The sequence below is a fragment of the Capricornis sumatraensis genome, chromosome 20, assembly GCF_032405125.1.
Source record: "Capricornis sumatraensis isolate serow.1 chromosome 20, serow.2, whole genome shotgun sequence".
Classification (NCBI taxonomy): domain Eukaryota; kingdom Metazoa; phylum Chordata; class Mammalia; order Artiodactyla; family Bovidae; genus Capricornis; species Capricornis sumatraensis.
In genome coordinates this window covers 18978429-19119442 of record NC_091088.1, presented here as the reverse complement: position 1 = coordinate 19119442, position 141014 = coordinate 18978429, and the positions used below count along the sequence as shown (strand labels likewise).

Genomic DNA, 141014 nt, shown 5'->3' with positions numbered 1-141014 from the left:
GGCTGGTGGCTGATGCAAGATGCTCTCGGATTGCACCGGCTCCCAGAACAGCCTTTCAAGTGGGAAGTGCGAATGAACAGGCGGCTGCAGCGGCTGTGGAAAGAGCGGGCCAGAGGTGGCGCCGCCCAGTGCTCTGCTCAATGGGGAGCTGGCAGGCGGGCTGGAATTCTGCGGGAGGGGGAGGGGGGACCCTCAGAAGGAGACTGAACCCTCCTGGAGCCCCGAGGAACTGTGCAGGTGCAGAGGGCAAGGGGAGACCCCAGTGACCACGGGAGAATCTCCCCAGATGCCCTCTGTCAGGGAGGGGGCAGGTCCCCAGGAGGGACAGAAGCCCTGCTTCAGCAGCGCCGAGGACTCTGGGAGGGACTCCAAGGCCCTGGGCTCAGTGAGGCTTCCGAGATGTGGGAGCAGGGTGGCTGCAGAGCCAGGGCGCCTTTGCCTAGCTGTGCCCAGGGTGGGGGCACTGACCACACGAATGTCCTGGTGCCATGGTTGCCTGTATGAAGAGCACGGGGCAATGGCAGGGGTTCCTGACCCCCACATGATCTTGGGGGTCTAAGGCGGGCATCCTGTGCACTGTAGGCTGTCGAGTAGCATGCAGTCTCCACCTCCCAGGTGCCACACCACTGCCCCCAACAGGTGTTGATAGTCAAAACTGCCACCTGCCGTCACCCTGCATCCTGAGGGTGCCTGCCAGGACACCCCTAGCTCTCCTCCCCTGCTCTGCCCAGCTGCCCTCCTGTCCAGTCCTGCCTGGTCTGGTCCTGCAGCTCTGGCGTCCAGTGCCACACCCACATCACCCCAGCCCTCGGGCTTCTCTGCTGTGGCCTCTTTGGAGGCTGGCTGCCCTCGGCCTGGGCTCTGCCACCCTCCTCGAGGTCGGGCTGCAGGGAAGGGGCTCCCCAGGAGTGGAAACTACTCCCCACCACCACCCGACGTGAATACATATTCCTGGGCCAGGTGGGCTCATATGGGTCCTCTTGGAGGTCTCCCGAGGGGCTCCCAGGAGCTGCTCTGGTGTCCCGAGCACAGAAGTCTCCCTCTCAGTAGTCAGAGTTTCCCAGGAAGGTGGGGAGAGAGGCTGCTGCCTCCAGCTCGAGGCGCCAGGGACCCTGACTCCCTTCCTTCCCTCCAAAGTGAACCACAGGCGGTCGTCAAGGAAAGCATGACTCATCACACGTGCTAAGGTTGTGGGGGGTGCCCCTCCAGACAGTGGGTGTAGGGAGGGATTTGCAGGAGGGAGAGAGAATGGGCTAAGCCTGGAAAACAGTGTCAGGAAGGGAGGGTCACAACTGAGGGCCAGGTGGGGTCACTGGGTGGAAAAGTCATGGGAGGGGACAAGGGGGAGGGGAGGAGACTGGCCAACGGGAAGAGGCAGCCCAGGGGGTCAGAGACCTCCTCCGGGAAGGGGAGGGAGGAGGACTTGGTTGGGTTGTATACTGAGGGGGTCACATACCAAGGTGGGGGAAGCTGGCTGAGCTGACTAAGCAGACTTCTTGCTGTAATCAGCCCCTGAGCGCATGCCCAAGGATGAGGCCTTGTTGAAAATGTGCTCAGAGGAACCTGCCTAGGGTCTGGTCAGGGGACAGCCTCTGTCTCCGAGCGGTGGGCATTCGTTACACTCTGCTGTCGTCACTACACGGGAGGATGTGAGACTCTGGGGAGGCCGGGTCACCTGCCCCAGGTCCCCATCGCCGGAGCAGGCAGCCGGATGAGGCCAGCAAGGCCACGCGGGGCCCCGATGTGAACCATGAGGTGTTGACATCCGGTGAGGAGGGACGAGGGGGCAGGTTTCTCTTTCTGCCCTGCAACCCCCATCAGGCCCAAGGATGTGGAATACAGAGGACAACTCCTGGTGGAGGCCCCTTACTCCACATCTCTTGGGGCTTTTCTGGAGTCAGAGTGGGGACGAGGCTTTTCTCACCTGTGCTTGAAGCCGCTGTTCTCCTTTCAGTTCCCCACCGGCAGGGGCTTGCTAGAGCAGGCAGAACCCATGGAGGGCGGCCTAGGGGTCACCCTCCAAGATGAGGGCCAGCAAGGGCAGGAGCCAGGACCGCCCAAGGCAAGGGCACCCTGGGATGTCTGCAGAGGGTGGGGGAGCGGGAGCGGGGTCTGGAGGGGCAGAGAGAGGCGCCAGCACCCATATTCTCAGGCCCAGACAGCAGACTGGATTGCGACACCAGGGGCCAGGGAGGCCAGGAGGAGGGCCGCAGGAGGCACACTCCCCCGCAGGAGAGGGTGCAGGGTGGGGGAGTCCTGCTGGGTTCTGGATCGGGCTCCTGTTAATAGTCCCCAGCAACAGACTTCAAAAGGACTCACCTTGGGCTAGACAAGGCCGGGACAAGCAGAGACTACAGACCTGTGCCCGAGAGGAGGGGTCAAGTCCTGGCCCACAGGCCCCAGGGCCTTGCTGGCACCTTCCCTACACCTCCTCTGCCCTCTCCTGGCACCCAGGCCTGCCTCTGCTGGCACCTTCCCCTGGCTCCATGTTTGGCTAAGCTCCCTGGCAGCCAAAACAGGCCAGGATGAGGGAGGGGCCCTGTGATGAGTGAGTGATGGACACAGTGGAGGAGTGGTGGGGACACTGGTGGAGACATTTCCCACTTCCTTCTGTGGGTGGTGAGGCCTCCACTCGGGGCTGCCAAGTACAGTGCCACAGTTCGTGCACTGCACAAAGGCACCCTGGCCTGCACTTCCTCCAGCAGAGGACGGGGTATCCATCAGAGAGGCCATCCATGAGCCAGGTGTCCCTGTGGTGTTGTCCCTGCCCTAAGCATCTCCCCGGTGGGGAAGACTTCATGTTCTCACCAAGCCACTTATTTGTTCTAGCTATCGGCGTGGAGCAAATTGTTCACACAAATTCCTGTGCCCGACGTATGCTGAGGTCAAACCTACTGAAACGTTGGAGTTTAAAGCAGAGAAAGGTTTATGGCGGAGCCAAGCAAAGAGACAAGTGGCTTGGGCCTTAAAAAGCCCCAGATTCTCTGAAGGGCTTTTGGCAAAGCATTTTTCAAAGCCAGGAGGCAGGTTGCAGGGTCTGTGGTCAGCTTGTGCACAATTCTCTGATTGGCTGGTGGTGAGGTAATTAGGGTAGTATCACAGAAGTTAACATTATCAGTCCTTAGGCTCCAGGAAGCCTAGGGCTGCGTGCTCATGGTCATCAGGTAGTTACATCTTTGTAACCGTTTGGTGGGGGGTTTTCATGTCTGCAAAACAACTCTGGAAATGTGCATCAGATATTGTTATCTATTCAACAGGTGCTTCAGAGAGGAGCTAAAGCAGAGGATAAAGGGGAAGGCCTCTCCCCGGAGGGCCCCTGCTCGGTTACGAAATCAGCCCCAAGGTTAACAGCTTAAAACAATTTGTTATGAGGGCTCCTGGCTCCCGGCAGTTGGGCTCAGCAGGCGCTTCTTGCCTAGGCTCTCACATAGCTGCAATTGCGGGCAGGTAGACCTGGAGTCTAGAATCATCTCCTGCTTCTTGGTCCTGGGCTGGTGTGGCTGGAGTTTTGGGGGCTGGGCGGACATCTTTCTCTCCATGCAGCCTTTCCATGGGGCTTCCCAGACCCTGAGGGTCTCCCTGTGGTCAGAAGCCTTACAGGGAAATTCTGGGGTCCAGGAGTGACTGTCCCAGGACAGGAAATGGAAGCTACCAACCTCCTATGGTCTGGTCACCACAGGCACCAAATCACTTCCTCCAGGTTCCCTGGAAAACTTGTTGTCCCAGTTCCAAGGCCACTGAGCAGGAAGAACTCTCTCTTACTCAGAAGAGGTTGGCCTTTTTGTTCTATTCAGGCCTTTGACAGATTAGATGAGGCCTACCCACACTACAGAAGGCAATCTGCATACTCAGTCCACAAATTTACATGTTACTATCATCCAAAGACATCCTTAGAGAAATACTTAGAATTGTGTTGGAACACAAAGCTGTGGCCCAGTCAAGCTGACATAAATAAGATTAATCCTCGAACTTTTGCTGCTTCTTCCAGCTTCACCCTGGTGGGCTCAGATGGTAAAGAATCTGTCTGCAATGCAGGACACCCAGGTTCGATCCCTGGGTTGGGAAGATCCCCTTGAGAAGGGCATGGCAACCCACTCCAGTATTCTTGCCTGGAGAATCCCAGGGACAGAGGAGCTTGGCAGGCTACAGTCCACGGGGCTACGAAGAGTCAGACACAGTTGAGCGACTAACACTTGCAGTTTCTTCAAGCTCCTGGGGCTCCTGGTGTTTCCTGGCTTATGCTGTATCACTCCAACACCTGCTTCTGTGCTCACATGGTCCCTGGAAGAGTCAGCATCTGTGCGTCTCAAATCTGCCTCTTTTGCCTCTTTAAGGATACAAATTAATTAGATCTGCAAAGACCCTGTTTTCCAATAAGGTCACATTCCCAGGTCTCCGGGGTCAGGACTTGGACATTTTTTTTTGGGGGGGGGGGCACTATTCTGCCTCATGCTGGGTGAGGGTGGGCCCTAAAGCCAGTGACTGGCAACTTTGTGTGAAGACATGGAGACACAGAGAGGAGAAAGCCATGTGAGGCTGGACAGAGGTTGGAAAGGTGCAGTTAGAAGCCCAGACGCCAAGGCCTGCTGGCCACCAGAAGCTGGAGGGTTAAGAAAGGCCCCTCTCCTCGAGGGGAGGCCCCATGTCTGACCTCTGCTTCTGTTGTCGCCACTCCTCCTCTGGCCCTGACCTCCCATCTCCCTGATAAAGATCCACGTGATGAGATCGGGACCCTCAGATGATCCGGGGCCATGTCTCACCTCAAGGGCCTCACTTTATCCCACCTGCAGAGCTTCTTTTGCCATGTGAGGCAGCATATCCACAGGTCCCCCTGGGGCAGGTCGTGGTCACCCTACCCACCTCCCCAGATTCCTGCTGCTCCGCAGTGGCCAGAGTGCCCTTTCTCTAGGTGCCAGGCCCCTTTGTGTCACAGCCCGGCATACTGCCCTGGTGCTTAGAACAGAGTCCAAACCCCTCCTCATGTCCACTTCCCTGTGGGAAGCTGCCCGGCCTCTCCCCCAGCCCCCTCTCAGGGCACAGTGTGTCTGACACCAGGTCACCCCAGCAGGGCCCCTCCGGCCTCTGCCCCGCAGGAGACCCCATCCTGCCTACCGGGCTGGCCTGTTTACTTCATTCACACACTTCTCATTGCCCCAGGTTACCTGTGGGTCCGTGCACCTGTTCCTGTCCGTCCCCCTCTGAGGACCAGCTGTGAGTTCTGTGAACACCTCGGCCTCTGAGTGCCCGGAGCCCGCGGACCACGCTCGCCAAATGTTGTAAAGTGTCGAGGGATTCCAGCAGAGGCCGCCCAGCTCAAGCCGGCCCGTCGCCGGTCTTGGCACAATGTGCCGTCCGGTCCTTGGCCAGTTATTCAGACATACAAAGGGCTCTTGGCCTCGGCTGGGGACAACAGAAGGGGCAGTGTTGGCGCCGGGGCCCCAGGTCTCAGCCCCTGGAGTTTCATTCTGCCACTTCAGCAGAAGCCATTCCCGCCAACTCTCACCAACGACCCAGGGAGGGAGGCGCCTGCTTCTCCCTTGTCCCCCGAACCCTGTGCCATCTGGGAATCTTGCTCCTCTGACCTCCACTCCCAGATCCCAACTTGGCCTTGGCTACCGGCAGCGGACGATAATATTTATTGGTGGGGTGCCACGGCCTGGCTCAGCTCTGTGACTGTGAGGCAAATAACACCCACGTCTTGGCAGCAGAGTGTGGCCCGTTCCTCCTGGGTGGGAGAGCCTTGGGGAGCCAGAGGGTGTGATGCTCGGAGACCAGTGGCAGCCAAGCCCAGGAAGCAGCCACGGCCAGGTCCCAGCACATTCGCTGTGCCTACCCCGAGGCCCAGGGCCCTTCACACAGTCTGGCGTGCTTGTTAATTATAGCGAGTTAAAAGATTATCTCTGGAGAAAGCACTGTTGCAGGATTTTTGCTTACGGCTGAAGAGATGTGCTCACCAGCCAACAGATGGAAGGCCAGTGAGGCGAGTCTTCTCTAGGTTCTGCAGAGAAATGGAAAACAACGTGGAGATCTGGAGACCCCAAGGTGCCCAGCAAAGGGGCCAAGAGCAAGCCTCCACGGGAGAGGGTCCAAGGTGCCTGTAATGATCACATGTAGCCTCTGAGCGGCTGGGGGCTGCTATGGGGGTCTGCCATCAGAAGCCCCTCACCCACACTCCCCACTCACAGTGAGCACGTGACATGTTTCACACAGTGTATTTCTGCCTCCTCATTAAGCCTCCTTTATGGCGCAAGGTGGACATTTGAAACTGACCCGTAACTGCCTCGTGGATGCAGGGACCTCGTGTTCCACCAGGGACCACGGCCTCGGATGCTCGGGGCATGACCCGCTCCCCTCTCCTGGCCTCGTTTGTTGAAACTTGCAGGATCCTATGTGCTAATTACCAAAGAATGAAACAGCCAGAGGGACCCAAGAATGCTGGGCTCTCATTCCAGTGGATTAACAGCCCATTCAACCCGATCGGACAAGTCTGAGAGGCTGCTTCTTTCCAGCTTCACGCCCCTGCTGGTCTTGGTTCCTCTTGCCTCCCAGGCCTGAGTCCCAGGTTGGAATCAAGGAAAGCGCCGAATGCAAACGTGTGGGCCGTGCAGGACAGGAGGAGAGAGTGCGAGCAGCGCCTGACACCGCACTCTGGTCCACAGATCCATTCGGCTTTTAGAAATGAAGCTGAGGAACCATAGCTCCTCAGGGCTGATGGAGACAAATGAAGGGGAGGGGAGGGTGTGGATGAGAGGGGGTTGTTCCACTTACCGTGTGTGTGTGTGTGTGTGTGTGTGTGTGTGTGTGTTTCGTGTTACAAGCACATGAGGCCAACAGCAGGAGGGCAACTGTGAAACAGAAAAAGCCTTTGTACCAGCCCTCCTGCTAAAAGCTCATGAACATGAAATTCACATAAGAAGCAACAGAGAAGTGTCAAGGTCAAATTCCATACACAAGTTACTACAAGAGAAACAAGAACAGGCAGCAGAGTGACACTCCTTACAGAGGAGGAACGAGAAGACTTAGCAGGAGGCATCTGTAAGGAGATAAACCCGAAACTCGCCGTCTCAAAATGAGCTAAAAAGTTTCACACGATGATACAAGGCCTGAGAAAAACACCATTGTCAGTCACTTTTTACAACTCACAAATGAGAGACTCAAGAAAAGAATTTAAAACAGGAAAGAAACTTCCTTGACGGGCAGTACAGTGGACAGGACTCCTTGCTTCCGAGGCAGGGGCCAAGGTTCTACCCCTGGTTGGAAAATGAAGATGCTGCATGGCCTAAAGAAAAAAGAAAATAAAAAATCATTTCCTATGTGAGGACTAAATTACGAGGAATCCAAGAGTAAATAAAAACAATAAATAATGCTCTAAGAGAAGTAGAAGGCAAAGAGAAGTTTTTTAAAACTGAAAAGGAAACAAAGATTGTGGGACAAATTAATTAAGGGACATTCTAAATTTGTCATCCCAGGGGTCCTTGAGACCCCTAGTGAGCTCCCGGAGGAAATGAGGTCGCTCAAGCCGCAGAGGCTGGCTTTTTAGCATATACGTATATTTTCCAGATTCTTTTCCCTTGTAGGTTATCACAGAATACTGAGTACAAAACTCCCCGTGCTATGGGGCAGGTCCCTGTTAGTTGCCTATTCTAGCGATGGTACTGTGTTCACTTTTGCTCTGCGTTCCCAGTGCAGGGGGCCTGGAGTTGATCCCTGAGCAGAGAACCAAGATCCCACGTGCTGCAAATGCAGCCAAAGAAAAGAAGACTAGCCTCCATTTTTTAAGCAGTTAGAGGTTCCCGGAGGCCCCATTCAGCCTGCCCCTGGGGAACTCTGGGCCCCACAGCCCTGCACCTATCACCATCAGGAGCCCACACGGGCGTGTCACTGCCACCCAGGCCGTTTACCACCAGGTTTGGGGGTAATTTCTGCTTCACTGCCACGTGGTAGGAGAGGGTTTGTTGGGTCTCATTGTCCCGAGTAGATGAAGTGAGAGTGGGGTAACCACAGGAAACCGGGAGAAGGGACGGTCCCTGAGCCAGGGGACAGCTGAGCAGGAGCTGGCAGCTGCCACAGGTGTCACTGTGCCCCCGACCTCTGCCGGGTTCGAAATCTTCCCCGGGTGAAGACCCTGCAGCCTGGGGCTTGGGACCCCAGGTCCTGGCTGCAGACTCAGCAGCTGTTTGTGCTGTGTCCGGAGGTTCCCAGATTTACCAAGTAAAGCCAGGGGTATTCTGCGGGGCCAGCACGGGGGAAGGGAAATGGAAAGATGACTGCGAGGGCAGCTGTGCGGAATGAACTGTCTGGGGCCTGGGGAGGAGCAGGGAAGAGAGGGACAGCCGTGGGCACGGAGCTCACGGGTGGAGCCTCTGCCCCCAGGTGGGCACAGGACACAGCCCCTCAGCCTCATCACCTCTCCAAGCCCCACCCTCCCAGGTGTGCAGGGGTCTCTCTCAGCTTTCCCACCCCAATACTGTTCAGAGGGCACCGCAGAAAGACTAGGAAGGAGACAGTCCAGTCTGTCCAAGTTTGAGCCACCCAAGAGGCTCCGAGCCAGGGACTCAGCCCCGCGGCCCCGCGAGTCATTGTGGCTTCCACCGCGGTCACTGATTCAGAAAAGCAGTGCTCCTGTCATCCCTGGCTTTGGCCTCGTTTCACAATCACAATGAAGTCGGGATTGAATGGATACTGTCACTAACATTCTGGCGCCCTGCGGCTGGTGGCCCCCGAGTGAGCGGGGGAGACAAGTCACTTTGGTGCCTGGTGGGGATGTTTTGATTTCTGCATCCCTTACCCCGGGGGTTGTTCTGATACCCTGGCCAAGGCATCGAGGTTACCCACAGACTCAGCCTGAGCAAAATTTACAGATTCCCTCCCTTTTTCTAGAGTACAGACCTGTCTTGCTGCATGCAAGTGAGTCTCAAATGACGCCCTGTGTCAGCGCTCCAGCTGTGGGATTCAGGGGAGACTCTGCAGGGGTGGGCAGGGTAGAAAGGGTCAGAGTCACAGGAGTGACCTCCAAGCATCAGGATTCTCAGAAAAGCTTTAATCCCTAATGCCACCCAAGACTCGAGACTACTCCCGTTCTGGAAAACTCTGCATCTTTGCATCTCTGGGAGCTGAGAGGAGGCCAAGGGGACCCCAGAGGGATGGATGGAGGAAGGCCAGTGTGGGGACTGCTGGGAGCAGGCAAAGCAAGGTCCAGCTCTCTATCTGGAGCCCTGAGGCATTTCAGAGACAACCTGGACTTTCACTCAAGGGCGTGTTTTCTCCCCAGAGCAGCAGTGGTGGGATCTGGTGGTGGTGGGGGGCAGGGGGCAGGGGTGTGTGCGGTGCACACCTGATGGGCACGGGGTGCTTTACAGACCACATCCTGAGATGCGAGTGGCCTCTAAATGCAGCATCATGACCTGCGTGAGATCCTGAGCGGGACCAGGCATTCACGGGGAAGCCAGCTGGATCCAAACAGCGTCTGTAGTTGAGTTGATGGTCACGTACCTGTGTCCCCGTGTTGGTGTCTCCATTTCTACCGATTTACCGATGTCCTGGAAGATGAACATACAAAAACTCAGAACTATCTTTGCAACAATTTTGTAAATCTAAAAGTATTTCAAAAGAAAAAAAAAGTGTATCTGATTAAAAAAAGAAAGGAGGCCAAAGGTGAAAGCAATAGATGTGGGAGGGGAGAGCACAGGTGCAGGGCGGAGGGCGGGAGGGCAGGAGGCGGGGCCGGGAGCCCATTTTAGACCTCGTGGGTAGAGCTGCAGGGGTTTGAGCCCCAGACGCAGAGAGGCGTGTCAGCTCTTGTTCTCCACACTTTAATGGCGGAGATGAAGGTTAACATTTTAAGAAGGAGCAGTTGGCCTCCATCCAGCCCCGGCTGGGCTCTCCTCACCTGGCGGGCGGCAGGGAGGACTGTCCCGGTGCCTATCTGTTTTCAGAACAGTTTAGCAAACAATCATTTACAGGTTTCCATGGACGCCTGAGGACACTGGGCAGCTGACGCTAGGGATCACAAACAATTCTTTCCACCATCTTTCCACTCCCCTGGGGCCCCAGGGCTCGGGCCGGGCCTTCCCCTGTGTCCTATATGTATGAAGGCCGGCAGGCCCTTCTGACCTCAGTTCACCCTGTAAAATGACCCCAAAGCCGGCATGGAAGTCCCTCTTAAAAACACACCTTCTGGGAATTCCAGGCAGTCCAATGGTTAGGACCCTGAGCTGCCAAAGCTGATGCTGGGGCCTAGGTTTGACCCCTGGTCCAGGAACTAAGATCCCACAAGTCACACAGTGCAGTCAAAAAAACCTACGTTTCTCCTAACACATCGGGGAGGTGAAAGTGAGTTCTGAAAAGACACTTTTCCCAGCCACCTCCAGTCCAGCCCCTCCTGTCTGGTCCCTCTTGGCAGTCTGCCTGGGGACCGGCCACATTCAGTGTGACAGCCACGGGGGACACAGTTCCAGCCACGGAAGGCTGCGGGTGCTTCTGTTTCTGATGCCAGGAGATTTCCAGCAGGCTCTTCCCTGATGCCATGCGGGGATCATGCAAGGCCATTGTCACGTGGCCGGAGGCCGTCAGTGGGGAAGGGCTGACCTCTGGTGGCAGATTCCAGTATTGCATTACTTCATGGCGAATAGAAGGGGAAACAACAGAAACAGTGACAGGCTTTATTTTTCTTGGGCTCCAAAATCACTGCAGTTGGTGACTGCAGCCATGAAATTAAAAGACGCTTGCTCCTTGGAAAAAAAGTTATGGCCAACCTAGACAGCATATTAAAAAGCAGAGACATTACTTTGCCAACAAAGGTTCATCTAGTCAAAGCTATGGTTTTTCCAGTATTCATGTATGGATGTGAGAGTTGGACTATAAAGAAAGCTGAGCACCAAAGAATTGTTGCTCTAACATTGAGTTGGTGTTGGAGAAGACTCTTGAGAGTCCCTTGGACTTCAAGGAGATCCAACCAGTCCATCCTAAAGGAGATCAGTCCTGAATATTCAATGGAAGGACTGATGCTGAAGCTCCAATACTTTGGCTGTCTGATGCGAAGAACTGACTCATTGGAAAAGACCCTGATGCTGGGAAAGATCGAACGTGGGAGGAGAAGGGGGCAACAGAGGATGAGATGGTTGGATGGCATCACTGACTTGATGGACATGAGTTTGAGTGAACTCCGGGAGTTGGTGATGGACAGGGAAGTCTGGCATGCTGCTGTCCACAGGGTCGCAGAGTTGGACACGACTGAGCGACTGAACTGAACTGAATGCTCCTCCCAGCTTTTATGCTGTCTGTGTGCCCCACGGGAGCCGCAGGCCCTTCCTATCCCCGGGCGCCTTTGCAGGCTGAGGGTGTATGCTGAGGGGTGAGCTCACCCCTCAGGCCCCTTTCACCTGTGGGGACTGTGTCCACAGCACATGTCCAGGGCCTGGCTCCCAGCCCTGGGAGCTGGTGACCCACGGGGACCACGGGGCTGCTCCTCAACCCTAAGGGGGCCCCGTCTGCTCTCACTGGGCCCAGCTCTCTCAGTCTTTGCCCACCTCCTGTCCTTTATCCCCCGGCCCAGGAGGAGGTCTGGTTGTCTCTGGCTCTGTGATGGCAAGGAGGTGCCCAGCCTTGGACCAAAGTGGTCTGGTGCTCAGACAAAACGAGACACCCCTTCTGCTTTCAAGAATATCGTCACCAAGTCGTTATTATTGTCCCCAAGAAATGCTGACAGCAGACACTTCGATGCCTCCTCTTGTCAAGGGTCAGAAGTAAGGAGGAGTTGGCCATGGAGAGGATGCCTGCTTCACATCGTACCTGGTAATTTTTTTTTTTTTCCCCACACTATGAGGCATGCGAGATCTTAGTTCCCTGACCAGGGATTGAACCTATGTCCCGTGCAGTGGACCGCCAGTGCCTGGTAATTTTTAACGTGGCAAGCCTGGTGACCAGGTTTTCTCTCTTTTTCGCTTGTTCTCTTATTACTATTACTGAACATATACCAATGTGAACACTTCCCTGAGTGCTGTGGGTGGAGCTGACTTCCTTGTGGAAGTGCCTGTAGTCCCTGCTCACCGGTGCAGGCTGGGAGAGAAGTTTCCATGTCTTTATCAGGGAACCTCAGAGATACCCCAGGAAGACGAGGTCTCCTGCCAGCCAGGAAGCAGCTGTTATCGAATCGAATGCACAGCAGTTGGTTGGCAAGTGGGTTATAGTGGCACCATGAGCCTTAGTGCCACAGGCTCAAGAGTGCAGGTTCAAGTCTGTGTCCCAGAGACAGTACCCTAAGCCTACCTTCTGGGAGGAGGGCACTGGCTCGCGAGAGCCCACCCACTGTACCCTGGCTTCTTCACAGCATCGCTCCTACAGGTTTGCTTCTCTTTGTGGATGAATGGATTGTACCATTAAATACACTGGGCCCCTTGGTCACTCAGATGGTAAAGAATCCGCCTGTAAAGCAGGATATGCAGGTTTGATCCCTGGGTTGAGAGGATCCCCTGGAGAAGGAAATGGCAACCCACTCCAGTATTCCTGCCTGGAGAATTCTATGGACCGAGGAGCCTGGCGGGATACAGTCCACAGGGTCTCAAGGAGTCAGGCACAACTGAGTGACTTTCGCTTTCTTTTTATGTATTTTCTTTTAAATACATTACTGTAGGGGAACAAAATTTGTCACCCAAAATGTCTCTGGCCTGCAAATCATTTCAAATTGAAGACAATCAAGGCCCTAAAAGCCTCAGGAAGAAACTTTGACCTTTCTCCAACTGCTCAAAGGATTTAGATAGAGGGCTTGTTCCCAGAATAGGACTGTCAGTACAGATGTCTACGAGAGTATGGTTGGGTGGGGCGGGGGACTCGCCGGGGCCTGCCATCAGAGCCCACTCCATGTCCCATTGTCTCTGCTGGCCCAGCAAACAGTCCAGGTGAATGATCTTCTGCCCCTTCGATGTCCCAAACCACTCCACTCATCATCCTATTCCGTCTGTAGCTGAAGGTGGTATTTAAGATGAGGGTTTTAGCCATTTTGGTGAGTTGTGCAGTTTTTCTGGATCTCTCCTATGTACACATGTTATTAAACTTTGATTTTTCTCCTGTTAATCTGATTCATAGACCAGCCAGAAGGAACTGGAAGTTGTGGAGGAAAATGTCTTCCCCAACATTACTTATGTAAAAATATGCAACACCTCCTCACCAGCCTTGGGTGTTAGTGTCCTGGGTCTGGGGCATTCTGATCGGTGTGTGGGGTGTCTCCCAGCTGCTGTAACCTGTGTTTCCCTGATGACATGTGATGCAAAGAATCTGCATTATTTATCAAACCATTAGTTGATGGTGTCATCCTGGGGAGAGGCTATTTGAGAGGCTGGGATGGCAGACATTTCAGTGGGATTCAAGGGCTTAGAGTGGAGTCCCGCTTCGGAGGGAGGGTCCAAGTGGCAGGAACACAAGGGCCTTGCACAGCTTCACAGCAATGCCACTGGCATTCGCTTTGATCAGCCTCCACCTGAAACCGTGTTCCTCAAGTTGGGACTTGAACCCATGGGGCTGGGACTTGAACCCATGGGGCTGGGACTTGAACTGTTGCAGGAAGGGGGACCCCTTCTGGAGCTGAAGAGCAGGCCCTTGTCTAACACTGGGAAATGAATTGTCCGAGGAGACCCATGAGCTGACAAAGCAAGAGATTGTTGGGAAGAAGAACGCCCCGGCAGGAAGTAGCAGGGTAAGGGAACCCAGGAGAACTGCTCTGCCACGTGGCTCACAGTCTCAGGTTTTACGGTGATAGGAGTAGTTTCTGGGTTTTCTTTGGCCAATCACTCTGACTCAGGGTCCTTCCTGGTGGTGCATGCATTACTCAGCCAAGATGGACGCCAGCAAGAAGGATTCTGGGAGATGGCTGGACACATGGCATCTCCTTTTGACTTTTCCTGAACTCTTTTGGTTGGTGGTGGCTAATAGTCCCTTGGACTGCAAGAAGATCCAACCAGTCCATTCTAAGGGAGATCAGTCCTGGGTGTTCTTTGGAAGGAATGATGCTAAAGCTGAAACTCCAATGCTTTGGCCACCTCATGCGAAGAGCGGACTCATTGGAAAAGACTCTGATGCTGGGAGGGATTAGGGGCAGGAGGAGAAGGGGACGACAGAGGATGAGATGGCTGGATGGCATCATCGACTCGATGGACGTGAGTTTGAGTGAACTCCGGGAGTTGGTGATGGACAGGGAGGCCTGGCGTGCTGCAGTTCATGGGGTCACAAAGAGTCAGACACAACTGAGCGACTGAACTGAACTGAACTGAACTGAATTAGTTCTGTGTTCCTTATCAGGACCTCTTGTCATAAAATAACTCATGCAAATGATTATTATGGTGCCTGTCAGCGTGGGAAGTTTCAGTCAGTGTCTCCCCTTAACCGAACCTGGCCAAATCCCACTGTCTTCCGAGATCATTCACCTGGTTTTAAGACTTAATGGCGCTCAGGTTTTTGATGTCTCCTCGGAGAAAGAATTCAGTGAGAGACGAAGTCTTAGGTAAGGAGTGGATTTATTTAGAGAGAAACACATTTCAAGACAAGAGTGTGAGCCATTGTAGACCGGCCTCCAAATATGGTGGTGTTAACTTTTATAAATAATTTCATAGGCCAGTAAGTGGGAGGATTATTCCAACTATTTTGGAGAAGAGGCAGAGATTCCCACGAATTGGGCCACCACCCACTTTTTGGTCTTTGACAGTCAGCTTTGGAACTGTCACAGGGCCTGTGGGTGTGTCATTTACTGGTGTGTTACAATGAGCATATAATGAGGCTCAAGATCCAGTGGAAGTCAGCTTGTCCACCATCTCGGACAGATTTGGTTCTAATCAGTTTATGTTGTGTCCTCAGACTCAACATTCTTTCGTTCTTTCAGAGCTTGCACCTTGCCCCTGCCTTCCTGCTTTACACTCATTTCCCCGAATAATCTACTTGTTTTGTTTTCACTCAGCCACAGGGGCTTCTCAGGTGGCTCAGTGGTAAAGAATCCACATGCCAGTGCAGGAGATGCAGCTTCAATCCGTGGGTCAGGGAGATTCCCTGGAGGAGGTCATGGCAACCCACTCCAGTATTCCTGCTTGGAGAATCCTATGGACAGAGAAGCCTGACGGGCTACGGCCCCACAGGGTCTCAAAGAGTCGGACGTGACTGAAGCAACTTGGCACACACACGTATTTTCACTCTCAGCATCAGCAGTGCTTGCAGGGCCCATTGAGGTGGAATTTCCCTCTGCCCACCCCAGGCCTTCCTTCTCAGGCCAGAGCAAAAAATGCTAAGGAAGGAAGGGGGCTGGAGAAAGAAAGGGAAAGAGAGAAAAAAGGGAGGAAAGGAGAGGAAAGGAAAAACAGTCTCCTGCCACTCCAGTTCCATGGGGATCAAGCTTTTGGCAGTCGTCCACCAGCAGAGCTGGGTGGGGGGCGGCGGGAGTCAGGTGGAGAAAAACAGGAAGTGCTCTGTGATGTGGATGCAGGCCTCCCAGACAGCTCAGTTAAATATCTAAGGAAAACCTTCAATGACCCTAGATGCTCACATCTTGTCCTACATAGAAAAGCACAGTAAAACCATTAACTTGAGGCGGCTGTCCTCTGTGATTAGCCGCAGTCTTTGTGTGCTTGATTACACATTTTTCCAGTAAAACAGTTCTTATATATCTTGGCCCTTCCCTCACCTCTTTGGAGCAGTTCCTCAGAGCCCTGTGAGAGAGAGGGGGGTGGAGTCCTCAGGAAGGTCTCCAAGAAAAGCTTTCTTTTTATTTTTTAAATTATGAAAGTATGATAACACATTTACAGGAGACTTGGGAACTACAGAACAAAGTCATGTGTAGTTCCACTATATATTACAGTTATTTTTTTAAGTAGGTGAATCAAGATTTTTAGTTGGAGTTTGAATATCAAACTCTCAAAATTGATAGAATGAACACACAGAAAAGTAGGATATAGGAGACCTTAAAAGCACTACGAACCAATTCAACAAAATTAAGATTGATGCAATTTTCACAGAACAGCAAGATACAAATTCTATTCAAGCTCCTATAAACTATAGACCAGGAGACACTGGAACATGTCCAGGGACATAAAGCAAGGTGCAAAAATTTCATGGTCTAAAGGTGTTGAAATCATACAGAGCCTTTCTATTATCACTGTGGAATTATGTTAGAAATCAATATCAAAAAATAAGTGAAAATGTTAGGGGAAGCACACTGATTAAACCGCCCACCCTGGCCGGGCACCATAGTAACCATTTGCATGAGTTGTCTTATGAGAGGAGATCCTGATGAGGCATACGGAACTAATAAGCCACCACTAACCGGAAGAGTTCAGTAAGGTGAAGTCACTCAGTCGTGTCTGACTCTTTGCGACCCCGTGAACTGTAACCTACTAGGCTTCTTCGTCCATGGGATTCTCCAGGCAAGAATACTGGAGTGGGTTGCCATTTCCTTCTCCAGGGGATCTTCCCGACCCAGGGATCGAACCTGGGTCTCCCGCATTGGAGGCAGATGCTTTAACCTATGAACCATCAGGAAGTCCCATGGAAGAGTTCAGGGAAGGTCTAAAGGGGACACTGCATGTCTGTCCACTTCCCAGAATCCCTCTCGCTAGCATCCATCTTGGCTGAGTGATGCGTGCGCCACCAGGAAAGACTCTGAATTAGAATGATTGGCCAAAGACCACCCGGAAACTAATCCCATCACCATAAAACCCGAGACTGCAAGCACACGGCAGAGCAGTTCTCCTGGGTTCCCTTACCCTACTGCTCTCCACCCGGGTGCCCTTTTCCAATAAAATCTCTTGCTTTGTCAGCACATGTGTCTCCTCGGACAATTCATTTCTGAGTGTTGGACAAGAGACCAGTTTCTGGACCTGGAAGGGGTCCCCCTTCCTGCAACAAAAATAACCCACATATTTTCAAATGCAGTGTGACATTTACCAAGAAATTTTGGATTTAGCTGTTGAAAACCTCAATAAAGTTAAAAGACTAAAAACACAGAGGGTGATTGCAAAGAAGAAAGCATTTATATGAGAAATGATGTCAAGGGTACTTTAAAAACTTCGTTTTTGGCAATAAAATTTAACTGACAACTTTTATGTTGTGTCTTTTACTTTCAGTCAACAGAAATGAGGAAGAAAAATACACCAAGCATGAAGATGACACCACCTTATGGCAGAGAGTGAAGAAGAACTACAGCCTCTTGATGAAAGTGAAAGAGGAGAGCGAAAAAGTTGAACTAAAACTCAACATTCAGAAAACTAAGATCATGGTATCAGGTCCCATTACTTCATGGCAAATAGATGGGGAAACATGGAAACAGTGACTTTATTTCTTGGGCTCCAAAATCACTACAGATGGCAACTGCAGCCATGAAATTAAAAGACGCTTGCTCTTGGAAGAAAAGCTAGGACCAACCTGGACAGCGTATTAAAAAAGCAGAGACATTACTTTGCCAACAAAGGTCCATCTAGTCAAAGCTATGGTTTTTCCAGTAGTCATGTATGGATGTGAGAGTTGGACTGTAAAGAAAGCTGAGCGCTGAAGAACTGTTGCTTTAACATTGAGTTAGTGTTGGAGAAGACTCTTGAGAGTCCCTTGGACTGCAAGGAGATCCAACCAGTCCATCCTAAAGGAAATCAGTCTTGAATAGTCATTGGAAGGACAGATGCTGAAGCTGAAACTCCAATACTTTGGCCATCTGATGCAAAGAGCCAACCCATTAGAAAAGACCCTGATTCTGGGAAAGAAGGACATGAGTTCGATTAAGCTGTGAGTTGGTGATGGACAGGGAAGCTTGGTGTGCTGCAGTGCATGGGGTTGGAAAGAGTTGGACATGACTGAGCGACTGAACTGAACTGAACCGATGAGATATGAATTGGGGTGACAGCTGACCCTGGATCCCTTAGAGGGGATGTTAAGGAGCAGAGTTAAAAGTTTGCAATGCGAGGATCAAGCTTGCCATCAAAGCTGCTTCACAAGGTAGGTAGGACGGGCATCTTATTCAAAGGGCCCTACGTCCCATTTACTCACTGGCCCCACATTCCTCTCTAATAGATCTTTCTTGATCTTCATTTTTTTTCTCTCCCTTGAGTTTTCATTTCAAATGTGTGTGGTTCTTCATCTTTGGGAACGAATGGTCTATATACAGGTCATTACTCTGAAATATTTAACCAACTGAAACATACCCTCACTCTGACCGTGCTGGACAAACGTTCTCTGCATTAAGTTGTACTGTCATTTGGGGAGTTTTCCTCATTCACTGTTTATTCATAATTTACTAACGTTTAACACAGAGAGCAACATTTTTGTCCTGGGGATACAAAGAGGAGTAAGACACAGCCTGAGGAGACTGACATCTAGTGGACGAAAGAGACAGTACACAGATGACTGATGCAATAAGCTCTTAAGTATGCTCATACAGTTCGAGGAAATGCGTTAATGGAAAATCTTTTCTCGGAAATCAGATAACATGAATATTACTCCTGGCACGCCTTTGAAATACCAGGCAATCCATAATCAATTCTCCTATCCAGTTTCTAAACGCCTCTAACAACATTCCAGCCCTCAGGTAGGTGTTGATGTAGAAGTTGTCTTTGTTGCATTTTACGTATTTTCTGTTAATTGCATCATTCACGAATGTGGCCCCAGATGGGAGGATGCGCCTGCAACTTGGGTTTTTGAGCTTTGTTTCCGCGAAGGGTTTTGGAAAGTGGCCTCCTCCCAGATGGAGAAGGTACTCAGAACAGTTCTTCTGGAGAATTAGGAGGGTTAGTGAATGCCATCTGTTTTCAAAACCTGGCAGCTGAAACTTAAGGGGCTATAGCTATGAACCCTGAGCATAAGTTGTTTACTGTGAGATGGTCAAGCTTGAAAGCTGAGCTGGTTCCTGGGTCAGGGAGGATTAAAGGGCCAGAGACTCAGAATTGTTGTGAGGGTGATATTGTTGTTGCTGACACTAAGTGGTGTCCAACTTTTTGCGACCCCATGGACTGTAGTTCGCCAGGCTCCTTCTGTCCATGGGATTTCCCAGGCAAGAATACTGGAGTGGGTTGGCATTTCCTTCCCCAGGGACTCAGGGATTGAACCCACATCTCCTCCATTGGCAGTGGGATTCTTTACCACTGAACCACCTGGGAAGACCATGTGATGTTATAGGGATTTAAAAACTCAAAAACCACCCATATTGCTATTTGGTCAAGGAGTTTTACCTTTTTAAAAACAAATTTAACCTTAGGAACAGATGTGCAGTTTCACAGACCGCATGTCCTCTAGGCTGGTGCCTCTGAACCCCATGTGGGGGGGAGCTGGCTTCGGGCTGCATCTGGGTAGTTTAGGGGATACAGTGGCTGGTAAACAGATGCACGGCTGCAGGCTTACAGGGCAGCGTGCAAAATCCTCAGCTTCCTCACACCCTGCTTGCTCCCAGACTCGCTGTGATGCTGCAGTTAGCACAGCCACAGGGCTTTGTCTCCTGTTCCACTTCCTGCACTATTGCCTGGCAAAAGCAAGGATGAAGCAGGCCCTGCACCTGAGAGCCAAGCAGCTGAGTGAAACTACAACACGGAGCTTTGCTTTTCTAAATTAATTCATTATTTATGTTTGGCTGTGCTGGATGCTGGGTTTTCATTGCTGCATGTGGGCTCTCTCTAGTTGCAGTGATCAGGGGCTGCCCTCTAGTTGCATCTGTGCAGGCTTCTCATTGTGCTGGTTTCTCTTGCTGCAGAGCATGGGCTCTAGAGTGAGGGCTCAGTAGCCGTGACACACGGGCTTATTGTCCCACAGCATGTAATCTTCCCAGACCAGGGATTGAACCTGTGTCCCCTGCATTGGCAGATGGATTCTTAACTGCTGGACCACCAGGGGAATCCCAGATCTTTGCTTAGTATCAGTCGCAGGGAATTTCCTCCATGCTAAGCATGCTTGTGAGTGGAAGGAAGACTGTGGGTGACTTTGGGGTTTCCGTCATCATACATGCCTGCATTTTCCAAATTTTAAACTTTAGTGTATATTAATGACACACTGAAAAATACCATTTAAAGACTGAGCAGTGCTACAGTATGGTAGACTAGGTTATTTGGACCAATCCTCCTATTCAAACTAGAAAATGAGGGATTAACGATGGAAGACTCATCTTCTTAATGGCACTGGAAAGCTAACGAGGAGTCAAGTATCACCAGATGGTAACCTAACCAGGAGTACAGATGAAAACACTGGGGTAGAGGCTGGGCTCAGGGATGGGTCTCTCCTGGGCACGAGCAGGCAGTGCCACACTTTACTTCAGCTCAACAAGCGTGAAGTGCAAGGAGTGCTGTTAGTCGCTCAGTGGTTCCGACGCTGCAATCCCAGGGACTGTAGCCCGCCAGGCTCCTCTGTCCATGGAGATTCTCCAGGCAAGAATACTGGAGTGTGTTGCTCTCCTCCAGGGGATCTTCCCAACCCAGGGATCAAACCCAGGTCTCCCACATTGCAGGCAGATTCTTTACCATCTGAACCACCAGGGAAGTTCTGAAGTGCAAGGAGAGCTCAGCAAATCCTCGGGGGCAGGGGGGTGGATCTCAGAGAGATACCCTGCAGATGAACAGAGATTCCCTGAGGATCCTGACACAGCAGAAGTAAGCTAGCTCCCCAGAACCCCGGCAACTGGGGATGTTACCCCAGTACCAAGCAAGGTGGGAAGGCAAGGTCCCTGAGACACTGTGACCACATCCCAGTCCTTCCTTGGATTTTCAGCCTCAATTTGCATCACCTGGATTGTCCAAAAGACAATCTGGACTGGATGTCACGAGCTGGCAGTGCCCACGGCTGTCTGGCAGCAGCAAAAGCAATTCCCCTTGGGAGAAAGATGCTCTGGCTGAAGTCTTTCAAAGGTTATTCACAAGCAGTTCTTCAAGACAGAAGCAGCGTCACTGCAGCACAAACCGATTGATATACTTCCTCTAGGGATGAGACACGCTCAAAAATGTCTGCAGGGAACTGAAAGCTGCAAAAGTGATCCAGCAGATTTGAGAAAAATGGAACCTTTGAAAATTACTAATCATAATCAAAAGTTATATGGACAAATTAGACAGATTTGATGGGGTTCAGCAAACAATTCATGAACCAGTAGGAGGAATTTTCCAGAAGGACAGATTATCCAGAAGTCCAGCACAGAGGGACAAACAGGGAAAATGGGGGAAATGAAGAGAGGTTAAGAAAGCCAAAGGAAAAGAGAAGGGAGCCCCAGAAGAGAAAGGAGCAACAGCATCTCCTGAAGGGAGGGTGACAGAGAAATCCTGCCACGCGTGGCTTCATGGGGACTGGTCATTTCCAAGCAAGGTGAATAAAAAGAAATAAACAAGCATATCTTAGTGAAACGGCAGGATAATAGAGAGGAAGGTAAAATAAAAAGGGTTAGAGAAAAAGAAAATTACTTTCCAGAAGGATCTTTAGAACATCTCCAAATATCTGGAAACAAACTAACACACTTCTAAGCAACCCAAGGGCCAAAGAAGAAATCAAAAAGGGAATTAGGAAGTATCTCGAGCAGAATGAAAATCAAAGCACAAATATTAAATTTTGAAGGATGCAGCTGAAACAGAATTAAAGGGAAATGAAGAGCTCTCAAATCAATGAATTGATTTGCCAATAAATAACAAAGAGATCTCCAAATGTTTGGAAATTAAACACTTGAATCCTAGAAAGGAGAAAATTTTGCTATCACCCATGATGAAGCAAAGAGTCTGGATTTACCCTTTCCCCTCAAATGTCTAGAAAACCAGACAAAACATATGAAACAAAGGTTTTGAAGCCACTCCTTCCCTTCCCTCTTCCCCTTCTCCCCCATCCCCTCCTTCTGTCCTTATTCCCAGCTTAATTTCACAAAGCATTTGAGGAATGCCATCAAGCTTGTCTCATTAGAACAAAATCTCCTCGAAGCTGGTGGCTGGGTCTTGTTTTGTATCTCATGTGTCCAGGTACAATGTCGCCAAGTTGTAGTAACCAGTGAATGTTGTTAAATGAAATGATCATCTGTCAGTCCACAACCATTGTGACCCCACTCTGAAGCACACAGAATCTCTTAAATTTGTATTTTCCTTTTTATTACTCTAAGTTTTTGAAAAATTGTATTTCATTTGATTCAGGAGTTCTGTGCAGTAGGTGGGCAGGTTTAAGATGATCACTTTCCAGGTGGTTAAGTACAGAGATCCACTTCATCTGTAGCACACGTGGAACATCTCTCCTGTTATGCTGATTGTTCCTGGTAAGGATGATTAGAAGTTAGACGCCTTGTTCATCTTTTTTTCTCTTCTGGATTTCAACTTGAAGACAGCAGAGGGCGCCTGACTACATGAAAGTTACGCTCTAAATGTTAATGATAGGTTAGATTTAAGATTATTCATTAAAGTTTCAAAAATGTGAATTTCACTAAAAGAGGACTTTGTATTTCATCTTTCTATTTTTGGATTCTGATCTCATTTTAAATGTTCTCTTCTTTTTTTGGTAATGAGAGTTTCAACCTCACGTAAATCACCATGACACTATTAATTCCAAGAACCTTCCAATTTAGTTTCAAGATTCTTTCAGATAATCTAAGTATTAAATCCTGCATCTACCAGATCCTTCAAAATCTTCAGTAGGGAATAGGATCCCCCTTTGGTAGCTCTTAAGAGGTGACCACTATAATGTGTTGCAAACAGATGTTCTGTGACTGAAGGGCCATCTTGCTTCAAGTGCATTGCCCCCAGGTTACCCAATTCTCGGAAAAGGATACAAGGATTAGGAATGTTCTTAGACATATTGCACTAGAGGGAATGGAACAATTTCCGAGAGGCAGTGTTGAGGCTTTGACCCCGTGTCGCTCACCGTTGAGGGTAATTATGTCTGCAGGCTCAGGGGCCAGGTTCCTGTGAAATTCTGCATTCCCTTCTGACTGACTTCTAGCTGGTTCTTTTCTCTGGCATCTGGAATGTCCTCCCATTCTCCTACCATCAGTGCTGGAGACAGCAGCAGCCTGAATCCTAGTCTACCCCGCCCTCATAGTTCCCCAGTTATATTTTCCTTCCTGAAGACTAGGTTTATGGACAAGGCTTGGAGCTGGCTGAAAAAGCATTCCTCCCTGGCTGCTTACTGATTAAATTGATTGGATCTAAGTTGATTTTGCTACCTATCAGGATTCTAGGACTTCTTTGGCAACCCACTCCAGTATTCTTGCCTGGATAATCTCACAAACATCAGAGGTTGGTGGGCAGAGTTGGACACAACTGAAATGACTTAGCACAGCACTCATAATCAACAGAAATTGATAAGAGGCCAGAGAAGAAGGTTTCCTTGCTTGCTCCCAGACAGGGGATGGGGCAGGTGAGCTGGTTTTATACAAGTGAGGGTAGGGTTGGTCCAGGAGTGGGAAGGTGGTGGCTTGCTCACTCCCTTAGTGGTGCTGTGTGCAAGGATCATGTACAGTAACCATGCTTTTGTTTCTGACTTCTCAGAAGTGGCAGTTGGGGTTTTTGTCTTTTTGTATCTTGCTCATAATTTGCCCCAACTGTGCATGCATGCATGCAGTTATTTTTAATCCCTTGTAGTTTCTTTGCATTTTGTTTATGGAAAAGGCATTTGTCCAGGTGCGAGCACTGAGGAAAGGGTTCCAGGTCCCAGCTGGTCTTAATTTCTTTAAGGTTGAGTCTTGTGGTTCACTCACAAAGCAGGAAAGATTATTTCCTTGTTTATGCTTTCCCTTTGCTGCGGGTTTACTTGTCCTTATCCTTAATTTGTTCTATTTCCTGATTCTGAGCATGAAATTATGCCTTCTAAGCAATGAGAGGCATTTTCACTCTGCTCTGTCCAAACCTTAGCAGTCCACGTACTATACGTGATTTTTCGCATTTATTACGTTTAGTCAAAAGCTAGGGGGCAGTTTTGGTTTTCCAGACTTGGAAACTGACTGCTGTTGGAGAGGGGTCATTAGCCCTGCGCCATGATGGAGAAAACAAGTCCCCTCACACAGTACACTTGAGGGCAGTTACCTAGAAGGCGGATGGGCAGGGCTGTTTTTCTTGCTGAGCACAGTATCCTCAGCCCCTAACAGTATCTAGGCGCGTTTTACACCTTCGCTCGGGGCCTGCGAATCCTTTAAGTGCATGACCGTCTCTCCAGGGCAGGAAGCCACAACAACCATTTAATTTGCACAAGGGTTCGTGCTACCAAGTAAGCCAACTAAGTCACTGTGCACGGGGCTCAGCATTGTTGAACAAACACGGCGGAGCGACAGGCGCCGCGTACCTGGTACAGCTGAAGGGGGAAGGGGAAGGAACGCGGCCTCGCTGCTTCTAGGCGGACACCACCCCGAGCCGGAGGTCCCCAGGCCGGTTTGTATAAGCGGACCATGAAGGACTACGGAGCAGCCATCCCCAGGCGCAGGCCCCACCACCCGCCCGGAAAGGCGCGCGAGGCGAACCGGAAGTGACGCGCTCTCTGCGCGCCCCATACGTATTTCCTGCGCGCCGCGAGCCGCGCGCCGCTAGAATCCCACAGGCGGTTCAGAAGCCTCCCTGGACCCGGCGCGATGGGCAAAAAGGGCAAGAAAGAGAAGAAGGGCCGCGGGGCGGAGAAGACGGCCGCTAAGATGGAGAAGAAAGTGTCCAAGCGCTCGCGGAAGGAGGAGGTGAGCGGGCCCGGGGGGCGGGCAAGCTTCTTTCGTCCGGGGTCGCGGGCGTATCCGGGCCCCCACTGTGAGGGGTGCTGGCAGCGGCCGGGCTGAGCCGGAGCACCTCTGCAAGCCTCAGTCCTCGGCTTTAAACGGGGCACGTGACCCCCAGGGCAGCCCTGAGCAGTGAGCATCGGTGGAGTGAGTGGGACTGTGGGAAATTCCATAACAGTTGATGGCGACCAGGGGTCTTTCTCTGTGTCTGTCCCTGTCTCCCTCTGTCTCTCCCTTCCTCTCGCTCCCTCCCTCTTTTTTCTCTTACCCTCTTTGTTTTTCCACATCTTTAGCAGGGTCTGCAGATGGGTCAGTGCTAAACTTAGAGGCGAGCGCTCTGTTCCTAATTGACTGTTGCTCAGGGACTCCCTCGGAGAAGGCAATGGCACCCCACTCCAGTACTCCTGCCTGGAAAATCCCATGGACGGAGGAGCCTGGAAGGCTGCAGTCCATGGGGTCGCTGAGGGTCGGACATGACTGAGCGACTTCACTTTCGCTTTTCACTTTCATGCATTGGAAAAGAAAATGGCAACCCACTCCAGTGTTCTTGCCTGGAGAATCCCAGGGACAGGGGATCCTGGTGGGCTGCCGAATATGGGGTCAGACACGACTGAAGTGACTTAGCAGCAGCAGCAGGAGCAGGGACTCCCTAACCCCGGACAGTTTATAATGGTTAACGAGTGTTTGCTGTCTCCAGGCTTTGTGCTCTCTGGGCTTTCTCACAGCCAGTTGAGTTAGGTAGCTTTGGCATCTCCACCTGACAGTCAGGAAATCAGAAGCTAACAGGTTACGCAGGTCGGCTGTGAGGTGGCCGGGAGCTGAAATTTGACCAGACATCTCACATCCAGAGCTCTTGACCACATACCCTTGTCCCTTTTCTTCCTAAGGCATTCGTGTGTCCATTTCGTCATCTGTCAAATAATGAGGTTGGGCTCTTTTCTCTCTCCATCTCCCATCATTTTTCAGCTAGGGTGGGGGCAGGTGGCTAAGCCAGCGGTCTTTAGGGACAACTTAAGAGTTCTGCTCTGCACAGAACTCATGTCTCAGATACCTGGTGACATCTGCACACAGGTGGCAGTCACACAGATTGATTCCTTCCCTTCTGCATGGTCCTGCTGAAGCCCCATTTCTTCACCCTGCCTGGGCACCCTGCATCTCCTGGGCTCTGCCTCCTCAGCAGCTCACTCCCCAAAGGCTTGCAGGGAAGGTTTTGAAAGACAGGGTGAGGGAAGGGGCTGTCACAGCATCAGCTCGTGGACATTCTTCTGGTTGGTTGATGGTGAAGTAGTTGGAAATCAACGTCCTTAACCTTCTGATTACAGCTGGTCTGGAGTCTCCATCCTTGTGGGCAGCATGCGGTTAACTTCTTCCATCTGGTAGGGGTTTCAGTATCTGCAAAACAGCTCAACGGACATAGCTCAGAATATTATCTGTAGGCCTTGGAGAGGAACTAAAAGTCCTGACTTTAAGGCTAAGTTACTTTTATTTTGTCTTGCTTGACTCTTTTCTGCAATTTCCCACTCTTCTGATTAAATTTATTCTTTGGAACTCGAGAAGGCCTGGGACGCTAAAGTTTTTACAGACAAGAGGTAGGCGGGGGACATGGCGGGGGTGTGCGCTGGGGTGGGATGGGGTGGTTCTGTCCCAGGAAGACCCCAAAGACCCCGAAGTCTTGGTTAGAAGACGGCAGGGCCTGTGCTTCTAACGAAGGGGGCGACCAGGCCTGCTCCCAACCAGAGACATCAGGGTCGCTCCTGCTCTCGAGTGACAGGGTGTTGAGTTTTTCCTGCTGCCCTCGCCCGGTGTGCATCAGTGCCATGACTGATGCTCGCCCCATGACTGACACAGCAGCTCTCCCTCCAGGCCTGCTTGTTGCAACCACGCCTCCCTCCCACCTTGATCCCGTCTTCCCTTCCGCCTTAAGGAAGGTGATGACACTGGACTGGAACCTGAGTTCATCAAGGTTCCAGTAGTCCCTCGTTCACCTGTCCCTTCCTGGAAAGACCCAGTGGTTCAGTAACTTGTCTTTAGTGCCTAAAGGAGCGTGTTTTGCACTTGGGACTTGGAGTCAGCAGGTCAGCTGTTACACAGAAGTAATAGGATGACAGGTGTTTCTGTGGACTCTTGTGAGGGTGCAAATTAGTAGAGTCAGTTGGGTCTTAAATTATCAGTACATACAAGAATGGCAGATAAAACATAGCAGTTGCACACATAAAGATTTAGCTTGGAAAAATTACCCCCAGCTCTGCAAAGACAGGTCCTCCAGCAGCCATGGTAGTAGTGCTTATAAAGTTTTGGAGTTGAGTCAGATGTTCAGCAGCAGCGGAATGGGTGGAGAAGCCGTGTGGCGCTGCCACCGTGACAGCAAACAGACTTGGGGCATCAGGCTGCTCTTTCAGCAGGGTAAAGCAAAGAAGCAAGTTGCAAGGGAATATTCAGTGTAATGACATTTACATGGAATTGGAAAACTTGAGACAGTAATGTACAGAGCTTAGGGATACATTAATGGATAGTGAAAGTATCTAGAGAGATACCTGAGAGTCAGGAGCCCCCAGTTCCAGACAGCGGCTGCTTCTGGGAGGTGAAGGGGGTACAGTGGGGGAGGGGGGTTGCCGGTGGCTGTTCAAGCCCAGGGCAAGTGATGTTCTGCTGAAAGAAGCCAAGAGGGAGCCTGGGCAACTGGAGAGTGAGGAGGTGGGGTGAGACATGAGGTGGGCGAAGGAGGAAGAATGGCCTGGAAGTATATGTAGGTGCAGAAAGGACGCCTCACCGACTTTGAGGCCCTGCAGAGTGTGGAAGCTGAGGGAGAGCTGGCGTGAGGTGAAATGGGGAGGAACGATGGGGGACAGATGCCAGGTGTCAGCATGAGCCAGGGGCTAGGATGAGCATTGATGGGCAGGTGGGAGACTTTCCCGTGACAGGCGGGTCAGCATCCCTGTGGGCTGGGGGACACTAGTGTAAATGCAGGGACTGGGGGTGGGAAGTCTGAGTTCCAGCACTGCCCAGGCGTGCACAGAAATAGGCACCTTAACCTCTAAGTCTGTAGTTGTAACAGTGGAGATGTTCTTACACAGGTTGGTTGCAGCTGGTAGTTGACGAGCCCCCCACAGTGTGCAGGCACATGTCAGTAAGCAGACTGACATGTCTGGGTCACTTGGAACTTACATTTTGTTATGTTGGTAGAAGATGGAAACTAAATAAATGAACTTAGAAATGTCAGACCCTGCTCTGTGGACAACAGAGCAGGCTGGTGTGGTGGCCCGGGCCTCGGTTTCAGCGGTGATTGAAGGTGTTGGTGTGAAATTGGGTGGGCTTGTCTGAGAAGCAGGCCTTTGGTGGGTGTGGGGAGTGAGGGTTTGGACTGAGATGGCGCGTGCCGTGTGCCGGAAGCTCAGGTGCTGAGTGTTTGTGCTTGTGTCAGGTTCTGTGGCTTTTAAGTGGAAGGAACAAGGTCTAATCCGGTCAGGTCAGGGAGAGCGGACCCAGGCATTTGGCCATGTGTAACTGCTTGTCTGTCTGCAGGAGGACCTGGAAGCCCTCATAGCCCACTTCCAGACTCTCGATGCCAGAAAGACTCAGGTCGTGGAAACACCCTGCTCACCGCCTTCCCCACGGTAAGCAAGCTACAGGGTAGCTCCTGATAGTTTTCTGGTAGAAACTGGAAAGCTGCTTGAAACAGGCACCATGTTTTCATCAGTAAGTGGGCACTTGGGCATTTCCGTCATTAGAAGCTACTAGATGAGCTCCTACAAGACAAGACGCTTTTTTCACCTCTGCCTCTGACGAGCGGGAGGGAGGCAGTCCAGCTCTGTTGTCACACTGAAACACGGAGAAGAGGTCCGCCGGCCCTGCTGCTCATCGGGGAGGCTATGTGGGTTTGAAACTCCAGCTGGTGACAATCTGTGTGTGAGGGTTTTTTTTTAAACAATGTTTTATTAGTTTCTGCCACACAGCAAAGTGCCTCAGTTGTACATGCATACATTTATGTTGTTGTTGTTTAGTTGCTAAGTCATGTCCAACCCTTTGTGACCCCAGGGACTGTAGCCTGCCAGGCTCCTCTGTTCATGGGATTTCCCAGGCCAGAGCAAGAGTACTAGAGTGGGTTGCCGTTTCCTTCTCCATGTGTCTTAAGTTTTTAAAGGCTCCTCAGACGTACAAAAGTTAAAAAATCACGATGCTTTTCACTGTGCTCATTCATAGCGCTTCTATGTTCTCATGTGGAAAGCATGACCATTAAACATAAAACTGTAAGCCATTTCAGATGGGTTTGTAGTTTATGTGAGGAGCTCCAGTGTCTTGTAGGATTTCAGACCCAGTGGAAGGAGGAGGAAGGAGCAGGCTGTGGTCTTTCCCTGGCTCCTGATCCCTTCGTTCTTGCCTCCTCAGCTCTTGAATGCCCGCAGTCCTCTGGTTGGATGCAGGACCCAGGGCTCCGTCATTCTCATCCCTGCTCTGGGCAGAGCATGGCCAGGACACAGAGCACCTCGAGCTAGGAGCCTGGGAGGCCAAGTGACCCTGGCGAGGAGATGCATGCCCTTCAGAGATGGGGAAATGCCTAACCTCCCCAGCATCCAGGGCTGCCTTGTTAAGCTGAGAAATGATTTGCTTTATTTCCTTCAGGCCTGAGTGGAGGCCTTTGCCCAGCACATCAGGGAGGTGGTGGAGTGTCCCCTCTGCCTCAGTGGGGTGCAGGGCATGGCCTGAATCCCACGACCTCGCCCTGGCATGTGGTCTTTACCTTTCAGGGTCAGGAGCAGTGTGCTCACTCCTGAGCGGACACCAGGGGCTTTCCCTAGGCTCCCAGAGGTTCCTCCTGTCCTTCAGTTCATAAATTCCCCTGGGAGTCACGCTTTATTTTCATTTTATTCGTCATGTTATCTTTGGGTCAAGCCTAAGGGTCACATGTGGTAGGTGGACATGTTCATCTGAATTGTTAAAGCAGATAAATCCATGAGATCGTGAAGGCTTTACCTGTGCAGAACCCCTGAGAGAACTCACTTTGAATGTGGGTTGATTTGGTTGGATTTTTTTTGGATGACATTTGCCTTAAAGTATGTTGCCCTAAAAGTCAGGTGTAATGTTCCAGTATAATTTGAAACCTTGGCAGTGCCCTAGGTCACCAGGTCACTGGGCAGCCTCCTGAAGGAAAAGGACAGGTGTTAGAGCTGAGATCTGCTGGGACACAGACCTTTCAGGGGTCACCTCAGTACCGTCTCACTTCTTACCACTCCATCAAATTACAGGAAAAATCCATGAAAATCACCAAGTTTAAGTGTGTATATCCCGACGTCTTTGCTCAGAGATAATTTAATGGGAGCGTGAGGGTGAGGTGCTCGTTTGTATTGGAGACCAGGGTGCACTATTGTGACTTGAGGTTTTGACTACAGAGTTTCTCAGCCTATAGAATGTCTCTGTGTATAATAAATCCCCAGTTAACAACAACAACAAAAAAACAGTTTTCCCTTTCCCTTTGAGAAGCATCATTTGGCATTGATATGGTAGAGGACACCTCGGGAACACTGCCCCAGAGGCTTCTGCACAGAGAATGTTTTCCCTCCCCATGGTCATACCCTTCAGTGCTTCCTGCTGAGATGTCAGGGTGCACTTAAAATTCCTGCAGAGCTGTTAACCTCGTCCTCACGTGTGAAATTAAGCAGAAAGGTGTTTGTGTTTTCCACATGGAAGCAGTCTGGGATGTATACTGAAATGCTTGAACAGTGGACCCCTGAAGACAGTTCGATTGTGATGTAGGAGGACGGCTCTGGAAAGAGTGACACAGGAGTAGGCCCGCCGACCCCACCCCTCCTGATGATTTGTAGCCAGATGCTGTGTGAGAGGCCCTGGCCCCTCCTGGGAGGCTAGCCTGGGTGTCAGTGTCCTGAGGGTGAGGCTGCCATTAAGGGCGGTGGCTCAGCTTCCGTCCTCGGCCCGGGCTCCTCTTTCCCAGAAGTTCAGGACAGGCTGGTCCCCGGCGGTGCAGCCTGTGGAGGGAGGGAGACAGGCCCTCAGTTTGGGCGTCACGTGGTTTGATTATTGTGTTGAGCTGCTGCTTGTGTCTCTTGCAGGTTAAATGCCTCCCTCTCTACTCATCCTGAGAAAGATGAATTAATCCTTTTCGGAGGTGAATATTTCAATGGCCAAAAAGTAAAGTATATATTTTATTCTTTCCCTTCAAATTTTCATGAGTCTCATTTAGAGGAAAATTCCTTTTAGGCAGTGATGTCAAATACCCATTGGTCCTTTAACTCCCCCTCATGTGTCCTACCTCCACACGGCAGGACAGGCCTGGGGTGTGGTCCTTGACAAGCCACCAGGGTCCTTGCGGGCCCTTGAGGGTCACGGCTCTCCCTGCCTGCATGAGGTGGGCCATGCCCTGCTGACCTTCCTCACGATAAGTTTCCAGAGGTGTTTGAATAGGCAAAGTGCTGATACATGGTAGAGCAATTGATAACATCATAAAAACTATAAGTTTTATTTTTGAGCAGACCAGATAGCCCTGTGTTTCAGAGCTACAGATGAAATAGTTCCAGAGTCCCGAGTTCAGCTTCCCTGCGTGGCGGTCCAGAGGTGGTCTTTGTCTTTGTGTCACCATCCTGGAGGGTCCAGGGACTGGCCTTAGGAAGCACACTGCCCGGGGAGAGCTAGTGATTGAGCTCTGCCTTCTGCTTGCCTTTGCTTGTGTGGAAGCATTGTTCGCGATGTTCCTCTTCCTTCCTGCAGACTTTTCTATATAACGAACTCTATGTCTACAACATCAGGAAGGACAGCTGGACCAAAGTGGAGATTCCCAACCCACCTCCGAGGCGCTGTGCTCACCAGGTACGTGTCTGTGTGATCGTCGGCCTCCTCTCTTCTCATGCTGGGGTCCTGATGCAGGATTCCATGATGGACTTTCGAGCTGGCGACCTCCTCACTCTGCTGTCTCCGCCTGGAACGTGTTTTTCCTATTTTTCGGCTGTGCTGGGTCTTCGTTACTGCGTGTGCTTTTCTCTAGTTGAGAAGAGCGAGGGCTGCTCTCTAGCTGCGGTGCGTTGTTGTTGCGGCGGCCTTTCTCATCACAGAGCAGAGTCCCTAGGGCATGCGGGCTCATTAGTTGTGGCGCACAGCCCCAGTTGCTCCGCGTCACGTGAAGTCTTCCCGGACCAGGAATAGAACCCATGTTCCTTGCATTGGCAGGCGGACTCCCACCCACTGGACCACCAGAGGAGTCCTCTCGTTCATTTTTATAACTATTTGAAACAGTGTTGGGGCTCAAAAGGTAGTTTGAAAGAGTGAAACCTCTCCAGTGTCAGCCTCCCAGGGCATGACTGAAACATTCCTCCACACTGTGGTTCTTCTGATTCAGTGCTCAGAGGTAGCCTCCTGATTTGAAATTGGGTCCGCAAGGGGGACCTGCCTGTCTGAACTGCATCGACGTCTCATGCACAGCAAGGCTTGCAGCCATTTGGACTGGTTCATATTTTGGAAGAGAAGCGTGCACTGCTTTTTGATTTAGAACCTAGATCTTAGTAAGCCTGGGTTTTAATTAGTAAATGGCTCTTGATAAGTTCAAGTCCATTCACCTGAGCCTACTCCAGCTCTGAGAACGTGTTCACCCAGGCCTCCAGGCTAAGCACCGAGTCCTGTCCTGGTCCAGCAAGGAGTACTCTTAAGTGCCCCCGCCCGATGCCCAGCCAGTTCCCGGGGCCCCAGGCATGCAGGCTGAGGGACTTCTTTGGTGTTGTTTTCTTATCTGTTTCAATTAGTTATTAACTGTCCTTGAAGAACTAGTATCATAAGAGTCTTTGAGATTTTATTTCAGTCATTTGGGCAGGCTCTGATTCATATGCATATCTTGTGAGTACTTTTTGAGTCTGGGACTTAATATTATCCCTGTAGGTAAGGTTGGCTTGCTATTTACTCTGTGAATTTTCCAACAAATCAAAGCTATGGGAAACAGAAAATTGGGGGTGAAGTCTTCTGCCTAGAGGTCATTACAGTTCAAATTCCACTGCATTATATTTTGAGATGTAAAAATTTCCTCATTTTGGACCAGTTTAATGAATGTGATAACAGAAGCCACGTTCTTTATCTTCTCTTTAATCAGTCAGGGGCAGAAGGAGTAGAAAGAGAAAGCTTATATGTACACCCATCATTCTGTCATTTCTCTGAGATCTTAGATTTTTTGGGGGGTGAAGTTTATTTTAGCATGTAATTTGAAAATTTAATGCCATTTTCTAAAATTAATACAGCTGGTGAGAGAAAGGAAAGGGCCACAAGGCCCCTGAAGGTGTGCCCAGCAGCCTCATGGACCTCACTCGTCAGGTCTTGCCTGGTGCTCCCCTCCTGGGACCCTCCCTGGGTAGAATATTCAGATGCTCCTGTTGGGGTGGACTGAGCAGGACTGTTGAGAGTTGAAGGGTGGGGGAGGAGGGGTTTGGGCGCAGCTGAAGGTCTCCTCTTCTTATTCATCTGATGGTTTGTTTTTCCCGAAGCAATAACTCATTTGAAACAAAATGCGTTCTTGCAAACAGTAGAACAAACAGTTCCCTATGGTTTTAAAAAAGTCACCTCTGTTCTCGTCAGCCTTTGTGTGTGGGTGAGCAGTTAAGTAGTCGGTGTTTACAGAATGCCTACTCCTGGGTGATTGGCATTGTGCCCACAGTGCCCAGGGGAGCTGCAGAAGGCATTTCCTTGCAGCTCAGTCACAGCTCTGTCTCGTTCCACCTGAGCAGCAGGGGAGGCTTGTTCACTGGGAACTGAGCATCTTTCACACGAGAGGTGCGCTTCCAGGGCTGAGACGCACCAACGAGAAGGGCCCGTTTGCCACTTCTTCTTATGTCCCCTGGGCTCTGCTTTCTTTGGTCCTGGTGGCCTGGCAGGTTGTTAGGACTCGGCTTTCACAAAGCGGGTGCATGTGGCTGACATCACAGTCCAGTCACCGAGTCTGTATGTTGCTTTGGACTCCATTGTGCCTTTTTTTTTTTTGGCCTTTGGAGGGAGAGTTGTGACCTTAAGGTTTTCTGGACATGACTATTCCATTGAAGACAACAACAGAGAAACCCAAATGCCTGGGGAGCGTACAGCCTCAAGTGACACGTAGGAAAGGAGACGCTGGTGGGGGAAGCCCCGCCTTGGCCGGGGAGCAGAGCTTTCCTGCTTTGGCCACTGGATGGTGTTCGACCTTTGTTAGGTCCAGGGAACGTTGGCCGTCAGTCCATCTAAACCATTACTTCAAAACCACTGTGAGTGTGTATGTGTGTGTGTGAATATATGTATGTAAAGGAGTTTATTTTTATTGCTTTATTTTCAAATACATAAATTAATCACTCCAAAGTGGGCCAGGGGGCTCAGTGGTAAAAAATCTGCCTGCAGTGCAGGAAACAAGAGATGTGGGTTCCATCCGTCATCGGGATGAGGAGGAGGAGATGGCAGCCCACTCCTGTATTCTTGCCTGGAGAATCCCATGGATGGAGGAGCCCAGCAGGCTACAGTCGATGGGGTTGCAAAGAGTTGGACACAACTGAGCGCATGCGTTTGGGTGTGTATTTTCTTTGCACTGTTCTTTCCGGTTGATGCATTATTTGTAATGCTATCCCAGGCATTAAATAGCTTCTATAATAAGATATTTCAGGACCACATTGTATCGCATAGCATGACTATACCACCCAAACTTCTTTAAACTCAGAAAAATGTGTTCAGTTTGGGCCTAAGCTAATTTTCATGTCTGGTTTGAAGATTTGAAGTAGTTCCTTACAATCACGGTTTTAGAATCACAGGAAGCTGATGTGTCTTCTGATAGGTCAGTGCTGAGAGGATGCACAGAGCTGAGTGGAGATGGCGTGGGGGTCCACATCACCCTACGTGTGCCACAGGACCCTCCAGTTGGTCCAGGGCAGGAGCAGCATGGTGATGGAGCCACAGTTTTCCAGCATTAAGCTGAGTTAAGCGACAGCCTGTGCTGCGGCAAAAGCCTGGGGTGCTCCGACGGTGCCGAGAGGCGGCGTCCTGGGAACCACTGTCTGACCCCCCAGCGTGTGCTTGTCCATGGAGGTTTGCCAGGGCAGGAGGCATTCACCCAGAATGCTTGCTAGTGCCTGGCGTCCAGCTGCCCCAGCCCACTTCTGCCCGGCCACGCTGTGCCTGCTGCCTTGGACACCGCTTCTGAGCCCCCGGCCAGGAGCTACTCAGCCACTTGGTGTGAAGATGTGTCCTGTGGCCTGCTTTGCTGCCAGAGCCCTGGGACTGGTGACACTGAGGCAGGCTGGCTTGCCGTCTGCCCCCTACAGGCCTTCACTGACTAGGCAGCACCCCCACATTTTTGGGGTACTGGCAGAAGTGATTTCTGTGAAGTCTGTCCCCTCACATGATTCACACAAAAGCAGCCAAGTTGAGGCTGTCTCCGCAGCCGTGCCCTCCCTGGGTGGGGGGCGCTCCAGGGAGGAGTTCTCCAGGGAGGGGCTCCATTGGCCACTGGCCTCCAATGACTTTGTAGCTCTGTCGGCCCAGGCAGTCCTGCATGGTCCTGTGTGAGTCCTGGGCCTTCAGAACCAGAGAGGCAGGCCTTTGAGGCTAGGGTGTGGGCATGGAACCGAGTGACCAGGGACAGGTCTCCAGTTGGACTGAAAGCTGTCTGGCTGTGCCCTGACCCATCACCGTTCTCTCAACAGGCTGTGGTGGTGCCCCAGGGTGGTGGGCAGCTGTGGATCTTCGGTGGGGAGTTTGCCTCTCCTGATGGAGAGCAGTTTTACCACTACAAGGACCTCTGGGTGCTGCATTTGGCCACCAAGACCTGGGAGCAAGTCAGGTGAGTGCTGGGGGATGAGCCCAGCCCCTGGGCCCGCTCCTGTCCCCTGCCAGCATTTGGAGTTTGTGGCACGTGGCTCTGGGAAGGTACATTTGTGCAGGCCTGATGGTGGTGGTGGCGGCACGTGGTGGGGTGTCCTGCAGTGATCTGCCAGGCTGTGTGTGACGTGTACTGTCTCGTGGCCTTCAGGCTTTCCAGGTCTGTGACAGGTGTTAGTTCCAAGGAAACAGGGAGGCACTGGGGATGTACAGTCACTGCCCTTTGCAGGGCTGCCCGTGGCCACGGACTCCAGTCCCAGCTGAGTGTCCCACTCGAGCTGTGTTCTGCTGCTGTTAGCTCAGTGACGCTTGCAAAGCATTTGAAGCCTCCGTCCTGAGTCAGAGGTTGTTCCTGCTAAGCAGGTCTTTACTTCACTGTTGATTGTTACTGAAGGCGGAGAATTCTGTAAGAAACGTGGAGGCTGCGCCATGCTAATACAGAGGTGCAGAGACAGCTCGGCCTCTCTGTTCCAGCCTGGGTAGAGTGGTGTGGCAGGGAAGGTGGTAGGTGCTTTATTTTTTGTCTTTTTGTGTGATGGATTTTTTCCCAGGCCTGCCTTCTGGGCCATGGTCTCTGGTTCTCAGTGAGGAGATGAGCAGAGGGGCAGAGCTGTGCTGAGCTCTAGGAAGAGCTCAGTGGCAGGGCGCAGCTATGCGACTGACCAGAGCCCTGGTCCCTGCGGGGTGGACGTCAGGGCATGGAGGCTGTCTCCCTGGCTTCGCGTCTTCCTCTCTCTGCCTCTGCTCCCCTTGTTATGGCGCTGGGCTGCAGCCCCCGCGCCGCCCAGCCCGGCGTGGTCCGTAAGACGGCCAGGACAGCGTGCCTCGTGTGGCCTCTTCTCTTGCTGTTACAGGGTCTGTGAACACCATGGGTGGAGGGGGCAGGTGTCTCGGGGAGGGGTCCTCCGTGAGCCACACTCCAGGAGCCACAGGAGAGGGACTGCCTGACCATGGCAAGTAGGAAGCCTTCTTGGGGGGGATGATGCCGCCAGGATAGTGGGGAGTCATGGCAGCTGTACAGCGGAGAGTGAGCTTGTGTCCAGAATAGAAACTCTCTGTCGAGCGGTCAGTAGCAAGCTCCTGGATGTGAGACAGCAGGCTCGAGGGCTCCCAGAGCAGGTTGGGGCAGTCCGGTGGGGTGGGCGGAGCAAGCAAGGTCATGCTGGCCAGAGCGTCGGCAACTTCCTGTTGCACGCCTGCCATCGACCCCGTTCACCGTTAGGAACAGACCCTAAAGAAATACTGCTTTTCATTTCATATAGGAAAGCATATACGGAAATAAAGTATATGCAGGAAAAACCAAGATGCAGAGCAACCCGTGCCTGAGTGTATGTGCACACAGGTGCCTGCAGAGGGGGCTAGAGAGAGGTGCAGGCCCATATGTGTGCACACAGACACGCACACACGAGTGCCCTTGTATACACACGGTCCAGAAGGGTCTGGATGTTTCCAAGTTTTCTTCTGACTCCTAGATCTTCTGTTTGCACCTGTTCTAGTATCACGCTCCCTTTTAATTGCTATATGGTTTTATAGCCAGAAGGTTTTTCTCATTTACTTAAAACATTTTTTTGCTGTGCACTCATTTTCATAAGAGCTTTAAGATCATTTTTCAGGTTCTGTCCTTAACCATTCTAATGGGATTTCGATTGGATTGCAGTTTGTAGATTGCACCTAGGGAGAATTAACACCTTTCTAATCCTTAGAGCCCCCCTCCCATGCCACACCCCAGGAACGTTTCACATACCCACCCTTAGGAGTCTTAGGTGACTGCTGGCAGCTTCTCTGTAATTTTTTTTTACTGACCAAGAAGCAAAGGGAAGGAGCTTCAGCCAGAATGAAGGCTGGTTTTGCTGTTCTTGGGGAATATCGCTGAGCCCGGGGGAATCCGCACGGTGTGGGCTCCAGTCCTGGGAAAAGCGCAGTAGGAGTTCACTGTGAACTGAGTTTCTCCAGACTCCAGGATTTGGCCCCGCTCTCTAGAAAAGCATTAGAACTCCTAGAAAAGTTTCATTTTCTAGGAAACGTTTTTTACTCTTGTGGGTGTAGTTTGAGGGAAAGAGAGAGTGAGAAAAGTCTACCCAACAGTGAAGGCGCAGAGGCGGGGTTATATCAGCACTGGGGTCTGTAGAACCTTTCTCAGCTTGTGAATTAGGGTTTATGAAGCTGTGCCTTAGTACTGGCGTAGGGGCTGACCCACGGTGCTCTTACTGTATGAAACCTGGACATTTCCCCCAGTTTTTCTTGAACAATGACACCAGGAAGTTGACAGCTAAGTGGATATTGTGCCCGAGCTCCTCATCTGTCATCTCCACGGGGCCAGCAGCCACTGCCAGACCCAGCACCATCTCCATCTGGAGCTTGATCCTGGACTTCTCTTCATCCACTTTGGCCTCCGTGTCCTCATTGTGGGTCCGCAAGGAAGGGAACCTGCCAGCCTTCTTTAGGCGTGGGCCCCACATTTGTGGGATCTACTTGATCAGGCTCTGAAGGCAAAACCACATCGTACTTCTTGGCCAGCTTCTTATTCCTGTTGAATTCCTTCAGTGCCTGGATGTCCATGTGGGGGATACCCACAGCCTTGGCCTTATCACAGTGCTGCTGGTCCCCAGAGCATTTATGGAGAATAGGGGCGGGGAGTGGGCTTAAGCCTGATGGTCCTGAGAAGCATTTGAGGGTCATGGTTCTTTTTGTTGTTGTTTGGGCCACACCACGTAGTGTGGGATCTTAGTTCCCTGACCAGTGTTTGAACCCATGCCCCTGTGTTGGGAGTGCATAGGCTTAATCACTGGACCACCTGGGAAGCCCCTTGGCTTTCAAGCAGGCTCTCCTGCTGGGAGGCAGGGCGGCTCCCAGCTGTCCGTTCTGCCCTCCCTGCTTGCCCTGCCTATGTTTCTGCCGCGCGTTCACGAGCAGCCCCTTTGGGGACCTTGCTGTCTCTTCCGTTATGCATGCTATCCATTCTAACGACGTTTAATAGACGGCATGACAGTGTGAAAACAAGAGGAGAAGCCTTGGTGTTACTAACGTCAAGGAGACCAGAGCTTAAGTGTCAGCACGGCCTCCCGATTCATGTTGGGCAAGCGTGACCAGCTTTACCAGATGTTTTGAGAGTCCCTTCAGTCTCGCCTTCGGTGGTAGGTGCCTGCACAACTGACCTGATTTTAAGATTCTGTCTACTAATCCTGTTCTTACTTTCATAGCATACAGCCTCTCTCCCTGTCCTCAGCTGCATTTCCTCCAGAAAGTAGGGGAGAAGAGTGGGCTGTGTTCTGTGGATGTGCAAAGGCAGGAGTCGACATTGACCCGCCTGCCCTGTCTCCTGTCTTTCCTGGAGGAAGAAATGGCAATCTGCTCCAGTATTCTTGCCTGAGACATTCCATGGACAGCGCTACCTGGCAGGCTATAGCCCATGGGGTCGCAAAGAGTAGGACACTGCTGAGCTGCTGAGCACCTGTCTCTCACAGCACAGACTTCTCTGTGGCAGTTTCTTATTATAGGAACACCCCACAAATGGGGGTTTTAGTACTGATCGTAATAGTTAAAAGAAGGACACAGCTCTGATAGGCTGCCTGGATTCTAGAAACTGCTGCTAATTATTCTGTGCAACGTGATTAAATACTTACTAACTCCCCAAATCTGTGTTTCGAGTGGCGCTTGGAAAAAAGGGGCCAGATTCTGAAGGTACCTGTTTGGTTATGGGGGAGATGCTGTTGCCTGCGGTTTGAGTCTGGCCTCTGGCCATGTCAGAACCAGTCTTGCAGGAAGGTCCCTTCTTTTTCAAAGGATGGGCCGCTAGATCAAGTTACCCATCAGCTCAGCCTGTGTGGCCTTGAATCTCTGGGGTTATGAGAGAAATTTTTCCTCTGCTCGGTAAGTGTCTCAGGAACAGTGTGGTACTATGGCATATCTTTTGTAAAGTGTAAACTTTAAAATAACTCGGGGACGCATTTGCATACTGAGTGCCTAACGCTCTGTTTGTATCCGAAGCCCATGGAGTTACTTGATGTGTGTGCATTTAAATGTCACTGCAGCGGTGGCTTGGAAAGGGCCTGGGTGATGCTGAGTGGCAGCGTGCCCTGCCAGAGCGCCGCACCACATGTAACTCGGATGTGCTGAAAGCTCTCCCTCCCACGGCAGGACACATGTATTTTTGTGCCGCTTATAGATCTGGCTGAGTAGGACATGTGAATTTTTTAAGACTCCGTATTTAGGAGTGACGGCAGTTGAAAAGTGCCTGTTGAAGATTGAAATATAAACAGGTTTTGTTGGGTGAGTTTATTTTTCTGATGGGGTATATAGAGCCTTTTTATAGAAGAAAAATTCCCATTTTGGTTACAAAACACAGCGATACTTGGCTACTGCCAGGAAAGTTAATTGAGTCCTCCATGCCTGGCCCACGGAAGGATGACACTCCCTTCAGATTCTTGGGCGGGAGGCCCTGACCTGGCCACCCTGGGGGTCATCTCGAGGCGGCTTGGCTTGCTGGCACTGTTTCCGTAGGTCACTGGGCCTCTGCAGTCACAGTTACTAGAGTAACACTGGGAGCGTTTGGGCTCTCCTGTGTACCTTTTCTTGAAGTAGAATTGGAAGCGAACCTACTAGCTTTTGAATGAAAACCTGTTCCCTAGGTTGTATATTTGTAAAGTGCTATAACAGAAAGTTTCTCAGAAAGGGAGTCTGCTGCGCACCCAGCAAGGTGGCGTTCTTCTCATTCACCTTCTCTGTTGTGCGGGTGACTGTGTGTTGGGGCTCATCACCGTGGCACCCAGCATGGGGGCATGGGGTGGTGGTGCAGCCGCTTCCACCTGTGGCCTGCTCCGAGGACAGTGCTGCTTCCTCTTGGCAGAGAGCACACGTGTGGACCTGTGGTGTCTCGGCCTGGCACAGCTCCTCCTTCTGAACCTTGTCCCGCTGGTGTTTTTTATCACAAATTTACATGAGAAAACATGCTTACTCGATTCGTGGGTGATAAAAAGCTAGGAGGGAAAGCAGATAAGTTGGTTGGCAAATGCAGCTTCCAAAATCATCTTTGTGGACCAAATCAAGCAGGATGAAATTGAAGTGGGGCTGAATTTTCCTTGTAGGTTGCATTTGGAAGAACTACCCTTGCTAGAAGGGAAGAAGGATTTAGTAAGTTGAAATCCTTGTCGTCTGCATATGGTGACGCTACCCCAAGGCTGATGCTTAAAGATTGGATTAGCAGGATATAGTTGACAGGGACAGATAGCTTTTGGTTGACTTTCCATGGCTGAGTACATTGGTCAGTTTGAATGACATGTTAAAAGGGATGTTAGTAAACTGGGCGTTAGGAGAGAGAGACTGGGATGCTCAGGCATTTGAGGAAAGGTGAGAGAAAGGGATTTGTTCTAGACTGGAATAAGGAAGGACCCTGGGGGTCCTCATGGCCACATGTGATGAGTCATTCATCTGAGATTTGCTGGTGGGGAGATGCTGGGTTGGGCAGCTCGAGCTTCTGGTTCATTTTGAGAGTCTCTGTTGTATCTTTTAGGGCCCGTGGTTTGGGGGAAAGCTTTGTAGAAAAAAGTGGAAATTGTAGAGAAGAGCTGGACTGGGGGGCTCAGGTTGTAACCATCCTTTGTAGCCTGGACTTGGTGGTTGGATTGTGTAGGTGGGAGAGCTGGATGGAGACAGCACCAGCACAGAACAGGGTGACCAGAGGTAGCCTGGCAGATGGGCCTGGCTTGACCATGCCAGTGCTCTTTAAATGGGGTCACTTGTTTCCTTACTCTTGAGTTTTAAGTGTTGTTTGTGTATCTTGGATAACAGTCCTTTATCAGGTGTGTTTTTTGCAAATATTTTCCTCCAGACTCTGACTTCTAATTCTCTTGATACATCTTTTGCAGAGCACAAGTTTTAAATCTTAATACAGTCCGGCTTGCATGCATGCTCTGTCGTGTCCGACTCTCTGCGACCCCACAGACCATAGCGCACCAGGCTCCTCTGTCCATGGGGTTCTCCAGGCAGCGATACGGAGTGGGTTGCCATTTCTTCCTCCGGGGGATCTTCCTTACCCAGGGATTGAACCCATGTCTCCTGCATCTCCTGCATTGGCAGGTGAATTCTTTACTGCTGAGCACCTTGGGAAGCCAGCTTATCTGTCAGTTATTTTACATGTAGGCCTGTGATCCATTTTGAGTATTTTTTGCAAAAGGTTTGCAAAAGGACACGTAAGGCTTGTGTCCAGGTTCATTCTTTCGCATTTAGACGTCCAGTTGATCCAGCACCATTTGTTGAAGAGATTGTCTTTGCTCCATTGTATTGCCTTTGCTCTTTTGTCAAAGATCAGTTGACTGTACTTTTTAAAAGTTGATTAATTAGTTTTTGGCTGTGCTGAGTCCTTTGCCGCACGCAGGCTTTCTCTCATTGCATCGAGTGGGGACCAGTTTTCATTGTGTTGCGCAGGCTTCTCATTGCAGTGGCTTGTTGCGGGGCACGGGCTCCAGGGCGAGTGCGCTTCAGCAGTTGCTACGCATGGGCTCAGTAGGTGTGGTGTGTGGGTTTAGTTGTCGCCCCATGGCATGGTCTTCCCTGAAACCATAGCAGGCTGACTCAGCCACTGGAGCACAGGGAAGTCCTGGTTGACTGTACTTAGGAAATTTATTTCTGGGCTGTCTTTTCTGTTCCACTGACCTACTTGTTTGTTCTTTCACCAATACCCAACTGCTTTGCTTACTGTAGCTTTGTAGTGTAGTCTGATGTCAGGAAGTCTGGGTCCTCCAGCTCTGTTTTTCTTTCTTGGGATTGTTTTGGCTATTTGAGGTCTTGTGTGTTTTCATACAATTATAAAAATTTTAGTTCTTTGAAAAATGCCATTGATAATTTGATAGGGATTGCACTGAATCTGTAGATTGCCTTGGGTAGTATCCTTTTTTTGACAACATTGATTCTTCCAAAGAACATGGTATATCTTTCCATCTGTTTATATCGGTTTCAATTCTTCCCCTCCCCCACATCTTCAGTTTCTTTAATCTCCGTCTTATATTCTGAGTACAGATCTCTTGTCTCCTTAGGTAAATTTATTCCTAGGTATTTTATTTATTTATTTTTTGATGTAACAAATGAGATTTCTTCATTAATTTCTCTTTCTGATCTTTCACTATAGTATATAGAAATGCAACAGGTTTCTGTGTATTAATTTTGTATCCTACAGCCTTACCAAATTCACTGATGAGCTCTAGTAGTCTTTTTCTTTTTTTTTCTCATAGTTTTCTGTTAGCATGTTTAGGATTGTCTGTATATAGCTGCATGTCATCTGCAAACAATGACAGATAATTACTTCTTTTCCAATTTGGATTCCTTTTAATTTCTTTTTCTTCTCTGATTACCACGGCTGGGACTTCCAAAACTGTGTTGAATAAAAGTGGCAAGAGTGGACATTCTTATTCTGTACCTGATTTTAGAGGAAAAGCTTTTAGCTTTTCACCATTGAGAATGATGTTAGCTGTGAGCTTGTCATATATGGCCTTTATTATGTTAAGTTCCCTCTGTGCCCACTTTCTGAAGACTTTTAGTCATAAATGGGTGTTTTGTTAAAAGCTTTTTCTGTGTCTATTGAGACGATTATATGGTTTTTATTCATCAGTTTGTTAATGTGGTGTATCACACTGGTTGATTTGCAAATGTTGAAGAATCCTTGCATTCTTGGGATAAATCCCACTTGATTATGGTGTGCGATCCTTTTAATATGTTGTTGTATTTAGTTTGCTAGTATTTTGTTGAGAATTTTTGTGTCTATGTTCATCAGTGATATTGGCCTGTAATTTTCTTCTATTGTATCTTTGTCTAATTTTGGTATTAGAGTGATGGTGGCCCCATAGAATGAGTTTGGAGTGATTCTTCCTCTGCGGTTTTTTGGAATAGTTTCAGAAGGGTAGGTGTTAACTCTTCTCTTAAGTGTTTGGTAAAATTTGTTTGTGAAGCCATCTGGTCCTAGACTGTTGTTTGTTGGAAGATTTTAAGTCGCAGTTCCAATTTCAGTACTTATGATTGGTCCGTTCGTATTTTCTGCTTCTTCCTGGTTCAGTCTTGAAAAGTTAGAACCTTTCTAAGAACCTGTCCATTTCTTCTAGGTTGTCTTATTTTATTGGCATGTAGTTGCTTGTAGTAGTCTCTTGTGATTCTTTATATTTCGTGATGTCAGTAGTAACTTTTTCGTTTCTAATTTTATTGGTTTGACCCCTCTCCCATTTTTTTTTTTTTTTTGGTGAGTCTGGCTAAAGGGTTATCAATTTTGTTTATCTTTTCAAAGAATCAGCTTTTAGTTTCATTAATCTTTTCTGCTGTTTTCCCTTTTATTACATTTGTTTCTGCTCTGTTCTTTGTGATTTTTTTTTCCCTTTTGCTAACTTTGGGTTTTGCTTCTACTTCTTTCTCTAGTTGCTTTCAGTGTAAGGTTAGGTTTATTTGTTCAAGACTTTTCTTGTTTCCTGAGATAAGATTGTATTGCTGTAAACTTCCCTCTTAGAACTGCTTTTGCCATGTCCCATCAGTTTTGGATTGCCATGTTTTTGTTGTCATTTGTTTCTGAGTTTTTTTTTTTAAAATTTACTCTTTGATTTCTTCAGTGATACATTGGTTGTTTAATAACATTGTTTAGCCTCCACACATTTGTGCTATTTAAAGTTCTTATGATTGATTTTTGTCTCATAGTGTTATGGTCTGAAAAGATGCTTGATATGATTTCAGGTTTTCTTAAAATTACTGCAGCTTGCTTTGTGACCCAGCTTGCGATCTGTCCTGTAGAATGTTCTGTGTGCACTTGAGAGGAATGTGTATTCTGCTGCCCTCAGGTGAGATGTTGTACACATATCACTTAAGCCCATCTACTCTAATGTGTCGTTTAACGCACTGGGGGATTTCCGCAGAAGCTGACCCCTGTGGCTGGCAGCTTGCTCCATTAGTGAGTTTTGTAGGCAGTTGTTTGTTTATTTGGCTGGCTTGGGTCTTAGATGTGGCATGTGACTCTCCCGCTGCGGTGCATGGGCTCAGCAGTTGTGGCACACGGGCTCCAGAGTGCATGGGCCTCGGTAGTGCATGGGACCTGGGCTTAGTTGCTCTGTGGCACGTGGGATCTTCCCAGACCAGGGATCGAACCTGTGTCCCTGCATTGGCAGGTGGATTCCTGTCCACTGGGCCACCAAGGAGTCTCCCTTGTGAGGCTTTGATAAAGCAGTCTGTGTCTATATATTTGCAAGATTGTTTCACGTTGCTGGTGTCTTAATTTCAAGTGCACTTCCAATATCCTACATTTATATTCTCCTCATGATTGCTGAGTTTGGTGTCATATTTGTGTGTGGGTCATTTCCTACCTTTACTGTGTTTGCCTTTACTGATGAGCTTTTCTGTTCATAATTTTCTTGTTTCTAGTTAACGGCCTTTTCTGCTTAGAGAAGTTCTTTTAACATTTGTCGGAAAGCTGGTTTGGTGGTGCCAAATCACCTTACCTTAGCTTTTGGATGGCATCTCTGACTCGATGGACATGAGTTTGAGTAAGCTCTGGGAGTTGATGATGGACAGGGAGGCCTGGCGTGCTGCAGTCCATGGGGTCACAAAGAGCTGGATATGGCTGAGCAACTGAACTGAACTTGCTGGTCTGTAACACTCTTTAAAAAACGCTTGTTTATTGGGCCGCGCCGGGTCTTTGTTGCGACATGCGGGTTTGGATGCTTGCTGCCCCTTTCCTCGCGTGTGCTGCCTGTTATTTCCTGGATACGGGCTGCGCGGGTGTTGTGGCCCCTGCACACTCCTGGTGTGGGGGGTCAGTGGTCAGTGCCTGCTTGTGGGTCCCCACAGTGGTGGCGGCCGCTGGGCCCATGGGACAGTAGAGACAGTAGGGATGGTGCTTGGTGCCTGCTCCCGAGTCTCTCAGCGCTGGCAGCCTGTGAGCTCCTGAGATGGCAGGGACAGTGATTGGCGCCCAGTGCTGCCCACGTGCACTCCCCAGATTGGGGGGCAGCACTTGTCACGTGCTCGCGGGTCTCTTGGCGGTGGTAGGGGACTGTGTCCTCCTCGTACAGTGGGGGCAGCGCCTGGTGCCTGCTGATGGATCTTGTGGCGGGGGCAGCCCTTGGGGCCTGCTCGTGGGCGTCTTAGCTGTTGTGATGCCCATGCGTGCCTTTGGAGTTCATGTAGGTGTGACCTGTTCCCTGAGAGTATGTGTGCAAGGAAGGAAGCTCTGGTGGTCCTGCCCCTCCTTTGTGTGCCCCCAGCAGTGGTACCTTGCCTGTGGCAGGCCCAGGCTTCTTCCCAGTGCACCCTCAGTGGCCATAGTCCAGCCTATTCAGGCTGTCTCTGTGCAGCTGAGCCCGATCCTCCCCCTGGACCTGACCTCTGATGCCCAGGCGTCAAGCATGGGGCCCCCGCGCACACCTGTGGACAAGTGTCCGAGGCTGGGGAGCGCAGAGTGGCGGTCCCCACTGTCTGTGCAGGTCGCTCCGTTGTGCCTTCTGCTCACTGGGTCCTGTGCTCTTCTCTGAGGCTCCAAAGCCCCTCCTGCGTCCAGGTCAGCCTCCCTGCCAGTGAGGGGCCTGCCCCGGGTGCGGAGCCTCTCCCGCTCCTCAGCTCCTTCGTGGGTGTGGGCCCCCTTTCACATCTGTTCAGTCTGCTCGCTTTTTTCTTTCCTCCTGCCTGGTGACGTGGAGGTTTTTTGCACTTTTGGGAGTCTGAGGTCTTCTGCCTGGTATTTAGTAGATGTTCTGTTTGAGTCGTTCCACTCGTAGACGTGCTCTGATGTGTTTGTGGGAGCTCACGAGCTCCACGGCCTCCTCCTCTGCTTGCCAAGTGCCTATTTTTTGTGTGTTTTCCATTTTAGATCACCAGGTGGTCCTTCAGGCCGGAGTGGACATCGGATGGTGGCCTGGAAGAGACAGTTAATCCTTTTTGGTGGCTTCCATGAGAGTACAAGGTCAGTACCAACAGGAAGGTCCTCTTTCCTAGTGCAGTAAGGAGGGGGCTCTCTGGGAAGAGCCGCTTAGAACACACGTGCAGGACACTGCCCATCCCTTCAAACAAGGGCTGACAGCATGGGCACATTGCCTGGGCAGTCGCGCAGGAGGGCCCCGAGCTTGGTTTACTGCTCTGCTGTCCCTCTTGTGGAGTTCTTCATCATTGTTAAAATGACTGTTTATGAAGTGTTTCAAGAGTACAGAAGAAATTTAAAGTTTTCAGAGAGATAATCTGTGTGGTCACCATTTGTATCAAACAAGTCCGTTTGACCTTGAGAACGCAATTACAGTTTTTATTTATCCCACATGCAGAACAGAGTTTTTTTGCTAGATATCTGCCATGTGAAATCTGAGAAAACAGTGGAATGTGATGAAGTCTTCTAAGAACTGAGCCCCCGGCTTCCTTAGTTCGCCTCCTGAAAGCCTTGCTCCCATGGAAGGGTGCGTTTGTGTGGTGGGCGCAGGTCAGAGAGCTCACATGTGCTCCGGTCTCGTTCCCAGTGCCTTGCTGTGGGTGGGGCTCCCGGGGCCACAGTGGCCTGCATGTGGGCGCAGGGCCCCAGACCAGGGCGACCCGAGTGCAGTAGGGGCGACAGGAACCGTGTCCCACGGGTGGAGCTGCTTGCTCCTTCCACGTGTCTGTGTGTCCTTCCTGCGGAAGCAGGCCCAGCTCTCATCATGTGACTCTGACCCGAGCCCCTTGCCCATGGCTGCCTGTGACCTGCCTTCAGGGCACCATTCCCCCTGTGTGTGACTTGGGCAGACCCCCCGTTCCCCATTCGTCTCCCTTCTCAAGGCCCCATCTGTGTTTTGCGTGCTTTGCCCCTGAAGTCCCAGGAGCATGGTGTGAGCAGGGCCACCGTGCCTTTTGGAATGCCTCAGAAAGCACGTGTGTAGGAAAGGTACCTTTAAGTGAAGTTCACGTGTCCATGTTGCCGCCTCTTTGTTTTTGTTCGTGTGTTGCAACAGAGATTACATCTATTACAATGATGTGTATGCCTTCAGCCTGGACACTTTCACATGGAGCAGGCTGTCCCCATCCGGGACTGGGCCCACACCCCGGTCGGGCTGCCAGATGACCGTCACCCCTCAGGGCAGCGTCGTCATCTATGGGGGCTACTCAAAGCAGGTAAGACGTGGTGGACGCAGGGGGCTTCTGTCTGCTGTGCTTTCAGTCTTGCCAGCGGTAAGAACCTCAAATAAGACTGCACCTTAGTTTAATGTGAAAGTCTTTTCTGTTGTTTAGATGAGACGTGGACAGGGGTGTGTGCTCTGCTCCTCTGAACACGCTGAGGTTCTGTACAGCCTTGCTGCGTTCTCATCCACGTGCCACGAGGTGCCCTGCTCTCCTCCTCCCGCTCTGCCCCACCCCTACTAAGCCAGTGGTCAGCCCTCGCTCTGGAAAGGAAAACAGACAGTTCTCTGTAGTTGTGACCTGCCCGGGTCTCATCTAGACGTGAGAGACGTGGGCTCTGGCCAGGGCTGCCTGTTAATCACAGCAGATGCTCCACAGAGCCAAACAGGATGACGAACGGTAAGCCGCATTAGGCTGACCCCACTTTAATCAAGACAGGGTCTCATTCCCCACCGCTGCTCTTCTACAGCTGCACAGACAGCCAGGGGGCGGTCCTAGCACCACGATTCAGAGCCCACTGATGCCACGCCTTGGCACTGGATGGAATGAGAAGCTGGTCTGTTTGCCTTCATCGGGGTTTACCAGAATTGAGGAAAGATGCAGGTGTGATGGTGTGGTTCGTCTGGCTGGGGACATAGGAGCAGCGCACGGCTCCTCCTGCCTGGGTTACCACCAGCTCTGGGTGTCTGGTTGAGCTGGGCCTCATCCAGGGAGGCAGCCTTTACCAGCAAGCCCTTAACTCATGGAGATCGACCTCTTGGTGGCTTCTGTGTTCCACAAACAGTCCATCTGGGGACCTTAGCCATCATCACCCCCAGTTCTGAAAAATTCCTGCCGTTGTCGGTCCAGCAGAACCAGTGTGAAGTGGTGCTAAAGACTGACCTCTTGTTGCCAAGATGCTGAGGGCGGCCTCTGGCCGGCGGTTATGCTGGCAGGCGAAGGAAGGCCCCATGTGCCTCACTCTTCCGGACACAGAGCCAAGAGGCAGTCCTGGCAGGTTTATAGCAGTGCGTCCTGGCCTGTTCAGACGGCACCTCCAGCGCACACAGTAGGGTTGTTTGTCCACCTGTTGCGAGGTGGCCCAGCGTGCCCTTGACCTCCCTGGTGTCCCCTGTGCTGACCGGGCCTCTTGCTCTGCTGTCAGGCTGCCACTGTGTCTCAGTGCTCAGGCCAGGAGTGGCGTGGGGGCCCTTGGCCCCTCCCCGGCAGCTCTGTCTCCCTCAGCTTGGTGCCCCCGTGCCCCAGCTCCAGTCCTCCCCCAGTGCTGCTGGGAGCCCTTTCTCAGAGTGGCCGGGAGCCCGGTCCGCTGCAGTGCCGCCCTTGGAGTGCCAGAGCGTGCCCCCTGCTGGGACAGGCACACCGAAGTTGGGAGCCTGGCCAGGGCTGTCTCCTGCTGACAGTTGAAGGGCCTGGCTCTGAGTGTGAGGTTGGGGCAGCAAGAGACTCAGGACACGTGTCCAGAGCTCATGGTCCAGGCAGGAGGCCGGGGGGTGCGTGCACAGGCTGTCCTGGGCTCTGGGGTCACTGATGGTTGTGCTGTGACAGCTTAGCGCTGTCACACTTGGCACACATCTCTCAGATGTCCGTGTGAGCAGAGGAAGGAATCGTGTGTGAAGTGCACGCCCGAGTCACCACTCTGTGGAGTCAACATCCGCTCACCCTTGAGAACAGCCGAGACCCCAGGTGGACGTGCCACAGCCCTGGGAGTCATGCCTAGCCCGTGTCCTCCAGTGGGAGGGCTGAGTGTTGTGCCAGCATGCTGTGCGTCACCGGGAAGGACAGCACAGGCCACCACGAGAGAGACCAGCGCCCGGTGACCTCCAGTCACCCCCGTGAGGATCGGGGGTGGAATGGGGGCGTTGCAGACTTCAGGAGGAGCCCTGATGGCTGCGGCATCCTTGCTCCCCGGCCGCTCTGTGGAAGCCATTGACCCGGCGGGCAGAGCGCCTGCTTAGGAGGGGCTCTGGCTCACAGGCCATTTACACGTGATGGTGAGGAAGATCCGCTCCGCTCATTGGTCTAGGAAAGATGGTTGCTGTCAGTGGAGCAATACCATGGATACCGCAGGTGTGGGGGGACGAGGGGAAGGGCTGCGCTGGCTGTGACTGGTTTCTAGTAACCCGCCTGCGGCGCTGACTTCCCCTATGTGCCTCCGTGGGTGAAGCCTCGGTGTGGGCTTAGCTCCCGTGAGTGGGGGGCGTTGGCCTGGAGGGTGGGCCTGGGAGTGGCAGCCACTTCCTGGTCAACCTGCAGGACGGGAGGACTGTCCATCTTGGGAACTGTGGCACACAGAGGCTGACCGCCTGACTGTGAGGGTCCCCGCGGACGAAAGAGGAGGCAGGGTCCCCGCATCGTCCTTGGTGCTAGGATGCTCAGGCCACAGTCCAGTCAGGGAAGATGGATTGTTTTGTTTTCCAAAAGGAAAGTAACTTTCCCCTTTACAGTAAACACAGCACGTACTCATTAGTAAACAAGGCAAGATGAATCGTGCGCTTCGGCTGAGAGAACAAAACCATACTGCCCAGTGATAAGGCCTCGCACCCAGACCTGGGATTCTAGGACTGTCCAGTGAAGTCACAGGGCTCTGTGGGGAAGCGACCGATTCCAGAACTGGGGCAGGGAGTGTGTGAATGGTGCCAGAGCCCAGGAAACCCAAGAAATCTGCGCCAGTGGGACACATCAGGGGCCTGGGACCCGTCCTAGAGGGTCCCCAGGGGCAGAGCTGGAGGCGTGTGAGCAGCGGACATCAGGTGGTGTCAGACTAGTCCAGAGGAGACTCGATGGTGCACGGGCGCATGTGATGCCAAGCCAGTGACTGAATGAATTCATACACGGGGAGGAGAGGCAGATGCCCTGCACACTGTCCCACCCCAAGGAAGACCTGCCACCCTCCGGGAGGTGGAGCACGACCCCCGGCTCCTGTTAGAGGGGCTACACAGGGGACACTTTTCCCACGAGGACAGCCTGGAAAGTTGGGGTGGGGCAGTGACTGGACCACAGAGAAACCTGGTGAACACCTCAGCCAGGTGGCCCAGGTCCACGTCTGCGATGGCGGTCATGGTGACAGCACGTACCCCTGGTAGGGTGGGATGGAAGAGCGCTTGACCTCTGAGACCCCACCTGGAACCCACAGCCTGTCCAGTCATGAGAACAGTGTCGGCCGGGTCCCAGTGGAGGGCATTCTACAGGACACACAACCAGCACTCCTCAACGTCAGGGTCACCAGAAACAAGCCAGTCTGAGCAGTCTTTATGGCCCCGAAGGCCCAAGGACCCACGACAGCCTGGGCTCTGGGATGGGAGAAGGACGTTGGGGAGAACAGGAGTGTGAGTGAGCCATGGGCTCAAGTGTGGCTCGTTGATGGTGCCACACGCACCATGAAGTCAGGGGATCAACAGGAAGGGGAACAGTGCAGGGCACATGGGAACTCTCCGTGCCAGCTTGCATGGTTTTCTGTACATGTAGAAATACAGCTCAGGCTTTCTGTAAACGTGGAAATACTCCGAAGTTAAGAGTCTATTAAAAATCGGGAGTTTGAAGGATAAAGACCTGGAAGCGAAAGCTGGTGCCCCCAGCAGCTGGAGCCGCCAGGAGAGCCAGTCTGCTAGGTCGCCGTCCTGACGCCTGTGCCCTGCGGGGAGGTGCAGTGTGCACACTGGGTGTGCTCTAGAGAGCCACGTGTCTGACTGGGCCGTGAGCCTGGTGTGAGGCAGGCAGTGCTGCTGAGAGCTCAGCGAAGCTTTCGAGCGGCCGTGCCGGCGTCTGCAGAGTTTCATCCGGTCCTTGGACCACAGCTTGAGTCCCAATATTCAGAGGTGACGGGGATGGAGGGCACGTGGGCTGGGGGTGGAGGGTGGCCGTGTGACGACAGGAGAGGTCCCCGTGCCAGCCCGTCCACCCTGAGCAGAGGGCTCTGTGCGGATGGGCTTGGAGGGAGCCTGTCGTGTTTCAGATTTTGAAGCTGATCTGAGTGAAGGCTCCCGAGTCGCCTCCACAGGACCTGGGACTGTGAGCTTGAGGGGCCGTGCATGGCGTGGTGTGGCACGTGTTCTCATGGCTTCCTGTTCCTTTTGCAGAGAGTCAGGAAAGATGTGGACAGAGGCACCCAGCACTCTGACATGTTCCTGCTGAAGGCTGAGGAGGGGAGAGAAGGTGCGTGCGCTGTGCCAGGACAAGCCACGTGGGCGGCTGTGTGTCGGCAGGAGGCGGGCAGAGGGTTTGGGGCTGGTGGGGAGCCCCTGCACGTGCCCCCTCGGGAGGCCAGCAGACACCTCGCGAACGGCTCCCACATGCCCTCCGGGGCACCGAGGATGCAGAGTTAAAACCCCGGTGGTGTCGGTTGGTCCACTGTGCCTGTCGTCTCTCTCTCCTTCCTGCTCAGTGGTAGGACGGAGACTCCCGGAGGCTTATGGTGGGATTGAAGTCACCACTGTTGTTTTTTGTTAGTTGGAGTATAGTTAACATCCAGTGCTGTGTTAGTTTCAGGTACTCAGCAGAGTGATGCAGTTATATCTAAGCATACACGTTGCTTCTCAGATGGTTTTCCTTATAGGCCGTAAAATGCTGAACGAGCTCTTGTGTGCCACAGTAGGTGTTTGTTGATTTTACACGCAGTGACATGTTTCTGTCAATCCCGTACTCCTAATTTCCCCCCACACCTCCCCTTTGGTAACCCTAACTTTGCTCCTGGGTCTGTGGGTCTGCTTCTGTTTTGTGAGTGCACTTGTATCCTTCTTCTTAGGTCCCACACATGGATAGGATCGTGTGGTATTTACCTCACCGAGTGTGATCACCTCTGGGTCCATGCATGTTGCTGCAGACAGCATTATTGCATTCTTTCTAATGACCGAGCCATATTCCATTGTGAATATGTATCACGTCTTCTTCATCCGTTTCTTCTGTCAGTAGTCATGTAGGTGTCCTCCCGTTGTGCATTTTTTAAAGCTCAAAAGCTAGTGATCGGTGAGAGAAGCCACTGCCTCCTCCCCCACCCTACTGCCATCCCCTGCACTACATAGGAGTCTAAGTTGTATTACTGCTATAACAGCGCTTTATACTGGCTTTTCTCAAAAAAAGAGAAGGGGGTTGTTGTGGGGGAGGTGGTTGGCTTGCGTGGTGCCAGTGGTGGGCGAGAGGCCTAAGAGGATGGAGCCTGCCTGGCCCTGGGCTGCTCCCTGCCCTGGGAGGGGCGTCTCTTTGGGGCCAGAGGCCTGCTGGGTAGGGCCTGTCCTCCTCCTTGCTGTGACGCTCTTTCCGTACAAGGTGTTTCTTGGATGCAGAGGTGATGGGGACCTGGAGCCAAAGAGTAGAGCCCCTTTCACCCGTCAGCGCACCTGCACTTGAAAGGGCTGTGTTCTCGGCAGTGGAGCCCTAGCCCTTTCATAGTTGGGCGAGCACACCCCGCCACCCTCACCCCATGCGAGGCACGCTGACAGCCTTCTCTTATTTAAACACTGAGATGCTGGCTGTCATGAGTGACCTTCTGGCCCGCTGGTGAATGCAGCTGGGGTCGCGCCTCCAGGGGGTGCTTGCTGTGGGTCGCTTCATTACAGAAGACATCCCTGTCCTTCTCTAAATGTGCTGGGGAGACTCCCTCACGCACCATGCCCAACCCCCTCTTGAGGGTTATTGGCAGACCCAGTGCCCACCCAGAGGGCAGGACTGCAGTGCTGGCCCGCCCCAGGGCGTGGTGTGCGGGTCCCAGAGCCAGTGGGCCGGCCTCCTCTTCACCCCTGCCTTCACAGCTCCGCTGCCCAGTGCCCTAGGCGAGTGTTGGGAGGCTGTGTGGACGGGTGGCTTCTGTGTAGACCAGCCCTTGAGGATGCACGGCCTCCAGGGCGGCTGGCCCAGGAGCCACAGACCATGGCCGCGCCCTCCTGCGGGTCCATGGGTCCCTGCCTCCTCTCCTTGGCAGGCAAGTGGTCGTGGACACGGATTAACCCTTCTGGAGCTAAGCCCACTCCGAGGTCTGGATTCTCGGTGGCTGTGGCCCCAAACCACCAGACGCTGCTCTTCGGAGGGGTGTGTGACGAGGAGGAGGAGGAGAGCCTGGAGGGGGACTTCCTCAACGACCTGCACTTCTACGACCCCGTCAGGAACCGCTGGTTTGCAGGGCAACTGAAGGTAGTGTGGGCCCCCGGCCTGCGACACCTCCCTCACCTCAGGGCCTCCCCTGTCTCTGGGTCTGCTGAGCTCTGTGGAGCCATCGTCACCGTCTTCCCCATCACTGAAGGTGGGGACCAGGTCGCCCCTGCCCTTGCTGCCAGCACAGGCTGGGAGCGCGGCTCGGGCTGCTGTCCCGGGGCTTGGCTCCCTGGGGCTGTGTCAGGTCGGGGGCCTCAGAAACAGGGCCCTAGGGCCAAAAAGGGGGATGGTCCACCCCGTGGGGAAGACTGGCTCCGGACGAAGTGCCCTGGCACCTCTGATGGGGGTCGGACGGCGGGAGCGCTGTGCTCTGGCTCGTTCCTCCGAGAGGTCACCCTGGCGAGGGGGTGGCCTGGGGCAAGCCCAGCGGGGGCGGGGTCCTCTAACTCTTGGGCACTTGCCACATCATGCTGCCTGCTCTCCATCCTCAGGGGCCCAAGGCAGAGAAGAAGAGGCACAGGCGGGGCAGAAAGGCGGAGCCCGGGGGCGCCGACAAGCAGGCGGTGAAGGGGCCCAGTGCCCAGGAGCCCCTGGAGGTGGTCAGGGAGGTGGTCTCAGAGGATGGGACCGTGGTCACCATCAAACAGGTGCTCGCCGCCCCGGGAGCAGCGGGACAGCTGGAGTCGGATGACGACGACAGCCCCGAGGAGGCAGCTGTGGCCCCGGTGGAGCCCAGCCCCCGCTCCAACGCCATGCTGGCCGTGAAGCATGGGCGCCTCTACCTCTATGGCGGCATGTTTGAGGCCGGCGACCGCCAGGTGACCCTCAGCGACCTCTACTGCCTGGACCTCCATAAGATGGAGGAGTGGACGGTCTTGGTAGAGACGGACCCAGGTGAGGGGGAGCGCCGTCCACCCCGTGCCCACAGAGAGTGCCTGCAGGCCCGGGGAGGGCGCAGGCTCACCCCAGCACCACTCGTGAGCCCCGGACCAGCCCCAGGCAGCATGGACTGGACGCCTGTTCTCCCCAAGGGGCCCTCTGTGCCCTGAGTGGACCCTCCTCCCCACCGCCCAGTCACACCACAGGCAGGCTGCGTGGATGTGGTCACTGCTCCGTCCTGAGCTGAGGCTGAAGTACCTTCAGATCCACATGTCTGGGGAGAGACTCGGAGTGGCTGTGAGACCCTCCTGTCTCGGAGCACAGCCTCCCCACCCAGCCCTGCTGTGAGATGCAGGGATGAGGTGTTGACCTGGAGCCCCAGACATGCTGGGTGGGCCCCGCGCTCACATCCCGGTATTTAGACAGAGGGTGGCATCCTCGAGGCAGCCACACTGACACTGGTTCCTCCCTTTGCTTAAAGAATCTCAGGAGTGGCTGGAGGAGACTGACTCGGATGAGGACAGCGAGGAGGCCGAGGGTGCTGAGGGCGGCGAGGACGAGGACGAGGAGGAGAGCGGCGAGGAGGGCGGGGGTGAGTGCCAGGGGGGGGAGGGGCACTGGGAGGAGGGGGAGGGGAGGAGTGGGGGCCCTGGGGAGGGGCCAGCTCCCTCTGAGCTCACAGCTCCCCTCCTTTTTTTTTTTTTGGTAACAAGATTTTAAAGTTAACTAAGTTTTTGTTAAGGCTTACTTTGCTGTGTGGCTTAGATGGTAAAGAATCTGCCTGCAATGCAGGAGACCCGGGTCTGATCGCTGGGTCGGGAAGATTCCCTGGAGAAGGAAATGGCAACCCACCCCAGTATTCTTGTCTGGAGACTCCCATGGACAGAGGAACCTGGTGGGCTACAGTCCATGGGGTCGCACACAGTCCGACACGACTGAGCAACTAACACTTTCTTTCACTTTGCTGTGTAGATGTGCCCCCGAGGCAGGCAGCTTCTGTGTGTGTTTCTCACTGTGTGGAGGGTGTGTGAGCACTTGCTGTGAGTGGGGCCTGTGCTCTTTCCTTGTGCAGTCCTCTGTGGACGTGGGGTGCTCACACGCTCGCTCCGCAGGACATAGGCCCCTTCCTCACTGAACACGTTTCTCTCTCCTTCCCCACCAAAGAGGAGCACCCCTCGGTGGCCCCTGGCGAGCTGCTCGCGGACTACCTGCCCAGGACGGAGCAGCACTGGCTGAGGTGCGCACGGGACGACGTCGGGCCCAGTGCCCCGCAGAGGAGGGTGCTGAGGGCCGCGCAGGCCCTGGCCCAGGCCTTCTACGACAGCTCGGCTGGAAGATGGACCGAGGGAGGCGCGGTTCCCTGCGGCTTAAAATAAACTGACCTGGCCCGAGGCTGCTGTCCCTCTTCTGTGCCACACGTCTGGCTGGGCCTCTGGCAGGTTGGGGCTGGACTGAGGGCGAGGGTGAGCTGCGCCCACGGTGCAGCGCCTAGTGGGACGTGGAGCTCACAGGGCTTCCCCTCAGCAGGAGCAGGAGTCCAGCTCTGCCTGACTACATGGTCAGCCGTCTCATTCGTGTCTAAAAAGTGCGGCAGCTTTCGACCACTTGCTGTGCAGTTTTCTTGGTTCTTTGGAAAATAAAGTGCTGTCGGGCCTGGCCTGGGGTCTCCTGGTGTGTCTGCCGTGTCAGGTGGCCTGGGGTCTCCTGGTGTGTCTGCCGTGTCAGGCTTGCCTGGGCCCTCCGTGGGCCTCCTGCCTGCTCCATGCTGTGCTGACTGGCTGGTGAGCCCACCTCGCCGCCCCACCTTCGGATGGGCTCCACCCCTTTCTCTCACGGGCTCCCCAGGATGGAGAGGGGGCTCCCCAGGGTGAAGGGGGGCTCCGCAGGACAGAGTGCAGGCTCCCCAGGGTGGAGAGGGGGTTCCCCAGGATGGAGTGGGGGCTCCCCTGGGTGGAGGGGGGGCTCCCCACGGTGGAGAGGGGGCTCCCCAGGACAGAATGTGGGTGCCCCAGGACAGAGAGGGGGCACCCCAGGGTGGAGAGGGGATCCCCTGGATTGAGCTGCAGCTCTCCTGGATGACATGGGCACTCCTCCTTTGGAAGGAGAGAGGATTCCCCTGGAAGGAGTCGGGGGCTCCCCTGGACAGGACAGGGGCTTCCCTTCAGGGGGCAGGGTCAGTGCAGTGTCCTGCTTCCATCGCCCTCGTGGGGTCCTCCTGTTCTGGTCTCCTCTGCCTGGCCTGGCTGGCTGTCCAGCTGCTCCCTTGGGTGGCCAGCACCCTAGTGTGTCTGTGCCCACGCCTGCACACCCCCACTGCTGGGGCACAGTCTGTGTCCCAAAGGCCGTGTTCCCAGGCTCATGCACATGTGGCGTAAGTACAGCTTCGTCTCTGGTGTTAGAGGCAAACGCAGCTGCGCTTGATTCCTTTCAGGCTGAGTCAGAGACATGGTTGGTAACTGGGGCCTGTGGTTTCTTGGTCTTGCTTCCTGCCGAGTTCCTGATGTGGGCAGCTCTGGGCAGAGCAAGACCGACCAGCCTGAGGCTGGCTGCCCGTCACTCCGCCCTTGTCTGGGCTCCTCCTCTTACCAAACTACCTGGTAGAAAACCCACGTTCCCCCATGAGGCTCATGACGCTAGGACAGTACGAGCTGGGTGTCGTCAGCTGACCATGTGTGGCCGTGGGCAGAGGGGTCGTGATGTGTGGGAGGCACTGTTGTGTCAAGTTTCCGAGACAAAAGCAGGAAGAGCTGGAGGCGAGCCCTTGGGTGAGCTGAGTGTCACCCAAAGATGGCCTCTGCCCAGGGGGCTGGGGGGACCCGCAGGGTGGGTCCTGCTGCTGGGTCAGGAAAACCCAAAGAAAGGGCGAAAGACAGAAATAGCTCGTTTCACTCTCCCCAACATTCGTCTGCCTCAACAAGTCCATCACGTCCCGGGCTTGTTACCTGGACCTCTCCTCGGGGCTCTCGGGAATGTCCTCTTGGGTTTTTAAGTGGGGTGGCCATATGACTTACTGTCCAAAGTGGGGCTCTAGAAACAAGGGAGCCATTTGATGAGCAGGCCGGTGCGGTTTGCACACTTTCCGGGGGAGTTGTGGGCTTCATGAAGGTAGGAAAGTGGAGAGTGCCCTTATGCTCCCACAGAGCCCTCATGGAGGGCATCCGGCAGGGAAGCGGGCCCACGGTTGCATTCCTGCAGCCACGCTGAGCTATTCTGTGCAGACCCCATCTTCCCCGTCGGTTGTTTGGGTGCAGGTGCGGCTCCCAGCCTGAGGGCAGCCCCGCCCCGCTCTCCACAGCCCAGCCGAGCAGCCCAGGTCTCTTGGTTTCTCTGCCCTGGTTTTCACATCTCGAGCTCGGAAGCAGCTGTCAGGGGACAAGACGCCTCTCGCGAGGCTGCTCTGGGGTTAATTAAAGCCTGCCAGCGCTCCTCACCATCGGGGACGCCACTGCGCCCGTTCTTCCCTGGCCCGCGTGTCCACCAGGGACATGCCCGGCAGTGGCGGGCCAGCCAGCCTGGCCCGGAGGGAGCCTGTGGATGTGCTTGTTGGGAAACCCGGGGTGCCAACAGAAGGCCGCCCGGCCAGCCTGCGGGGCAGTCCAGTCTTTGACCACCGTCTGGAAACTGGTTAAAAACTAGCTTGTGGAGCCCATCAGCCCCAGGGTATGATGGTCTTGGCGGAACCCACCTGGGATTCCCCAGGTGCAGGGAGATGGCAGCCGTCCAGGCGGGCGCTGCTCCACTTTTTAGGGGTGCTGCCGGCAGCCGGACGCGGGATGGGATGCCAGCCTGCCCCCGGTGAGACCCCTGCCTTGAATGATGGGCGTTTGTGCTGCCGCTGTTTTGCACGTGGCTCAGGGTGTTTGCATGTGAATGAATATGTGCCCTGCCTGTGCAGGTACCATCTGTGTCCTGCAGTGCCCAGAATGTACCAGAGGTATCGGACCTTTACCAAGTGTTGCGGACGGAATCACAGGACACACACCCAGCACGGACGACGCGTGGAGCTGCGAGGAGCAGGCATGTTTATTTGGTTCTCTCCAGGGCTGCGGCAACCACGCGGTAGTAAAAAAAAAAAACAAAGATGTACAAAAACATGGAACATCCCTTCAGAAAGTAACAGCAGCAAAAATGTATCTTCTGCAGATCCTCCCTCCCTCTCCTGTGTCCCCCACTCCCCCGAAGAAGACCCCCAAACTCAACCCAGCTGGGAAAAGGATCAGGGGGTGAGTCTGTAACAGGAAAAAAAAAAAAAAGAACTGAATTTAACTGGAACATGCTCTAATCTTTAGTTTATTTCTGGTTAAAAATATAGCAATCCAGTGCAGTGTAGTAAAGAAATCTGCTCGAAACGTAGCAGAGACAGCTGAACAGAAGCAGAGCAAGCAGAGCCTACGGGCGCCAAGCCCCGGGCCTTCCCAGGCTGAGCGCGGGCCCCACACGCACCCGCGCGCACAGCCCGCCAGGCGGGCACCCAGACGGTCTGGGCCCTTGGTGTTTAGTTTGGACGGTGGACAGCGCTGGCGGCAGACACACCAGAACCTGGTCTTGAGGGGCTGAAACAAGTATGTTGCATATTCTGGAGGTGGATATGTCATGACTGCTTAGGAGCTGTCAAGCCCCCCTGGGTTGTGACCACATTCCTGTCCTGGGACCTGACCAGCCCCCAAGTGTGCGTGAGGCATCTAGGAGGAAAACGCGTGTCTGCCGGGGCAGTGGAGGCAGGCACAGGACGAGAATGTGGAGACTGCGGCCTCAGAGACAGCCAGAGAGGACCACGTGGCGTGGGGGCCGACCGGGCTGTGGACCTCGGCAGGAGCCTGGACAGGCATCTTGCGCCCGCAGTGCATGAATGCCACGTGCTGGGGCCTGAGCCCAGCAGCAGGCTGTCCCCGCGAGGTCTCACCCTCGTCCCCAACCACAGTGCTACCCCTCTCCTGCCCCCAGGGCCAGTCCCCTGGACACCCACTGTGCAGCAGCCCTGGGGGCCTGGGTCGGTGGGGGAGGGAGAGACAGTGAGAAAAATAAGAACTTGGCTGTAAGACTCGGTGTGGGAAGGTGGCCTCGTGAGGAGGGCCGTGGGGCAGTGCCAGGGGCCGGGGTGTGATGGCTTCACGGGCAGTAGAGAGGGCAGATGCCTGCCCCTGCTCTTGGTGTGCAGCAGAGGTCTGAGACAGAACAAGGCCCAGGGGGATGCCCACGCCTGTCACCTGCTCGTCCAGAACAGGAACGCAGGGTTACTGGACTCCCTGTGTGCGGCCCGTCCCCAGCCGCTGGCCCCGCCCCTGCCCCCCAAGGCTGGACCACCCGATCCTCCACCCAGGCTGCCCCCTCCACGTCCCAGATGGAGTGTGATGACAACGACGATTTTTTTTTTTTGCCGCGGACTTGCCGGGATCCCTTTTCTTTCCATGTCAAGCTGGAGGGTCGGCGTGCTGGCCTCCTTCTGCCATGCCACACAGCAAAGTGTTATACAAGCAAGGAACTGTGGCTAAAATCCAAAAAACATTACCCAGAAAAAAAGGCAAACTGTGAGTAATACCCAATCGTGTGGTTCTGTGAAAAGACTCGGAAGTTGTCATTGGGTGTCCAAGCGACGAGCCTTCCCTTTTGTTGTGTTGCTTTGAAACGTCTCCTGTTTGTACCCCAACTGTTTTTTCCGAATGTGACAATCTCCTCAGATGAAAAAGTTAATAAACAAAATGGCGACTCCGATGTTTAGCAAGATCACCATGGCAACCAGGATCGGCGCAGAGCCCTGGAACAGAATGAGAAAAGGTGAGGTGAGCCTGTGGCCGCTCCCCTACTCCTGAGCCAAACTAGGGGTTCCCAGGGGACTGGGGTGGGGGGACGGACATGGATCGCTGAGGAACCAGTCAGAGGCTCTCACGAGCGTCCAAGTCTGGACTCTGAAGCCCTTCAGGCCTGCACCTCTCCTGCCCTGGGTCTCTGAACACAGTCGCCCCTTGGCCTACAGTGTCGCTGCCTCCAGCTCTGCACAACCAGGCTTCAGAAGCGGCCCCTCCACCCAAGCGTGGCCCCAACCCAGGGAGGGCGGAGCTCTCCCAGTCCTCTCCACTGGCTTGCGGTGTGCAGCCGCCAGGAGCCCCCTGTGCAATCCTGGGACATGAAGCCCACCAGGGCACGCGGACCCCAGCCCTTCCCTCCCTGGACCCTCCATCCTCAACCCTCCGCAGGCCCCAGGGCTGTACAGGGACAAACGGCTGCCCCGGCCACCCCAGGTCTCTGCAGGAAGCCCTTCCATGGAAGGGTTTGGCAGTGGTGGTGCTCCCGTAAGTAGCTTTGTCTTAAAGCACCCAAGATGTGCTTTAAGAGGTTTTAAAGCAGGAGCACGGTTCAGGGGACTCAGTATAAAGCCCTTCCTGCATCTCCCACCCTGCCCATTGCTCGGCTTTCTAAACTAACTGCGTGCATGTGCATACACCACGCGCATTTCTGGAAGAGAGCTGGGCGCTCGGTCTGCGAGGACCGCCTGGGTTCAGAGAGGGCGGGCATGTCTCAGGACAGCCCTCCACCTGGACACAGGCTCACACTGGCTGCTGGGGGCTGAGCACACTGCGAGGGGCCCTGAGGGCTGGTCACATGGGGCGTCTGTCAGCCACTGGGCCGTGGTCGGAGAAGTTTCATGGGTCCTGCCTGCCGCCATGCAGTGGAGGAAGCAGGGAGTGTCTGCCTCCAGGTGGGAGCCAGGGGTGGGGGGAACAAGGGACCTGGGGAGGTCCCTCCGGGGTGCAAGAGCCCCAGCGCTCAGTCTCGCCCAGGCCTCTGTCCTCTGCTCCAAACCGCCTGCCCTCCGCGGGGGGCGTGCAGGAGACAACGTGGACCTCACAGCTGAGCAGGAAGCGCCCCACCCCCCACAGGGCCTGAGGAACCTGGGACACACCCCGCCCGCGTATCTGACCCCAGGGGCCTGAGGCACTGTGTCCATCTCACCCACGTGGGAGCGGACATGCCTGTGTCTCGCCTGCTCTGTCTGGCCTCTGGGTTTCTCTCCAGGACACAGAACTTTCCTTAAAGGACAGCAGGGGGAAAGGTCCGAGAGAGCTGGAGGAAGGTTTGGGGTGGGGAGGCGTTCCAGGCTGCCCATTTCTTTTGGGGGAGCTTTCAGAACCACCCAGGCGCTTTTGCTGGAAAGATGCCCCAGGGGAGTAACCCTCGCGTGGACCTGTCAGAGGCAGTTCGGGAATTCCCGTAGGTGGGCTTTCAGTGGGGGAGGGTCCTGAGAGCTGGATGGGCGGGGTCGGGCTCTCGCCGCCCACCCTCCATCCCCGACCCCACCCCGGTCGGCTGGTGCCCACTCACCGTGCTGGCCTTGAGCTCGTCCCCGTTCTCATCGTCAGACTCCAGCGCCACGGGCGAGGACCTCTGGGGCGGGGAGAAGGTCAAGTCCCAGCGCAGCAGCCGCGGCTCTGCGCGGTCCCCCAGCCTCAGGCTCTCCAGCCTCTGCACTGCGGGCTCCGCGCAGAGGGCTGGCCTGGCGTGCTCCTTGTTCTGGGACTTGGACCGCAGTCTCTGGGCCCCGAAGGGCCGGTCCTCCGGGCGGTGGTCCTCCCCGGGGCCCCGGCAGGCGCCCCCCTTGCTGTAGCGTCTTTTCGGAGGGTGCACGTCTTGTGTGTACGAGTCCATCCTCAGCAGGGGCTTCATCTCCATCTCGTAGTTGCTCAGTTTCTCCTCGTCCAGCTCCAGCAGCTTGGGGCCCCCGGGGCCGGGGTTGCCGGCCCGGTGGTGGGAAGTCCAGGAGAAAGTGGTGGGGGACTCCGTCCGCCGCTCCCGGGGCTTGGGGTTGCCGGACTGCTTGTGGCCCGCGCCCCGGGTGCGGAAGTCATCCGCCGGCTGGCCGCTGCGGAGGACGCCGCTGCGGACGCCGCGGGAGGCCCCGGCCTTCTCCTCGGCCCAGCTGTTGCGGGTGTAGTCCCCTCCCCTGCCCTCCAGCAGCATCTGGATGTCCCCGCCCCGCTCCTCGTCCACCGAGACCTGCCGGGAGAAGTGGGCCACCTTGTTCCTCGCGGCGGGGGCCGGGGGTGGGGTGGCCGTGGGGCTGGCGGGGAAGCTCTGCAGGGGGCTGTCGTCGGGGGTCAGGTCCGAGGGGGTGGTGCCCTTGCGGTACAGCTCGGGGCTCTCCTGCTGCGGGGGCGTCCCCGTGGAGGTCACCTCGATGTCGTCGCTCGAAAGCTGATGCTTCGGCCGCTGGTACTCGAGCCCTGCGACGGGTTGGAGACAGATGTGGGTGGGCAGGTTACTTGGGGGTTCTGTGCTCAGGCCCAGGGGGGACCAGGATTGGGCCAGGCGGCACTCACTGCCTGCCAGCGGGTGAGGGGCAGAGAAAGTGGGAGGACAGTGTTCTCAAAGTCCTGAGGAGACCCCCATCCCCATCTGTGGCCACTATTGAGGGTGACCGGATCAGGATGATGGGGTGGCCCCCAGCTGCAGAGGTGACCCGAGGCCCGATGTGTTCCTGCTGAGGACAGAACGTCTTGTGCTGGGTGACCTTCCGCAAGGCAGGATGTGGAGCTTAAGTGACAGTCCCACTGCCCCTGCCCCCATCCTGGGTCCTGGGGTTCTCCAAGCCGCTGCAAAGGCAGGGCTGAGAGCAGAGCTCCAGAGGGTGGTCCCAGGACGGATCCGACCCCAGCACCTCAAGAGCCTTCCAGTCGCTCTGGGAAGCGTGCATCCAGAGACATGATCCTGAGCTGCGTGAGAAGGGTGGGGGCTGGGCTGCCAGGACCTCGGCCTCGGCAGACCCTCGGACCAGTCACCCCCTGCTCTCGAGGAGGGAGGAGGGTCTCGGGTCTGGCTGACTCAAGGGGCTTCTAACTCCTTTCATCCCTTCCCTGCTCCAAGAGCACAGGTGGGCACCCCCTGAGTGTCTCCGAGCTTCACTGCCCAGCTCGGCCACCAGCTCGGTCATGTGTGGCTGCTGATGTTTAAATGTGACTGAAGAGCAGGCCAGGGGCTGCAGTGGCCACAGTTCCTGCGTGGAGGGCAGCCACCTGGTTGGGCAGAGCAGGGACAGAGTTTTAGAACAGCCCTGGGGGGCGTGGAGCACACTGGAGTCGTAGGGGTGAAGCAGGCAGGAGGGATGCAATGGGCTGGCGGGGGGCTCTGGGGCGCAGCCCATGGGAGGCATCCAGGGGCCCTGGCTGAGCAGACTCACCGTTTTCCCGGTGCTGGAAGGAAGGGGAGAACTCTTTGGCAGTGATCCGGGCAATGCGCGCCTCCTCCTGGGCCTTCTGGGCCGCGGTGAGGGCTGCCTCCGCCTTGGCCCGGGAGTGGGAAGTCCTGGGCGGGGGAGACGGGAGGGCGGTGAGGGCCCGGGATGGGTCAGGACAGGGCGCCCGACACCTCGCTCACCCACACGGTCCCACCAGGGCCTCGGTGCCCTTCAGCCGCTGCAGGCACGGGGCAGGCCACACTCGAGAGTGGAACCTGGCCAGGGACGGGCCCAGTCCTGCCTGAGGAGTGTCCCTCCTCCCCGGGTCCTGGCCACAGACTAGACCCCTGGCTGACTCGTCTCAGCCTCCAGGGGTGGGCCGGTGCTCAGTGTGGCCCTGACTAGAGATGGGGGTTCTGGGGGTGGCTATTCCCTGATGGACAGGGAAGCCTGGCGTGCTGCACTCCACGGGGTCGCAAAGAGCCGGACATGACTGAGCGACTGAACTGAACGGATGCCACTGCCACCAGCGCGCAGAGTGGGCCGTGCTCCAGGTGGCCGGCCTGGAGCAGGAAGGGGTGGGGCCCGCCAGCCTGGCACAGAGAGGGTGCCAGGGCCCAAGGAGTGTGGCCTGCCTGCACATCAGCTCTGACCTACCCCAGGCGACCGCTTAGCCTCCGTCCCACCCTGTGTGAAGGGCCCTTGTTCAACCCAGCTGAGCCAAGGGCTGCGCGGCTCCTGTTCCCAGGACACAGGCCAGGATGGGTGTGTTGGCCCCTGGCCCCCAGCCCAGCATTTCTTCCCCCAGACCCTATCCCGGCCACCACAGTGCCTCCACAGGCTGGTGCCTCCAACCCTGTGGATGTGGAGGAGACACATCCGGGAGGTCTGAGAAAACCTCCCCAAGTGGGTGGGAGCCATGGTCTCCAGGCACTGAGAGAAGGCGAAGCCCAACTCCCCTTAGCACTCAGGGTGATGGTTCTCTGCAGTCACTTGGATTTGGTGATGGCACCGCCCTTGTGTGAGGGGCGTGGGGACCTCACACCCCAGGGTGGACACGGGAGCCACGACTCCAAATGAGCTTGATGTACGGCCCAGAAACTTCCAGCAGGACAGCCTCCGGCCCAACGCTCGGACCTGTCCCTCCCCAGCTGAGTCCAGCTGAGACACGCAGGGGGAAGGGCTGGGTCACCCAGATGGAGGGTCTCACCTGCCTCTGGGTTCCACTTGTTCCTGCCTCCTGTCCTGGCTCCAGGGGCCTGCTTCCCAACCGCCAGTCCCCCGAGACGATTGCAGTCTGACCCCCAAGGGGCCTCCTCCCTTCCCCGGAGCGCTCTAAACAGCCTGGCCACACACCCCTCAGCGCCCATGGGACCCACTCCATGGACTCCACCAGGAGACCCCTCACTCCTTGCAAGCCACAGGTTTCTGCTTTTTTTTTAAGAATGCCCCTATGCTAACCAGGACGAGTTTACAAGAAGAGAACAGGGTGTGATGTACCCAGAGAGTGTGTATGTCATCGCATGAGCAGGAGTGCAGGACCCAGAGCCGCCACCTCCAGGCCCCTCACCCGCCAGCCTGCTGCCTCACCTGGGAGTGGCCACCAAGGCGGAACTAACCGTAGAAGCGCAGTGCCAAGGAAATTCTTCCCTTCACACGGTTTCTGAACAACGGGGAAAGCCAGCGCCTCTCAGTGTGGTGGCTGCCCGGGCCCCTCGGCGTGGAAGCAGAGAAGCAGCGCCCCACGGACGATCCCTCGGGGAACCCGTGCTTGTCATCATGACAGACGAGGGGCAGGAAGCCCAGGGGGCGGCAAGCCAGTAACGCAGCACCAGTTACGAACACGGAGCTCATCGGTTGTCATCAGTTGATAAGCCGTGGCTGCAGCCCACAGGCTCCCACGGGGCGCCCCCCCCGCACCCCTGAAGGCACAGGGCGTGTCTGCGGCCCTCGGGGGCTGTGCCGTCCGCGCTGATGGGGGCACGGCTGGCCGAGGCCCGTGTTCACTTTCAGAACCAGCAGGGTCGCGTCAGACCCGGCGAGGGTCACTGTGAGGCCCCGGCTGCCCAGGCCCATCTCGGGCCAGGGCCCTGGGGACAGAGCAGGAAGAACCGAGGCAGGGTTTCCGGCTGCGGGGGTCCCGCCTCCCCGTCCTTCTCTGTCTGTCTGCTGCATGGGACCCGGTGAGCCACTCCTACACGGACACCCCGACCTGGAGACCCGGGCACTCTGAAATCGTGTTCGAAGTGCCCCACCTGCTTCTTCCTTACCCCCAGCAGGGGCCCACGGTTTTTGTCTCACCCTGTGAGGCCCCACAGCCCCACACGTGCTGGACTGGACACGGCCCTTCCCGGGCCAACGGTGTGATCTGGTTCCTGCAAGGCAGCTCCCGCAGCTGAGAGGGTTGTGGTCGGGGCAGGACACCAGCTCCCTTGGAACCTGCCCGTGGGCCGGGGCTCAGCTTAGCTGATGCTGTGGCTTCTCCAGAATGTGCCAGGGGCTTTTCTAGTAACACTTTATTGAGCTATAACTCAGAGTGTGTATATATATTATATATATAATAATGTATATATGTAATATATATATAAAGTGAAGTCGCTCAGTCGTGTCCGACTCTTTGTGACCCCATGGACTGTAGCCTACCAGGCTCCTCCCTCCATGGGATTCTCCAGGCAAGAGTACTGGAGTGGGTTGCCATTTCCTTCTCCAGGGGATCTTCCCGACCCAGGGATCGAACCCGGGTCTCCAGCATTCCAGGCAGACGCTTTAACCTCTGAGTCACCAGGGAAGTCCAAATAATAGTGTGTATATACATAAAACAGTGTGTGAATATATTTATCAGTGTGTATTCATATATAATAGCATGTGTGTGTGTGTATATATAATAAGTAGTGCAGTGGTAAAGAATCTGCCTGCCAATGCAGGAGACGCAAGAGATGAGGTTCAGTCCCTGGGTTGAGAAGATCCCCTAGAAGAGGAAATCCAACCCACTGCAGTATTCTTGTCTGGAGACTCCCATGGACAGAGGAGCTGGTCGGCTACAGTCTCTGGGGTCACAAAGAGTCAGACACAACTAAGCACACATCCACACACACATGTATATAATAATGTGTCTATATATAGTGTGTGTCTATATAATCACTGCAGAAGGCGATGGCACCCCACTCCAGTACTCTTGCCTGGAAAATCCCATGGACGGAGGAGCCTGGTGGGCTGCAGTCCATGGGGTCATGAAGAGTCAGACAGGACTGAGCACCCTTTCACTTTTCACTTTCACGCACTGGAGACGGAAATGGCAACCCACTCCAGTGTTCTTGCCTGGAGAATCCCAGGGATGGGGGAGCCTGGTGGGCTGCCATCTACGGGGTCACACTGAGTCGGACACGACTGAAGTGACTTAGCAGCAGTGTATACACATTAGTGTGTGTATATTATATGTTAGTGTATTATTTGTGTGTGTATATATACAATTGTGTATAAAAACTAGCATGTGTATCTGTAATAGAGTGTCTATAATAATGTGTGAACATGAATGATTGTGTGTTTGTCTATAATAGTGTGTGTGTATAAATATAATAGTATATGTATATATATATAAGGGCTTCCCTGGTGGCTCAGTGGTAAAGGATCCGCCTGCCAACGCAGGAGACGTGGGTTCAATCTCTCTGGTGGTAAGAGCCCCTGGAGAAGGAAATGCAACCTACTCCAATATTCTTGCCTGGAAAATCCCATGCTTAGCGGAGCCTGGCTGGCTACAATCCTTGGGGTCACAAAAGAGTCAGACATGACTTAGTGACTAAACAACAATATGTATATAATAGTGTGTGTCTGTATAATATATACACGTGTGTATGTATGTGTGTATCTGTATGTATCTGTAACAGTGTGTGTGTATATGTAATACTGTGTATCTATAATCCCATGTATATGTATATACACACACATACAATGGTGTATATATAAAAATGTGTGTATATATGAAATAGGGTGCATATGTAATTGTATATAATAGTGTGTATCTATAATAGTTTGTGTATATATGTGTGTTTATAATAGTGTGCATGTCTATAATACTGTGCCTATATAATAGTGTGTCTATAAAATTGTATCTATATAATAATGTCAGTATATATGAGTGTATCCATATAATAGTGTTTGTATCTATATAATAGCATGTGTATATATAACAGTGTGTATACCTTATCTAAAATAGATAGCCAACGGGAATTTGCTGTATGGCTCAGGAAACTAAAACAGGGCCTCTGTATCAACCCAGAGGGGTGGGATGGGGAGGAAGATGGGAGGGAGGTTCAAGAGGGAGGGGATATACATATACCTATGGCTGATTGATGCTGAGATTTGACAGAAAACAATAAAATTCTGTAAGGCAATTATCCTTCCATTAAAAAATAAATTTAAAAAATAGTGTAAATATGTGTGTATATATACGTGGATATATATTATATACACAACTATTATATACACACACTATTATATAAAATACTGTGTATCTGTGTAATAGTGTGTTGTATATAATCTGTATGTAACAGTGTGCGTGTATAATAGTGACTGTATAGACATAATACACACAGAGATAACTCGCCCGTCTGAGGAGTGCAATTCGGTGGTTTATATAACATATATGTAACAGTGTGTGTGTATAATAGTGACTGTACATACATAATACACACAGGGATAACTCCCCCGTCCGAGGAGTGCAATTCGGTGGCTTTAGCCCATCTGTGGAGCTGCAGTACCACCACTGCAGTCAGTCTTAATCTTCTACTCACCCCCAAAGACCCCGCTCCCTCCATCAGTCAGCCCCGTCTCCCCCAGAGCCTCCCACCAGCCCTCGGTGGTCAGCAGGGTTGCCCGCTGTGGACGCTTCATGCATGCTTGAGTTGACCGAGGGAGACGCACGTCACAACGGGCGCCACCTGGGAGGTCGCGGGGCAGGGCCGTCCAGCATGTCCACAGGCCACGCAGCCACCACCCCTGTCCAGTGCCGGGACCTTCGCACCACCCCCAAACAGCCCCCTCCCCAGGGCAGTCACTCCCACCTGCACCCCAGCCCAGCACCAGGGGTCTGAGCCTCAGTTCAGCCCCTCCCATCGCTGCGTGGAGACGGGGACCCCCTCCCGGGTGGAGCGGCGGGGCGAGTCCCGGGGCTGCTCCTGGGGTCTGAGGGGAGCGCCCCGCCACCCTGTGCTGTCCCTACTCCCGGGGACCCGGGGTCGTCACCTGGCTAACGAATGTCCCCCAAGCTGGTGACGTCCACCCTGAGCCTCCTGAAGGCCCTCAGGCGTGACGTCGGGACAGGCCTGGCCCCCAGCGTGAGCGTGCTCCTGTCACAGACAATGGAACCCTGAGAAGGAAATGTGTGCGGGTCGTGAGCCGAGCGGGGGACGCGCCTCAAGCGAGGAGGCTGCAGGACAGGAGGTCCAGGAGGCCGAGGGTGGGGACAGGGCTCGAGTGTCTCCAGGTGCGCCTGTCATCGGAGCGGGTGTCCCGAAGCCCTAAGAGTGCCAGGGACAAGGTAGGTGATTGAATCGTTAATCCCACTGGGGGTTGGAAGCAAAGAAAAAAGTGTGGGAGACCCTGTATGTTCACGTGACTCCAGAAAGCAGGTTTGCTTAACCCCAAAACCATGCAATAGGAGGAGGAGACACACCCCGAAACGGTGGCGGCACCGTTGTACTACAACCACTGCAGTCAGTCTTAGAATCTTCTACCCACCCCCGAAGACCCCGCTCCCTCTATCAGTCACCCCCCTCTCTCCCAGAGCCTCCCCACCAGCCTGCGGTGGTCAGCAGGGTTGCCCGGGGCAACGGTGGCGGCAGGAGCTCTGCACCCTGCCCTGGGGGTTCAGGCAGTTACTGCTTCCTAGGACGTGTTCATTACAAACAAAGGTATAGGAAAAGGTGACATGGCGCTGAAATCTGGGATGATTTCCCATTTTTAGCCTATGTTACCACCTTTCCGCTCATTTCCAATGCCCCACAACAGTCCTGGATTGATCATGCAGGGACAAGAAGACTCCCCTGCCCAACCTGGAGGAGAAGTTGATGATGGAAGCCTGACGTCTACTCAAGAATGAGGAAGAAGGTGGTCTTTTTCTCCTCCCCACTTTTCCTTTGATTATAGAATTGCAGCCTACCTTCTCCCCCACCCACCTGTAAGCCTCCTATTCTAATAAGTCGCTTCTTATCTATGGCGTTGTATGCCTCTGCGCATGTGCCAAGTTGCTTCAGTCGTGGCTGATCCTTTGTGAGCGCATGGACGGTAGCCCACCAGGCTCCTCGGTCCATGGGGATTCTCCAGGCAAGAACCCTGGAGTGGGTTGCCAGGCCCTCCTCCAGGGGATCTTCTTGATCCAGGGATGGAACGTGAATCTCTTATGTCTCCTGCATTGTCAGAGGGGTTCTTTACCACTAGTGCCCCCTGGGAAGCCCTATCTATGAACTTCAGTTCAGTTCAGTCGCTCAGTCGTGTCCCGACTCTTTGCGACCCCATGAATCGCAGCACGCCAGGCCTCCCTGTCCATCACCAACTCCCGGAGTTCACTCAGATTCACATCCATCGAGTCCATGATGCCATCGAGCCATCTCATCCTCAGTCGTCCCCTTCTCCTCCTGCCCCCAATCCCTCCCAGCATCACAGTCTTTTCCAATGAGTCAACTCTTTGCATGAGGTGGCCAAAGTACTGGAGTTTCAGCTTCAGCATCATTCCTTCCAAAGACATCCCAGGGCTGATCTCCTTTACGATGAACTGGTTGGATCTCCTTGCAGTCCAAGGGACTCTCAAGAGTCTTCTCCAACACCACAGTTCAAAAGCATCAACTCTTCAGGACTCAGCCTTCTTCACAGTCCAACTCTCACATCCATACATGACCACTAGAAAAACCATAGCCTTGACTAGACGGACCTTTGTTGGCAAAGTAGTGTCTCTGCTTTTGAATATGCTATCTAGGTTGGTCATAACTTTTCTTCCAATGAGTAAGTGTCTTTTAATTTCATGGCTGCAGTCACCATCTGCAGTGATTTTGGAGCCCAAAAAAATTAAGTCTGACACTGTTTCCACTGTTTCCCCATCTATTTACCATGAAGTGATGGGACCAGATGCCATGATCTTCGTTTTCTGAATGTTGAGCTTTAAGCCAACTTTTTCACTCTCCTCTTTCACTTTCATCAAGAAGCTTTTTAGTTCCTCTTCACTTTCTGCCATAAGGGTGGTGTCATCTGCATATCTGAGGTTATTGAGATTTCTCCCAGCAATCTTGATTCCAGCTTGTGTTTCTTCCAGTCCAGCGTTTCTCATGATGTACTCTGCATAGAAGTTAAATAAGCAGGGTGACAATATACAGCCTTGACGTACTCCTTTTCCTATTTGGAACCAGTTTGTTGCTGCATGTCCAGTTCTAACTGTTGCTACCTGGCCTGCATACAGATTTCTCAAGAGGCAGGTCAGGTGGTCTGGTATTTTGATCTCTCTCAGAATTTTCCAGTTTATTGTGATCCACACAGTCAAAGGCTTTGGCATAGTCAATAAAGCAGAAATAGATGTTTTTCTGGAACTCTCTTGCTTTTTTGATGATCCAGCGGATGTTGGCAATTTGATCTCTGGTTCCTCTGCCTTTTCTAAAACCAGCTTGAACATCAGGAAGTTCACGGTTCACGTATTGCTGAAGCCTGGCTTGGAGAATTTTGAGCATTACTTTACTAGCATGCTGAGCAGGCTGATGCATGAACTGATAGTGGGGTATTTTAGGGTCAGGAAGAAGGAAGGACGTGGGGTGAGCACAGAGAGGGTGCTGGAGGGCCCGGGCCGTGGAAGGACTCTGAGCTCCCCGGGGCCCAAGGTAGGCTTGAAACAGCATTGATCCCATTCAGGGGGTTTGCCAGACAGAATCAAAGCCTTGGCTCAGGAGAGAGGTGGCCAGCCTGGGCTCTGGGCCTGCAGGAAGCTTCTTGGCTTCCAGGCTTCCTCAGGGCAGGATGGGGAGCCACATAGGCTGAGCCCAGCACTAAATGTGGAAGGCTGGAATGACCCAGAGACCAGCACTGTGGGCCTGGAGGGGACAGTGCGTGTCCGTGAAGGTTTGGTGACTCCGAGTCGACATCCCTCCCCAACCCCCCCAGGGATTATCCCCTGACGCCCACTAACAGCAGGTCCCCACACTCACTGACAAATGCCGATGCTGGAGCCCAGACCCCCCCACCCCTCCCCAGGGATGGGGTGGCAGGCATAGGACCGAGGGGGCGGGTGGGCAGGGCAGGCCCCTGGGCAGTGGCAAGGCCAGATTGCGGGCCACGGGGGGATGTGGAATCGAGGAGGGTTTGTGCACCGTGAACTAGTGGGGTTGCTGGTTCGTCATTAGAGGAATGATGTGAACCTTACTGTATCAGCTCCCACTTTGAAGAGCTCAGTGCAAATCCCCCCAAAGATCAGGCCAACAGGCGTCACCTAGCGCATCTCTGCACACACATCCTGTGTAAACATGCGTGTGCCATCCCCTCTGTCCCAAGGGAGACGTGGCTCAGACACGACAGCAGTTCTGGGGATGGACTCATCCAAGAGGCTGATGGAGGCCCAGCTTTCATCAGGCCCAGCATGATGGGCTGTTTCCATGTTTATTCTGAGCCCGTGGAACTAAGAACAAGCACCTCCTGCCCACCCTCCTGGGAGGCCTGGCTGGATGGCAGGAGCTGGGTCCCCGTTCTCAGATGGCCACCTTGGCCTGGCCTCAAAGCCAGCATGGTGGGTGTGGCTGAGCCCCGACCCCCATATCCAGTGCCCCTCATGGTGTATTTGGTGAACACCCCCTCGACCGGAGGCTCCCAGAGAGGAGGTCCCGCTGTTCCCACCTGCTCGGGAGCACACACACACACACACACACTGAGAGGGAGGGATGGGAGACATCCCAGAGGGGCCACGGTCTGGTTCCTGCAGCTTTACTTAGTAAAAACACACGGACATTAATCCCCCAACATCATACGTATATTTACACATATACGTTCACACATATATAAAAAGAACACGCTGCGGCAACCCTAAAATAAAATTAAATCAAGCAACTGCATTTAATAGAGAAGAAACCTCCCAAGGCATCGCGAAGGTTCCCCGGAAGTGAGACATGCAGGGCTCTTGGCTGGCAGTGAGGTGACCTGCCCTCTGGGGACGCTGAGCAGGGGTCCGGCCAGTGCCGTGAGCCGGCTGGGGAGTCCCAGGTCCCCACCCCCTGGCAGCTCCACCTGGTGTCCTGCACCTCTGCCCCCTGCACCCCAGCTCCCAGAGAGGAGGGCCGGGCATTCCCGCCAACCAGGGGGACAGCACCTCCCAGACACAGGGCTGCACAAGACAAGGCCACAGGTGCATCAGACGGGTGGACACATGGGTGGGGCATGCAGTGACCTGCCTGTGTCCCCCCAAGCTCTGTCCATCTGGGAACTAGGAATGTCACCTTATTTGAGGGGGGCTGTGATAAAACCCCAAATGGCCAAGCCCCTCCAAGTGTCTGACTCGGCAGGTCTGGGTGGGCCTGGGAACCTGAACTTGTCTGCAGTCAGCCCTCTGCCCCCGGCTGACACCGCGGTGAACCGGTTCGTGTTCCCACACCTCAGACTGAGGCGTGCCCACCCCCCAGGGCTGCCCTGGGTCCCCCAGCTCACTGTTTGCTCAGGAGGAGGTGTGTGGTCCCACTCACAGCCGCCAGCTCCCATCCCCAAGTCCAGGCTTGACTTTCTCATGCCCGGATTCAATTCAGCACGTGTTGAGCGCCTGCTGTGTATGTGTGGGGACAGTCAGGGGTCCTCTACACACTGTCGTGGGCCCTGTTGACCCTGGCAGCCAGCTTGTTTCCATGCCCATGACGACCCTGAGGTCAGTGTGTGGGTTACTCCTCACTGACCAGTCAGGAGACTGAGGCACAGGGATCTGGGCGCGCTCTGGGGCCCAGAGCTGGGACAGGTACACACACTTTTCCAGCCAGTGAAGGACCGCCTTTCAGAGGTGGAGACGTGCAATGAGCACATTCAGGGGGAAGGCGCCAAGTGGAAGCCAGGTGTTAGCCCCACCCACCCCACTCCTTCTCCTGATGGCCTTCTTGAGGGCCCCCAGGAGCCTCTGGAGCCTACCCACACGTGATTCCAGCCGGGATGGCCGAGCTGAGCATGAGGCCCTCGGTGCCAAGGGCCCTTTCACGGGCCCAGAGGTGTTCTTGGGCCCAAGGAAGAAGGATCGCGGCCCTGCCCGCCCGACAACCGGGGGCCCTGCCCTCGCTGCCCAAGGCCGTGACCAAGCTCCACGTTCATCTCTCATCCCCACGGCCCCTGCACTCTGGCCTTACACTGTCCTCCCATTAGGTCTCTCTGCAGACGGCATCTGACCTCGTCACTACCACCTCCCCGCTCTGGTTTTATAACTGAGCTCGATCCATGTCCCTCCATGACTGCCTTCACGGGCTGTCTTCTCCATGTATGGCATCCCCTGCCCCGACCTCTGTGAGGGCACTGTCCTTGGACTCAGACCACACCTATCTAGGACGACTACGTCTCCAGACCCTCACTCTGGTTGATTTGCTTCCCCAGAGAGGGCTACGCTGGGTCTCCAGGGTGTCTGCAGGTGGAGGTGACTTCTCAGGGGTACCACTCAGCCCACCCTGCTAGGCGGGATGCCAGGCTGGGGACAGGGGATGGAGGAAGGGGAAGTGCTCCACTGTCCCTCCAGCCCCAGCCCTGCCGGCACCCCCTGCCCCACTCCAGGCCACAGGATCTCTTCTTTCTAACTGTTGTGAGCAAGGCCGCCCCCTGCCTGCAGGAGGGCAGAGCCAGACCTGTATCTGTCCCCACCTGCACGCGCCCTGAGGCGTGCGGGCATCTCTAAGGGCAGAATCCAGGGCTTAGTTCCCTTGAAGAGAGGCTGGCAGGCAAGCCAGAGTCGAGGGGAGAAAGAAGGGGAGACAGAGGCACACAAGCCTTCCTTTCACAGGCAGGGCCAGTGCAGTAACCCTTTGCCTTCGCATCGTTAGGTCCTTGCTAAGGGCTTCCAGCCGAAGAGCAGTGCATCCCTATAGATGGAAATGTGCAAGGCTGTGTGCACGCCAGTGAGAGCGCAGTCCCAGGCATGGACGCTCCTCCAGGACGACCGGACTAAAGGCAAGTGGCTGAGCCCTGAGCCCCGAGTGGGCAGACACAGCAGAGGGGGCCCCCGCACTGTGTCACCAGGAGACAGGGTGGAGCAGTCAGGCCCCTGAGCAGCTGGGCTTCGTCTCCTTCTGACACTTCAAGCTAACGGTAAGGCAGAAGGGAGGAGCTGGGCCCTGTTTGAGTAAAAGTAAGGATATTTCTCGGCTGCTCATCTTAAGGATATTTCACCCACATACTTCTCATTCTCAGGGTCAAGGAGATCTCCCAGACTACACATGTGTGGAGATCAGAGGAGGGAGGGGTGTCAGACCATAATATGTCCCGCCAACCTCCCGAAACCCTTGCGCTGGAATCCATCTTCAGTAAAAGATGCACGTATCTGGGAGGCCCCTGGGTCAGATCGAATATGGACATGAAGCCAAACAATGCAAGATGACTGGCCAGAGAATGCCTGGAAACTGCCCGCCGTGTGAGCATTTAAACCATCCCCAAAGTGCAAGACTCCCTGAGCCTGCCCACATATCCTTCTGCACATTTTACTCCTAATAAACATCCTACCTGTTTCACAAACTTTCCTTCTCTTTGCTGGAAATTTTCTTTAAAGAAGAGAAGATCTGGAGACCCACTTCTAGCCGCCAGTCTCTGGTGGCCTAGTGGCTAGGATTCGGTGCGCTCACCTCCGGGGCCTGGGTTCAATTCCCCGTCAGGGAACTCAGATTCCACTCCAAGCTGCCACAAGCTGTGGCCACCCTCCCTTCAGCCCCACGGCCCCCTGAGGTCGGCAAAGCCCCCATCTCACAGACAAGACGACTTGGGGCCCCAGGGGTGGAGAGGCTTGCTCGAGGTCCGGAGGGGTGGTGCAGAGCCCAGGGTGCGTGGGATAGGTCAGGGGAAGACCAGACTCCTGACCCCTCTGGACAGAAGCCGCATCCAGGGCCTTGTGTGGCCCCGTCAGCTCCTCGCTGGCTCCCACTCAGGACTGCCCTCATGTCATTTTTCCCCGTCCACACCTTCGGATCACAGAGGAGAGCAGAGACGGGGCAGAAAACGGAGAATGGAGGCTTTTTCACTAGGAGTGGTGCCGACCAGAGCCTGCTGCCCGATGGGGACTCCGACGATGCCAGCCAGGACCCAGGCTGTGGCGAGCACCGTTGGGGGGGCGTCAAATCCCCACATGACCCAGTTCACAGGGGAGAGAACCGAGGCAAAGGACGCCCAGCATGGCTGGGTGGCTCTCAGCCCCCACAGCCAGGTGTGTTACAGAGAATACTCATATGTTGTAGGCATTGAGAACACGTGTATGCTGACTTGTGTCTTCCCAAATACACACGCTGAAGCTCTAACCCGGGCACCCTCGAGTCTTTACTGAGGTCATCGAGTTAAAATGAGGTCACTTGGGTGGCTCTGATCCAGTTTAAACCCTTAAATCCTGATGACCGGTTTAAGAAGAGAGACCAGCACACATACAAAGAGGGAAGGTCACGTGAGGACGCAGGGAGGAGGGAGGGTCTACACGCCAGGGAGAGAGGCCCCCAAAACCAGCCTGCCCAGACCTCGATGTCAGATGTCCGGCCTCCAGGACTGGGAAGGAATAAACCTGTCATCTGAGCCCCGTCCACTGCCTCAGTCCATCCACACAAGTAAGGCAGGGGACCGGCAGGATCTTCAAAGAGGATTCAAGTCAAAACAGGACAGTAGCTGGGACTTCCTTGCTGCTGCAGTGGTTAAGACTCCACGCTTCCAATACGGGGGCCCTGGGTTCAATTCCTGGTTGGGGAACTAGGTCCCGCATGCCGCAACTAAAGACACTGCACATTTACCACTCAGTGCAGCCAAAAGCAAAAGCAAACAGACAAAAAACAAGCCAGAATAAAACAAGTCCCTTATTGCAGCTATTTTAATGGCATTTTCTACTGAAGCCAGGAAATTGGTAAGGGTCTGTACTGCCTGAATCCCACCTGAGGCCCTGAAAAGGGTATTCCATCTGGTCAGACCCAGTTAGAACGTCTAAGATGAGCAGCCCAGAAAACCAGGGAACATTCTGGATCAAACCGTGACAGCTGGCCTCTCTTCCTCCTGCCATATTTCCCCACTTCCCCCTCCACCTCTTTTTTTTCTATTAAAAAAACCTTCAAAGGAAGAGAAAAGAGAACTCAAAGTAATGAAGGGACCGCTGTCTAGCGCACTGGCAGGTCCAGCGAGGCTGACTCACAAAGCACAGAGCAGACGGGGGTCAAGATGCCGCACAGAGGGACGTCCAGCCCCAGCGCTGAGACGAGAGGGGTGGGGGAGGCCCTGAGGTCACGAGTCTGACACTGAGACCCCACCCGGCGAGCAGCCTTGGGGCCTGTGGGAGATCCTGGGGCTGCAGTAAGAAGTGACCACCAACTGGGGGCTTAAAAGAGAAACCTATTCTCCCTCAGCTCCAGAGGCCTGAAGTCCACACCCCCGAAGCCCTGGGAGAAGCTGTTCCAGGCCTCCCTCCCAGTTCCTGCAGGGCTGGTGGTCCCCGGCAGTCCTTGTCGTGGGGCTGCGCTGGTCTCTGCCTCCATCCTCCTGTGGCCTCTTCCCGTGTCTGTGTCTCTCCTTGTCTGCCTCTTACAAAGACACTCATCACTGGATTTGGGCCACCCTAAGCCAGAATGATCCCATGTCAAGATCTTTAATTACATCTACAAAAACCCTTCTTCCAAATAAGGGTATGGTCTAAGGTTCCAGCTGGACAAGTCTTCTGGGGTCCACCATCTAGCCTACTGCAAGGTATTGCTGTCACTGTTCAGTCATGTCCGACTCTCTGTGATACCAGGGGCTGCAGCACGCCAGGTTTCCCTGTCCGTCACTATCTCCTGGAGTTTGTTCAAACTCATGTCCATCCAGTCGGTGATGCCATCCAACCATCTCATCCTCTGTCACCTCCTTCTCCTCCTGTCTTCAGTCTTTCCCAGCATTAGGGTTTTCTCTAGTGAGTTGGCTCTTCACATCACGTGGCCAAAGTATTGCAACTTCAGCTTCAGCATCAGTCCTTCCAATGAATATTCAGGATTGATTTCCTTTAGGATTGACTAGTTGGATTGCCTTGCTGTCCAAGAGATTCTTAAGAGTCTTCTCTGACACCACAATTTGAAAGCATCAATTATTCGACACTCTGCCTTCTTTATAGTCCAAGTCTCACATCCATACATGACTACTGGAGAAACCATAGCTCTGACTATACAGACCTTTGTCAGCAAAGTAACGGCTCTGCTTTTTAATTTGCTATCTAGGTTTGTCAAAGCTTTTCTTCCATGGAGCATCTTTTAATTTTGTGGCTGCAGTCACCGTCCTACAGATGAGTATAGTCCTATAGTCACTATAGGGTATTAATTCTCCACTTCTCTGGAACCTTTGATCTCAGGCCAAAATAACTCCCAGAAAGTGACCCCACCCTCCACTTGCCCCTCTGAGAGCAACCCAGGTTTCCCAGGACCCCCATCAACTCCCAAGAAGGTGTGACGGGGGTGAGTGTTGGCATCCAGGCTCCATCCACCTCCTTCTCCATCTGGGGCACATTATGCCTCTCTGGGTCTCAATGGAAAAAGGTATAGTAACAAGGATCCTGTGGGATCTCAGCAAAGGTCCCTGAGACAAGGCATACAGCTCAGCTTTCCTTATTAGTGGGTATTTCATAGACGAGGATTGCACTGTGGTGTAATTTATGTATCATAATTATGACAGAATAATTTCTCCTATTTAATGGTGCAGTTCAGTGATATTCAGGGTACTTAGAGTCCTGTAACTGTCACCATAACCGGATTTTACATTTTCAGCGCCACTAAGACATCTCATCCCCATTAGCCCTCACGCCCGTTCCTGGGCTCACGGCAGCAGCCAGTCTGCTGTTCCTTTGTTGTTTTGATGAAAGTATTTCTCTGGGGAGGAATTAAGGGCCAGCGCTGGCAGGGGAAGGGCGGCTGTGTTTGAACTAGGTGCAGCTAAGGGGCTGGGAGGCCGGGGGCAGGGCCTCGCTGCAGCCCCCTTCTGCTCTCCACCGTGCCTGGCCGCTTCGGAACTCCCTTTGTTTTGGACAGTTCCTTTCTCAGGAGTGTCCTTTCACCAGGACTTCCTGGTGGCTCAGATAGTAAAGCATCTCCCTACAATGCGGGAGACCTGGGTTCGATCCCTGGGTCGGGAAGATTCCCTGGAGAAGGAAATGGCAACCCACTCCAGTACTCTTGCCTGGAAAATCTCATGGATGGAGGAGCTTGGTGCAGGCTACTGTCCATGGGGTTGTAAAGAGTCGGGCATGACTGAGCGACTTCACTTCACTTTCTCAGTTAGAAAATACAACAAACTCTATGGATGGCAGAAACCAACACAATACTGTAAAGCAATTATCCTCCAATTAAAAATAAATAAATAACATACACCAGAATCTAGAAAACCACCCTCCTGGATCGAAAGAGGAAATGGCAGAGAGGAGGGTATAAAACAACCCAGACACAGACACGCTCTCCGTCACCGCCAGACACGCCCTGGGAGAGCAGGGCTCGCTCGTCCCCTTGCTCCAAGTGGGCTGACCGCCACACACTGGACACGTGGGGGCACCAGGGACCCTGAGCACAGGGGCAGGACCTGCCCTGAGGGAGTGGACGGCCTGATGGGGAGGCTGGTTTGGACACGACCACGGAGCAGTGTGCACTGGCCATACTCTGGAGCGGACACGGGCCTCCCGAAGCCTGAGAGGAAGGAGCTGGCCAGGTAAACAGTCTTGGGATGAAGTCGCAGCGAGGGCCAAGGCCCGGGGCAGGGGAGCAAGCCGTGTGCTGGAGAAGCTGGGGAGGCCGATGTGGGTGTCTGCCTCACAGTGGGGCAGTGGGACCAGCCCGGAAGATGAAGGTTTAAAACCTTCCAGTGCCAGGCTATTACGGCTGGATGCTCTCTCTTTAAAAAAAAAAACACAATACACACACACACACACACACACACACATGTGTGTGTGTGTATATATAGAAATGTGAGTTCTTTTTTTAAAAAAAGTTCAAATAAAAACTGTGGCAAATGAGTGTAAATTCCCCTTCCACCCTCCCCATCTACTCAGCGCCACAGTGCTCAGTAGACAGCGGCTCTGTTGTGTCCGACTCTTTGCGACCCCACGGACTGTAGCCCACCAGACTCCTCTGTCCATGAGATTCTTCAGGCAAGAATACTGGAGTGGGTAGCCATTCCCTTCTTCAGGGGATCTTCCCGACCCAGGGATGGAACTCGAGTCTCCTGTGTTACAGGCGGATTCTTTAGTGCCTGAGCCACCAGGGAAGCCCCCAGCCCCACAGGAACTACTGTTAACTCTGGCCAACGCCCTTCCAGCTCTCTCTCTACATAAAGGGATCCCTTGCTTCTCCAAAGTTCACTTGATGCCACTTTGTTTTTAGGAAAAACCTACGTTCATCCCTGTTTTCCATCATTCATATGAGAAGAGAAGAAAACTGAAAACAGAGTTCAGGGCTGGCTGTGGGGCGAGAGGGGCCAGGCCCCTTCCCCGGGAGCCACAGCCAGAGTCTCGGCATCAGCCGCCGGCACCGTGACCTCCGTCGGCATCTGTGAGGTTCTCTTAAAAACCATAATTTGATTAATTAATTTTGGCTGTGCTGGGTCTTTGTCTGCTGCACGGGCTCTTCTCTGGTTGCGGCGAGCAGGGGCCCCTCTCGAGCTGGGGTGGGAGGGCTTCCCCTGCCGCGCAGCACGCAGGCTCTAGTGCATGCGGGCTTCAGTAGCCGTGGCTCATGGGCTTAGCTGCTCCGCAGCAGGTGGGATCTTCCCGGAGCAGGGGTCGATCCCGCGTCTCTTGGACCGGCAGGCAGACTCTCTACCCCTGAGCCGCCCCGGAAGCCCCTGTGCTTTGCCTGGACTTTCTTGTGCATCTGAGAGCTGGATGTGTCCCGAGGTCCTCGTAGTTCAGTCGCTCAGTCGTGTCCACCTCTTTGTGACCCCGCAGACTGAAGTCCTACTTCTTTGCTTCACACCATTCCGGTTCAGGAGAGAGTTCACAGATGTGCTCTGCTTTCGGAGAGCGGGGGAAACCCGCACGCACAGACACGCTCATTTGAATACAACTGGGGTCACACTCCACGCACTATTTCCTGAGACTTGCTTTTGCCTGTCACATGTCGCACACATTTCGACGAATGAGTTCCCCATGGTTTTCCACACCGTTTTCTGAAGCCTGTACAGGCTCCCACACTAGGAAGTCTAGACACTGGCATCAGCCCCGCCCTCGACCTGGTTCTGCCTCTCACCTCTTCCATTGTTTTCGCCTTCCACTGTGTCTTGGACATTGTTCCACACCAGCAAACGCAGGCCTTTCTTGTTCTCTTTCGTGGTCCTCGTGCCAAACACACTGGGCCTGCCCCACTGACAAGATGGGTAGGCTGCTCTCTACTCTTCTTTTTTTTTTAAACAAATCAAGGGCCAGTGACATCCTTGTGCCTTTGGTAGTGACACACAAATCCACCTCCAGGACACATTTCCAGAAGTTGGCTGCCCGTTTCCGGCATCTCCAATTCAGTGGGACACTTTTTTTTTTCCTTCCCAAGCTGACAGGTGAAACAATATTATACCCTTGTAGTTTGAATCTGCACTTTGGTTATTAACAGTGAAGGTGAGTTTGTTGTTCATTTCAGGACCATTCGTAAAGATATGTCGAGGCTGCCAGCACCATCCCCTCTCCCCATTTCACAGGTGAGAACACCAAGGCCTCTGCAGGTAGGGCCCTGCTGGTACTGCTGGTGCGTTGACAAGCCCACCTGCGGTCTGAGCTGGGCAAGCCCAGAGAGAAGGGCCATGATTAAGGGGGTGGGGGTGGGGGAGGCACACCCTAGTTGCCACGGCAACCCACAAGCTCTCCCGCTCATTAGAAACACAAGTCTCTTGAAGAGTTGATTTTCCACCATCATCTCTCCCTCCTTCCTGCCACCTCCCTCCAGGCTGCAGTCTATGTTTAGAGCGAGCACCCCCCTTCTCCTCCCTCACCCCGCACCCCAAGCCCCCGCACACCAGGAATAGCAGGCGAGCTGCCGCCCCGTGAGTAGCCTATATACCCACCCAGCGAGGGGAAGACGGCTGATGCCAGCACTATGTTCCAGCAGGCAGGCCGCATCTGCCAGCGGTTGTCTGTGCGCCCAGACAGGGTGGGGGCCAGGGAGGGGGCTGGGCAGGGGGTGGAACAGAGGGAAGGGGACCGGGGAAAGGCCCCATGGAATCCACCGTCACTTAAAACCCAGTTTAAAAAAAATTTTTTTTTTAAACCAGTTTAAAAGGAAGCAGGTCCCTGCCCTCTTTGGTTTGCCTACTTACTCCTTGCAACTTGAAATAACTCAGTTGTGTTCAGCTTCACAAGGCACCAGACTGTCCACGACATCTGGACTGGGCCCAGGACTCTGGCCCCCACGGCTCTCCAAGAGCCCTGAGGTGGCCCGCCCTGTCCCCCGCCAAATTTCTGTGACCCGGCTCAGCTCAGCGTGGCCTGTGCGCCCAGCCCGACACCCCCAGTCCCACGGAGCAGCAAGCAGTGGTGGGACATGGGCCCCTCACCAACAACGCTGGCCACACTGTGGGACTGGAAGGGGAGGCGGGGCCAAGAGAGGTCAGGGGGCAAGCGGCCACAAACTTGCCCCTGGGATAAAAGAAAAGACCTACGCGCTGTCCCATAGAACTGCAGTGAGTCAACACAGACGCCAAGGGTGAGGTATGTCAAGATGGTGATGCCAGGCATCAGGGCCCTTTGGGTCAGGGGACCCGGATGACCACACTACCTACAGCCCACCCAGTGCCCTGCTTACCCCACGGCCCCCTCTGTGATGGCAACACTGCCTCCCGACTCCAGGAGGGCCAGGACCCGATCACACTGGCCCTGGGATCTCTGACCAAGGTGACTTCTGTGGGGAAGTCCTTCCTGCACCCCCCACCCTTTCCCCTTGGCACTCCGGGCCCAGATCCTGTTCCTGCCTCAGCGTGGATGATCCGTAAGCAGCATCTTCCTTCTTCCTTCCAAGTACCAAGGACAGCGGCAGGGGGGCAGACCTGCCCCATGAGGCATCTGGGGACTGGACAGACGGTGGATGGATGGTGCACGAGAGTGATTCTCCAGGAACACTGGCTCCCCCACCCTGCCCCATTCCAGTCCCTTGAGAACGGCTGTGCCCATTTCCGGCGTCCGTCTGGGGCACAGAGGTATCTCAGGAGACACTCTCCTGATGAATGAGCGGATGGAAAAGAGGGTGGAACGGCGTGGCCAGCAGGTGGATGGCGCTGTGGATGAGGGATGGGCCTTTGTCCAGGGTCCACCCACGGTTCCAGCACCTGGCTTTTCACACAGCAGAATCCATGGGCACTGCTGGCTGGTTGATAAACAAAACCAGGCCAGTGGGCCAGCCCTGTACTGAGATCCTGGGGGTGTTACCTCTGGGCTCCCTCCTCCAGGCCTCAGTTCCAGGAGGAGTGGAGAAAAAGGCCGCTCAGAGGTGCTGCCAACTTTCTGCCAGGTCCCTGTACCTGGGCCCCCGTGGGTGCAGCAGTCACCCACCTGTGCCCATTCAGAACCCCCCCTCGTGATCCCATCACTACCTTTGCTCCTGCAGAGTGACAGCAAGTTCGATCAGGGCCTCAGGCTTGTAGGAACTGGCTGCCAGTGGTGGGATGGGCCTCACTCAGTCCCTGACTTGCTGTAGGAAGTCCCCACAGTTCGGGAAGGGCTGAACTACGCTGGTGAAAGAGTCAGTTGCTCAGTCGTGTCCAAATCTTTATGACCCCATGGACTGTAACCCGCCAAGCTCCACTGTCCATGGGATTCTCCAGGCAAGAATGCTGGAGTGGGTAGCCATTCCCTTCTCCAAGGGATCTTCCTCACCCAGGGATCAAACCCAGGTCTTGTGCACTGCAGGCGGATTCTTAACCGTCTGAGCCACCAGGGAGCCGTGCTGGAGGCAGAGCTAAGGGAACAGTTCCCATAGCCTCCGGGACACGAGGCTGGGCTCCACATGTAGCTGGACTCTTGCGTGTGATGCTGGCCCCCCATTTCCTCCGCTGTTTGCTCCTTGTCCTCCCTCCGACTGCTCCAGGTCCTCTGCCTGCAGTGGCACTTCCTCCAGGAAGTCCTCCAGGTCTCCACCAGCTTCTCTGAGCCCCAGAGCCCCTAAACGTAAGCTCCTCAGCCAGAGTGAGCACACGAAGGCCCCTGCAGAGCTGGGAACAGGGTCGTGCCCTGGATCAGCTGCCAGTCTCGCCATGAACATCATTAATCCTCCTCCCTCTGCGCCATCCAGCCTGCCCCCCTCCCCTGGGCTGGTGGCTCTCAGGCATCCGGCCTACCGGTCCCAGCAACCCGAAGCCCCAGACTTTCCACGCAGCATCCATCCCAGTGGCTGGTGTGAGGATCACCCCGCTTTACAGAGGAGGACGCCGTGGCCCAGGGGAGGTTGATAAGCTGCCTCGGGTAACAGACGGGGCAGGGGGTAAGATCCTGCCTGCTGAGCTCAGGTGCCCGCTCCTCCCACTCTGATGAAGCTCCAGTCTGGGCACAGGCTGCTGTCTAACAGTAACCAGTCTCTCTTTTTTTTTTCAGCATCTCCCAAGTCAGGTGTGGGTGGAACAAGACACCTGGTCTGGGCTCGGAGCCCCACCCTGCAGGTGAGCATTCTGGATTGGGAATCTACTCACTGACCTGACATTTCCTGCAGATGTGCAGGGGGGACCAGGCGCTTTCAGCCAACTCCACCCGGGAGGACCCAGGGCGGACCCCAACCCTGGACTGCAGACATCCCTCGTCCCATGGGACATGAGACAGTAGACGCCAGCAGCACCTCAAGGCTCTGTGCGCCCAGCTGGAGAAGCTGGGGGAGATTTAAGCTGAGGGAGATTTCGTAACTAATCGTCAGTTCTCTGAAGGCAGAGCTGCGCAGGCTTAAGCTCGTGGGACCTCACAGAGGATTAATGAGATGTTTGTAAAAAGTCTGGAGCTCCCCGGAGGCCAGATCCCAGTGAGTGCTAGGAGCAGGCAGGAGGAACCCCGCCCAGTGAGGTGGCCCGAGGGGGTGGGGGCTGGAGGCCTGGTCCCAAGGGAGGAAGGGGAGGAGGTGGCACTGGCGTCTAGCTCTTTAGGCGGTAATTTGAGTGCACAAGGGGCTCAGCACTGGCCACGAAAGATCTCTTCAGAGATTGAGCCCCAGTCACGGCCAGAAAGGGAAGGACAAGATCTTGCCCCCTCCATTGGGTCTTCCGACTCTCCCTGGATGCTGGGCAGGGCCAGCCTGACAGGCCACTCTTCGTGAAATGAAACCCCCTGGCCCTCAAACAACAGACAGGGAGACGTTATCACCTCCTCTATGATATTAAGTGGGATGAAGGCTCAGCTGTGCTCACCAGCTCCCCACCCAAGTCCCACCAGTGGGGCCCGGATTTGAGATGGACCAGAAAGGGTGTGAGTAGATACCTCACCTCCAAACACCTGTAGAAGGGGTGGGGCTCGATGGGACCCCAAATCCTGGTGTCCACATCAGAGAATGCAGCATGGTGCTGGAGTAAGGCTGCCCCCAAGTGCCAGGTCAGCCCTGGCCAAGGCCCAGCTCTCATGTGTTCAGGCAGCAAATGTGGGGAGTCTGGGTGCAGACCAGGAGGACTTCCTGGAAGAAGTGCCACTGCAGGCAGATGACCTGGAGCAGTCAGAGGGAGGACAAGGAGCAAACATTGGAGGAAATGGGGGGCCAGCATGCTCCGCTCACCAGTGCACAGCCAAAGAAAAGAAACACCCAAAGCAGGGCGGACAGAGCCTGAACACTCCACTCGTGGGCCAGTACCCGTGGAGCCAGAGGGTAGTGTGACACTTGTAGACAGAGTCAGAGGCCCCTCTTAGGGCAGGGCACTGCCACTCACAGCCCACCAGCCAAATCCAGCTGATGCCTGGAGCTGAGAGTGGGTTTTGCGTTTTCAATGATTTTAGGAAAAATGACTTCCTCGCTTGCTCCTTGGAAGAAAAGCTATGAGAAACCTAGACAGCATATTAACAAGCAGAGATGTTACTTTGTCGACAAAGATCCATACAGTCAAAGCTATGGTTTTTCCAGTGGTCATGTATGGATGTGAGAGTTGGACCATAAAGAAGGCTGAACACCAAAAAATTGATGCTTTTGAACTGTGGTGTTGGAGAAGACTCTTGAGAGTCCCCTGGACTGCATGAAGATCCAACCAGTCCATTCTGAAGGAGATCAGTCCTAAATATTCATTGGAAGGACTGATGCTGAAGCTGACTCTCCAATACTTTGGCCACCTGATGTGAAGAGCTGACTCATTAGAAAAGACCCTGATGCTGGGAAAGATTGAGGGCGGGAGAAGAAGGGGATGACAGAGGATGAGATGGTTGGATGGCATCACTGCCTCAATGGACATGGGTTTGAACAAACTCTGGAAGATGGTGAAAGACGGAAGCCTGGCACACTGCAGTCCATGGGGTCGAAAAGAGTCAGACAGGGCTGAGCAACTGAACAACAACAGCAAATGGTGGTCCAGTGCTGACACTCCAAGCTCCCAGTGGAGGAGGCCCGGGTTCAATCCCTGGTCAGGAAACCAGATTCCACATGCCGAAACCCAAACCCAGTGCAGCCAAATAAGTAAGATAAAGATAAATATTTTTTTAAAGAATTTTAAAAAAGAGATGATTCTATGACAAGGAGCTCAGGGCCACCAAAACCTAAAATATTTACTGTCTCATCCTTTATAGAAAAGCGTGTTGACACTGATGGAGGGGAACTTTGCAGGCCAAGGACACACCACTCTAGCTCCGAGGCCCTGAGATGGAGGTGCCTGGCTCAGGAGCCCAGCTGTCACCACGCAGGACGAGGACCGGGTTCTCCATGCAGGTGTGGGGGTAGTGGTTCACGGGCTGCCTGGGGTCAGGGCCGACCGTTAGATCTAACCTCAAAGCCGAGGATGGAGCCACGATGACCCAGCTGCCAACTGGGGATGGAACATTCTGGACAAGAGACAAAGTGCTTTGTCTGAACAGCCTCAGGAAATGGAGGAGTGTGGATGTGGTCGCCGGGGTGAGCTGAGCTGGGTGGGACGCGGAGGAAACCGGACTCGGGCAGGCAGGTGCAGTAGGGGACAGTTTCAGAGGCTGGTGAGCGGACCAGCCTGTGTCCCGTCCCCTCTGCCCCCAGCTTGGAGCCACACGGGAAGGCGTGGTGAGTGCTTAGCGTCAGGGGCTCACAGGAGACCGTTCCCACAGTGGTCAGGGATCAGCCTACAGTCATTATCATGGACACAACCTCACAGCAAGGCCCAAGCTCAAGGCCCAGGGAGGAAGGGGTCTCTACCCCGACCAGCAGGTGGGAGAGACCACAGCCCTTGCCAGCCCTGACCTGGCTTCTTGGGCCAGCCCCTGAGGTGAGACAGGAGGTTCCAGGCAGGCCCAGGGTCCAGGGAAGGGTTCCCTGAGCACTCCCTGGGGAAGAAGGGTCTAGTCTGACCACTCGCAGTGAGCCCCTTACCTCCTACTGAAGACAATGCCTGTCGGCACCTGCCCCTTGTGGTTATAGACCCAAAAGAACTGAAAACAGGGTTTCAAAAGGGTATCTGCACACCCATATTCACTCCAGGATTATTCACAACAGCCAAAACATGGAAATGACCCACATGCCCATCAATAGACTCGTGGATAAACAAAATGTGGTCCATCCACACAGCGGAGTATCATTCAGCCTCAGAAAGGAGGATTCTGACACACATCACCACGCTGATGTACCTTGACCTTAGGCTCAGTAAAATAAGCTGCATGCAAGACACTGTACAACGCCACTTTCGTGAGGTTCCAAGAGCCACCAGGCTCACAGAGAGAAGAAGGGCTGTGGCTGGGAGCTGGGGAGGGGGCTGCGGCTGGAGAGGGGATTGGGAAGGGGCTGGGGAAGGACTGGGGATCCACCTCTTGTCTCTTTCGTCTCCTGCATTGGCAGGTGGATTCTTTACCACTATCACTACCAGGAAGCCCATACTTAACGGTGGTGCTACTGGTCAAGAATCTGCCTGCCAATGCAGGAGATGCAAGAGACGCGGGTGCGATCCCTGGGTCGGGAAGATCCCCTAGAGCAGGAAATGGCAACCCACTCCATTGTTCTTGCCTGGGAAATCCCATGGACAGAGCAGCCCGGCGGACTACAGTCCATGGGCTCACAGAGAGTCGGACACGACTAAGTGACCTAAGCACAGGATGTTATGTGTGTTTTACAAACATTTTTTACATTAAAAAAAAAATGCTGCAGGCACCAAGGGCCAGAGAGGGTGAGCAGCTCACTCTGGAGAGGTTCACGTCCACAAGTGGGAGCCCCAGTCTGCTCCCACAGCCCCTCCTGGTGTTCCTCCCACCCTCTGCCCAAACCCATGACAGACGGTCTGGATCACTGACAGGGCCCTTCCATTGAGCCCAGACTTGGCCTCAGAATCCTTCTCAACCCAGAGCCCAAGGGCGGCTTCTGCCCATCAGACAAGGTTGGGGGTGGTGCTCACCCCAGGGCCTCACAACTCATGCAGCCCAGCGCCAGGCCCCAGATGCAGGGCAGGCCATCTCAGGCCTTGGCTGGGCCCCCTGGCTGGCCAGATGCCTCTTCCAAAGCCAGTGATGACCAAGGTCACGGCCACGGTGGCACCCTGCCTGTGATCGCGCCCTTGTTCAGCTACTTCACGCAATTACTGGGCCTGTGAAGTCTCCTGCCGGGTAGACAGCTAACAAGGGCACGTTCAGTTGGAAAGGGCAGGAGCTGGGCTGCGGGGGGTGGGCAGATGCCGCACTCCAGGCCGGCAGCCAGCCGGGCTCCCAGCTGCCCGCCCACCAGGCTGGGGTTCAGACTCCCATAGACTCTGCCAGCAGCCGCCCAGCAGCTTGTCCAGCTTCCCCACAGCGGGAAACGGGGAGCACAGCCCTGCAGTACCCCACCTCCCTGCCACCAGTGCCCATATTTGGGGTCAAGGGCAAGCCCCTCTTCTCACTGTCCTCCCTGTGCCCAGGGTCTGTGTCAGAACCCACAGTGGAGAGACAGGGCAGAGGGAAACAGAGATGGAACTCCTGTCCCAATGCTTTTGGGAAAAAGGCAAACGGCAAACAGAGAACTCTCCATCCAGATGTCACGTTTGAGGTTCAAATCATGGCCCCGCTGTTGAACTGCTGTGACCCCCAGGAGGGCACTTTCACTCACTCTTGCTTATTCATGAAGTATTTGCTGAGTATCCCCTCAGTGCCAGGTTCTCACCTGGCCCTGGAGATGCCAGTCAACAAACAGGCAGCGCCCGGCACCCAAAGAGTAAGAGTCTGGGGCAGGTGGGGTGGAGAAAGCCAGGTCCCACCTCCCTAATGTGGGCAACACAGGGCGCACCACAGGGCCTGAATTCTGGGGCTCAGGGAAGGCTGCACAGAAGAGTGGGCGCTAGGTCCTCAAGAATGACCGCCCTGTGACCAGGTGTGGCTGGGACGGCTGCTGCCCACCCAGGAACCACTGGCCCCACTCCTGCACAGCAGCGCATGGCTGCCCAGAATAAGGACTACATTACCCAGGCTCCCTTGAAGCTGGGTGGCCATGTGACTCTGTTCTGGCCAATGGGGTGTGAGCTCAGTGTCCTGTGAACCTTGGAGGGGACAGTGTGGATGTTCCATGCAAGACATAAGCACCTCCTTTGCACCGCTATGAGCTTCTTATTGTGGCAAACTATATGGAGTTAACCCTTCTGGAGCGTGCAATTCAGCAGCAGGGGTGACATCCACAGTGTCGTGTGACCATCAACACGATGTATTTCAAACCCATTTCCAGTGCCCCAAACAGAATCCCAGGACCAGTACCAGGGACTCTCTGCCCTCCCCTGCACAGCCCTAGGAACCTCTGCTTTTCTTTCTCCTCTTCTAGGTATTTCACTTGAATGGAGTCAGACGGGACTTGTCCTTTTGTGTCTGGCTTCTGTCACTCAGCACCACGTCCCCGGGGTTCATCCACGTTACAGCCTGTATCAGACCTTAAAACCGATGTTACTTTAGGTCTTCTCAATCTGCCTCCTTCTTAACACACCAGGTGCTGTGGACTGAGTTTTGTACCCCCTGAATTTTTGTGTGAAGCCCTACCACTGCAATGTGACTGTATTTGGCGACAGCACTTATAGGAGGTCCTTATGGATAAATGAGGTCATAAAGCTGGGGTTCCCATCCAGCAGGACTTGTGTCCTTATCAGAAGGGGAAGAGAGCTCTCCGCACACACAGAGGACATGCCACGCGAGGACACAGAGATGGTGCTGCCCGCCCCCAGGGAGAGCGGCCAGAGCCGGCCCCACGGGCACCCTGACCTCAGACTCTGCAGACTCCAGACCTGGGGGAGACCACGTCTTGTGTAAGGCCTGTGTCTGCGAGATTCTGTCACACGTCTAAGACACCAGGGAAGGAGCAGGACAAGGATGCCAGGAGTGGGTTAGGGTGAGGAAGGTGCTGTTTCCTCAGTTGTGAAGCAGGCACACAGGCTCCTGCGCTGCCCCGAGGGCCAGTGAAGATGGGACACAGAGGCCCCAGTGCGACCAGTGGCATCCCGCTCGTCTGACCCGCTCGGGGAGGCCAGTTCACGGTCGGGGCACTGACGAGTTAGCTCTGGGGGCTGCTGGCAACCCTGGAGAGACCTACTCATCCAAGCCCCACTGTCACGGCCTCGCCTTTGGCAGCCCCACTCAGGTCAGCTTGCAGAGGGTGGCCGGGCAGTGGCGAAAGGCAACCGTGCGGGGCCGTGACGCCAGTGGAGCAGCCGAGACTCCAGGTGCGCTCGGGCCCTGTGCTGTGTGCACTTGCCTCCCGCCTCATTCAACCCCGACTCCCCAGGAGGCGGGCCGGGCAGGGGCACGGATGGAGACAGGTGCTCGCTTCTCCACGTACTGGTAGGCACGCCGGCTGATGCTGTGCTGATGGGCAGTAAGTATTCTGACTGCCACTCCTGGGAATAGTCATAATTGTTGAGGGCAAAAGAGGAAATGAAAATCAAAACCAAAACAGAAAATGATCCTGTCCTACAGACAGAGAAACCAGCTCAGCAAGGAGAGGCAGTGTTGCCAAGGTGGCCACTGGCCTGGGGCCAGCTCTGCACCTCGTGTGCAGGATCCGGTGCTCACGGGGGTTGGCGGGCGGGGCTGTTGTGGATGGAGGTCCCCACCTCTTGCCGAATACACACCAGCAAGGCTTTGAAGCAGGAAGACCAGGGCTGGAGACATGAGCCACAGCTCTTTCTAGCCCAAGTGCTACCCCTTGACCCCCGAGGGAAATGGTGGCACACAGCCCTTGTCCACGGTGGACCACGGGAGCCCGCATAGCCACGCCCTTCGGGTGCTTGGCAACAAACAGCAGCTTGTCTGCAGTGACAATGTTTTCCTGGAGCCAAACCAGGGCAGGGATTTATTTTGAGTCCTTGTTGGGAGGGGCCAGGTGACCAGTGCATGTGTGTGGTCACCCTCCCACAAGAAGATGGTGGACTGGTGACCGGAACCTGAAGAACAGTGTCGTGGGCAGTGAGAGGACCTGAGTCTGGCAGGAGAATCCTTCTGATTCCTGAGTTAGTGTTTAGGTAGCCTCTCGTGAGTTCCCACCACCCTGAAGATCCCAAGGTGGAAATATAATTCCTGAGGACTTTCTGGAGGCAGGGACATGCTGAGCATTCTACAAGTGTCCTCCTGGTCCACCCCAACTGCCCCCAAGAAGTGGGTCTATCACGCCTGACATACTGAGAGGGAAACCAAGGCTCAGTGAAGGCTCACGTGAGGTCAGCCCACCACAGCTGGCCTGACCCTACAGCCCCCAACCCTTACTACTCAGACATGCTTCTCTTTATTAGAGAGGCCCCCTCCTTCCCTTGCTCACTCCTGTACCTACTCGGTGCTGAGAACAAAATAGTCCTAACTTCAGGGAACTCACAACCCAACAAATAGACAAAAACTCCTGCACCGCCAGACAGACGCCAACACAGAGGGGAAGAGAAAGTGCTTTGCGATCACAGAAAGGGAGCAGCTGATCCCTGCCTCAATCAGGGATGAGTTTGGAAAGGTATATCTGAACTGGGTCTTGAGGGGTGCACAGGAGTTGGCTGGTGGAGCTGAGGCATTCAGAGCACAGGGAACAACGTGTGCAAAGAAGAGGGTGGTGGGGCGGGTGTGTGGGACAGAGGGCCAGAACACAAGGGCAGCCGTCCAGCTGGGGATCTGGAATTTATCCTGAGGCCTGGAAGCACTGGCACAGAGAACAGCAGACTGACCCTACGGCTGCAGATGCACCTGTCTGTCCACTGCAGAGATGTATGCGGTCTCTCACCAGCCCCCCACCGGTGGGCGGCAGCACTGAGACCTGAGACGCACAGCTGGAACTCTACTGCCTACACCGCCCCTCCCCAAGCCCAGAAGCCCACGGCAGGGCTAGGAGCTCAAGGGAGAGAAGCCAGAGAAGCCAAGGTGGGATGGGAGAGCGACCGGCAGCCGCCAGCACTCCTGACACGGCAAGGTCCTGGAAGCCCGGTGGCAGCTGAGGTTCGGGGAGGGGCCAGGGTCCTGGGCAGCCTCAGTCTCTTCCCCAGGGGACCCCAGCCGGGGAGGGCTCTGCAGTAACCTCTCCGGAAGATGAGCTCACCAGGGCCTTGGGGCTGGAGGGACCGGGTCTCCCTGGCGACAGCTAGAGGCGAGTCAGTTCTGTCCCCAGCAGGGCCCTACTGCTCCCCCAGGACAGCACTGTGGCTGAGGGCTCTGAGTCAGGCGGCACAGCCCTGCTGGGGAAGGGGTCCCTCCCTTGGTGCCCACTAAACCCAGCCCAGAGCCCCGGGGAGGCGCACCCTAGAGCACGGGGCAGCTCTGCCTCCCGGGGCGGGTGCCTCCAACCAACACACACAGCCCACAGGGGAGAGACACGAACATTCACTAAAACCCAAGCTGCCAACAGATCTCCCAAGAAGATGCCCAGATGGCCAAGAAGCACAAGGAAAGATGCTCAAAATGTCCATTGAAACCACAAGGAGGGACTTCCCTGGTGGTCCGGTGCTAAGACTCCACGCTCCCAATTGCAAGGGGCCGGGGTTTGATCCCTGGTCAGGGAACTAGATCCCACGTGCTGCACCTGAAGATCCTGCATGGCACAACTAAGGTCTGGCAGAGTCAAATAAAGTAAATAAATATTAAAAAAAACAACCATGCAAGGCAATCCACTCCACACCCACAGGGGCGGCTAGAGTCAGAGACGCACGGGAACAAGTCAGGGAGGATGCCGAGACGTGGGATCCAGTGCTGACGGGGAAGTCAGAGGAGCAGGCCGTGGGAGACAGCAGGCAGCGCCTCTGACCGTTAAGTCTGGAATCGCCACTCGGCCCAGCAATTCCTCTCCCAGGTGCCCGCCCAAGAGAACTGGACAGCACCCGAAGATTCCTACACGAACGTTCACAGCGGCACTATCCGGACCAGACAGGAGCAGAGACCACCCAACTGCTCCTCAGCTGGGGAGGGGATCGACAACGCGAGACCCACGCGCACAGCAGGCTGTCACTCGGGTGGAGAGGGATGAAGCTCAGACGCAGGCTGCAGTGGGGCTGAACACTGACAGCAAGACCACACTGTGCCGAATGGAGAAGCCAGACAAGCCACAGCACGTATTGCGCGACTCCACTTACACGGAGTGTTCTGAGCAGGCAAACAGAAAGAATTTAGATCTGTGGCTGCCAGGTGCTGGAGGAGGCTGCTGAGGGGTACAGGTTTCTTTTGGGGTGGTGGAAATGTTCTGAAAGCAGCAAGGACAGCTGCACCACTCTGAACACTCCAGAGATCACTGTGTCTTGCACTTTAAAGAGTGACTTGCTGGTATGTGAAAGTGTCTTCATGAGGCACCACTAACCTTCCACACGGACGGGAGAACATGACCTGAGAGTGTTCCCTTCTGGAGCTGGACAGAGGTTTGCTTGCCCAGCGCCCCCCATCAGGGACTTTCCCTCCTCCACTGCACTCCTGATGGGGTGTCAGGATGTCTGTCCTCTGACCACACCCCTCACATCTCAAGTGGGCACATGACCCAGCCTGGCCAATCAGCAAATTCCATCATCAAGGGCAGTTAGCAGGCGGGTGACTCCTGCAGAGCCAAGCTGAGCCTTTCCAGACCATCACTATACGGGCCCCGGGAGAAAACCATCTCGCCTTCCCGCCAGGACCGAGAGCTCTAAGGAGGATGTGAACGCAGACCCGGTGGCCTTTCCCACCGCATGCTGAGAACCTGGAGAGTGGAATTAACACGCAGAGGAAAGCAGAACCAAGAAAGGGAGGTAATGACAGAGCTCTGACATTATCTGAATCCCTGGATCCAGCTGTGCCCGACGCCAACCCAGCGACTGGGAGCCAACACAATGCCTCTCTGCTTGAGCTGCTTTGAATGATGATGCTACTGCTTACAAGAGTCCTGATTAATGGAGCCAAGTCACATTCTACATAGACTTTAGGTTTAGAGAAAACTTCAAGTGGTCACAATGACTCTTTAAGATCCCCCAAAGTATATACACTGAGCAGCTCTACTGCGCAGAACATACAGGTCTTTAAACAGCAGACACCAGTAAGTTCAGGTGCTTACACACCGGATGTTCTGTTCTTCCCAGCTTCTGTTTCTCCTTCCTGCCTTGTCGCTGTTAAGGCTGAATCCATAACTTTTTTTGGCCTGTGTCATGCAGCATGTGGGATCTTAGTTCCCCAAGCAGGGATCAAACCTGGGTCTCCTTGCAGTGGAAGCATGAGGTCTTAACCACTGGACCACCAGGGGATTTCCAAATCTGTAACTTCAGTGCTCACATGGTTTATGATTCCTTCGGATACCAGACAGGCTGGGAGAAAATGACCCCTCCACCCTGGCAGAACCCATAAGTGGGTCTTTCGAGAGGCAGAGGGGAGCCCGGGGCAGAGGAGTCTGGGGTGGCAGCGGGGGTAGGTGGGGGTGCTGTTGGCAGACAAAGCCTGAAGCTCATATTGGAGCAAGGCTGGGCATTGTGAGAACAGGGTGGTCAGCAAGCAGTGACCGAGGAAACCCCTTCTATCTCCCCAAGCCATCTGCAAGCTGCACCCCTCAAACACATACCCCTTAGATGAGGATAAGGCAGCTTCTCATGGAAGACATTCAAGGTTAGAAAAAGCACGGGAAAGCTAAAGTGGCCCCTCAGAGCTTGGGACACGAAGACCCAGAGCATGTAAGACCCTGAGACCCAAAGACACTTTGTAGGGAAGCAGGGAGCTCCCCAGGAGAGTAGTAAGTTTTGTTCCAAGCCCTCCGGAGGCCAGCCTGACTCCGAGGCAGGAGCTGTGATCACAGGACTCGAAGTGAGGCAGTGGGAGAAGGCATTCACGTCCGCAGGAGCCGTGGCCGTGGGGCAGCCGTGCAGAGTGCAGACCCCAAGTCCACATCCATTGGGAACCTCAGAGTGGGGCCTTCTTTCGAACAGGGTCTTTGCAGATGTAATAAGGTGACACTGGATGGTGGTGGCCCTAAATCCAATGACATGTCCTTATAAGAAGGAAGGACAGACACCGGCAGAAGTTGGAGGGATGTGGCCACCCCACAAGGATGCCTGGACACCCAGGAGCTGGAAGAGACAGGAAGGACCGCCCCCACCACCCCTCTAGAGAATCCAGAGGGATGGTGATGCTGCCCACAGCCTGACGTTGGACTTCTGGCTCCAGAACTGTGGGAGAACATTCCCATTGTTTAAGCCCGCCCCATTTGTGGCACTTTGATATGGCAGCCCCAGGACACTCACACAAAGGGTCAGGACTGCTCCCCCAGAGGACTAATGGTCTAGTGTGAGCCTTTTATCCAAGACCACCCACAAGGGCCGCAGCAGTCAGCGAAGCCAAACAACGCTTTTCAACATGTCACCGGGAAAGACAGGACACCAGCTGTCTTCCCCGTGACGTGTTAGAGCAGGCAAGAGGGGTGAGGAGGTGTAGGGGAGACTCCCCTGCCCTTGACCCCTTTACCCCTGGGCAGCCACAGAGCCTCAGTCTCCTCACCCAAGTGCCTGCCTCCCTAGATGTGGAAAAGAAGGTGATTTAAAATAATCATTATTCTTGCTTATGCATCCAGGTGTCCCCAAGTGTCCCTCTCCCCCACCCCCAGGGATGGGGGCGCCCAGGGCATGTTGTCACGGCGATGGCAGAAGTATAAGGAGGGTGAGCAGAAACTGCAAGCCTCCCAGGGCCTCAGCCTGGGATGGGGCCCTCCATCACTCCAGGCCGGTCTCACGGACCAGGCAAAGCCTGTGGCCGAGGCTCCAGGGGGCGAACCACAGCCACAGGGCCAAGGGCGTGGGGGTGACGAACAAACATGTAACCTACACACGTGCCTGCCTGTTCCAGGCTGCATTGAAGCAAACTTCGATTTGATGAAACTCCTCAGTTTAAACTCAAATTAAACTCGACGAGTGTGGATATGGTCGTTTCCACATCTAGGGAGGCAGGCACTCGGGTGAGGAGACTGAGGCTCCGTGGCTGCCCAGGGGTAAAGGGGTCAAGGGCAGGGGAGTCTCCCCTACACCCTCTCACCCCTCTTGCCTGCTCTAACATGTCATGAGGAAGACAGCTGGTGTTCTATCTTTCCCGGTGACATGTCACTCTCCACAACGACCCTACTGGGCACATCACCTCTTCAACCCATTTCACAGGGTAGAAATTGGAGACGCAGGGAGTTTATGTCCCTTGCCTGAGGCCACAGACCTGCTAACAGCAGATCATTTTACTATTTCCCTCAACAACAGGAAAGAAACAGGCGCGGGTGGTAACAGAAGGGCTTGGGTTTAGATTAGGATGAAAAATCCCTGCGCCACCAAGTCTGGGGACAGGTCACCAAGGCCACGTGGGAGGCCCATCCTCCAGGGCTGTGGAAAAGCCCACAGCTTCTCTGTGAAGGGGCGAGTTCAACAGCCCCCCAGCCCAGAACCCTGGGCCAGGGATCTCCTGGACACGGCCAACACAGGGCCCAGGTCACCCCAGGCGCCTTCTGATGCCAGGTGGGAAAGCTGCCCGTGGGTGAGTCAGAGCTCCGCGCGTCTGTCTGACAAGTGGCCCAGAGCAAAGCGGGCAGCGATCCTAATCCCATCTGACAGCCTGAATCCCCGACCCCACACGCGAGGACCGGAGGTGACAGAGGTGTGGGCACAGCCTGGCACCCCAAGCCGACACCCTCCAGCCCCAGGAAGCGGCTCACAGACGCGACACGCAGGCCCAAGGCCAAGTGCTCCTGGGTCTTTGGGGTGAAGCCAGGTCTGGGGGCTCCGCGGCCTCGCACCCCCAGGGGCCCTCAGGCCGGCCCCTGACCCAGGTATTTCCAGGACCTGGCACCCCATTCCCCGGCCTCTTCTGCTCCTTCTTTTTTTTTAACGTTGGGAGGCCAGAGCCGGAACAGATGGCTGTCGCCCACCAGAAGGCCTCTCCTGGCGTGTGGCCGGCCCTCCCCCGGAGGCAGGAAGCCGCACGTACTCCTCACTGAGAGTCCATCTCTGCAGGGCCTGGAAGCACGGCTGCAGAGCAGGTCTCCTGCCGGGGGTGGGAAGGGGCTGGGCCTGCCCCCTCTAGAAGGGGGACACCAGGTGACACAGCCCACCCGGTGCCAGAACTGGGGGCGCATGGGCTTTCTATGGAGCTGCAGCAGCCCAGAACAGCACACATTCATTATCCTACGGTTCCGGAGGTCAGAAGTCCAGAATGAATCTGTCTTATCGGCTGAACTGGGGCCGGTTCCCGATGGAGGCTCCAGGGAGATCCATCTCCTCCCTTCCAGCGTCTGGAGGCACCAGCATCCCCTGGCTTGTGGCCACGTCATCCTGACCTCCACTTGCAACATCACTTACTCTGCCCTCTTGCCTCCCTCCAACAAGGACGCTTGTGATGACACTGGGCCCCCACCCAGGCCATCCTGAGCAGCGCCGAATGTAATCTCATCCGCCAAGTCCCTTCTCCCTAGGAAGGCCACACATCCACAGGTTCCAGGGATTATCAGGATGCAGGCTTCTTGGTGGGGACAGGGGGCTGTCACTGGCTGACTGCAGGGAGAAACCCCTCAACGACACAGCAGTCACTCAAGGCCGCCCCACCGCCTCCTCCTGCAGCCCTCCCTCCCAGCCAAGGTAAGGTGATGGAGCCTGGCACCAGGATGAGGCAGCACCTTGCACACGTCGCTCAGCCACGCACACTTGCTCTAGGGGTCGTGGTGGGAAAGACCTGTGCCAGCAGCGGAGCCAGGCAGACAAGCACAGTCTTAGCTGCCTCGTAAGACTGCAGGATGGGATGCAGACTTGGGCCAGGCCTCCCAGGCGGCGCTAACGGTAAAGGGCTGCCTGCCGATGCAGGAGGCATAAGAGACGAGGGGTCGGGAAGATCCCCTGAGGGAGGGCGTGGCAACCCACTCCAGTATTCTTGCCTGGAGATTCCCATGGACAGAGGAGCCTGGTGGGCTACAGTCCCTGGGGTTGCAAAGAGTCAGACACGACTGAAGCCACCTAGCACACACCTAACGGCTGGACAGTGGTGGTGCACCCATAACATAGAATATGACACAGGCACCAGGGCAAAAACCCGACACGGAAAGAGGTCTTTGACATAAGTGAGGGGAAAAGGGAACCAAGCCGCAGAACCAGTCGACAGTACGACTCCTTCACCGTGACCCAGAATCCTGTAGGTGTGATATGGTTATCTGCACACACGTTGGAAAAACTGTGATTTCCTCTAAGGAGATGGACAGCCCACGGTGGGACATGCCTACTCGATGCTGTCTGCCTTATTGTGTGAGAGCTCCATTACTCAGTGTGTCCAGCTCTTCACAACCCCCGGGACTGTAGCCCGCCAGGTTCCTCTGTCCATGAGATTCTCCCAGGAAGAACACTGGAGTGGGTTGCCATTTCCTTCTCCAGGGGATCTTCCCGACCCTGGGATTGAACTGGCAGGCAGATTCTTTACCACTAGCGCCACCTGGGAAGCCATCTCCCTTATTGCTTTAGTATTTTTACAGGGATGTATTACATTTTAACAAGAAATGATATGAACATATTTTAATCCCATAATAAACCACAACCCCCACCCTGATTTCAGGTCCTTAAATATTTTGTTTTCTTTAAGAGGGAAAGATGCCCCAGTGAGGCAGCCCCAGGCAGTCTCCCCTGCAGATAATGCGCCCTCCCTGTCTTGACCCACATGGGGCTCATGCACTGTCCCCTGCTCCCTGAGCTCTGGGGACGACCTGCTGAAGACACGTAACTGACGGGCAGAGAAGCCACAGCACGGCTTCCCTGGTGGCTCAGGGGTAAAGAATTCACCTGCGGAAGCAGGAGACATGGGTTCCATCCCTGGTCCAGGAAGATCACACATGTCGTGGAGCCTGTGAGCCACAACTACTGAGCCTGCGACCTAGAGCCCGGGAGCCTCTACTGAAGCCCGTACGCCCTAGAACCTGTGCTCTGCAACAAGAGAAGCCACCGCAATGAGAAGCCTGCACACTGCAGCTAGAGAGAAGCCCGCACAGCAACAAAAAAAGGAGAGAGAGAGAAGCCACAGCAGAAGGCTTAAAGCAAACAGGTCTCCCCGAGGCCCAGACAGATGCCAGCCCAGGATCGACATAAAAAGGCGACTGGGGACGTAGACGCCTGTCCCTGAGCAGACCTCACCGAGGTTTCATGCATGACACCCTCCTGTCCAGGGGCAGGGCTGGATTTCAAGAGCACTTCATGGAAGGCAGCCAGCACCCCTCTATTCACAGAGCCCCCAATCTGGGCCCAGGTCTGAAGCGACTGAGAGCAGGCACAGGGCAGCAGGCAGCACGGAGATGTGAGTTCTAGTCCTGCCTAGGCCACTGCCTGGCTCTGAGACTGGCTCCACCCTGCCAGCACGGGGGCCTGACTCAGCCAGGCTGCCCTCAGAGCCCGCTTTCCCACCTCACTGGCGGGGACCACTCCCGTCCTTCAGAAGGGCCGGCCAGCCTGGCACGAGGATGTGGTGTGCAGCGCCCCCATGGGTGCAGGAAGGAGAAATGGCTGCCCCCTGCCAGGAACTTGTCATCTTCCACCTAAACGTCAGGTCAAGGTCCCTCCTAGCTCCACCTGCCCACGACTCTGCTCACTCAGCAAAGCATCAGGAGACAGGTATCAGCTGATGGGCAGCACGCAGGCCTGTGGTCACAGCCCTGTCGACCACCACGACCACTGGCAGCCTTGGCGCACCTCCTGCCCCCACACCCCTGCCCCGCGGGGACCCCGCAGCCCGGAACCGCGAGGCCGCCCCGCCCACACCTCCTCCCCTCTCACCCCCCGCCACCCCCCCCCCCCCCCCGCGGGGAGCAGTCACTCCCAGGAAGCAGAGCTGGCTCCACGCTCCAGGCTGCGGGTTTAGCGCCAGAGGGCAGCCTGGCCAAGAAGAGGCAGCGGGGACAGGAGCGACTGTTCCAGACCCAGCCCCTCCCTCTCTGGTCCCCGCAGGGTCTCGGGTGAGGACAGCGAGCTGTCACATTCACCAGACTCAGGCTCTGGTGTAACCCCTACGATCCAGGACCTTGGGGGAAATTTGCCTCTCCTCCCCGCGTGGAGCCAGCTGACCCGCCAGGCCCCACAGCGCCCCTGGATCAGGATTGACCACGTCTACAGGAGGTCCGGCCAGAGACAGACCAAACCTGCGGGAACTTGCAGTTCTATCCTGCGGGCTTTGCCGAGGACGCTGCCCTGCTGGTTCGCGGTGGGTCCGCCTCTCGCCCTGGAGAGTCTGCGGGCACCCAGGAGCAAGAAGGGACCCGTGATCCTCCCGGGATGAACGATGTGGCTGTGGCTCCTGGGGAACCTGGCCCAGCTCCACGGTGGCCACGGCCTTGCCTCCAGGTCTCAGAACCGAAGGAGGCGGCCAGGCCCCTGACGATGAGAAGGGGCAGGGCTGAGCATCTTCATTCATTCATTCATTCAGAACTAGCTTCATTCATTCATTCAGAACCAGCTTTTGTGCACCCCAGGGTGGGCCAGCGGGGCCTCTGAGCCCGCCTATCTCTGCAGACCGACCAGCCTGGCACACCTTTCCCTCAGCCCGGGCTCCACGTTACCTGATTGGGCAGGAAGCTCCTCCACCTCCCACCTCGGCCGCAGGCATATCTGCTCCCCGCCCTGGGGGCCCAGTCAGCACCAGCATCCCAGGGGCTCCCCAGGAATACAGGTTTTCAAGCCCCACCAGGATCTGCTGAGGCATCTGCATTTTACACACATCCTGAGGGGGCTGAGGCAAGGCTCTAGAGCCCAGGTGGCACCCCTGTCGAGGAGCTTGGCATCTCTGGGCAGGCTGCCTGTGTATCCCTGGTGATGCCAGCCTGCACGACAGGCAGCGATGATGGGGACCAACCTGCAGACCCGGCGCTCAGGAGGAACCCCAGCTTCCCATCTCAGCCATGTGGCCTGGCCCTGGCCCTAAAAGCCAGGGTGGGTGCAGTTCACCCTGAAACAGAGGGAACAGGACCCTGTCTGGGACCCCAAGCTCCGTGCCATCCCCCTTCCCAGGAAGGCCCATGGCGTCCTCACAGCAGCCGCCCTCCAGGAGGTCCTCACACTGGGAGAGAGAACACACATACACACACACACACAGAACCATTTCTGGCTGGCTCGGCTCAGTGACTGCGCCCTCCTAGGCCCGAGGACGCGGCTCGCTGACGCCAGGCCGGCTCCTGGCTGTGACAGTGACTGCAGCCCGCCGGGGCCAGCCACTCCATGGCCCCACGCGGCTGCCCCGGCTGCTTTCACGCTCCGGTGGAGGGCGGGCCTCGGGGCTCCAGGGCGTCCACTGGCTTCACTCTCCAGGACGGCAGCCTCTGGCTTCTCTCTTTTTTTTTTAAATCTAAGCCCATTGAGAAAACGCAGGCAAGTGCAGCTCCTGCCGCAGCCTGGAATGGAGGCTCGTCCTCACTGTGTCTGGGGACCGAGGACACTGTCCCCTCCCACCTCTGATGGTGGCCCAGGGCACTATGAGGCCACCAGGCTGAGACCACATCAGGGTGTCCATTCACACCCACCTCCCCGCAAGGCCGGGGTGCAAGGCGAGGGGCCAACCTGGTTCAGGGGTCACCTGGGAGGGTAGCCAGGTCCCACACTCGCTGAGGGCACTGCATGCTGCTCCATGCCATCTGTCCACAAGGACCCGGCCCAGAGAGGGTGAGTGCCCTCCCCAGGCTGCTCAGCAGTGGTGGGCCAGGCTGGATGTTCAGCGAGCCAGCACGCAATTCACGGAGCCACCCTCAGGCCTTTGCAGCAGCTGCATGGGGGCCCAGGTAGGGGTCCTCAGGGAGCTGGCTCTGAGCTCCACCCACACCACCACATCCATGTACTCCCTCTTAGAGACCAGCACCCCCCAGGTTCTGGGAGTGTGTCAGAAAACTGCCCTGCATCCCATGTCCCCAGTTCCAAGAGGTTCACCTGAGTGACAGACTTTCAAATAAAATCAGAACTTCCCTGGTGGTCCAGAGGCTAAGACCCCACACTTCCAATGCAGGGGGCCCGGGTTCAATCCCTGGTCAGGGAACTAGATCCCACATGCCACGACTAAAAGTTCGCACACCACAACTAAAGATCCTGCAGCCGCAACAAAGATTGAAGATCCCATTACTACAACCAAGACTCGGCGCAGCCAAATAAATAAATACTAGCAAAAATAAAATAGCCGATTCCGGGGCATACTGTCCAGGAAATCTTTGTGCTTCTTGTCTCACAAGCCTCTAAATTTCTGACGACACTGACCCCCTGCCCTGTAAAGTGCCTCGTATCCACTGAGGTCAACAAGACAAACAACCACAAATGGTAAAAAATAGATGAACTATTGGAAGGAAAGAAAAATGCCCAACACCAGCAGGGTCTCTGGGTGATGCATGCGACCTGCCCTTAGGCTGCTCCCTGCCTTTCATGTTCCATCATTCAGTTTTTCTATGTGGAGCAAGGGTTATACATTCATAAAGGAAAAAATAACCAGGGAACCAAATTTGATTGTACAATACCAGAGGAGCAGTGATAAAAGCTGCTCCTATTTATCGCTGAACACTTCCGGGGGAACTGGAAGGGGTGAACAGAGCAGGGCTGGACCCCGACATTCAGGCAGTAATTCCTTTTTCCCCTTGGCTTCTTGGAATGGGTTTCGTTCCCCTCTAAGATCTTGGATGTGAGTGGCAGATATCCTGCCAACAAACCACAGCCACCTTTTTTTGTTCTTCCAGTATGGATGGAAGGTCGCTGAAAATCAGAACCAAATAGGCTAAAATAAAGTTTTATTAGCGATGAGGTTGGGAAGGCCTGAGCCGTAACTGAGCTGGGTGTCTCCCTGGAATAACCCCAGCCTGCCTTGGCCAGGAATTCAGAATCATCCAGAAAGACTCAGTGTCTGTCCTCCTGGACACCTCCTGTCCGGGCAGCCTGAGGCATCTAAAGTGCCCCAGACTCCTGTCCTAGGCCCCATGACCCTCGGGGCTGACCCCAGGGCCCTACCCTGACCTGGAAAAGTACACAGATGGCCGGAAGCTCTCGACACACTCAAGTCAGGAATGGTACCCTGAGAACCCAGGAGCGTGGCCACCCGGGGCCCCTGGTTTTCAACTGGGTGGCTTCCTTCAACCTGGGGCTGGCAGTTCCGGCTGTCCGTGTCTCCTGCAGCAGCAGCGCGGGGCAGACCCAGGCTCACACACTTTCATCTGTGCTTCCTGGGGGGACCCAGGGACCCCTTCTACCAGTTCTGAAGTTCCCACCCCTCCACCAATACAAAGCCACCTCAATAGCCAACACTGCGCCCACCTACAGTCAACTCTGGACCCTGCTTAGGGTCTGGAGGCTGCTGAACCCACACAGTGAGCCCTGAGTCCCACTGAGAACAGCTGATGGCCAACAGCACCAAGTTGCAACTGACTCCTGGGCCAGCGCCCACAGCCCAGCCCTGTTCGCTTGGTGCCATCTCCAAGGCCTGTGGAGAATCTGCCTCAGGCTGGGGTGGCTGGGACAGCTACCCCCTGCGTCCCACATCCCTGCAGCACCGGGGACTCCATGCCCACCTGGGAATGCAGCCGTGGGGGCACACACCTTCCTCTCAGCCAGCAGCTGTGCTATGCATCCTACTAAGAGAATGGCCAACTTCGTTCTCCATCAAACACCAGCATATAAAACAAGGAAGAGGGGGGAAGGGAGGTTTGCTCCATTTGAGAGGAGCTTGTAAGACCCAGAGCCTCCTCAGACCAACCATCTCCTTGCACCACCTCTGAGGAACGCCAGGGTTCCACGGGGCATAGTTTGAGAAACACATGCTTAGGCATCGAACCAGGCAGCCCAACCAACCAGACCAGGTCCGGCGGCCCAGAACCGCCCCGCGCCCCACCCCCTATCACGCCGCCCCTCACCCTCCTACCTGGAGGCCGCGATCTCCGCCTTCTGCTTGGCGATGGTGGCCGCCCGCTCGGCCGCCTCCACGGCCCGGTCCACCTTCTCGCGGATCTTGCTGGCGCGCAGCGGGATGAGGTTCTTGCGCTTGCCGCTCACGAGGATGTTCTGCTTGTACTTGCCCTCCTCCTTCGTGCCGTCGGGGAAGGTCATGCAGCCGTAGCCGTGCCGCCGGTTGCCCGCCCACTCGCCCTCGTACTTGAGCCCATCCGAGCGCTGGCTCACGCCGAAGCCCGAGCGCTTGTCGCTCTTCCACTCGCCCACGTAGGTCTCGGTGGTGGTGGCGTCGATGTCGTCCTCGATGGCCGACAGCTCGGCCTCGCCCTCGCCCAGGCTGATGGTGGAGTGGATGTCGCTGGCCGTGGAGCTGACCGAGCTCATGCCGGCCTCGCTGCGGAAGGAGCTCTGCTTGCTGCGCTGGCTGGCCAGGCTGCTCTTGGACTCCGACTTGCGCAGCTTCAGCCCGCTCAGCAGCGAGCGCCGGAACAGCCCTTTCTTCTTGCTCTTGAGGATCTCGGAGTCGCTGTGCGCCACCAGCACGAAGCCCCCGCGGGACACGGCGGGGCTGCCGGCCACGGCGGGGGAGGCGTCGGGGTGAAGCGCCGCGCCATTGGTGTGCTCGCTGCGCAGGGAGTTGATGGAGGTCCTCAGGGGCGAGCGGATGACCGCCGCCATGCCGTAGGGGACACTCTGCCGCACGCCGTAGCCCTGGCGCATGCCGCCGACCCACTGGCCCTGGTAGGTCCCTGCGGAGACAAAGGAGAGGGTGAGGCTCGCGGGCGGGAGGGGTGAGGCGGCCTCCACGGTTCGCCCGGTTCTGGGGCAACTCGGCCAGGTTTACAGCGAGGCAGTCAGCCCCCAGGTGGTTTGACGATTGCTATCACGGGTGGTCATTTTTTTGTGTGCTGTCTAAAGTATACCATTCTTTTTTTAAATTTATTTTTAAAATTTATTTATTTTTTATTAAAGGATAATTGCTTTACAGAATTTTGCTGTTTTCTGTCAAAACGCAACATGAATCACCCATAGGTATACATATATCCCCTCTTTTGAAACTCCCTCTCATCTCCCTCCCCATCCTACTCCTCTAGGTTGATACAGAGCCCCATTTGAATTTCCTGAGCCTTACAGCAACTTCCCCGTTGGCTATCTATTTTACATATGGTAGTATAAGTTTCCTTGTTACTCCCCGGTGGTCATTTTTAAAGACCCATCCCTCCTGTTTCTTGAATCTGAATTCTGCTCCCTTAGGGCTTGGGGAGGGGGAGAGAGGAGTCAGATGCAGTCAGGAGTGAACAGCAGAGCTCCTCAGGCACATGGGCACAAGGGTGTGGGAGAGACGAAGAAGCACACCCCAGGTGAGCGGCTCCACACTGGCCTCGTGGGGCTCATGAGTGACAGATATAAGTACACAGAGCCAGGCTACAGACTGGGTACTGACGAGACTGGGAGGTAGTGAGTTCTCCATTGCTGGAGGCATCCAAGAAGAGTTGGGAAGACCGGACCTGATGTCTCCAAAAGAATCCAAAGTGGAGACGTAGACACTCGTACCTGCAGGAGCCCAGCAGCATTACTCACAAAAGCCAGGGAAACTGTGGTCCATCCAACAATGAAATATTGTTCATGCAGCCTCAAGAGGAAGGCCATCCTGCCATTTGCCACAACATGGATGAACCCTGAGGACACCATGTTCGGTGAAATAAACATGTCACAAGGGACACTCGCAGGAGATATCCAGGAGTCAAACCAGACAGCCTGAAAGTAGATGGTGGGGCCGGGGCTGGGGCAGGGAACGGGCAATTATTGCTTATTGGGTACAGAGTTACTGTTTGGGGGAATGGTAGTCCTGAAAGCAGGCAGAGGTGATGGCTGTGTGACACTGTAAGAGTGATTGACACCACTGAACTGTGCACTTAGAAATGGTTCAAGTGGCGAGTTTTATGTTATCTATATATCTTACCACACTCAAGCTAAAACATCACAGCACTGGGCTCATATTCTTGCTCTTCTTATTGGCTGTGTGACTCTTTTACAGGCCGGGTCTCCATTTCTCCTGCATTAGGTAGTTATGCAAATTAAATGACATTCCTCACACAGCAGGGCGGGGCGCTCCACCGTCTTCCGTCCTCCCACCCCCCCAATACCAACAGCTTTTCCTCCCTCGGGCCACAGCTGCCCTTGCTGGGACAGAGAGCCAGGACTTGCACCCTGGGTTGTGAGAGGGACGCTGGACTAGCCTTTCGGTCCTGGATGGCTCCTCCCCTCCTGGGTGGGTGGCTGTGGGAAGCTGGCCCTTTAAGGCCAGACCCTTCCGCCACACAGTGGCCTTCCTGTGGCCAGTTCAAGCTGGGAGCCAGCAGCTGTTGCAGGGATCTCTGGCTCCCAGCTTCCTGCCACTTCCACTTGTGGGTTGAGGACAGATAAAACACAGGACCCCGAGTTAAATCTGAATTCCACATGGACAAGTAATTTTTAGAGAGTGTTACATGGGACATAGGCTAGAAACGATCAGACTGATGATCTGAAATTCAGGGTTAACTAAATGTCCCACGTGTTTATTTGCTGAATCCAACCGCCCCCGCTGGGGTCTTCCAAGATGTCACCCCAGGTTTCTCTGGCAGGCCCCCACAAAGCTGAGGATGCCCTTGCATGAAGAGACTCAGCCCACCTCCCCACCAACACCCCTGCACCCCCTCAAGGCAGGCTGAGCGTATAGCTGAGGACACACGGGGGCTCCACACCCAGCCTCGTGGAGGTCGTGGGTATGGGGGTAGAGGGAGGAGTTAGAGGGGGGCAGACATGGAATCGAGTTCCCAGCTCCACTCTCTCTGCGTTTGTGACCTTGGGAATGTCTGCTTTAAGTTCCCATGCCTCAGTTTCCTCACCTGTAAAACAGGGAAGGTGGCTGTGTGGATTAAATGCGGTAATCCACGTAAAGTGCGGAAAGGTTGTTAATGCTCAGTAATCAGCAACTATTGTCCATCACCATCATTAAAACCTTAGGGATATGTAAAACTGAATCCCTTAGCTGTACACTTGAAACTGTCACAACACTGTAAATCAACTATACTCCAATATAAAACAGAAAGTTTACAAAATGAAAGAAAATTTGGTTAAGGAAGAAACCCTTAGGGATAAACAGCACTTTACCTGGCAGGTGAGGAAACTGAGGCTCAAAGAGCGACAGGATTCAACCCCAGGGTTCGCATCCTCCCCTTGCCAGGGCTCTGCACGCAGTGAGGTCCTGCCTACCCTCGTCCAGAGGGCACCAGGCTGGAAGCCACACCTGGCATCCTGTGAGGTGTGGGCCACTTCCATCCCTGAGAAAATGATTGCCCACACCCCCTCCCTCAGATAAAAGGGTAATAACAGGGAGGCATCAGGAAGTGGGCCTCCCTGTGCCGATCTTGGAGTCTGAACGACGTCCCCACAGGCTGGAGGGCATTGTTCCACCTTCCAGACGTGGACGCGGAGTCCATCGCATACACGGAGGCAAAGGCAAGCTGCAGCTTGCTCTGAGCATCGGCGCAGGCAAAGCAAGGGTCCCAGGTGGGGATTCGAGCCTCCCTCCCACTCTGAGCTCCCGGGTCCTGCTGCCCTGGCCTTCCACAGGCCACGCAGCCCTGCAGAGGTGAGTCTCTTTTCACATCAGTGAAAAAGCTGCTCAGCATACTATGCCTGAATTCCATGATTCCAGAGGTCCCCGGACAGGTGAGCTGAGGCTGGAGAGGGTCAGAGATGTGTGCAGAAGGTGTGCCCAGACAGGAGCGAATGCTGAAGAGAAGGCTCCGCACAGCCAGCCTCCGCTTTAAAATACACAGCCTCAACGGACAGTCCAGGGAGATAGCAGGTTGGTGGTCACCAGGGGCTGGGGGAGGGAGGACGAGAATGACGGCTATCGGGGTCAGGGTTTCCTTTTGGGGTGATCAAGACGTTCTGGAATTAGATGGTAATAACTGGTAGCAGAAAAATGAACAGAAGCAGTGAGAAATGGGCTTCCCAGGTTGTGCTAGGGGTAAAAAACCCTCCTGCCAATGCAGGAGACGTAAGAGACGTTGGTTCGATCCTTAGGTTGGGAAGATCCCCTGGAGGAGGACATGGCAACTCACTCCAGTATTCTGGCCTAGAGAATCCCATGGACAGAGGAGGCTGGCGGGCTACCGTCCACGGGGTCGCAGAGTTAGACACGACTGAAGCAACTTTGCATGCACAGTGAGAAACATATCAAGACAGAAGATGTACTGGTCATATTCTAGGTGATTTAAGCAGAATGAGGGCGTCAGGGCTTTGAAACAAATGCCTGTGGTTGCTGGGGCCCTGCTGGGCCAGCCTACCCAGCGGTGCTGGAGCCTGGGGCTTGGGCACCGGGACTCAGGAGCCCCGAGTTCAGAGCTGGGGCTTTCTACTTACCCCAGACCTGGGGTCCTCACTCCACCTCTCAGATCTCCCAATTCATCTGTGACATGGGGCTGACGACCGTAACCATCCTCTAGACACATGGAGCCGTGGGGGTGGCCTCCTGCACACGGTGTGACGTGGGCGGTTGAGCCTTCCTTGCTCAGGGCATGCAGTTTTATTGTATTTGCACTTCTGATTTCTGAATTTACAGCTGATATCAGTAAGAAAAATGAATTTTGATATTACAGAAATACACTCCTGATCAGCTCTGCTGTGACCTGCTGGGATAGCTGGGCCCAGCTTCAGGGCTGGTCCAGATCAGGAGAAAGAAGACAGGCCTTCAGCCAGAAGCCAGCTTCTCCCAAAGTGGGGGCTCTGGGCTGGCCCCTGCTGGGCCAGGTCCTTTCTTCCCCTCCCATCTCCCTTTCTTGTTTGGGGCCAGTAGAGGACAGGTTGAAATCAAACCCCTGGTTCCCCTTGGCTGTTTCATTGAATCTGGTTCGTTCTTAAAAGAGACTAAGTCCACCGTTTTGTTTTATATGCCAAGCAGCTTGCATGTGGACAGAAGCCAGCCCAGTGCAGAGAGAAGACCGCGTGTGGCCCCGCAGGGGCACCCTTGCAATGCTGCGGGGTCAGTCTGGGTGGCGCAGACCCCAGGGCAGGGGCAACTTCCTGTCTGCACTCTGTACCCCGACCCAGGGCCTCACAAGCCCTGTGTCTGCCCCTCACAGGGAGACACCCAAATGCAGATGAATCATCCAGGGGGCACCTGGGGGTGGTGGGGGCAGGTAACCTCAGGGGGGTAGGGTGGCACGCAGGTGACCCACTCAGGGACTCTGCACATTGCAATGAAGATGAGGAATGACCCCCGTCACCCAGAACTCAGAACTAGATCTCAGTGGACCTCAGGAAAGGAAACAAACCTCCCAAATGCGGCCTGTGAGATGCCAACTGGAGCGACCCAGGCCTGCAGAGAAGAGCCAGTGAGGTATGAACACCAGCAGGTCTCAGGCTTGCGGGGCTGTCCAAAATCCCTGAGCTCCTGGCCACAGCCCCTGCATGCCTGACGAGCCTTCCGGGAAGGCCAACACTGTGCTCAGGGACCCACTCGAGGGCCACTGTGACCGTCGCTCAGGGCACACCATGGACACTGGTGCCGTCTGGTTCTGGACACCACCGGGTCCAAATTAAAAAGCTGGCTCTGCTCCACGGCGCTCAGCCAGCGGAGATCCAGGCCTCACCCCCGCCGCCAGCCTCTTGGGTGCTGTGCACAGTCTGCTCTTGCTGACTTATTCAGGTCTCCCCAGAGCCCTAGCGTCTCTCACATGCTTTTATCTTCTTACTGTGGAAACCCCTCCCCAGCCTCATCCACTGAAGTCCTTCCAATGCGTTCATCACAGACACAACGTGTTCAACTGTCAATGTTGTGTTAGTTTCAAGGACCAGTCTGGGGACAAGACAGGTCAGTCCAGCCAGATGCTGTGTCCTCCAAGAGCAAGCCCTGGGTGGGACAGGGACTGTTCTTCCTGGAAAGGGCATGGAGCCCACAGCAGACAGGGTGGGGGTGGTGGGGGTGCTCAGGCCAGGGCCCCACCCTGGAAGGATGCTCACCCATGGCACCTGATGGTGAGGGGGCAGGAAAGAGCCTCACCTAGGGTAAAACTGGAGAGAATCATGGGAAATGCAGGGTGTGGACACCAAATGGTAAATCCTCATAGAGATGAGATGCTGCACCTTCAAAATGAGAATCAAATGCATTTTTCAAAAAAAGGAAAAGAAAATCAGAGAAAAAGAGTTCCTGGAAATTGAAAGTGGAATGGCCAAAATAAAAATTTTGATGTGAGTTGGATGATAAAGCCAAGGAAATGTTTCAGAAACTAGAACAAAAAGAGGTAGGCAAAGTAGTGAGAGATAGAAGAAATTTAGAGCCATCCATGAGTCATGTGGAAGGCTTCAAATCTATATACTAGGAGCTCCAGAAAGCAAGGAAGGAAACTTACCAAAGATGCAAAATGGGAAAGTGCCCCAGAACTGAAGGATGTGAGCGTCCAGGCTGAAAGGGCTCAAGACACCCTGCACGACCAAGCAGAGAGGCACAGCCCAAGCCCAGTGAAACTTCAGAACCTCGGTGAGCAAAGCAAGACCCCGAGCGCTTCCAGAGAAGAAAAAGAGACTTCACGCGAAGGGCTGAGAGCACGGCATGAGACCCTTCTGCAGCAACACCGAGACCAAGACTTCGGTGGGAATTTCTCTCACTCAAATTCGGATCAAAAATGATTTTCAATCTAAAACTACATATACAACCAATTGACCAAGTAATTAAGCCACAACAACTATCTTCCATGCATCCTTTCTCAGGAAGCTACTGCAGGATGTACTCCACCAAGACGAGGAAGCAAACCGCAGAAGAGGGAGGACACGGGGGAGCCAACAAACATGAGGGGAAACGATCCTATATATGCGCACAAAAATACCACGGGTTTGAGGGTCCAGTTATACTGATTTTCTTCCCAATGGTAAAAGCTACAGTGGCTGAATCCCCAGATGCAGAACTGCAGATACTGTGGAACTGCATACACTGAGGCTGACTATCAATTATACATAGATTTTCAAATTCGTGGAGGGTCGGAGCCCCTTATCCTGACACTGTCCAAGGGTCAACTGTACATAACTTATAGCAAGCAATGAGAGAAAATATACAAATATGAAATGCGTGTATACTGTATATACGTAGAGAATTTGGTGTATTTATTCAGGCAAAAAGCTGTATGGAGTAGCATTTTACTGAGCATTTGGAAGGTGGGGAAAGAAATGACCAGCATAGTGGTGAGCATTCCCGCCTGTCATGTGGGAGACAGGGGATCGATTCCCTGACAGGGGAACCAGAGCTTCCCTGGTAGCTCAGCTGGTAAAGAATCCGTCTGTAATACAGCAGACCCCGGTTCGATTCCTGGGTCAGGAAGATCCCTTGGAAAAGAGATAGGCTACCCATTCCAGTATTCTTGAGTTTCCCTAGTGGCTTAGGTGGTAAAGAATCTACCTGCAGTGTGGGAGACCTGGGTTCAATCCCTGGGTTGGGAAGATCCGCTGGAGAAGGGAATGGCTACCCACTCCAATATTCTGGCCTGGAGAATTCCAAGGACAGAGGAGCCTGGCGGGCTACAGTCAATGGGGTCTCAAAGAATTGGACACAACTGAGCGACTTTCATTTCATACATTTGAAAAATGAGGCAGTTACTAACTTTTGCTGCACAGGAGAAGTACTTGAGTGTATACAGAATCAATGCATTGCTGGCCCCAGTAATAAGTAATGCTTAATAGTCTTGTAATAATGACAACTCACAACGAATTTAACAGAATTGTAACCATGCTGAAACAGTTAAAGAAGGGAAGAGGAAGGTGATTCTAAAAGACTGAGAACCTTTTGTTTAAGTCTGCCTCAGTTATACACATAAATATACATAGGCTATGCTGGTTCTTTGTTGCTGCGCGTAGACTTTCTCTAGTTGTGGTGTGTGGCTTCTGATTGTGGGGGCTTCTCTTGTTGCAGAGCATGGGCTCTAGGGCAAGTAGACTTCAGCAGTTGCAGCACACAGGCTCAGCAGTTGTGGCTCGCGGACCTCGCTGCCCCTAGGCACGTGGAATCTTAGTTCCTGGATCAGGGATAGAACCTATGTCCCCGGCATTGGCAGGTGGATTCTTAACCACTGGACCACCAGGCAAGTCCCAAGACTAAGAATGTTCACCTAAGAGTCCCATGCTGAGTCTGAGGAAGTCAGTGCGTGCGTGTTCAGTCGCTCAGTTGTGTCTGATTTCTTTGCGACCTAATGGACTGTAGCCCTTAGGAAGTCAGAACCTAACAGCTAAAAGAGACGATGAGCCAAGGAAGCAGTCAGCACACAGATGCAGAAACTTGGAGGTGGGTCTCTGAAGACACGACTGCAGGAGTTTAAAGCCGTAGTTCTGGGAAGCGGTAGGGGTTGGGATCCCGCTGATTTTGTTCTAAGCACTATTCTTTGTAGCACCCACTGACATCTTAAACTATGGGCACATCAGCGTGACAAAGATTAAATTTGTCAAGGGGGATGGGACTTTCATGAGAAAATTCTCACAATAGTGGTCTTATGCCTGTTTCCCCAGCTGTAGAAACTAAGCCTCGGGATTTGTGTCTCGTGGGGTTCCAAAGGTGAACCTGGATGTCGAGCTAAAGCCCTGCTCCTCACAGAGGCCACTGACCTGGAGGATGCCCAGCCCTAGTATTTAGCAGGTGGGTAGAGGAAGTCAAAGAGGAAGCCCAGGTGGCAGGTCGGTGGAGGTCTTGGAGGGATGGAGGGGACAAAACTCCCTGAGAAGGCATCAGATATGTCAGATGAGAGGCAGGAAAGGTCAGTGACCTCAGAGGCCATGAGCATCGGGTGCAGGTGATGGCCATTCCCACGCTGAGAACAGGACACCAGCCAGGAAGCCACCCCAAGGCTGGGAGGGGCTGGGAGCAAAAGCAGAGCCCGTGGAGACCAGCAACTATGGGCCCTCGTGCTGCCCAGAGGGGGAGGGCCTTGGACCAGGGAGCCACCCAGGTAGGCCCACCTCCACGGTGGGGGGCAGGGTCCCCAAAGGCTGGGGGAAGACCAGGCTAAGAGCCAGCCTCCGGAAGAATTCTAGGTCGTGCCCACCCGACTGACTTCACACCAGCATTGCTCCTTCCGCACCACTCATCTTTTACTGTCTCCTTATCCACTCATCCTGGGAAGGTTTAGTTTAGTTTTTTTTTTTAAGATGAATAAACGCTCTATTTATCTGTTACCAGATATTTCTTACAGATTAAAATAGAAAAAGCTTAAAAAAAATTAAAACGTCAAGAGGGGATGAGAGAGGATGGATGGCGTCACCAACTTGATGGACATGAGTTTGAGCAAGCTCCGGGGGTTGGTGATGGACAGGGAGGCCTGGTGTGCTGCAGTGCAGGGGGTTGCAAAAAGTCAGACACAACTGAGCAACTGAACTGAACTATAAAGTCTACAGAAAAGCGAGTGCGAGTACAGACACACACGAGTGTGGCGCATGTATTACAGCCAGTGAGCCAATACTGACACATCTCACCCCTGGCGTGGCCCGTCTGGATAAATGCAACAAGCATCCGCCATTACCGGGACATGCAGGGTGTCTCCTTGCCCTAAAAGCCCTCTGTACTCAGCCTGCTCACCCTCCCTCCCCCAGCGCCTGGCCATCACTCAGTTTATACTGTCTCCACAGTGCTGCCTTTCCAGAAAGTTGTGGGGTTGGACTCAGTATGAAGCCTTTTCAGACTGGCTTCTTGCACGTTGCAACACACACTTCAGACCTCTGCGCCTTTTGTGGGCCTGAACCATACTGTGTCCTCCACTCCAACTCAAGAGTACCTTTGTTGCTTAAGTTTTGGTGATTATGAATAAATGGAAGGTCTTTTCCACATCAGAAAAACAAAGAGATGGGTCTAACCTCAGATGAACGGACACTGTTAAGTGAAGTGGAAGTCGGCTCAGTCGTGTCCGACTCTTTGTGACCCCATGGGCCATACAGTCCATGGAATTCTCCAGGCCAGAATACTGGAGGGGGTAGCCTTCCCTTCTCCAGGGGATCTTCCCACCCCAGGGATCGAACCCAGGTCTCCCACATTGCAGGGGGCTTCTTCACAGCTGAGCCCTGTCAAGTCAGGGTTCTACTGAACTTCCCTGCACTGGCTGCCTTCTCAGCTGGAGGCACCAAGAAAACACTCCAGGGCACTCGGGTCGGGAACCACAGCCATAGCGTTCGGGGACACCATCCGCTGACATCCGCTGAGCTCTCACCATCTACGGAGGGCCAGGACCTGCCGTCACAGCAGGGAGCTCAGAGTGGTAGGGTGACTTGTCCGAGGCCACACAGCAGGCAGGGGTGAAGATCTGAACCTCCCTCCTCTGCTGTCCCCAGAGCTGGAAGGGGCTGTGGGGATGAGGGGCCGGCCCACCCCCGGCACCGTCAGCTGACGCGTGCACCTCTGGGGCGAGTCTAAGGAGCAGCTGGTCTGTAGACCCCACTCAGCGGTCCCTTCCCTGAGCTTGGTTCCCTCTGGGCTGCACTCCCTGGGGAAAGCCCCTCTGCTTGCCTGTCAGTCACCCTGACCTCCCTGCAGAGTGCTCACAGCGGGCCCCAGGGAGCCGCAAGGGAGACACTGCCCATTGTACAGACAGAAAAACTGAGGCATGATGAGGTTAAGGCTCTTGCCCAGAGTCCTGATGGAAGTGGCTCAGCTTAGGACCCCTGCCACATGTTCTGGGTTCTCAGGCCTGCAACCTTTCTCCACTGCCCAACGGAAAACTCTGAGGGGTCTGCATCGAAGTACACAGCCTCCAGCTCCCACCACACCAGGGCCCCTGGCCCAGCGGTCCTCACTCAGGGTGGCAGGACGACTCACCCCATAGGAGGTCACTTTAGGATGCAGCTCTGCGCCTGGCACTAAGGGGCTGGCCCCGGGAGGCGGGAGGATCCCGGGCTTCGCTCAGAGGTGGCGGCTGCTGCTTCTGACCCAGTCATGTCAAGTGCAGCCTCCTCTCTAGAGTCAACGTTTTCAAGGCACAGGCTGGGGAGATCTGGGCATCCCTCCCATAGCTTCCAAGCTTCAGCCGTACCTCCTCTCAGGCCTCAGTGAGCAGGGACCACCCCTGCCCACCTCTCCTGCCCCTCCCCCTGGGCATGAACAGGGGAGACGGGAATAGAAGGCAGGGTTCCCAAGCCCACCACCCAGGAAGCCTCCTTCTGGGCCCGTGCCTCCCTCTCTGGTCACCCAGGGGATATCGTGATTCACTTGCAGAATCACAGCAGGGCTGGCCTCTTAGAAGTGAGGGGGTTACAGAAGCAATTGTGAGGTGTGGCAGTGTGGGCCACTGGGCAGGAGTGGGAGGAGGAAGCAAGGGAGCCCCCTCCTCGGGGAGGCCCTTCACCAGAGTGGCTGGAAGTCAGGCAGGTCTGAGCACAGGTCCTGGAAGGATGACCCGACCTGAGCCTCTATCTGCAAAATGGGGGTAAAATTATTTCCCCTCGGGCTAAAGAAAGAGGGGAGGAGCGAGGAGCTGGAACCAGGCTGACACTCAACGCCTCCAGAGCTGCCCTGAGACACCTGACGTGGCTGTGGCTCTGCGTCCCCTTCTGTGGAGGGCGACAGTCCACCCTGGGGACACTCAAGGGGAGAAAGTGGATTTGTACTTGCAAAGCGCCTCACGATGGTGCATGGCAGGTTCTGCATTAAGTACATCACACCAGAAGCCATGACTGTCTTGCATGTGACCAGGCAGAGGACTTGGGGGGTGTGAAGGACGGTGGTGGCCGTGGCTGCTCTGGGCTGGGGTCTCCGACAGCATCCGCAACCCAGGACTTCGATGAAATGCAGATTCTTGGGCTCCCCTGGGCCCCTCGAAGCAGAAACTCTGGGGGTGGGCAGACCACCAGGGCTATAACACCCTCTGGGTTTCTCAGCACTTGAGGTCAAGCACCCAGGTTGTCCTGTTAGAACACCTGCAGGACCTTAAACTAATGACCGATGCCCCATCCACCCAGAGACGCTGATTCAGTGGTCAGAGGCAAGGCCTGAGCAGAGGTGGGTTTTAAAAACTCGAGGGGGACTTCCCTGGTGGTCCAGTGGCTAAAGCTCCACACTCCCAATGCAGGGGGCCTGGGTTCAATCCCTGGTCAGGGAACTAGATCTCACATGCCGCAGTGAAGATGGAAAATCCTGAGTGCTACAACTGAGACTCAGAGCCGCCAAATAAATAAATAACCATTAAAAAAAAGAAGCAGCAGCTTGTGTGTGATACTTATTTCAGGACCAATAACCATTTTCTTTGTTACATTTTTTGAGGACCAGGATTTTGCTGAAGAGCTGCCAGAGGTCAAGCTCCCAGCTTCCCCCTGGGCCGCAGCCTCTGTTTCACACTCTCTGGGGAGCCCTGCCGGCTCTTCTCAGGGACAAGTGCTGCACACACACACCAGACACCCCAGGACCATGGCCTGGGCCCAGGCTGCAGGCCGAGCACCGGGGAAGGACGGAGGACTGGGGCTTCGGAGGGATCTGACCCTCCTGATGTGACTTGAGCTCTGAGCCACTGTCACAGGAAAACACCCAAGCCCACCACCAAAAGCAGGGGCTCCCACACCCCCACCAGCCTGGGCCCTAGTGTGCAGGGCTTTTTCCAAAGCCCTCAAATGTGGAGAACAGGCTCGCTGGTCATGCTCAGTGTGAGAGCCTCCCCAGGGTCCCTCCCTGTCCCCTCCCTGGCTTCCTGTGGCTTGGGGACAGCCCCTCCTCTAAATGACTGGTTATCCCGACCCATAACCACCAGACACCTTCTGAGTGCCAGGGCTGAGGGTATAGAGAACAAAGAACTTCATGGACCTGAGATTTAGGGGGACAGATTTAGAGACACTAGGTGAACCGCACCCTGAAGAAAGCTAGAGCAGGGCATCGGGGGTTGGGGGTCGGGGGTCGGGTGGAGGAACATGGGTGCGGGCACCTGCAGGGGGCGACACTGAGCGGTCTCCACGCTCAGCACAGACTGTGTGCTCAAGAAATGATTTTCTCCAAACACAGACTTCACCATGTCCAGGAACAGATTTCCAGGTTTGGGTGAGGGGTGGGGGGCTTCGTAAAGATGTCTCAGCTTCCAGGAAACTCTTTTTAAAAGAAGCTGAAATGTAAAAGGGTTTAGACGCTCTGGAAAGCAGTCTGGCAGTTTCTCTTAAGTGGAGAGGTCCAGCCTGACCCAGTAATTTCATTCCTGGCTTGATACCCAAGAATGAAATGAATAAAACACAAGTTGACACACAAACCTGTACAAGAATGTTCACACAGCAGTACCACGCCAAACAACCCAGAGGTCCATCACTGGACGACTGGATAAACTGAATGTGGTCCTTCCATATGCTGGAATATTACCCAGTCTTAATACCCATGTGGCTTGTAGTCAAGCTTTGACATGGATGGATCTCGAAAACGGTACAGGGAGAGAAAGAAGCCAGACAGCACAGGGTTCCAGCTCCATGAAGTGTCCACGGTGGACAGATCTGCAGAGACAGAGAGCAGATTCCTGGCTGCCGGGGGCTAGGGGATGAGCAGGGGTGATGACAGCTGTGCACAGGGCTTCTTTCTGAGGTGATGAAAATGCTCTAAAATTGACTGGTGATGCCTACACAACTCCGAATATACTAGAGGTCACGCGATTGCACGCCTTAAATGGGGGAACTGTGTATTGTATGAACTGTAGCTCAAACTACAGAGCCTTGGTCCGCAGAGGCCCTGCAATTTGAGCAGGGTGGGCCCTGGCGGGGAGCTGGCCCCGCCCTTCCTCTGCCTTGGGGAGGGGCCTGGGGGTCTCTGCACGTCCCCCCCACCCCCACTGACAGGCATCACAGCTCCCCTGACCACCCCAGTGGGGACATGACCACTTCCAGTCAAGGTCAGGAAAAAACCCTCTGATTACTGGGTTCCATGGGGGCCCCCACAGACGAAGACTCCCAGAAAGCCTGCTCTGCAGCCCAAAGGGGCCCCACAACCTAGGAGTATTTCCAAGCTGTGCCCTGAACTTCCACAGAACGCCCCCAAACCCAGAGGCCCTGGCAGCAGGTAGGGTGGAGAAGGCTCCGGTCAGGACTCCCCTCAGGAGGTGGGCTCTCTGACTTCAGGCCATACATCTGCTACCGAGGTGGGGGCGTGCTGGGGCAGGGACCCCCACCCCAGGATCGGTGGGCTCCCAAGGGGAGGGAGGAATTGGGGCTTGCGGGGGAAGAAATTGTATCCTTATTTCACTGGCAGCAAACTGTGGTGGTGGTCGCCAAACCCAGGACGCTGTCACCCCCGGAAACGGCACATCCAGTGAGGGTGGCTGCAAACACCCTGGAAGAGCGTTACACCCAGGCCTGCTGGCCAGAGAGCTGAAAACACGGCTCACACGCCCACTCTGCCGGACGCTGCAGTGGCCAGCCGGGGGGGCCTAGGCCCGGGACACGCAGCACCACTGCCCTGAACCCGCCCCATGGACCCCAAGGGCAGAGGGAGGGGCAGGAGAGGCCCACACGGTGTCCACCGGCCAGCAGACCCCCCACCTCCACTGCCCCTCCAACTCAATGCCCAAGGGGCCCGGGGACCTTCCGGAGAGGCAAGGGTGCTGGGAGGACTCAGGAGCCCCCAGCGCTGCCCTCTGCAGCCTGACTGGCACATGCTCAGAATCACCCCCGATGACCCTCAGGCAGCTTGCTGGGCAGGGGTCCAGGCCTGGGGTTCTCCTACAGGATGGCCCAGGGAGCAGCTCCCGGCAGAAGAAGAGAGTGTCCCCAGGTTGGGGAGTTCTGATCCACAGTGGGGTGAGGCGGCCCTGAGTTTTCACCCCAGGACTTTGGACCAAACTGACAGCAGCTCAAGTGGGATCAGGCGTGGGCTGCTTGGGGGATGGGGACCCAGTTCTACCGAGGACCCCTCACTGTCCAGAGAAGGGGGCGCAGGGCTGAACACTGAGGCAGGGGTGCCTGCCTGGAGCACGGAAGCAGCCTGGCCGCTGGCAGTGAGACAGGCCACCCACCCTCCATCACCCCGGTCCTGCTCAGGCTGCTCTGGGCTTCAGGACAGCCGGCCTCAGGGGACAGCTGCTGGGGCTTTATGGAAAGGTACGTGGGAGGGGCTGGGCACTGGGCTTCTGAACAAGGGCGACTGAACAATAACACGTGTGCCCTTGGCGGGGCGGAAGGGCTCATTCTCTCTCGCTGCCCCCACGGCCCGCCCCCACCTCCTCGGCTCTTCCTCCCCAGCCCTGCCTCTCTGCCCTCCATCTCTCTCTGCCCTCCCTGTCTCTCCTTCCTTCTGTCTCTCTCCCCTGCTCTCCTCCCTTCCTCTCTCCTGTCTCTCCACTAACACAGTCAGTAACAAGGCAGCCTCCAGCCCCGAGAAAACCCTGACTTCTGCTGTATTTCTGCCGCATTCTCTTGGGGACTCATAATTCATTTCTTCCACGTTTGGGCCCGGCCCCCTGCACACAGCCACTGAGGCCCCCATGTAGGGTGTGCGGGTCCCCAGTCTGTCTGGGCAGTGCGGGATGCTGGGAGAATCCGGCCCGGCTGTGAACTGGGACCTTGGGCCCCAGCGGGTTACCTCCTGGCTCGTTTCTCCTGACCATCGGGTTGATTTTGTGCAGACAGAAGGGTCCCCACGCACCGGGCAGGGGGTCTGGCCCCCAGGCATGTCCCGTTGTGCCTGGCCAGACACAGCCATGCTGGTACCCCACCCCTCACCCGTACTTCCCGGGGCTGCCTTGTTCTCTCTGCCTCTGGGGGTGATTAAACATCTCCTCCTTGTGCACCTCTGACACCTGCCTCTCTCCTGAAACTCTCAAGTCTCTGTGGAAAAGTGCTGCACTAGAAGGTGTTCCCAGATGCCCAGACATCTGCTGGTCCTGTCCAGGATTCGCTGACACAGGTCCCCAGCCTGTGCAAACACACCCCCCACCCTGGGGCTCTCGGACCCCTCTCTCCCCAAGGCCTAGCTCATTGCCCAGCACAGTCAGTGCTCAGTAAATACCTGCGTGGGTCCCCACTTCCCCACAGACACCACTGCCGTTCTCGCTTGGCTGGTAACACGGAGCCTAAATGCAACCCATCACAGCCACCTCACTGAGAAGTAGACAGGACCACCTGGCCCCTTAGCTGGTGCGCTGAGGTCCCAATGTTTACTGAGCCCCTGCTGTGTGCCTGGCACTGTGCTAGGTATTCGGGCCAAGAGAGAGGCACCCACAATGTATTTCAAGGAATCTGTCACCCAAGGGGGCGGCAGCATGCCAGTGGGCACCCTGGGGGTGGCTAAGAGTCAGGTGGTTCAGTTTAAGTCACTGTGGTATCTACAATACATTAAAAATAGCTTTAGAACCGAATAATATAAAGACAAATAACCCCATCTTAAAGTGGGCAAGGATCTGGACAGACATTTCTCTGAAGTCTCACAAATGGCCAAGAAGCACATGAAAAGATGTTCAACATCACTGGTTATTAGGGAAACACAAATCAAAATCACAGTGAGACACCATTTCACACCCACCAGGATGGCCATAATCAAAAAGACAGATATAACAGGTGTTCGAGAGGATGCCCTCAGAGCCCTACTGACAGGATTGCAAAACCATGCAGCTGCTTTGGAAGAGCCCCACAGCTCCTCAAAAGGTGAAACACGGTTACCATCAGACCTCACAGTTCCACTTGTGAGTATTTACCCAAGAGAATGGAAAACATTTCCACATGAAACTGTGTCCACAAATGTTCACAGCAGCAATATTCACAACAGTCCAAGGGTGGAACCAGTACAAATGTCCATCGACGGATGGATGGATAAACAAACCGAGGTCTATCCATATAGACTGCTATTCAGTCTTAAAAAGGAAAGAAGGGGCTTCCCTGGTGGCTCAGTGGTAAAGAATCCACTTGCCAATGGAAGAGACACAAGTTTAATCCCTGATCCCACATGCTGTGCAGCTGACCCGGTGCTTTACAGCCCAGGAGCTGCAACTACTTTAGCCCATGGGCAGCAACTATTGAAGCCCGCGTGCCCAGAGCCCACGCTCTGCAACAAGAGCAGCCGTCCCAGTGAGAAGCCCGTGGAGCAGAACTAGAGCGTGGCCCCTACTCACCACAGCTAGAGGAAAGCCCACGCAGCAGGGAAGACTCAGCACAGCCAAACATAAATTAAAAAATTTTTTAAACCAAAAAAAGGAATGAACTTCTGATACATGGCATGCGGATGGACCCGGGTGCTGAGTGAAATAAGCCAGACCCAGAAGACCACATGCAGAGCGTAGGATTCCATCCACATGAAACGTCCGGAACAAGGCAGGTCCACAGACAGCAGAATAGGGCTTGTCAAGGGCTGGAGGGTGGGGGGCAATGGGGAGTCACTGCTTAATGCAGAACAGGGTTTCTTTTGTGGGCGATAAAAATGTTCTAAAATTAGGCGGTGAGGACAGCTGCGCAACCTTGTGAACGTTCTAAAGAGCACCGAATTATGCACTTTAAAAAAGTGGGTTCTATGTAAATTATATCTCAATAAACACAATATGATTTGTCTTCTCTCAGGGCACAGGCGTGACCTGGGACCACTTGTGATATAATAGGATAAGTGGGGAGGATGTGAAGCACAGAATGGGGGCTACCATCCACCCTTGGGGTTTGTGAAGGGTCCACAACAGCAGCAATAGCAGCTTATTCATGGAGCATCCGTGGGTACCAGGTGCGAGCTCGGAAATCTTCGCCTGAGCTCATGGACCTTCAGGAAGGCCCGCGCGGGCTTTAACCGATGGCCTGCGCTCTGAACTCAGCCCTGTGCTCTGTGATTCCGTGGCTTCCGGAATCCAGCTCTCCCTCATGACTTGGGCAGGTCACTCTATGCTCTGTCCCTGCTTTCCTGGTCTGTAAATGGGCACACTATGTGGGGTGATCAGAAGACCTCATGGAGGAAAGTGGCGCCCATGTGGACGGGACAAGCGAGGACCGAGTCCCTGGCCCGCCTCTGTCCTGCTGCCCCCTCGGTCTGTCTTCACCCCCAACCCTCCTCCTCCTCCTCCAATTCTGAGGCCTAGGGCCCCTCTAGGAAGATGCCTCCCCTGACTTTCAGCATCACCTCCCACAGGACGATGTCCCCTGAAACCCGACTCACAACCCTCACCATACCCTGTCCTCCCCAGGGTCCCCTCAGCCCCCAGTTCCCGGGCACTGTCTGTCTGCACTCCACCCCCTGCTCTGCCCACCTCCAAATTCTCAGGCCTCTGGTTCTCCCCTGCACACTGTCTCGACCCAGACTCAGGCCATCATCCCCTCCCTCTTGGACACCTGCACCCCTCCCGGGGGCTCCCAGCTTCCTCTCTAGCCCCCCTTTTCCTTTCCCACCCAGCAGCCAGAGTGATCATCTAAACACAGCCACACAACTGCCGCACAGCCCAGCAAGCGCACACCTGGGCATTTATCCCAGAGAAAGGAAGGCTTAGGTTCGCACAAAGCCTCTGCGTGGAAGAGCGCAGCAGTGGTATTCATGGCAGGCCCCCGCGGGAACACCCCAGATGCCCCTCAACGGGGACAGGGCGCCTCTCCATTCACGGAGGAGCACAGTGGGCAGCGAAAGGAACCAACTGTTGGCAGGAGCAATGGCCTGGATGGTCTCCAGGGAACCACAGCGAGCGACAAAGGCAGCTCCCAAAGGTTACATCTGTAGAATATTCTTGAAATGAGAAATGACAGAAATTTAGAGCAGGTCTGTGATCGCAGAGGCTGAGGAGACCAGTGCGGCGGGATGGGGAGGGATGGATGTGGCCCTAAAGGAGGACAGAGGGTCCAGGTGGCGACGAGATGTTCTGTCTGAGACAATACCCACGCTGGCATTCGGACTATAATACCGTACTAGAGTTTTGCAAAATGTTACCCCTTGGGGCATGTGGTGGAGGGTTCAGGGGATGTCCTGTATCATTCTCACAACTGCGTGTGAATCTACAATTATCTGGAAAGAAAACACTTAATTACGAAAGCACAAACACCAGATCGCATGCTGCCCTGCTTAAATCGTTCAGAGCCCTTCCCTGGCCTCTGGACAAAATCCAGCATCCTTCCCGCAGCCCGGAAGCTGAGCTCGGACACCGCTGGGCTCTGCCTCCCTCTGCTGCAGACCGAGCCCTGCCTCTGGGCTCTGCACGTGCTGTCCTCCCCGCCCGCACCTTCTCTCGCTCTCCACGGGGCTGCGCTCTCACATCTCCAGCTCCCTGCTAAGGGGTCATTCATTCACCGTCCAACCCCAAGTCCCCCTGCAGCAGGCCCTGTGACTGGACCGGGGGTCACAGCCAGGAACTCGACAGACGGGCCTCTGCCCTTCTGGAGTTTCCAGTCCAAGGAGAGAAGATGTCACGGGAGCCAGTGCACAAGCACGGGCACACACGGGGGGCCCAGGGGCACCGAGGGGCCAGTGGAGGGGCGGGGGCGCCACACCTGCCAAGCCACAGACCACCCTCACTGTCCTCACCAACGTGCATTTCGAGTGATGCTTTTTATCTCAGAGCTACCCACGAGCAGCCGGGTCTCCAAACTCACCAGTAACAACCCAATGGTTGGGGGTAGGGCCTCGAAACGCACACACATTGGCTGCACATCCCCAGGTAGGCAGTGGGGCCCCAGCTCACGCCCCCTGGCTTTTCTCCTACAACCAGTCTCCGAGAAAGCCTGTGTGGTTTGTGACAGTGGTCGGCCATGTAGGATCTCACCTGGCACTCCTGGCAGGGCCCCCTCAAGCCCCCTTAGTCCCTGAAACCCTCCCATTGGAAACCCCTCCAGGACTTCCCACAGTGCAGGTGCCACCTGGCCCACATGGAAACACCTCCTGTCCCCATTAGCCGTCCTCAGCCCTGATGCAAAGACCTGCTGGGGTGGGGGGACAGGTCTTCCCAGCATGGTCCTCATGACCACCCGCATCAAGCAGCCCCACTGCAGGCCCCCGGGCTCTCCTTTGGGAGCCCATCCAGGCGGCCCCGGTCAGACCACAAGTAGTTCAGTCCCTGTTTCAGCATTTCCCATCTCCCCTCCCTGAACCTCAGGCCCACCCCCATCTGTAAAATGGAGGGGTCATGCTTATCTCACAAGGGGACCACAGGGAAGAAGCCTGGCCAGGGACTTTCCTGGTGGCTCAGGGGTTAAGAATCCGCACTTCCAACGCAGGGTTCAATCCCTGGTAGGGGAACTAAAATCCTACATGCTAACGGGCAGCTAAGCTTGTGTGCTCCAACTACCGAGCACGCACTGCAATGAAGAACCCACACGCGGCAGGGAAGACCCAGCATAGCCAAAATTTTTTAGAAAGGAAGAAGAAGGCCGGGTCACTCCCAGCTCAAAAAGCTAGACACTCACCAGGCATGGGAGTGAGGGTAGCTGACAGAGGGTAGCTGCGGGGAGCACGATGGGAGGAAGGTCAGGGCGCCAGAGGCTGGCTGCAAGCGTGGGCCCTGGAGGCTTCCGGGAGAAGCCTCGGGCTGTGGGCCTCTGGAGTGGAGCATCCTGAGAAGGGAAGAGGGACGGAGGGGCAGGGGAGGCCCACTGCCCACTCCTGCCCTATGCCTCGGACTCAGACCTGTAGGAGTCCGCAGTTCCTCTGTCCACCTCCCACTGGCTGTGAAATCTCGGCATGTACGGACACCCATGGAGAATGGTGGGGTTCTCATCTGGGGTCTACGGAGAAGCCCTGGGGAGTCTGCAACCCCCAGAGGTGCCCAAAAAATGTCACAGGACTTGCCTGCCCCTGGGAGAGGGCCAGAGTTCTTGGGGCCTGGGAGAACCCAAGTGTTTACAAATGTGGACAAAGGCCCACTGGAGGCCCAGGCTCAAAAGATGGTGTCACCCTCTCCAGCCTCTGCTTCATGGTGAGACATGGGCTCCTCTGGCCCCAGCTTCCTCAGCTGTAAGGAAGGGGATGAACTGATGGCTCCACTGGGGAACACCATCGCTTGGGACTGTGGGTGGCTCTGGGCCAGCTTAGCCCAACGTCCAACAGTCATGCAACCTCCTAAAGCCTCGGAACCTGCACACTTCACCTTCTCATCCCCTAAATGAGACCCCATGCCTCACCCCAAGGACTTCCTTGGTGGCTCAGTGGTAAATAATCCACCTGCAATACAGGAGACGCAGGTTTGATCCCTGGGTTGGGAAGATCCCCTGGAGAAGGAAATAGCAGTATTCCTGACTGAGGGAATCCCATGGATAGAGGAGCCTGGCGGGCTACAGTTCATGGGGTTGAAAAAAATTGGACATGACTGAAGCGCCTGAGCATGCACACCTCACCTCAAACCACTGATTTAAGGACTACAATTGATGCTTGCAAACTGGGGGGCTAGAGAAGACTGCTGAGGGTCCCTTGGACTGCAAGGAGATCAAATAAGTCAATCCTAAAGGAAATCAACCCCAAATACTCATTGGAAGGAATGATGCTGAAGGTGAAGCTCCAATATTTGGCCACCTGATGTGAACAGCCAACTCACTGGAAAAGACCCTGATGCTGGGAAAGACTGAGAGTAGGAGGACAAGGGGGTGATAGAGGGTGAGATGGTTGGATGGCATCACCAACTCAATTGACATGAGTTTGAGCAAACTCTGGGAGATAGTGAAGGACAGGGAAGCCTGGCGTGCTGCAGTCCATGGGGCTGCAAAGAGTCGGACATGAGTTAGGGACTGAACAAGAACAAAGGACTAAAAGCAATAACACCTGTGGTGAGTGCACAGCTCCGTCCTTGGAACAAAGTGGATGTTAAGACAGTGAGTATCCTTCTTCTGGAGGAATCTCCTGGCTTCAGGATTCCAGTTAACACGTATTCGCATTGGAGCTCTTTCAAACCAAAACTGGTATGACGTTGCAGTGGGTTGAAAAATGTCCCCTCAAAGAGATGTCCAAGTCCTAAACCCTGATACCTAGGAATGTGCCCTCATTTAAACACCTTTATTTATTTTTGGCTGGGCCAGGTGGCATGTGGGATATCAGTTCCCCAACTAGGGCTCAAACCCATGCCCTCTGCAGTGGAAGCATGGAGTCTTAGCCACTGGACCGTCAGGGAGGTCTCTTGTGTGCTCTTATGTAGAAAAAGGGTCTCTGCAGATGCAGCGAACTTAAAGTCCTTGAGATGAGATCACCCTGGATTTTGGCTGAGCCTTAAATCTAATGAGGGGCATCCTTTCAAGAAACAAAGGGGAGACACAGAGAAGGAGGCCGCTGGCGACGGGGCAGAAGTGAAACATCGCTCACCCTCATGGATGTGGTGCTGGGGAAATGCTATTCTATTTCCTTTTCGTGAGGCATGTGACCCAGAGTTTAAAACACTCTGTCCAGAGCGGTGACTCTCAGCCCTGCCTCCTCCGTCACACACCCAAGTCGGATGCTACCGTCCGAGATCCTGGCTGGAGAGGTGCCGCATGGAGCCCAGACATGTCCCTCCCTCAAACCATCCCGGTGATCCCAACATGTGGCTGAGGCTGCTCTGCATGCAAGGCCATCGACCAAACTACACATAAGAATCCCCCGGGCAGCTTGAAAAAGGACTCAAACACCCAGGCCACACCCAGATCACCCCGTCAGCATCTCTGGGTGGGGCCAGGCACCAAGTATTTTTCATAGTGCCCAGATGACTCTGCATGCAGTCAAGGAAGGAACTTGAGTGGAGCTGCCCACATGTGAACCCCCTGGGCATCTTGCAAGCATGAGGATTCTGACCCTGCAGGTCTACGGGAGGCCCTGCATTTCTAACAGTCTCCCTGGACACCATCCTTGGTGGAGCTACTGTGTGGCTGGGGATGAAAAGGGCTGCCTAGCACTGTGGTTCTAGAGGTGGGGTCCTTGGGCCAGTAGCATCAGCATCAATTGAAACTTGTAAGAAATGTAAATTCCCAGGGGTACCTCTCAGACCCAGGAGGTCAGCAATCTATGTTAACACACCTCCCAGGTGACTCACACACGATCAGGCGGAGGACACACTGGCCTGGGGTAACAGACAGTGGCAGGCCAGCACCAGCAGCAAGACTAACCCTTGATTCAACTGGAGGTCTCCAAAAGCACCAGGGAGCCCTCTCTGTGTCCGAATCAATAACGCTGACATTCCTGGGAATTCGTGAGATGACACGTATGGAAAAAATTGCTATGGTAGCTCAAATGGTAAAGAATCTGCCTGCAATGCAGGAGATGCAAGTTTGATCCTTGGGTCGGAAAGATCCCCTGGAGAAGGGAATGACTGCCCACTCCAATAATCTTGCCTAGAGAATCCCAAGGACAGAGGAGCCTGGCGGGCTACAGGCCATGGGATCACAAAGAGTCGGACACGACTGAAGTGAATAACACTTTCATCATGGAGATGAGAAAACCAATGCTGAGGACAAGCCTCCTTTAAGGCCAGCAGCTTCAGTCCTGGTGTAATGACTACACTACCCCCCGTCATCCAGACTCGGCTCAGGTGCCCCTCCGAGGATGCCTCCGGGGCTCACTTAAGGACAGACATGGCTCTCCCTTCCCTTCACAGAGCCCTCACCTATGGCATTTCCTTTTGAGATGCCCAAAGTCTGGCATGAGAAACTCCTAATTATTTTACACATTATAGTTTTGTACCCAGACTACATATTCTTCTGTAAAAGTCATGTCATGCTGTTTCTTGTGTTTTAGATTTTGCTTATTTCTTTTCCAACAGCCTACATTACTGCAAACTATGTACTGTATCCATAGTGCTATGGACTATGCTTGTGTCCCCCCAGAACCGTGCAGGCTTTGGGAGTGATGAGGTCATGAGGATGGGGCCCACCACGGTGGGATTGGTGCCCTTACGAAGGAGACCCCACAGAACTCCTCTGTCCTCCCCCCATGTGAGGACACAGAGAAGCTGGTGGTCTGCAACCCAGAAGGTCCTCACCAAACACTGAATCTGCCAGCGCCCTGATCTGGGACTTCTCAGCCTCCAGAAGCATGAGGAATGAATGCTGTTGTTTATAACCTCCCCATCCCCCACCTGGTCTATGGTTTTCTGCTGCAGCAGCCCAAAGGGACAGAGACACAGAGTCAGGCGCAGCAGATACTGCCAGGTGGACCCACTGAAAATGAGGTTTCAGTTTTTACGCTGTGAGCATAGTAGGAACTTGGTAAATGCTGCTCAATTACTGAACGAATCAAGCTGAGGAAAAGGGACCGTTAGAAAGTGGACAGATGAAAGGGTACCTATTTTTCTGCTTGTGTTTCCTAGCACTTAAAAAAATTACTTATTTGGCTGCATTGGGCCTCAGTTGCAGCACGCAGGCTCTCTGTTGTGGCACGCAGCCTTCTTTGGTTGTGGCACACGGGCTCCAGAGTGCCTGAGCTCAGTTGCAGCACATGGGTTTCGTTGCCCCATGGCACATGGGATCTTATTTCTCCAACCAGGGTCCAGGCTTTCCTGGACCACCAGGAAAGTCCCTTGCTTAGCACTTTACAATGAATGCTGCTCATTAGACAGTGTTCCAACAATGCCTCCTGGCCATGACTGCCTCACAGCATTAGAACATCTTCTCTATTATTCACTGTATTCAACACCATCCATCTTACTCATGTAAAATGCTGGCAGGTCTATGAGCAACAACAGAGCTGATAACAAAACAAAACCAATCAGGGAATTTTAACAGTGATGCTTTAGAGGGTTTTTAAATTTCCCTTTAACTGTCTACATCCAGTTCTAAGTTCTTACAACAGGATGGATGTGTGAAATCATGACAGTGAATGAAATTACCAAATACTGCTTCATTTGCCCATGGATTCATCCCACACATTTACTGAGTGACCACTGTATGTGGGCACTACTTCACTGGCGGGACACACAGCCCTTCCTGCACAACTCTTACGCTCCACACTGGTGCTGTACAAGACGACTTTCTGTGATGACAGAAATGTTCTGTCTCTGCACTGTCCAAGGTGGTGGCCTCAAGTCACAAGCAGCATTTGAGCATGTGGAATGCAGCTAGCATGGCAGAGGCACTGAGTTTCTAAATTTCATTTAATTGCAATTAATTCAAATTTAAATTCAAATGGCCACATGCAGATTGGGCAGAATTGGTTCAGATGACTAATCCATTGATGCTGATTTAAACAGAACGGAGGCACGACCATCTTTCATTGTCTGCAACAGACAAAATCCTTCCTTTGCTGCCGTGTGTGCACTTCCTGGTGTCACGTTTTCTCTTTATGGGGCTATGCCACGTGGCATGTGGGGTCTTAGTTCCCTGAGCAGTGATTGAACCCACACTCTCTGCAGTGGAAGCTCAGTCTTAATCACTGGAAGACCAGGAAGTCCCTGGTGTGCACTTGTAACCCTTGTACACCCCATGGGAACTGAACACACACAACCCAAGGCAGAAGTAAACCTCAGGTTTTATTTGCATGAGTTCTACCAAAGGACCCCATTCCAATCCTGCCCATCCTAGCTGGGAAATGCCCCCTTGGCTCACAAGAAGACACCGAGACACTGAGAAGGCATTCAACCGGCCAGTAGACAAGGTCTTAGTGGACGAAGTGCCCAGAGGGAATCGGAGCAAGGCTGTCTCCCAGCAGCTCAGGCAGAACAGGGGAGCGCTCTCCATGGTGCTGAACGGGCCGCTCCCGTCTCCGGAACAACGGGCGAGTCGGCCCCTTGCGCTAGTCCACAGAGCCTGTTTGGCAAAGCCAGGACGCCACAGAGCACCACTTTCATCAACCACGTGCCCTTTCCCAAGCCAGGAAACTACAAACTGGGGAGCAGTTGATCCAAGAGGGGGCGAATCGCTGCAGAAAATTCAAACATCACCTGTCTTTCCAGGGCTCAAAAATCTAATATCGTGCTGACATTGAAGGACCTGAGGAGTGTTTTATACAGACTTATCAGCTCAGGGTTGATAGCTAGCTGTCTTTAGAGCTGTGGAGGCCTGGCGGAAGATGAGAAAGAGAAAGTCTTGAGGAAAAATGGCAGACGCTCCTGGCCCTGCCCTCATGCCACCATCACCCTTTTCCCAAGGGCTTCCTCTCTCCACAGGCATCCTCAGAACATGGACCCACAGTCCCCTGTCCTTGGGTTCGCTGCATGAACTGTTACTGTCAGCGAGGGCTACTCACTAGCTACCCGGCGGATGGCTATTTTCGGAGGGTGCTGATCCTCACCAGCTCAGTTAGGCTTCCTAATATAAAGCCCGTCAAATTGCTCCAGGGCTGTGCTGGGTGAGGGGACTTTTCAGTAGCACTCCTCTCTCAGCTATTAGTGGCAACAAAGAACTAGTTATTTGCTTTCCCTTCTCCTTTCACCTCACGGAGCCTTTTCCTTCCCCAAAGGGGCTGAAAGACTCTCTGAAGACGCACTTTCATCTCCAACTCCCTTTCGTTTCTGAAATGAGTTCCTACTGGCGCAATATCCCTGTCCATGGACCTGCCTCCTCCTAAATTAAGCATTTGGATTAAAAAAAAAAAAGTTCACTTTTCACATATTCCAAGCACTGATGGTCATTTATTTTGATAGAGGGTTTCTCCCACTTAAAGGGGGGGTACTGACTGCCTAAATGTGTATTTAAAGTGGAAACAAAGCCGCAGACCTGTATATGTACCCGAGCTCTGCTATGTGGCTGGCACCCTCTCTTTATGGGGAGAGCCACTTCTCGGAAGGAGTGGAGGTGGGGGGACCTGGAGTACCTGGCAAGCGAACAGAGCTGGAGGGCGCACGTGGCTGTGTTTTGGGGGGCAGGGTGGAGACCGTCTCTGGGTGACGTGTACTGTGTGCGCGCACGCAGGCGCAGGGGGGGTCTGAATTTTGACTGTGGGCGTGTGTGATTCGTGTGGGCCGAGGGATCTGGGCCAGTGAACGGAATCTGTATGTGAGGGGGAGCGGCCGGGTGTGTGCAATGACTCACATCTTTCGGGCTGTGGGAGGGTTTTATTTGCGGGGGGTAAATTTTGGTCTGAGGGATCCTGTGCACATGGCACCCGACAGGAAATATTTACCTGTGCAGCAAAGCAGGGGTCCATCAGGCGGAGAAGAGAGCCTGGGTGGGGTGTCTGGCCGTGTGCACCCGACTGCAACTCCTCTGCTGCACCCAGAGGAGAAGGAGGGTGTGGAGGGAGAGGAAGAACAAGGATGGGGCTTTGCACAAGGGAGTTCAGAGAGAGGTGTTCCACACAGAAGCAAGAGCCTGGGAACTGCAGCCCTGAGTGTGATTCCAGGTGCCGCCCAGTGCGCAGCAGTCAAGTCACCTGGCTCCTCTGAGCCTCTGCTTCCCAAAGTGGGAAATGGGAGGAAGGAGAAAACCAAGCCCGGAAACAAACAGGGACTGAGTGCTGTAGTCGTGCAGACACTCGCCACATGCCCGGCACACAGTAAGTGTTGAGCATGGCCATTTATTAATATTTTCACGATCATTATCATCATGTCTGGCTTTTGGTTCTAATAACGATCATTGTAAGTGACATTCATTGCATGTGAACTCTAATAATGAAACGGTGCTAAATAATAATGAATGGTTACTCTATTCCTGGCACTGCCATGCATACCACCTCAATTAAGCCCCACCTACTTCACAGTCATTGCTATCAGCCCTCTGTATGGCTTCAGAAACAGAAGCTCAGAGATGTTAGGTAGCTCACCCCAAGGTCACAGAAAAGAGCAAATGCACAACTGGGATTCAAGTCCAATGGGTGTCGACCCCACAGCATGTGCTCCTGCCACCCTTGTGCCCTCAGGCCTCACCATCTCTTCAGGGTCACCCGACAGACAGTGGAAGCCACTCAGCTCGGTTGAGTGAGCAATGCCGGCCTTGCGCCTGGGGGAGGATGAACCTGGAGGAGGAGGAGTTGGCAGAAGTGTCCCCAGTTGAAATGGATTCCATACCAATTCCAGCTAAATGTAGAATACATTTGCCGTTGGTGCATTATTCATGAAAATCACCGTTTCCCCAAGTCAGCACTGGGAACTGGGTGGCTGCCCGTCCCACATCAACATCCCCATGTGCAAAGGAAAGCAGGGTTGGAGGCAGGACCATGAGCTCGTTAAGGCTCTGCTGGCCCTCTCTAAGCATGACCCATGCCGCCTACCAGTTGACTTGGGAGCAGGCGTGGAGACCACCGCTCAGTTCTGGTGGATTATGAAACATCATGTCAACTCTGCTCGCCCCGCGCACTGCTTGAGGGCAAACATTCTCAACAGCCACCCCCTTCCTAGTGAGGGGTGGGGACCAGGTTCCAGTAGCCCCAGATGTCTGGCCTGATTATTCCAGGCCACAAAGGTCAGTTCGACTTTCTGTGCTGCCTTGTCGCCAACCAACAGGCAGCAAGTTGGCCTGGCACCCTGCATCCTTGTGCCCGCCTCGGCTGGAACACAGGTGATGGGATGTGAGTGAGGAAAGGGGGGGGTCCGGGGTCCCAGCCTGGACAGACTGGGGGTTCAAACTCTCGCCTCTGCCACCAAAGGTTTGGGGCTCGGTACTGTCCCATGGGCTCCAGGGCCTCCCTGGCTCGATAGGTGGTGGACATGACTCCCTCCCCTGCAACCTGTGAGACTCAAGCAAGATGATGTGGAGGAAAGCGTTTTAGGGGGTGGACACAGCGGAGCTGGTTGGTAGCCGATGGAGACCCAAGGATGTCCACCCAATGACAGCAGCGCTTCTCACAACAACATAGCCTATCCTACACTTGTGGCCCCCACAGGATGGGATCCTCTCCTCCCAGTGAAACCACCACCCTTCCCTCTAAAATGGAAGCTCCGCGAGGGCAGAGATTTCCATGCAGCAGGGTCCCAAGCACCTGCTCACAGTAGGCACTCGGGAGGTGTCTGATGAACAGAGGCTTGACTTCCATGGGCCACTGAAGATCTCTGGGGAAGGGGGGGCCAACCAGGTTGCTGGACCTCCCTGGCAGACACCCTGCCGAGTCCCACGGGGGACCAGCCCAGCCCCTCTCCTCCCAGGCTCCAGTCTCCAGGCACGGACACAGCTGGCAGAAGCTCCAGAGGGATGGATCTGCAGAGCAGCCAGACCAGAGCCACGGGTGACGGCTGCCCTGGGCTCCCAAAGTGCCCAGCTGGGAGCGCCAGGCTGCTCGGCCGCCCACCTCAGCCACCCACATCTGCTGCCTGGGCCTCGCCGTGCCTGCACACACACACACACACACACACACACACACACACACACGCCCACGGCCTAGAACCCAAGGAGGGCTGTCTGTTCGGCCTGGCCCGGGCACCCCAGGGTCAAGGAAGCTCTCCAACCCACTCCAGGAAAACAACAACAGCACAGAAGAGGCCGCCTGGGACGGGGCGCCATGGCTTTGACAGGCAGGAGCGTTATATAATTAACTGCCCCCCACGCCTCCTCCCCTCGCAGGAATAACGAACCCTGCCTCTCAGTTGCATAAGCCAAAATAATAATTACTCTCCAGCCCTCTGACACTCCTGGATGTGGCCAGGGAGCAGGTGTTTAGCACAAGCTTCAGGAGCCTCAGAGAGCAAGCAGGGGACCGCACGTACGTTTGTGACTCTTGTGCCCAGCAGAAGCACACAAGTCCCCTCCAGTTCCCACTCCTTTCCCAGGCATCCAAGCCTGAAAAATGAGCCAGCGGCCAAGAGGGAGCCACTCATCAGGATAAGCTCCCAGATGGGGGAAGGGGCCTCTGGGGAGCAGGCTTGCTTGGGGTCTGGCTTCCAGGAACAGAAGTGCCTCACACCTCTCAGATGCCCTGAGGAGTGGACACTGGAGTGTCTGGGACAGCCAGGGCTCCCTGAACAGAAACCATCTTAGAGCCGCGCAGGGCGGGCAGCACGCTGGCTTCCGGCGCCGGCTCAGCCGGGAATGTGGCGGCATCTTGGAATGAAGGCACGGAGCATCCCTAAACTAACGGTGAAAATGATTCAGCCACTGAAAGGCGAGATTCCTGGGCTCGCGCTAAACAGATGGGCCTCCCTCCCTCCCGCCCGCCAGCAGCCTGCTCCAACAGCGCTAGCCCCGCGTCCAACCACCTAGAAGTTTATTGCCTTGTTGTGATGGTTTGGGTTCGCGTCCCCCGCCTCTAGCTCTCCCAGCCGCTCTCTCTCGATTGGCTTGGGTTGATCAGGACTAAGAGAGGCCCGGAGGCACCGCAGGAAAAACAAGCAGCAGAGCAGGGGCCTGACTCCCAGAGGCCGACACCCAGGGAGCTGGGCCAGCAGGGGGGCCGGGGGGGGGGGCTCTCCCAGCCCCCCTGCGCCCTTGCTGGGTCCCAGAGGAGGCCGCGGGCCCAGCCTGGCCTTTTCGGCCTGCTCTTGGACGATGCACTAACACCCGGCTCAGCTCTGAGGCTCCTGGGCCTGGCACTGCTCCCAGAAAGCCCCCAATACCCTTCCGCTGGCACAGGGGCGCTGTCCCCCACCAGGCAGTGAGGCAACCTGTAGCCAAGGCCGCTGTGGCCTCCAGGGAGCCCCAGGAAATGCCCCAGGTGCCCACGGCCCTCTGGAGGGAAAAGCTCGACTTCCCCAGAGATAAAACAGAAGAAGCGAGAGAAGCAGGTCCCTCCTCCGCCAGCCCCCGCGCGCCAGGCGCACCTACCTCCATCGGAGTAGGTCTCCGTGCCGTAGCCGTCCTGCAGCCCGTTGCTCCAGGTCCCTTCGTACTTGGCCCCGTTGCCCGTGCACTCCCGCACCCCGTAGCGCCCCTTAAATCCGTGCGTCCACTCGCCCTTGTACACCCACTTCCCCTTGCTCTCCAGGCCGATGCCGTGGCGCTTGCCCTGCGCCCAAGTGCCCTGGTACGTGTTGCCGCTGGGCCAGGTGTAGACGCCCAGTACCTCGAAGCCGTGGCTCCACGAGCCGGTGTATTCGCCTTGGCCCTTGGGGCCGGTGCAGACGCCATGGCCGTGCGCCTTGCCGTCCTCCCAGCCTCCACAGTAGGACCCTCCATCGTCAAAATTAAACCTGCCCCCACTGGACATGCATGTAACTCGGTTTGCAAATCCCGCAAACGGTGAAAAAAAAAAAAAAGCGATCAACAAACCGGAGTCTTGGTTGGCTGGCTGGCTGGTTTTGTTTTGCCTTTTTTTTTTTTTAAGGAAGAATGGAGAAAGCAAAAAACACAGCGAACAGATCCCGGGCGGCGGACGGCCGCGGCGTCGGCTTCGGAGGAATTCAAGTCAATTGGGGGCGATTATTCATTTTCGAGCTGCGCCGCGGAGCCTGACCAGCGTCTCGCGCTCCCGCTGGAGACAGGACCGGAGGGGAGGAGGGCGGGGGAGGGGAGGGGAGGGGAGGGGGAGGGAGGGGGCAGGAGCAAGAGCGGCTGGTGCGAACGGCTCCACCTCAGCGGCAAGTGCCCCTCGGAGGCGAGCCCGCCGGGCTGGCCGCGCAGGCCAGGCGGGGACGGCGGCGCTCAGGCCCGGGGCGCAGTCCCCCACCTGCGGCTGCCGCGCTGCGGGCGCCCGAGGGCGGCGGCGGGGCCCGCGGGCGGCGGCGGCACGGGCGGCGGCGCGGGCGGCTGCACCATATTGGGGGCCGCGGGCCGGGCCGGGCCGGGCGGCGGCGGCAGCAGCAATGCGGCGGGTCGGGCGGCCGGGCGGCGGCGGCGGCGGCGGCGGCTGCGGCGGCGGCGGCGGCGGCGGCAGCGGCGGCGTGCGCTCTGGGCCCGGCTCGCGCGCTCGGGCCGGCGCGGCGCGCGCCTGCACTCCGCGCCCCGCCCGCGCGCGCGCCCCCGCACCCCGCCGCCCGCGCGCCCCCGCCCGGCCGCCCGGACCCCCCCCCCCGGCGCGCCCGCGGCCTGGAGAGGGGAGCTGGCCCGCCTGGCTGAGGGCGCGTGGCGCAGGCGGGGACCCGGGGCGCCCCGCCCGCCCGGCGTCACCTCTTCCTCCGATCGGCCTGGAAATAGGGGTCCAGCCGCGGCGCCCCAGACGCCCCCCCTCCCCCCGTCTTTCCCGGGACTTGGGTTTAAAGGGACAGGAACTGCGTAACGGGAAGGCGCCCAGCACCCAGGGCGCTCGCTGCCCCCTCCCGGGAGCCACGAGTTGAAGCCGGGCGCCATAGGCCTTGGGCAGGCCAGGGGCGCCCCGCATGTTTCGGCTCGCCCACCGCGCTCCTCGCCCCTCGCGCCCGACTCCTGCCTGGGACGCCTGGCCCTGACTTGACTGGAGAGGCTCTCGGCAGACCACAGGTGGTTTTCTCTATGACACATGATCTTTTTTCCTTACAGGCGATTTGGGTCCACATGTGGGGGAAAGGGGATGCTCGCCTTAGAAAACTGGTATTTGGCCATTGGCCCCTCCCCATAAATTAAGAGAAAGTCCAGCTACGCAGAGACCTTAAAGTAAAGACACCCAACTTCCGTTCCTCCCCTGCACCCCGGCCAACAGGTAGCCCCCTTCCATCCCGTGAGCCGTTGTGCTTTGGGGGAACAAAGTGGAATCGCCTCTCAGGCGTAATTAGGTCTCTCTCAACACACACTCCCACCCCCCACCCCCAAGAGATGGTGTCTGATTCCTGGATCCGGGTATCCTGGGACCAATTTGAAGTGCATTTCCTGGACCATAAATCCGCAGGCAGGAGCCCGAGTTCCCAGCTCTCCGGAACGTGTTGGGCAACTGGCAGCAGCCAAGTGCTGCGCGGCGAAATTGCACAGGGTCGCCGCTGGTTGCAGTGGGGGATGGGGGTTGGGGGTTACTCAGAGGAGCAGACTTTGCAGCTGAGGTTTAGGCAGGCCAGGAGAGCTGCACTTCCGGGGGCAGCGTGGGGGGACGGGGTTACACCTCCAGCCAGCAGTGTTCCCACCTTTGGCTCTCAAAAGAAAACCAGCCCCTCCTCCTCCTAGAATTCAAGTTCAGTTTATTTTCTCCCTGGGATAACCAAAGCCCCCTCTCTGAAGAGCCATCAGCCTGCAGGGCTGTACCCTCTTCACCACCCCTCATCAGAGGGACAATTAGGGAGTTTTCAGTTTTGCTTTGTGACTTGGAGTTACTGGGATTCGGTGCACCTTCTAGGTGGTGCCTCCCTGTGCCCTCTGGGAGGTTTTCCTACCTGCCCAGGGTGGAGTTCTTGGGCCTAGCCTGTCTTAGACTTAATGGAAGTAGCCGATCGGCCCTCCAGAACACCTGGAGCAAGTGCCCTGGGTTTCTGGTTCTCTGTTCCTCAGCTGAAATTCAGTGTTATCAGGCTTAGGTCTGCTTTTATTGTATTTTGTCTCTCTAAAGTAAAGTAAAGTCACTCAGTCGTGTCCAACTCTGTGACCCCATGGACTGTAGCCTACAACGCTCCTTCGTCCATGGGATTTTCCAGGCAATAGTACTGGAGTGGGTTGCCATTTGTCTCTCTAAATGGATATGAAATAGCATCTCAGAGCTGTTCCGCATAAATGAAAGATTAAATGTTGTGAAGGGCTATAGACTTTCCTCACAATTCAGATTGAAATCCTGCCTCCAGGGACTGGCAGCTGTGTGGCTCTGGGCAGTCCCTTAAAGTCTCTGAGCTCATTTTTCTCATCTGTAAAATGGGCACAATAACAGTTTCCATCAGAGCACTGTGAGGATTTATCTGAACTGAGTGCCCAGCACCTCGTAGGTGCTCAAGACATGGGATGTGATGTTACTAGAAGGCCAACCCCCAGCAAAGGTCATGGCTTTCTACATGGGACACCCAGCCTTCAGCCTGCTCCCCTTAACACAGCTGACATAAAATTGCCATTTCTCTTGGACACTGCACTTTCTTTCTTCCATTTTATTTCCAAGCTGTCTTTTGCTGATTCAGCGGCGCTTCCTCACACAAGCAGTGGATTGCAACTGAGATCTCATTGGGAAATGGTGATTGGTTCCAAGTAACTACTGGCCAGCACCTTCTGCCTCTAGCTAATTGCCCCAGGCAATTCTAGTACACACCCCCAGGACCCCTCCCTCCTCTCCAGGTTTGGTCAGATTAGCTTCAGCGGTTTCAGACTCTCTTTCCTGAAATGCAGATATTAGAGGCATTCATTTTGTGCAATTTGGAAATCATTCTCCCATAAAGTAGGGCTGACGGTATTGATTTCATTTTGGAGGAAACTCTCTAAGGTTATAAACGTAGTACCACCCAGCAATTTCAAAACACAGACCAGGGAGAAAAAACAAAAAGCCAGACCCCCATGTGGAATTTCACGACTCTGTGCCCCAGGCTCTGGGGTGAACAGCTCACAGTAGTGACCTCAGGGCACTTCTCAGGTGACCTGGGCTTACCCACTCAGCTTCCACAAAGGCCAGCTTGGAGGGGACTTTGGTGATCCAGTGGCTAGGATGCCATACTCCCAATGCAGGGGACCCAGGTTCCATCCCTGGTCAGAGAACTAGATCCCACATGCTGCAGCTAAAGAAAGATCTCCCATACTCTGACTAAGACCCAACACAGCCAAATAAATAAATACTAAATTAAAAAAACAAAAACAAAAACAAAAACACCAGCTTGGAGCTCTCTCTGTGAAGTGCCTGGCCAAAGGAAAAATAATGACTGAGCAGGATTCCAGCCCAAGCTTCCAGTTTTCCAGCCTCCAGGAGTGAGAGCCCCCATTTCCCTGCCCACTCCCTCTTCCTGTGACCAAGAAGTTTTCTGATTTTGGCTTCAGAAAGGCTTCTTGGCTTCCCTATCTAAAGAACGGCCCCATTTCACCTCCATAGAAGCCTGTGTGTTTCCTTCAGAGAACTGAGCTTCAGTCTACAGTTTATGGTTCATCTTCATGAATCACAGCTGATGGTGACTGCAGCCACGAAATTAAGATGTTTGCTCCTTGGAAGAAAAGCTATGACCAATCTAGACAGCATATTAAAAAGCAGAGACATCACTTTGCCAACAAAGGTCTGTGTAGTCAAAGCTATGGTTTTTCCAGCAGTCATGTATGGATGTGAGAGTTGGACCATAAAGAAGGCTGAGCACCAAAGAATTGATGTTTTCAAACTGTGGTGCTGGAGAAGACTCTTGAGAGTCCCTTGACAGCAAGGAGATCAAACCCGTCAATCCTCGAGGAAATCAGTCCTGAATATTCATTGGAAGGACTGATGCTGAAGCTGAAACTCTAATACATTGGACACCTAATGTGAAGAATTGACTCACTGGAAAAGATCTTGATGCTGAAAAGATTGAAGGCAGGAGGAGAAGTGGGTGACAGAGGATGAGCTGATTGGATGGCATCATCTACTCAATGGACATAAGTCTGAGCAAACTCTGGGAGATAGTGAAGGACAGGGAAGACTGGCGTGCTGCAGTCCATGGGGTTGCAAAGTGTCGGACATGACTGAGTAACTGAACAGAAACTTCACGGATGTGCCTGTGTTTACCCGACACTGTGAGATGCCTACATCAGGAGCTCCCTTCCTTCCTGCTCTCTTAGAACGTAATGCGGATACTTCTCCTGCCAGGAGGTGGGCTGGCTGGTGAGTGTAGCAGAGGGGGCGCAATGTGATTTTGAAGGTTACAGCGTAAAGGCAGCTTCTGCTTCATGCTCTTGAGATCCTGGAGAGCTTGGACCCCACTTGCCATGATGTCAGGAAACCCAAGCAGCGCCGGGAGAGAAACAGAGCCTCCAGCAGTCAGCCCAGCTGGACTCCTGGCGCACAGCCGGTCCCAGGTGACAGCTCTGTAAGCATACCATTTTGAAAGTAGGTCTGCCAGCTCCTGACTAGCCACTGCAGCAAATGCCACGTGGATCAAGACCCCACCCACAGGGCTTTCTTCACCATGCCTTGTTATAATTCCACATAATAATATTTTATCATATCTATATGATGATCTATATTTCCTCTATCTCACATGGATAAAGAATACGGTGTATACATGTATACATACAATGAAATATTACTTAGTCATAAAAATGAATGAGATAATGCCATTTGCAGCAACCATGTATGGACCTAGAGATTTTCATACTTCTTCTTTTCTTTTTGAGGTATAACTGACATACATTTTACTAGTTTCAGGTGTACAACATAATGATTTGCTATTTGTATATACTGCAAAATGACCACCACAATAAGTCTAATTAAAATGAACATCCATCACCACACAGAGTTATAGAATTTTTTTTGTGTGATGACAACATTAAGGTTTACAGTCTTAGCTTTCAAATATGCAGTCAGTGTTGTTAACTAGAGGCCAGGCGATGGCACCCCACTCCAGTACTCTTGCCTGGAAAATCCCATAGATGGAGGAGCCTGGTAGGTGGCAGTCCATGCGGTCTCTGAGAGTCGGATACGACTGAGCGACTTCACTTTCGCTTTTCACTTTCACGCATTGGAGAAGGAAATGGCAACCCACTCCAGTGTTCTTGCCTGGAGAATCCCAGGGACGGGGGAGCCTGGTGGGCTGCCGTCTATGGGGTCGCACAGAGTCGGACACGACTGAAGTGACTTAGCAGCAACAGCATGCTGTGCATGACACCCCCCTGACTTACTTGTTTTATACATGGAAGTCTGTACCTTTTGACCTGCTTCACCCTTTCCGCCCACCCACCTCCCCTGCAACATTCAATCCAATCTGTTCCCTGTATCCGTGAGCTTCTTTCTCCCTTTTTAAAAAAAGATTCCACACATAGTTGCAATGAAATATTTGTCTTTCTCTGTCTGACTTAATTCATTTAGCATAATGCCCTCATGATCCATCCATGTTGTTGCAAATGACAAGATTTCATTCATTTTTATGGCTGAATAATATTCCATCATATCTATATCTATCTATCTCACATGGATAAAGAACATGTGATATATATATATATACATACAATGAAATATTACTCAGCCAT

At 54.5% G+C, this 141014-nt stretch overlaps 2 protein-coding genes and 1 pseudogene across 3 annotated transcripts; 1 reads left to right on the top strand and 2 right to left on the bottom strand.

The window, feature by feature from the left end:
- Positions 1-24498: 24498 nt before the first annotated feature.
- On the top strand, positions 24499-56121 carry KLHDC4 (kelch domain containing 4). The gene is made up of 12 exons (XM_068992600.1): positions 24499-24622; positions 28181-28272; positions 30724-30802; positions 31379-31477; positions 35308-35444; positions 46314-46406; positions 47416-47575; positions 51658-51733; positions 53496-53704; positions 54157-54559; positions 55026-55136; positions 55709-56121. The coding sequence occupies exons 1-12, from the start codon at positions 24524-24526 to the stop codon at positions 55918-55920; spliced, it is 1770 nt and encodes a 589-aa protein (XP_068848701.1). The 5' UTR covers positions 24499-24523; the 3' UTR covers positions 55921-56121.
- Positions 37653-38150, bottom strand: LOC138096096 (large ribosomal subunit protein uL1 pseudogene; annotated as a pseudogene).
- Positions 56122-60218: 4097 nt separating the features above from the next.
- JPH3 (junctophilin 3) lies at positions 60219-135207 on the bottom strand. 2 transcript variants are annotated; one of them, XM_068992791.1, is made up of 5 exons: positions 134826-135207; positions 104293-105070; positions 63717-63841; positions 61865-62763; positions 60219-60299 (listed from the first exon to the last, which is right to left on the bottom strand). In XM_068992791.1, exons 1-5 carry the CDS (start codon positions 135205-135207, stop codon positions 60219-60221), a joined length of 2265 nt encoding a protein of 754 aa, XP_068848892.1. The 2 variants fall into 2 exon arrangements, with proteins under 2 accessions (XP_068848892.1, XP_068848894.1); XM_068992793.1 differs by lacking the exons at positions 60219-60299; positions 61865-62763; positions 63717-63841; positions 104293-105070 and adding an exon at positions 134241-134260.
- Positions 135208-141014: the final 5807 nt, after the last annotated feature.

Bases quoted from the DNA above. Each gene is read 5' to 3' on its own strand.
- KLHDC4 (XM_068992600.1), top strand. From the start codon at position 24,524: ATGGGCAAAAAGGGCAAGAAAGAGAAGAAGGGCCGCGGGGCGGAGAAG. The intron at 35,445-46,313 runs GTGAGTGCTGGG...TTTCCATTTTAG, and splicing joins AAGACCTGGGAGCAAGTCAG to ATCACCAGGTGGTCCTTCAG. The intron at 53,705-54,156 runs GTAGTGTGGGCC...CTCCATCCTCAG, and splicing joins GGTTTGCAGGGCAACTGAAG to GGGCCCAAGGCAGAGAAGAA.
- JPH3 (XM_068992791.1), bottom strand. From the start codon at position 135,207: ATGTCCAGTGGGGGCAGGTTTAATTTTGACGATGGAGGGTCCTACTGT. The intron at 105,071-134,825 runs GTAGGTGCGCCT...TTGTCTCCGCAG, and splicing joins GGAGACCTACTCCGATGGAG to GGACCTACCAGGGCCAGTGG. The intron at 60,300-61,864 runs GTGAGTGGGCAC...ATTCTGTTCCAG, and splicing joins ACGAGCTCAAGGCCAGCACG to GGCTCTGCGCCGATCCTGGT.